Source organism: Corapipo altera, unplaced genomic scaffold, assembly GCF_003945725.1.
Source record: "Corapipo altera isolate COAL_440 unplaced genomic scaffold, ASM394572v1 180, whole genome shotgun sequence".
Lineage (NCBI taxonomy): Eukaryota > Metazoa > Chordata > Aves > Passeriformes > Pipridae > Corapipo > Corapipo altera.
The window spans coordinates 525,338-646,485 of record NW_020884915.1 but is presented as its reverse complement, the minus strand read 5'-3'; the positions used below and the strand labels follow the sequence as shown (position 1 = coordinate 646,485).

The 121,148-nt window shown below is 48.3% G+C and overlaps 3 protein-coding genes across 22 annotated transcripts in view; 2 read left to right on the top strand and 1 right to left on the bottom strand.

Moving 5' to 3' along the window:
- The first annotated feature begins 4,454 nt into the window (after positions 1–4,454).
- On the top strand, positions 4,455–73,759 carry JAKMIP3 (Janus kinase and microtubule interacting protein 3). Of its 20 annotated transcripts, none has more exons than XM_027655157.1 (26): positions 4,455–4,562; positions 29,530–29,686; positions 30,417–30,651; positions 31,765–32,262; positions 39,331–39,546; positions 41,061–41,180; positions 41,606–41,752; positions 42,487–42,618; positions 43,101–43,136; positions 44,564–44,623; positions 46,335–46,463; positions 47,879–48,007; positions 49,760–49,843; positions 50,485–50,547; positions 50,969–51,067; positions 51,884–51,982; positions 52,072–52,131; positions 53,763–53,828; positions 54,219–54,287; positions 54,374–54,451; positions 57,548–57,751; positions 58,078–58,143; positions 59,080–59,121; positions 59,850–61,074; positions 71,216–71,368; positions 72,129–73,759. In XM_027655157.1, the coding sequence occupies exons 3-24, from the start codon at positions 30,517–30,519 to the stop codon at positions 59,994–59,996; spliced, it is 2,679 nt and encodes an 892-aa protein (XP_027510958.1). In that variant the 5' UTR covers positions 4,455–4,562; positions 29,530–29,686; positions 30,417–30,516; the 3' UTR covers positions 59,997–61,074; positions 71,216–71,368; positions 72,129–73,759. The 20 variants fall into 20 exon arrangements, with proteins under 20 accessions (XP_027510958.1, XP_027510957.1, XP_027510961.1 ...); XM_027655156.1 differs by having other exon boundaries at positions 71,974–73,759; XM_027655152.1 differs by lacking the exons at positions 4,455–4,562; positions 71,216–71,368 and adding exons at positions 18,200–18,273; positions 23,528–23,677.
- A 1,173-nt stretch (positions 73,760–74,932) lies between these two features.
- DPYSL4 (dihydropyrimidinase like 4) lies at positions 74,933–87,185 on the top strand. Its single transcript, XM_027655255.1, has 14 exons — positions 74,933–75,026; positions 76,818–76,906; positions 77,202–77,386; positions 78,186–78,350; positions 79,742–79,803; positions 79,896–79,976; positions 81,514–81,582; positions 81,668–81,788; positions 82,398–82,554; positions 82,770–82,911; positions 83,312–83,482; positions 83,989–84,168; positions 85,213–85,384; positions 86,202–87,185. The coding sequence occupies exons 1-14, from the start codon at positions 74,988–74,990 to the stop codon at positions 86,291–86,293; spliced, it is 1,725 nt and encodes a 574-aa protein (XP_027511056.1). The 5' UTR covers positions 74,933–74,987; the 3' UTR covers positions 86,294–87,185.
- A 2,999-nt stretch (positions 87,186–90,184) lies between these two features.
- STK32C (serine/threonine kinase 32C) overlaps positions 90,185–121,148 on the bottom strand; it is a 66,758-nt gene continuing 35,794 nt past the window's right edge. The window contains exons 2-12 of the mRNA XM_027655256.1: positions 120,576–120,631; positions 102,404–102,555; positions 100,036–100,209; positions 99,547–99,584; positions 98,831–98,920; positions 98,112–98,215; positions 97,904–98,020; positions 95,935–96,060; positions 95,673–95,804; positions 94,934–95,001; positions 90,185–94,117 (exon numbers count right to left, since the gene is read on the bottom strand). Of these exons, the coding sequence (XP_027511057.1) occupies positions 93,982–94,117; positions 94,934–95,001; positions 95,673–95,804; positions 95,935–96,060; positions 97,904–98,020; positions 98,112–98,215; positions 98,831–98,920; positions 99,547–99,584; positions 100,036–100,209; positions 102,404–102,555; positions 120,576–120,631 (1,193 nt within the window). The 3' untranslated portion in view covers positions 90,185–93,981. The remainder of the gene's footprint in view (positions 94,118–94,933; positions 95,002–95,672; positions 95,805–95,934; positions 96,061–97,903; positions 98,021–98,111; positions 98,216–98,830; positions 98,921–99,546; positions 99,585–100,035; positions 100,210–102,403; positions 102,556–120,575; positions 120,632–121,148) is intronic.

The following is a 121,148-nucleotide window of genomic DNA, read 5'->3' as shown; positions in this document are numbered from 1 at the left end:
ATTACTGTGACAGTGAGGAATATTGGCTGGTAACATCCCCAGAAGGACAAGGTCAGGCTGTTATTGATTCGTGTGTTGTATGTGCACAGCCAATGCATTGTTGCACAAAGAGGAGGAATGCTTTGGCCCATGAAGAAGTTTTCAGGGCCAGTTCTACAGCTTTTAGTCCATCCTTAACATACTCTTTCCCGCACCTCAGTCTGGCCTCCTGGCACTTTAAGGCCATAAATTAAACCACAACAAGTTCCACCTCAACATGAGGAAGAACTTGGTTCCGTGGAGGGTGGCAGAGCCTGGAACAGGCTGCACTTCAGCCACCAGCCTCTCTGAGCGTGCCAGTGCCTAAATTATCTTCCTTGTGTCCGGGCCCAGGAAATCTGCCAAGAAATTTGTATTTCATTTGCATGATTAAAAATCAATTCTGTTCTACTCAGGAACTTAATAAAAAATTGTTCGTGGCAGAACAAAATGCCAACTGTAATTAAACAACTGCACGAGAAGCAGGTTCCCTGTGTTTGCGTGTTTATTTATGCTCCTGCTCCACGGGGTGACAGAGGAGCGCTGGAGCTCATCCCACAGCACTCTGCTGCTCTCTGCTGCCCACCAGAGCAGGGAATCCAGGAAGCCTTCCCTCGGGGAAGAACAGCCAGTTCACCCTTCCAGGAAGGTGTTCCTCTCCTCCTCGTTGGTCCTAACTGGGATGTGAGAGGAAAAGAAATTCTGTGTTCACGTGATGAAGGGCTGCAAGGCTCAGGAGCAATAAGGGGGTCATAGAATCATGGAATCACAGAATCCCAGACTGGTTTGGGTTGGAAGGGACCTTAAAGCCCATCTAGTTCCACCCCCCTGCCTATGGCAGAGACATCTTCCACTAGACCAGGTTGCTCCAAGCCCCATCCAACCTGGCCTTGGGCACTTCCAGGGATGGGGCAGCCACAGCTTCTCTTTCATTAGTCATTGGAGAAATGTTTTTATTTTCGTATAAAGCTTTATGGTAAAAGGTTTTTGGTTACTGACAGAAACGCCTTGTGCTGTGATCAGGGAAAATTGAAAATTGTGTTGGAGGAAGCCTTTGAAAAGTTATTGATGCATTACACTGTGATCCTCTGCCCATCTGGGACTCTAATTTTGTTTATGGTATGTCACCAGACCAATCATGTGTTAATTAATTCCTTTTAAAACAGGGACAGTGACCCACCTCCTCCATGGACTAACAAAGGCAATAATTTGGGTACCAAGTCACACTTGCTGCTCACACAACTTCAACTTTCCGTTCGGTTTTCAGCCTATGGGTTTGGCCTGACAGGGCGGCTTGGTCCAGTTGTGAGGGACAGGTGTGTCAGGCATTGCACAAAAGCTGTTTATAATCCCAAACTGATGATAAACTTACATTAGTTTAGAAGTGGATGATATTGATTGAAGTTTCTTTGGTTTCTTGTAGATAAAAATTAAAGTAATCCATCCCACGTTTGAATGGATATGGTGTAAGTCAGAGGGGATTTCAGGACTCATTTGAGAGAATGTGCCTACAACTCCCTGACAGGAGTGGGGAGCCAGGTGGGGGTCAGGCTCTGCTCCCAGGGAACAAGGGACAGGACAAGAGGAAACAGCCTCAAGCCGTACCAGGGGAGGTTCAGGTTGGACATCAGGAGGAATTTCTCCATGGAAAGGGTGGTCAGGCATTGGAAGGGGTTGCCCAGGGAGGTGGTGGGGTCCCCACCCCTGGAGATGTCCAAGGAAGGACTGGACGTGGCACTCAGTGCTCTGGGATGGGTGACAAGGTGAGGATTGGTCACAGGTTGATCCCTGCTGGAATCTGAGAACTACCTGTCTCCATCTGTTTTTTTCCCTGCCACCAAAGGGTTAGTCATTAACCTTCCTGCTGCCTCTGGAAATTGAACCGTATGGATATTTTATGCTGTGCATTTCTTGGAATGGAGTTCATCATTAACCACCCAGCTGCTCTCCAGTCCTTTCTGAGCTGCTCCAGCTTATCCAGGCTGTTGATGTGAGGAGCAAACTGGCCTAATGGGAGGTTTCCCTGCCCATGGCAGGGGATGGGATGAAATGAGCTTTAAGGTCCCTTCCAGCTCAAAGCAGTCTGGGATTCCACGATTCTATGATTTTTTCCATTTGGAGAGTTAAAGAAAAAAACCAAACCCAGACCTGCTTCTGGCACAGCTGCTGCGATCCCAGGGCTCTGCTGAGTGTCCTGTGCAGTGTCTGTCACATTTATCTCGGCAATTCCCGAGCAAGAGGCTGAGGAGACTCTTCATGCCCTGTTTCTGTAGGTAGTGCACAGGGTGCTCCCTGTAAAATCACGTGTGAAATCCCCTGGCCAACTTGCAGCTCAGTGTCACAGTAAGGTGTAAATGTGCTGGCACAGCTAAAAAGGGCACAAATCCATGTTTGAACCAAACCCAGAGTACTACTGGTTTGCTTTTGAACCTCTGCAGTGAAGACGCTCTGACCGCTCCCAATGGGAATCGGAAAAGCAGAACATGAAAATTATTTCAGCTCTGCTTTACTTACTAAGTTCAGGTTTTTAAAGCCCATTCCCATTTCTGTACAGCTCAGCCCATGGAAGTTGCCAGAGGAATGCTTTCCCTGACTACTTGCCAGCTGAGAAACAAACCCCAATTCTTTGAGTGATGCAAACCACTGCCGGGCTCTTGCTGTACATCGCTTACAACACTGCCTGCAACGTGACTTTTTTGCTTACAAACTGCCACAGAATGTTGCAATTCAGCTCCAAAAATAGAAAAGAGTTTTATTTATCCCACTATTTATCCCAAAGCTGTTGTTGTCCCAGCTCTCAGAGTCACAGCCAGTCCTGTTGTCTCCAAGTGCTGCTACTTGTCGCCTTTGGCAAAGGATAATTGAACCACAGAGCAGGAGAAACACAGCAGTGGTTATCCACAGAAATAGGAACACATTTCTAGGAACCTGGTTGGAAGTCACAGATGTTTCTTGGCTTCGCATTTTGTTGCTGCAGAGAGTTGGGGGCTTTGGACTCAGGGAAAACCAGGTTTTTAAATGGAAAGTTCCAAATATTTAGGTACTGTTTAAAGGGGGGGGAAAAAAAAACCAGACTCTCCTTTCTGAAACTAAGACTGTGCTCCAGGGTGGGTTTCTGCTCCCCAGCCCTACAGTTGGATCACCCTGTCATTCCTGTCAGCAGTTCATGGACAGCACTGGGAATGGTTCCCAATCTTCTTCCCAGCCTTTCATGTTTCTTGTGTCAGGAAGACACAAAACCCAAAAAATAGGCCCCATATCTAGAGAATTTGTGGAGTGAGGCTGTTATAAGTGTCTTGTACCCAAGTGCATTTATTTTATGTGCATTTATTGTTCATTTCTGATGGAAAGGGGAATTCCCAGTGTGCTGTGAATACTGACAATGGATATTTTTTCAGTTATGAGGACAGTGGGACACAGCATAATGGGGATTACAGACCTGCTTTATATCCACATGCTTTAGTCCTCAAATCCCACCTTACAGGGCCTTGGAATGACACTTCCCTTTTCCCGCCATATCACCATTCCCACATAACTTCAGAGCATGGCATTACTCAGAAAAGCCATTCCTGTAAGAGATACTCTCCAATGTTTGGCCCTGCACTTCCACGGGTACAGATTTCCATGGAACATGGACCTGCTGGAGTGAGCCCAGAGGAGGCCACAGAGGTGCTCTGAAGGCTGGAATCCCTCTACTCTGGAGACAGGCTGGGAGAGCTGGGGGTGTTCACCTGGAGAAGCAAAGGCTCCAGGGAGACTTTAGAGCCTTTTCCCATGCCTGAACAGGCTCCAAGAGAGCTGGAGAGGGACTTGGGACAAGGGCCTGGAGGGACAGAACAAGGGGGAATGGCTTCCCACTGCCAGAGGGCAGGGATAGATGGGATATTGGGAAGAAATTCTTGGCTGTGAGGGTGGTGAGGCCCTGGCACAGGTTGCCCAGAGAAGCTGTGGCTGCCCCATCTCTGGAAGTGTCCAAGGCCAGGTTGGACAGGGCTTGGAGCAACCTGGTCTAGTGGAAGGTGTCCCTGCCCATGGCAGGGGGTGGAATGAGATAAGGTTTAAGGTCCCTCCATATCAAAACCAGTTTGTGATTCCATGATTTTATAACTTGATCCCATCCCCTTTTCTAGGATCAAGTGCAAAGGTTGGTGTCTGTTTTTAAATCCAAATATCCTTCATTCCCTCCCTGCCCTTTTTTAGTAATTCAGCCCTGCTCCAGGAGCAGCTCCGTGCAGATTGCAGCCGTGCTGGATGCAAAGCTTTGGCTGCATAATTAAGCTGGAAATGCCAATCCTTGCGGGCTCATCCCGGTGCGCGGGGCCCTGAGCGGCGGAGGAGCGGGTTTCCCGCAGCATCCTCGGCTGGCTCCGGGAAGGGAGGGCTCTGGAGCCGGGAGCGGTGCTGACGTGCTGCCGGAGCTGCAGTGACTCCGCAATGGCTGAGGCTGCTGGCACGGAGCGCATCCCGCCGGCCCGGAGCGCCCGCACCGCGCAGCCTGCCCGGGAAACCTGCCCTTAGCTCCGCACTGCTCGGATCCGCGGCGGGTGAGCAAACCTTACTCTGGGGTTGGTTGTTGTTTATTATTTTTTATTTTCTTTTCCTTCTCTGTCCTCTCAGTGCTTCCCCGGACCGATGGATGCATCACTCCTAATCCGATCCCACTGTTCAGAGGACGGAGGGGGAAAATAGTCATATTCGGCAGGGATGGATTATTTTTTTTAGCCTTTTGCAGAGTAAATTGTAAAAATGCCTTTAAATGTGTCTGCTGAGAGCAGCCTACAGGTTTTATCTGAAGTGCACTGCAGGCAGGGGCTGATGCTCCCTCTGTGCAGCAGGATGGAGCGACGTTAGATCCTACCTGTGCTCATTAATTAGTGCCTACCTGTGCTCATTAGTCAGTGCCTACCCGTGCTCATTAATTAATGCCTGTATGTGTTTATATGTGCCTACATGTGTTTATCAGTGCCTGTATGTGTTTATGCATCTATAGATATGGACATAATATGTGTTATATAGACAGAGATATATAGGTATATAGACATATAAATGTATAGATGTGTTACATATGACCCATCTGCTGCCTAAAGGCTTTGTAGGACCCATTTTCAAATGTGATGTTTTGGATTCTATATTTGGGGTTATTCCACCCCCTTCCCTTCGGTGTGGTTATAACCATGGCTCTGATTTGCAAAGCTTTGCCCTTGGATGCCAGGAAGGGGATGGCTCTGCCTGGCACTGGGTCCCTGCTGTACCTTCCTGCTCTGTTTATTCCTCAGGATCTTACAGCAGCTCTGTCGTGTGTGATGGAGTTGAAATGCCAGGGCCTGTGATTGCTGATAAATCTCCTCTGCAGCTGTAGATGTTGGTGTTTGGGGTAATACATGTGATGATGAATTGCTGTAACAAATATTCTGTCTCTGTGCTCACCAAGGAACTGATTCGAGTATTTCCTGTTTGCTGAACTCCATCGACTGCGTGTCTCGGAACTGCTTCCCATTACAATCCTATACCTGTCAGGAAATCAGTCTCCATCCCTGGAAGTGTTCCAGGCCAGGTTGGATGGGGCTTGGAGCAACCTGGTCTAGTGGGAGGTGTCCCTGCCCATGGCAGGGGGTGGTACAGGTTGAGCTTTAAGTTCCCTGACAACCAGTTCCCACAAAGAAGTCTGGGATTATGATTCTATTCTCTGCTGTTTAACCTGTTAGGTTAAAAAAAGAAACTTCTTTATTTTTCTTTCCCAGCTGCTTGCTCCCTCTGTGGTTTTAAATGTCATTTATCTCATCCACATTCCTTTTCCTTGCAGTTCATGTGATGCCTCTACTGACGCTGTTTAAAATGCAGACAGAAATTAGAAAGCACATTGGAGTGGGGTTGGCTTTTGCCTGTTATTTCTCACATTGTGATACTTCTAGAGAGATGCATGTGGTACAAAATAATAATTTCCTGGCAGGAGACACTCACAGCTTAAGCCTGGGCTCTCAGCTGACATGCCGCATCCTTGTCCTGCCCCCTGCTCTGCACTTAGGCTCCTCTCTGTGCATGGAAATGCTTGGAGGATGCTTAAAATATGCCTAGAAATTGAGAGTTTCATAGGGACTGTCTAAATACTTTACCTTTGCAGTGGAATTTCTGCCTGGTTTGTGCTGACTCTTGGCAGCTTTCTGAGTTGTAACCTGCAAACATCAGACTTTAGGAATCTTAATGTTTGTAGTGGTGATTAAAGGCCAATGATACCTGTGTCTGGGCCACAAGAACGCCCTGACCAGAGGAAGGTGCATTTGTCACCAGGGCCCTGATGGAGAGAATAAGACCCTGTTTTAATAAGGCTTTAAAGAATGTGCTGAAGGCCCATTGGTTGTCTTGACAAATACCAGTCTGGGATATATTTGTGGCACTGTGTGCTTGTAAATCCTTCACTTATTACACACTCAGTTGTCAACACCTCCCACATGGTGAAGTTTCACCAAGTTTCCCAGAGCACTGTCAGTTTACATGAAGAGTAAAACTTTGCTTCACTTTTTTTTTCTTTTTGTTTCCAAAATGCATCTCTAAAATATTACTTTTTATTGCAGATGACTTGAATTCAAAGTAGCATCAGCAAATGAATGTTACCAAGTGAAGGCCTTTAAATAATAATCTGTGTTAACACTTGCCCTTAAAACATATGTTCTCATCTTGTCACCTTCTGCAGTGCAGCTCTTCATGTATGATCAGCAGCAGAGGTTCAGCTTAAATGGAAAAAATAATTAAAAAATTAAATAAAAAATTTTACATGTGCCAGGTAACTGTGATGTAGGATTTGAACCCATCCAGCTACTCTGTGAGTGAGCAATTTTAAGACACATAACAGCTTTTGTACTAATGTATTCATGGTAAAAGCAGCCAAATATTAGCCAATACAACAGAATTCCAAATTAAATCACTCCTGTGATCCTGTCTTTATTTGCCCACGTGTATCTGCATGCAAAGGGAAAGGGAGCATCAAGTGTTGGATACTATTAATGGCAGAATACTCATTAAACCTGGAAAGGTAGTTCCTGATTTTCCTTTGGCAATTACAGGCAAGTGTGCTGTAGTCAGATAAACCCCAAAAGATCTCAGGAATTTAATATAGTGCTGTAGAAATGATTCTAATGGAGAATGACATCCTGCTAGAATTTTTTAAATCAGTTCAGTGCAGATCCACAGATGGTTATTTCCAGGCACATGTGATCAGGGATTTGTTATTCACTGGTGGTGCAGAAATGAGAGGAGGGTTCAATATATTTTATTTGTGGAGCTTCCTATAATCACCCAGAGGGACCCTCCGTAAAAGCAGAGGCAGTGCCTGAGGAAAGACAGTTAGGAAAGGCTTGGGAGAATGTCTGGAGGACAAAATTAGTTTCCTCAAACACACAGGCCAGCAGCAGGGTGTGGAGTGTTGGCTTTCCTTAAATCCCATGGATATCCTGGGTTTGACCACTGGTACTGTGGTCATTCAACCTTGACAAGGTCATGTGCAAATGGGGACACTTAAGAAGAGTCAGTTTAAGCTCAGAGAGTCTTTTCTATCCTTTGAACTAATGTTTCTGGTTCTAGTTTTCCCCTGTTGCTGGCTCAAGTTCAGCTTTCCCAACCTGGAGCCCAGCTGGTCGGTGAGGGGCTGCAGGCTGGGCCCCTCAGCTTTCCCAGCTCATTGGGATGGCAACAGAGAACCATAGAATCATGGAATGGTTTGGGTGGGAAGGGACCTGAAAGCCCATCCAATCCCACCCCCTGCCATGGGCAGGGACACCTTCCACTAGACCAGGTTGCTTCAAGCCCTGTCCAACTTGGCCTTGGACACTTCCAGGGATGGGGCAGCCACAGCTTCTCTAGGCAACCTGATGTCCCAGGACTAACTGAGAGCTGCAGCTGGTCTGGAAAGCTGCTGCTCAAGTTGGATGTTGTGCACTGGTTTTGTCATAGTCACAGCCGGAATTTATCCCCTGGGAGCAGCTCGGTGTGGATGTGAGCAGTGCAAGGCTGTGGGGTGGGAAGCTGCTCGGACTGGCCATCACCCTGCGGCCACCCTTGTTTCTCTGGTTGAGCCCTTTGAGAATCAGAACAGGGGTAATTGGTTCAACTCAGGCTTTTAGCACTAAAAACCATCTCTTCTTTTGGCTGACTGCTGTTATGTCTCCCATGACCCCTGGTTGTGTAATCCCTGTGTCCCCTGGCACATCCCGGTGGTAGGGACAGAATTAATGGGCTCCAGATGGCACAGACGATATTTACTGGATGTAAATCTGCACCAAACTCCTTATTAATGGGGTTTAATTAAACAGAAATTGCACACAAAGCCCTGATTCTGATGCCACTGAGACAGTGTCAGAAATCCTACTGCCTGCAGGGCCTCTGGATGTGCCCAGAGGGACAACTTTGCCAAATACCTGAAGTGGCTGAAGATTTACTGATTCACACCAACTTCCAGCAGGACTCTTACAGTAATATTCCCATGGCCCTCCTGACAAGGGTTTGCTGCATGTTAACTAATTCTATACTAAAACAATGATTCTATTCACTTGATATTGGATTACTTTTCCAGCTGCTTCCATAACAAATTAATTCCAGCCATGGTTTGTAACGAGAACGTGTCTGGTTTGGATGAGGATGGTGCTGTTAAAGCAAATCTCTTGAGGATGCCCATTTGCATTCTGGTTTGAGTGATGGTGTGGTCTCAGCGTCCACAATCTGGATTCCTTTTGGATAAAACTGAACCAGAAGGTGTTTTCCAACCAGTAACTGGTGCTCACAGCACAGGACAACACTAGACTTTGAAGTTCCATCAAAATGTTCCATTATGTTGTCTTTCTGTAGCAACAGGGTTCATTCTCGGATATGAGATTTTCTTACTTTATCTGTAGAGAAATAATAGCAAAGAAAGGTAATGAGAAGCTTGAAGGCAGAGTAAAATCTAATATCCAGAGCACAGATTTTCTTTACCTCCAAGGCTGTTTCAGATTTTCACACAAATCAGAACAAAACATTCCCTACCTATAGCTGATATGGTCATGTTTGTGTGTTGAAGCAGATAGTCATTTAAAGCCCCAGCCTTGTCAATGTGGGGAACTGCAGAGATCTGTGTGCCATGATGTGATATCTGGATTTTATCCTGGTTCAAGGACAGAGCAGCAAGTCCTGAGGGCTTGGTCCATCACAGTAAATATCCAGTGATTTATGGGACACTTTTATCTTTACATGTTGCTTGTGTTGTTAGGAAAAGAAAATTATGAATCACCATGCATTATTTCATTATTGCCTAATATCATAACTCCTTCTTGCCTGGTACTCAGGCCAGATTATCCTGACAGTGTTCCTTGGGAAACATTGGATGGGAAGGCCAGTTATAGTTCAGTTCAACAGAAACCATTGGAGTATCCAGTGATGTCTCAGGGAGAAGGAACAGGACACACAGTGCATGGCTGTGAACACACAGGTGACAACTCTCACTGCTCAGCTCTTCCACCCACTGTCCAAAGCCCATCCCTGCCTAGAAAATGGTAGGATACACCGAGCACTTTGGAGCTTGCTGAGAGGAACATTGTGGGAGAGTGAGTCAGGTCTGGCTGGTGTGACTTGGGTCGTGGTCACTGGAAGGGTCAAGATCTTTGCTTTGCATTCAGAGTCAGGGGAAGCTGCAGGCACAGGAAATGTTCACATGAAGTCAGTGAAGTGCCCTGCTTTGGGCTGGGACAGAGTTCATTTTGTGCCTGATAGCTGGTACAGGGCTGTGTTTGGATTTAGTGTGGGAATAATAGGGATAACACACAGATGTTTTGGTTGTTGCTTAGCAGTGCTTACACTGGTCAAGGACTTCTCTGTGTCCCTTGCTCTGCCAGCAAGGAGGGGCTCAAGGAACATGATGGAGGCAAGGCCAGGACAGCTGATCCAAACTGGCCAGAGGGATATTCCACAGCACAGAACAGCGTGTCCAGGTTATAAACTGGGGAGAGTGGGCCGGGAGCCACTGATTACTGCTGGGGACAGGCTGAGTGTGGGTTAGTGGGTGGCACTTGCCATTCTTGAGGTTTACTCCTCTTTCTCAGTTTCCTTCTCATCATCATTATTATTACTCTTATTATTTTTTACTGTAATTGTTCATAACCCACAGGTTTTACCTCTTCCTGATTCCCCTCCCCATCCCACAGAGCAAGGGCATGGAACTGAGTTCTCAGCTGTAGTTAAACCACAATCAGCCTTTTTGGTGCCCAAGGTGGGGCGTGAAAGGTTGAGATTCCAACAGATCTGAGCAGAGTGTGTTACAAGTACTGATGGATCCCAACTTTTCCCTGCCTGAGCTCTATGTTACCAGCTGTCCTTGAGGGAAACGTTATGGATTTTGGTTTTGTAACCCAAGCCCTGCTGTTTCCCCAGAGCTGCTGGATGCCATGGCCAAAGCTTGGAGCACTCTTGGGACCCTTGGGAGCCTTCCCCTTGCCCGGCAGTGCCTGCAGGGCTGGGCCTGGGGGGCTCAGGCAGACCTGTGACACTAGGGCAATGATTTATTATTTATGCTGCTTGTGGGAGATTCATTATACAGTTTGACACTTCTGCAGTTTGCTTGTGTCTCCTTTTTCTCAGTGTTTCATGCAAGGCCCCTCCAAGTGCTGGTCAGGGGGCCCAGAGGTGGTAGAGGGCCAGGGGTGGCTCGTGGCACCTACAGCCCCATCACACCCTGGGTTCTTCTGCCTCTGTCCTTGACACCTCCCAGGGAATGAGGGAGCTGGGGGGGCTCAGCCTGGAAAAAAGGAGGCTCAGGGGGGACCTTCTTGCTCACTACAACTCCCTGACAGGAAGGTGGAGCCGAGGGGGGGGGGGGGTTCAGGCTCTGCTCCCAGGGAACAAGGGGCAGGAGGAGAGGGAATGGCCTCAAGTTGTGCCAGGGGAGGTTCAGGTTGGATATTAGGGAAAAAAATTTCATGGAAAGGGCTGTCCTGCCCTGGCACAGCTGCCGGGGGCAGTGGTGGATTCTCCATCCCTGGAAGTGTTCAGAAAAACTGTGGATGTGGCACTTGAGGATGTGGTTGGTGGTATCTGGGTTTGGACATTTGGACTCAGTGATCTCAGAGGTCTTTTCCCACTATAAAAATTCTACTATTCTGTGATTTAGCAGCACAGTCAGAGACAAATCAAAACAAGCCTTTGGAAGAAGGGGATATCTTTGGGTTTAGTTTTCTCTCCTTTTTCTGAGCTTTCCTGAACACCTGGCTGGTTCCTGGATTTTCACATGCAGAAATTCCAATTCCATATCTTGCCAATCCCAGTTTACAGGGACAAAGCCATCATTGCCAGAACTCTGGACTTTGCTGGTTTGCAGAGTTGCAGTGGAAGGGAATATCATTATGTTTTACTCCCTTAGGACACACTCAGGCTTAGCAGGAGTTAAAGGGGCTGAGTGCTGGCAGGTGCTCCTTGTTACCTGTCAGTCACCCAGCAGGCCCAGCAGCCTGACCTGCTTCCAGCCTGAGGGAGCTCTGCCAGGCAGCATTTTCTAAACAAAGGCAATTTTGTGCCTTATTTGGTCTGGGAATTGTTTTTTTGATTCCCCTCTTACCAAATATCAGTGTGTCACCTGAGACTGGCTTATGGTTTTGGCCTGATAAGGTTTTATAACCACAAATTAAGCAAAAAGCATAGTGGAGAAGCAAGCAACCCAGAAAGTGGGATATCTCTTGGATGTGAAGAGGAATGGAAAGAAATGCATGCTTGATGCCCTCCTGGAGTTGTCCTGCAGGAGGTGAGAGGTGGGTACAGATGGCTGAGACTGGGAAAGCAGAGAGCACAGGGTTGGGGAGTGTCACTGAGGTTGGTGTCAGAGGTACTATCAAGAGCAGACAAATATAACTATGCTCTTTTTCCCTCAAAGTTGCTTTTTAGAGGTTTTTTGTTATTATTTTGTTTGTTCAAAGGGAAAAGCTGAAGTGGGAATGTGTGAAATTAGTTTCTTCAGCAGTGCCCAGTAACCAGCAGGATCCCACACTGGTGTGGGTTGGAAGGAACTTTAAAGTTCATCCAGTCCCAACCCCTGCCATGGACAGGGGCATCTTCCACTAGACCAGGTCATTCTAAACTCTGTTCAACCTGGCCTTAGACAGCAGGAGATGGTCAAACTGAATCTGGTATCAACAGAGAGGGCACATCCCAACCCACAGGAGGGTGGGAAGGTGAATAAACCCCTTGGAACAACCACAGGGAGCTGCAGAGAGCTCTGCTGCTGTGTGGGGTTTTTCCCTTCCAAAAGCTGAGCTGAGGTTTGGATGTGTTCTACTGTAAGAGCAGTAACAGTTGTGTGAGGGGGAACAAGTTGTTGGTTAACTCAGTGTTATGCACAAACATGTGAAAGTACAGAGAAATAGGTGCTCTGCTGAAAATATCATTGCTCTCACTTCAAAATAAGCCACTCAACAACTGCATTTGGCACTGAAGGTATTGTAGAGGCAGGAATGTTTGTTCTTCTGTTTGTATTTCCGTGTCAATCAGCACAGTGGTATCAAGGAGTGTCAGTGAGCTGTGGAGCAGATGTAGCTCCTGGGAAGGGCTGTCTGCACAGACATGGATGTACATGTACATCCCCAAATCGGGAGTGAAAGGCAGGGAGCAAAGATCCAGGGGGTTGTTAGAACAACAGCTGCATCTTTAGGATGGAGTTTGAAGTTGTTATTGTTCACCAGCATTAAATGACACCAGGTAACTGCATTACTAATGGACCTTGCCGTGGGAACAGTGGAATTGCTCCAGCCTCCAGCCAGCCCTCTGGCAATGCCTCAGCTTCCCCAGCATCCATTAGCTCTTCAGCACTTCTTGGAATTCCCTGTTTCTAGAAATGCTTGCAGTTACTCTGGGTGGGATTTAAGAGCACTGTGAGCACCTTCTGTCTGTTCAGCATCATTTTAACCCTCGTGTTGCAGCCTCTATCTGTGCCCCAGCTCCAAGCACAGGGAGTCTCACGGGGACAGAGCAGTTCCAGAGCTGGGGCGGGTGTTGTCCGTGCCACTGTCTTGATTAACTCAGGGTATGTAAACAAATACCAAAGGACCACCTCTGCATCCTCCCAAACCAGTAACTCCAGTGCCCCCAGTGCTGGCCTTTGCCTGTTTCACTGGTGCCATGGACTCCCTCAGTGACTGTGGTGAAGCTGCTGAGCAGCTGTTCAGCATCAGCTTCTTGGTTCTGCTCACTGGGGGAAGGGTCTGGAGCACCAGGAGCAGCTGAGGGAGCTGCAGGGGCTCAGCCTGGAGAAAAGGAGGCTCAGGGGGGACCTTCTTGCTCTCTGCAACTTCCTGACAGGAGGGGGGAGTCGAGCTCTGCTCCCAGGGAACAAGGGATGGGATGAGAGGAAATGGCCTCAAGCTGTGCCAGGGGAAGTTCAGGTTGGATACTGGGGACAGAACCCACTCCTGGGTGTGTAAACAAATGCAGAAGCAGCCTCAAAGCATCATTCCCTGGGGTGCCTGGGAGGATTTTGCCCTTTGTGCGTCTTGTGGAGATAACGTTTAGTGCTTGGATAGTGCACTGAGGTGGGTAGTATTGCCTGTGACTTGTGTATGTCAGATTTACTAAGGAATGCTGTACTTGTGGCATCGGGAACATCATTTCATATTAATGAGACTCGGCTATTTAAAGTAACATGCATGCAAGTTCAGGTCCCTCCAGTTTCCCTGCAGTTCTGAATTCCAAGCCTGCTTGATTCACTTGGAATCAAAAATCTTGATATGTTATTTCATGTTATTTGCAGGACAAATAGGTTTTATTACATCTAAACTTAGGCCATAACCATGCAGTGGGATTGGTAGGAGTCATTTATTACACCAACATTGTTATTTCATTGCTGTTGGGTTTTCCTGGGAATCTCCAAACCTGTTTCTGGCTTTGGGTTGTGTCCTGCCCACTGCTGACTTAGAGATGTATTGAACATCAGAAATGTGAAGGGAAAGCCTGTATGGCACAAACTTTCCCCTGGGGATTAGAATACTGTTTCATTTCCTCTCCAACTCCAAAGAGTTTTAGCTCACTGTTTCCCAAACGTGCCTTCGTGCAGTGAATCCTGAGCACTTGATGGGAGCCTGCTCTCAGAAATGTGTCACTGTCTCAGTTGCTGTCTCTGTGAGCAGAGGGCTGGGAGAGAGCTCAGAGAGAAAAGCTGGTGTGAAATGTCACATTTGGCAGCCCTACAGCACCTCTTCAGAAAGTCTCATTTGGATCCTGAAATATTTGTAATATTCTCACTGGGATATAGGATTTGGGGGTTTTTTAAACATTGCACCACATCGACTTTGAAGATGAAGCATGAAAAATTATTTTTAGCACTTGCTGCTAAGTCATCAGAGATGTTAAAGGACAAAGAAGAAAAACATTTATAGCTCCCTTCTTTTTGGCAATAGCAGAAAAACACCACCATGCTTCCTGGCTGAGTAAGGAACTTCCCTCAACGTTGACCTTAAAGCTCATCCAGTCCCACCCCCTGCCATGGGCAGGGACACCTTCCACTATCCCAGGTTGCTCCAAGCCCTGTCCAACCTGACCTTAAACACTTCCAGGGATGGGGCAGCCACAGCTTCTCTGGGCAACCTGTGCCAGGGCCTCACCACCCCCACAGCCAAGAATTTCTTCCCAATATCCCATCTAACCCTGCCCTCTGGCACTGGGAAGCCATTCTCCTTTGTCATGTCCAGCCCTTGTCCCAAGTTCCTCTCCAGCATTCCTGGAGCCCCTTTAGGCACTGGAAGGGGCTCTAAGGTCTCCCAGAGCCTTCTCTTCTACATTTGAACACCTCCAGCTCTCCCAGCCTGGCTCCAGAGCAGGGGGCTCCAGTTTCAAAATAAGGTTTTAAAACTCTTGATTTTAACTAAGTATGAGCACTTCTAAAAATTCAAATGTCATTCTAAAACATTTCAGTTTCATTTTTTACATAATCTCGTATTTTTTATCTTAATATTTTGACTAAAATGGGGGAGAGATAAATCCATCACAAAGATCCTTCAGGCAGCCAAGTTCCCTCAGTAGCTGCACGTGTCAGATATTGCCTTGTGCCTGCGGCCTGTGAGAGCTCCCTGTAAATCTGTGCTACTGATCTGCAGCAGTTACTGCCCTTTTTTTAATAGGAAAAAGAGAAGAACAGTGGGCACAGCCTCCATGGCAACGGCAGCGGCTGCCAGTGCTGCCTGGGCTGCGGAGCTGCTGCGTGGAGAAGGTGCTCCTGAGGATATATTTGTTTTCAAAATCTGTCTGGCTACAAGCCCATTTGCCAGTGGAGAAAATCATCCTCCTTAATGTAGTTAGGAGAGGGGTGGTACTGAGCGAGTACTGCTCCGATCATGTCGGGGCTGTGGCTCCCAGAGAACCCACCCGGGAGGAGCCTCAGCCTGGGTGTGAAGAGAAGCAGGAAGGGGAGCAGGGTGAGACAAGGCCAACTTTGATCACAGAAAGTGTCTGTTTAGCTCAAAACAGGGTATTTTATTCCCATTTTCTGAGGTTTATTTCCTGCTCTGGTGGAAGGTGTCCCTGCCCTTGGCAGGGGGTGGAATGAGATGAGCTTTAAGGTCCCTCCCAACCCAAACCAGCCTGGGATTGTAAGGACGTTATAACTAAAACAAGAGCCAGACTGCTTAAAAGACCAGTGAGGAAGAGATAGAGATGTTACAGCCTTTCCTCTGGTCCATCTTCCCCTCCAAGACACGTTGCCATGGCTGTCTGTAATTAGGGGGAATCTGGTGGGATTCTGTCCTCAGAGGGGGATCCAGGCGGGTGCATCCCTTCCCTTTGAAGACAGGTCAGGGTATTGAACTGCTGTGGGCAGGAGCTCTGGCAGTGGGAGGACAGCCAGCCCTGCTCTCCCAGGGGGTTGGGAGGCTGGTTTAAATTGGGATTCTATAATGCTTCAGGCTAATATTGATTTTTTTTCATTTTTATTACTTTTTATTCAAGTATTCACCTCATGTCTCCTGCGTGCCATGAAAATTTCATTCTTCTGCTTTCTTACTCATTCACTCATTGAATCCATTCTAAAACTCTCAACTGCACCTTGTATTTCTCATTTTACAGAGGTGGCTGTTCACTGGTACCCACCTGGAAACTGCATCTGATGGTCTGTAGTATTTTAGTAGTTTAAACAGATCTATGGCTGCAGAGAGATATCAAAATTCTATATGGATCTTTTCTGCCACAATTTATGGCTGCTGCTGGAGCACCCTATATCTCAAAACCTGATGGTCAGGAGCTTTGTAACCCTGAGGACTTTTTTAAACTCATGGAAATTTGCAGGATGTGATTGGAATTCCGTTCTGCCAGCACTGGAAGAAAAGCAAGACAATCCTTGTATGTAAATGGCATCTACATTCTTGCTTCTAATTAAAAAATCAAAGGAAAAGGCTTTCTTAATTAAAGGATGTGTTTGCTATTTGTCACAGGCTGAACTCTGGAGCACTTCTGGTTGGATGCATCTGGAAGTAACTTCCAGCTTTCCTTCTCCATAGGAACGGGCTGATCATTCCTCTGAATGGGTTTAAATCCCAAGGGCCAGAGTAGGGGATGGGTAGGGGAAGCAGAGCTGAGGCTGTAGCACCCCTGGCTCCTGGGGCCCTTCCCAGTCTCCCTGTGCTGAGCATCATTCCCAAAACCTGGCAGTGCCCTCTCCCCACTGAGCTCACCAGGCTGGGCCTGGAGCCTCTGCATTCCTGCTGGCTTTTGTGAGGGATTGGCCAATGGAGTTTGTGGTGGCAGTGACAGCATCTTCCTTGTCTTTTAAAAGTGGGATAGTAACGAATTCATTAGAAAATAAGCCTGAGGCAAAACCAATCAGTTTCCTGTTATCATGGAATCACAGAATCCCAGAATATTTTGCGTTTGAAGAGACCTTAAATATCATCCAGTCCCACCCTCTGCCATGGGCAGGGACACCTTCCACTAGATCAGGTTGCTCCAAGCCCCGTCCAACCTGGCCTGGGACACTTCCAGGGATGGGGCAACCACAGCTTCTCTGGGCAACCTGTGTCAGTGGAATGGGGAACTGGGACATCTTGGATAAGGAAAATAACCACATAGGGATGATACAGTGGTGCTAGGAGCACCCCGGATCCTGCCCAGGAGCTGCTGGGGGTCCATGGGCTCAGGAGAGCCCTGTGCATCCCTCTTGGCAAGGACACAGAAGAGGATAAACAGGAGCTGGGTGGTTGTTGGGTATGTTCTGGACCCACTGAATGCTGGCACTGGGTGGGCTTGGAGCTGTGGGTTCACCTGAACACATGCGGTCATGGGGTGGTGTAAGAGGTTACAGTTTATGTTGGAACAGGCTTGGGATTTTATAGCGTGGATCAGCCTTTTGTTCCTCAGCTGCTGGAGTTTGGTTTCCCAACAACAGGAGCCGCAGGTTGCCCAGTCGGGTTTGTGCCCCTGTACCTGTGGTTCTATCACTCCAGGTGGGCTCAGCCTGACAGAGAGGGATCTCAGACTCCCACAACTCTCCTGAAATCCCACAGAGATTCCTGTTTCTCCATGATTTGGGCAGTGCAGAGAGGAGGGAGGCAGTGGGGTCAGGCCTGTGACCCCAGGGGCTGTAGTTGGGGTGAGGAGCTCTTTCCCTGTGGGTGCAGTTGTCCTGTCATGTGCCACGGGGTACAGGGGGATCCTCCGACCTGTAGAAAGGCCGGAGGGATTCTTCCAGAGACAGCAGGGCAGCTGCCTCCCTCCTGGGGCACTTCCCACCCTTGCCAGCCTGGGGGTCCTGGGGCAGGAGGCTCTCCTTGCCGAGCTCCAGCTCATCACAGAGACTCAGATCCCAGGATATCTGACTAGGAGCAGCAGAACTCTCAGGCTAATAATGAGACGTCACCTTTTCTTTTAAGTCCAGCATAGGTAGAGCTTGGGAATCTTTTCTTCCTCGCCCAGCCCGATTCCCAGGCAGGTTTGCATTTGATATTTTTCCCCCAAAGAAATTGTTTCCTGTTGTTGTACCGTAAGCAGATGGGGAGGGTTCAGTGGAATTACCTCGGGAGAGGCTGGCAGAGCAGCGGCTCCGGAAAGCAGATCCTCCCCGTAATATTGGCACGGTTTGGTAAGTTCCATCGGAAAAATAAAAAGCTGCTCCCTTTGCTGAGTCACAGCCCCCGGAGCTGGAGCCGTGACAAGCCGGGAGACGCCGCCGCCGGAGTTGAAGCAGAGGTGAGGAAAGGCTGGCCAGGATCCTTCTCGGCGCTTTTCTTGCCCGAAATGGTTTTTTAAATCTCCTTAAAGTGCACTGTAAGTTGAATTCAACCTGGGGGAGGGTGCAGCTGCATCCACGGCGTGCGGGGCGGGGGGTGCTTGGCTCTGCTGAGGCGAATCCCGGGCACATCCCGAGAGTAGCCCCGTCCGTCTCCGAGGGCAGGGAGCGGTCCTGCGGCGGGATGCGGGCTGTGGGACCTGCTCTGGATGCAGCGCTGCATCTCCCCGTGTCTCCGGCATGGCCATGAGCCCCACGGGGCAGGGAAGCCGCTGCCACAGGATGGGGAGCGGGGACAGCACATGGAGTGGGTCTGCTGGGAAGGGGGACCGGCGTGTCTGCAGAGCTGGTGCCTGGTGGGAAGGGAAGGGCAGTTCTGTTCCGGGCTCTGGGTCGTGTTTCCAGGTGTGGTGCTCCCTCCCTGCTTCCAGACCTGCAGTGCCGCGGCCGATGCTCCGTCGGAGCCTTTCTCCCTGTTCCCAGCTTGTTCCGCTGTCCTTGCCCTTGTAAATCCCTCTGCAGCCATGGCCTGGGGCTGTTCCAGGCTCTCCACTGTGGAGTTGAGCAGCTTTCTTTGTACCTCTGCACCGTGTTTCAGTGGTTCAGGTTGTTTGCTTTCCAAAGCCTTTTCATCTCCTCAAGTCTACAGAACCGGGTGTCAAATCCAGAGGAGTTTATAGAGGGAGGAGGGATTTGGGATTGCTGAAGGAAAGCCAGGTGGGTTCCCTTACATCAGGGAGGCTGCAGGTAGAACAGAGAGAGGGGAGCATTTGCTGAGCACCATTAAAATGAAGCATTTGACACTTGAATGTAAGTCTAGTTCTGTTGAAATGCTGCCAAGATGTGTATTATCTAGGCAGAAAAATGCTCTTGGGCTGCTATTTCAAATGTATCTGTGGCCGTTTAAATTGCAGATTTGTTTTTTAAAGCAAATCTGAAGTTGCTATGACTGCATAGATGTTTTCCATGTACTTTTTAACAGGTTTTTAAAGTGTTAGAAAAGCCCAGCAGTATCTTTAGGGGCTGTGATGTTGCTGATCTGTGGGTGATCAGCCCAGCTCAGCCTGTCTGACCACTGCACAGGGCAATGTGACCTGAGTTGCCATCCCTGAGGGGTGGAGCAGAATCATGGAATCAAAGTAACAGAGTTGTTAGCGTTGGAAAAGGCCTTTCAAGGTCGCCAAGGCCAATCATCAACCCACATCACCACCATGTTCATCATAATCGTGTGCCCAGGTGCCACATCCACATTTTTTGAACACTTCCAGCGATGGGGACTCCAGCCTGTGCCAGGGCTGGACAACCCTTTCCATGAAGAAATTTTCCCTAATGTCCAACCTGAACCTCCCCTGATGCAACTTTGGGCTGTCTCCTCTCATTCTGAGGAATTCAGCTGGCACCTCTCCTCCTGACCCCTTGCCCTCATCCCAGGCCGTCTCACTGGGATGTCCCATTCCACTGGCTTGCACAAAGCAAGGTGAGAGAAGAAACTGTGAATTCAATATGGAAATAAAAGAAGTAAACAAGAAGGGCAAATATTCTCTGGAAATGAAAGGGCCAAGACACCTCAGTGTTTCAGTCCTAACACCTGCCCTCACCCTACGCATTCATGGAACCATGGAATGGTTTGGATTAGGAGGGAAGTGCTGTGATGGTGGTATTGGGGCTGGGTTGGCCCTGCCTCTGTCACCAGTACCTGGGGACTCACAGCACCAGCCTTTTCCCACCTTCTGTGGTGATTTGACCCTAGGAGCAGCAGAAAAATGGGGAAGTGCCCCCATCATCTTTCCACTGAAAAATTCATTTCCTGCCAGTGCCCGCAGGGTGGTTTCTTGTTCTTGCATTAGTGTGAAAAGTAACTGAAACATCCTTTTTGCCTACACAATATCAATCATTTTATAACTGCCTGTGCAGTTTCTCTTCCAAAAAAATCACAGATCCTGAATCTTTTATTGCCTGGTCACACCTGTTATGTTTCTTTTAGATGATTTTGAGTGGATTAATGAGTACCTACCACTTATCTTTCTGCAGCATCATAATGCTTTTCACCCTGTTTCCAGTCTCGTGCCAGTATAATACCTTATTTATCTCACTGTGGGCACAACAGATGTCCTCAGTGATGACTTGATCTTTCCTCCTAAATCTCTATGTGCAGGATATGTCAAATTGTATTTTTAAATACAGATTATCTTGTACTTTCCTGGATTGAATTTCGTGTTGCTTAGTTACGTATTTTTTCTAGTTCGAGGTTATTGTGGTTTTTTTTTCTTCCTTTTGCTTGCTTTGTAGTCCTCTCTCCTCTTGATTGACCTACATAATCCTTTACTATCAGCAGGTTTTTGTGTCCTGCCCTTTACTCTTTACCAGGTCACCAGAATATCAAACTGTGCCAACTCTGGGCCTCAGAGCTCACAGCTGGGAATCTCCTCCCTGTAGCAGTATCTCCTTTTAGTAGTAACTCCTCCTTTGTTTTGATTCCCCATCTGTGACTAATGTTTTTACACATCACATTACTCAATCTTCATGCAGGCACAGGGTGGGATCGTTGGGATGTCCTGAGCAGGGCCAAGGGTTGGACTCGATGGTCCCTGTGGGTCCCTTCCAGCTCAGGATATTCTGTGATTCCATGATTCTTGAGCAGTTCGTTGTGGACGTGTCCAACCCTGACTGTACCTGTGAAGCTGAGATCCCGATTTCTGGTCTCACGTCCTTCAAACATTTAAGTGCCAGGATACATCGAGGTCACTCTGCTGCCCCACACACAGCTCACATTTCCAAGCCTCTCTGCCTGATGGGTCACTGTCTGTCTGGGCAGGGGGGCACAGGAGCACCAGCAGGGTTTCCTGGCCATGGGCTTCTCTGGTGGCTTTAATGAGCCATATGAATTTGCATATTTTTATTGTTAAAACTCACAAACTCTGGTTCCGCCGGAGCAGAGCAGCCACAGCCACTGCTGTTGCTCATCCTTCCCCTCTCCAGACTCCCAGAGCTTTGCAGTCTCACAGTTCCCCCCTTGCTGCCCTGGAGAACGTGCCTGGCTGTGGTGGCAGTAGCTGGTGGGACTCAGATCCCAGCAGGAAGCATTTCTAGTGCCCTCGGGCATCCTGACTGCAGGCAGAACCCGGTGTTCCTGCTCCAAGAGCAATGATCAGCCAGAAAGTCAGGAGCCAGATGAACACATCCTCTTAGCTGAGGATCAGCGCCCTGCGACCCGTGTGAGAAGCTACTTTCCCTGAAGGAGTGAGTGCAGAAGGCTAAAAGATTGGAAAGTCTGGAACTCAAATCCCAGATTACCCAGCTGCCACACTAACCCAGTAGCTAGGAAAGAGCTCCTGTGGAGCTTCTCCTGCCTGTAAATGGGGATGTTGGAGGGAATATTTCCCCAGTTACTTTATACAGCACATTTCATGATGAAAAGCAAAGCCAGCACTTTTCCCGATTGTCTGCACAGGTCCTTGAGAGGGAGATACCTGCACAGGACAGGTTCTCCAGAGAGGAGACTTCAGCCAGGACATGTCATTCAGGAATGAGGGACTTGCCCTCAGACGTGAACTCCAGCAAGCCAATTTTGGTGACCCAATAGAGACCACAAGCAGAGGCAGCTGCTGAGGTTCCCCTTTCTTTTTATGTTTTTCCCTTTTTTTCCCCTTCAATAGATAAATGAGAGACTTTTCCGTACACTTACATATCCTGAGGTTGCCCCAGTTTTGTCCCTTAGCAGAACCAGCAAACTGACCCAAAATTCAGCTCTGTGAGCACCAGCTGACCCTGGTATTATCATTCTTGGCCCTGGTAGCAGGTGGCTCTAGAACATGGTGTAACTTCTATTAATTTACTCCTCACATACACACACAGTTTGCATGGTCCATCTTTGGGTTGCTCATTGCAATTATTTGTATAGTTAAAAAAATTATTTCCATTATGTTCAAATGTGGTGCTTATTGCATTTATAGTAGCATTGGGAGGGTCAGTTCATGTAAGGTTTGTTAATGACTGGAATATTCAAGATATATCTTGAATGTGATGGTGTGCACAAACCGAATGTAGTGCTCCATGGAAATCTTCTGGTTATTAGTCTTGCTTAGAAAAAAGTTATGGAGCTCTTGTGTTGAAAAATAAAATTTTCCCAGAGGAATGAATCATGCAATCAGAGAATCATGGAACAGTTTGGGTTGGAAGGGACCTTAAAGCCCATCCAGTCCCATCCCCTGCCATGGGCAGGGACACCTTCCACTATCCCAGGTTGCTCCAAGCCCCATCCAACCCGGCCTTGGAGACTTCCAAGGATAGGGCAGCCATGGCTTCTCTGGGCAACCTGTTGAACCTGGGATTGTTTGATTTCAAATGTTAAAGTGAGATTGAAACAGCCCTTTCTCTTTTATTTCCCCTAAAGGCCTAAAATGTTCCCCTTGGCTGTGGGTTTGCCTTAAACCCTCTTACTGATCCATTCTGTGAAAGTGCAGGGAAATGGTATCCACATACCAGGCAAATTGGCTCTAAAGGTTGATGCAGCATCTCAAATGAAATCAGCTTATAAAATCAGATTATAGCTCTGCACTCCTGGTCTGTGCACATCTGGTCAGTGCTCACCTCACCAAGGGCAGCAGCTCTGAGCCACCTTCATATGTCCCTGGCACAGCCCTGCCTCAGTCACCCCCTGGACACAGGGCCTGGCTTGTGTCACACCAGTCTTTCTCACTCCTCAGGGGCAGCTTTCCCATGTGCCTTCAACCTTTTCCTTCCCACCTGTTGCTCTGCCTCTCCTTTGGGAAACACGAGCTTTGGTTTCTGGTTCATCGTCTGGGAAGGCAGTTTGCTTTTGGGACTTTATTCAGTCATCTTCCAGGGACTGTTTTTGTTTTAAAAGCATTTTTATAATGGATCTTTTTCTTATAGTTAGAAATGTGTACTTAACCAGTACCTGAAGGGGGCTTGCAAGAAGGCAGGGGAAGGACTTTCTACAAAGGCACAAAAATGGGACAAGGGGGAATGGCTTCCCACTGCCAGAGGGCAGGGTTAGGTGGGATATTGAAGGAAATCTTCCCTGTAAGGGTGAGGAGGCCCTGGCCCAGGTTGCCCAGAGAAACTGTGGCTGCCCCATCCCATTTTAACAGCCTTTCTGTTCTGAACTCCTTTGCCATCTCTACTTTGGATCTGTCCCTTTACCTCCTCTAACAATGTTCCTGCCAGAAGCTGGACCAGGTGAAAGCAGCTCATTTTGTCTCAGTTGTTCTAATGCAAAAGATCTCCCTGTCATCAGGATGTAACTAAAGCTCTCTTGGTCTTCCCCAGGGACCATTTTCCCAGCTGAGACCATGCTACAGGGCTTAAGCCTGATTCCATGAGATTTTGGCCCTCCAGCCCCCCTCCCCCAGGACTGCCCTGGCCCAGCAGATGTTGGTGGGAGAGGAATGGTGTTAATCCCCAGCGCTGCCACCTCTGGTGGGTACCGAGCCCACCCCCCTCACAATTGACCTCCAGCCAGTCTGGTACTCTGAGCATACTCTTGCTTTCTTTCTAAATCAGTATTTATGTTTATTTATGTTTATTATTATGCTTATTGACATTTATGAGACAAGGGGCATGTTTGCTATTCAGTAACTGGGCAGAGACCGGCTGACGTTAGGGAGGGGAGTCACAGCAACTGTCAAGAAAAGGTTATTTAAATTAGGATATTTACTAATGAAAAATCAGGTTTGAAATAATATCCTCAGTTTTGGGGGCTGAAGGAGCAGCTTTCCGCCAGAGCTTGATGGGCATCTGACCATTAGTAGCTGTTTGCATTTGGGAGATTAATTGACTTTCCATTCAAAATCTTGTCTGTTGCTGTGAACTGTAAGTTTTTGTCTTGGTTTAGAGCTGGTCACACACCTACTGTGACATAAAACACATTGTCAAATAGACACATAATTTTTGTATAACCATGGCCAGCCTAAAGAAAGGTTCCTCCTCCCGACCCAGTCCTTCCCTTCTGCCCAGTTCCTCACAGCTGAATCTGATGATGATGAGTCAGTCTGGAAATTAATCTTAATTCTCAAATCTAAACCACAATGTTTTTGTTGCCACTGTCGAGTCTGTTATTTTCAAGCTTATTTATAAATTGAATAAATCTGAGAACTGAAAATCTTTTATAAGAGTGTAGCAGTTAAATACTGCCTTTTCCACCCTCAAATCCAGCTGTGTTTCGTGTTGGTGCCGAAGAGGGTTGGAGAGGTAGCATTAAATAGTTATTTAGGGATGTTAATAACATGCTTAAAATGTTTCCATCAAGTGCTTTTGGATGGTGCGATGCCATCTGTGTTACAGTTGATTTAGTTAATTATACAGGCATGAATTCCTTGGGAAAAGGGATGGCATTGCTCTAACAGTTTGTTTGAGAGCAAGATAACAGAGTGACACAATATTAAACTGATGGAATTAGTCTGAAATATATTCCTCGCTAATAATCCTCCCCAAAGCACTGGAATTATGCTGAGCTGCTCCATTTTAACAGAGAATTTGGATAGGTGTGCTATTGCAGTGTTATTGCAATAACTCCAGTGGATTTTTGTACCTTAAATGTTGGGGATTATCTGGGAAAAAAGAAAAATGAGCTTCCTACGTACTCACGTCTGTTTTTAATTAATTATAGCTCTTTCTGGAAATTAGCCATAGGAGATGTAAAATTAAACAGGTGTTGTGCTTTAAAATGTACCTGCTGGGATTTAGCAGCAATTGTGTCTGACAGTACTGGAATTCACAGAATCTCCTGAGTTGAAAGGGACCCACAAGGACCATCCAGTCCAACTCCTTGCCCTGCCCACGACACCCCAGCAATCCCACTCTGTCCCTGAGAGCGTTGTCCAAACACTCCTTGAGCTCTGGCAGCCTTGGGGCTGTGACCACTGCCCTGGGGAGCCTGTTCAGTGCCCAACCACCCTCTGGGGAAAGAACCTTTTCCTGAAATCCAGTGTAACCCTCCCCTGGCACAGCTCCAGCTGTTCCCTATGAACTATTAACTAGTCACATGATTGACACCCAATTGTTATTTGCATAAAAACAAAAACCCCCAAACCAAACAAACAAACCCCCAAAACAAACAAGCAAACAACTCCAACCCCCCCAAAAAACAAACAAAAAAACCCCCAAAAACCAACCAAACAAACACAACACAAAACAAAAAACACCAAACAAACAAACACAAACCAAAACAAAAAACGCCAATAAAAACACCAATAAAAACACCAATAAAAAAGCTATGTAAAACTTTATGATGAAAAATCAGAGGATGGGATTTAGACCCATGTGTGTGACCAAACAGGAAACTACAGACACAAGGTGAGTTTGGAGAGAGGAGTCTGTGTGAACTACAAATGTAGAGGTTACCAAGGTCAGGGTTTTGCTAAGGGTTTGTAAACATAATCCACCCATCAATGAGTTAAAGCCAACAACGGTTGAAGGATTAATCTTTGAGGAAAAATTCAGGTCAGTCAGGATTTGACATGTGTCTGTTACAGCTGCTGCTGGAATTGATCTAATCCTCGGCAGAACTTTGGCTAGACTTCCATCTGCAGGGACTCAGTACTAGATATCAGGGTTTGGGGGGGAGAGGGCCATTATTTTTCATTTAAAGCAGATATTATTTCATCGAGGATAGGTTTCAGAGCTTACTTCATACTGGAAAATGTTGGTTGGTTGTTTTTTTCCTTATGGAAATGGAGATTTACTTTAAAGCAGCTGACTGATGGTGATGGATTATGTTACCTTTGCAGTGTGGGGAGCCTAAGCAAAAGCATGGACAAGTTAGATATGGCTCTTTGGAATCTGGGTTGAGTTACCAACATTGATTGTATTTTTAAAAATAACCAGGATTTTATCAAACTAGTCTCAATTCAATCATTAAACAGCAGAAGCAAAAAATCCTCCTGGGATGTCCAGGGAAGGGAAAGGAGCTGGGGAAGGGTCTGGTGCACCAGGAGCAGCTGAGGAAGCTGGGGGGCTCAGCCTGGAGAAAAGGAGGCTCAAGGGGGACCTTCTGGCTCTCTGCATCTCCCTGACAGGAGGAGGGAGCCGGGGGGATCGGGCTCTGCTCCCAGGGAACAAGGGACAGGATGAGAGGAAATGGCCTCAAGCTGTGCCAGGGGAGGTTCAGGTTGGACATCAGGAGGAATTTCTTCCTGGAAAGAGTGGTCAGGTGTTGGAATGGGCTACCCAGGGAGGTGGTGGAGTCCCCATCCCTGGAGGTGTCCCAAGAAGGACTGGACATGGCACTCAGTGCTCTGGGCTGGGTGACAAGGTGGGGATCGGGCACAGGTTGGACTGATGGGCTGGGAGTCCTTTTCCATCCTCAGTTATTCTGGGATTCTGTGATTCTCTGTATGCAGCAAATACACAGCATAACCCTGGGTGCAGGACAATACAGACCTTGGCAGTTTTTTCTTGATCTCAGCTACCAGTTTACTCTGTTTTCCATGTAATTTCCAACAGGTTTTCTTTTCGTGTTGCAGCTGAGCGAATGATACACTATTTGTGACAAATGTTTGTACAAAAAAACCCCAAGGCACAAATCCAGCACTGAATGTGATTGCATTGGCTTAGCATGAAATTCCGTTTCAGAGGAAAACTCATTTTCTTGCATTTGGATCTATAGGCTGCTGCAATCCTAAATGGAACATGGAGATTACTCATAGGAGGAAGTGGGAACTCGCCCATAGACAATATTACATTTTCTTCCTATTATAATATTTTGAGGTTCACCAGAGGCTCAACAAGGTTTGTCTAAACTAATTAATTAGAACAATTTGTCAAAAATAGAAAATATCAGTGCTCAGGGGCTGTGGCAGACATTGGAAATGTGCAGTATTTATAAGAACAGCATGTTGCTTAAGCTACATTTTGTTTAAAATATTGGTACCCTGGGTAGGGATTTATTCATTTATTGTTAAGTGCAGTGAAACATTGATTTCAGAAACTACTACCTAGAAAACACATTTTCCAATTAGCCTTGATGTTTGAATTACAAGTCAGGAGGCAAAGGGAACTCTGAGCCCAGCTCAAGGCAGCTCTGATGCATTATTGATGCTGTTTTCAATATCAAACACACCAGGAAGAAGATGCATAATCTATTCTACCAGAATAAAAAAATATGAGGACCTTTCTGTTTTATTAAGGTGATGTGTTTGATAGATACCCCTTCTATGTAACTCATTGGAAAAATAGGGGAAAAATCCAAAGGCAGGTGACTTTTTCTAGGGAGTGACTCCTACCCAGTGCTGTGGTGAGGAATCCCAGCCAGCTACTCTGTTCCCTGTAGGGACTGGGCTTGTTGAGGGTCTGGGCTCAGTTTTGGCCCCTTGGCCTCCTGTGCTCGCTGTGTGTCACCTGGAGCCAGCGCAGAGCCTGAGCAACCAGGTTTGTGTTCCCTGATAAACCATCTCCTTGCTGCACACATGTATCAGCACAGTGATGGTGGCCTAGAAATGTTTTTGTGGCATGTTTTTCTCCCAGCATTTGGCAGAAATGTTGTTTCAAACCTGGCATTTGTGCAGCAGTCTCAGATGGCTCTTCCATGCGGGGCCTCCCCGGCAGACACGGCTGCTCTGGGCCATGGGGCCGGCACTGCTGGGAGTACAAACAGTGACTGTAGTGGTGCCCAACAATGACACTTGTCCCACTGCACACACAGAAGGTCCTGGGTGTCACTAGAAGCTGTCTGACTCTGTCCAGTCCAGTTTTGCAGCATTATCCCTGGCAATAACAACCCTGTGTGCATTAAATGGACCGACGACTCCAGATTGTGTAAACTACAGAATCACAGAATGTCCTGAGTTCTCTGGGAAAATCTCGTTAAGGCTTCAGCATTCCAGTCTGGAAGACGTTTTCAATGTTGGTTCCCCATAGAAGCTGTGGCTGCTCCATCCCTGGACGTATCCAAGGCCAGGTTGGACAGGGCTTGGAGCAGCCTGGTTTAGTGGAAGATGTCCCTGCCCATGGAAGGGGGTGGGACTGGATGAGCTTTATGGTCCCTTCCCACCCAAACCAGTCTGGGATCCTCTGACTTTCTTGATAATATTTCAGTTCTTCTTTAAAGGTTTTGGGGACCTGCTTGGAGCAAACGGGGCTGTACAAACCTTTCTTCTTTGAAATAAACCAACCCTTCTACATTTGGTCTTTCAGTAGAGAAGAATCAGGTTTAGGCAGCTGCTTGACATGAACTGTACCAAATCATACAATTAGGCCTTGGTAACATTTAAACAAAATTAAAAAGCTTAAAAAACTGGAAGAGTGAGGACATGTGGTTCTGCAAATCAACCTCAGGCAGCATTCCCACCAAGTGAACTGTGCTCCACAGTATCAGTTCCTCAGTTTTATTCTCTGTAAGCAAGCAAGCAAAAATTCTCATAGCCCTTGTCTGTCAAAAGGAATCCTGATTGCAATTACTCTCACAAATCCCTGTACCATTCAAATTGTGATTTGTCTGCCATTCAAGTGGAAGCAGTTAAAGCTCATAGTGCACTGCTCGTTTCCTCAGGTTGTGAGATAACCTGGCTCACCACTGCTTCTGCCATTACAGGAGATCACTGAAGAAAAGAATTGTAAAGTGCACAAAGGCCTCACTCATCGCAGCAGGTAGAGCCCTGTGCCTGTGGCTATAGGCTGCCCCATTTTTATATCAATAAAGAAAGAGGGTTTAAAGCTCCATTGTAGATCACTGGTGCGTTGTGTTTGCTTGCACAAAGCAGTAAGAATATTAGATGCAAAAAACATCTGCTCCTGTTACAGGTTTTTCAGGCAACATCTTTAAAATTTAATTTATTTCTATTTCTTTGCCCAACCAAACATGTTTCTTTTTATAGACACTTCTAGGCTACAAAGTCAAGTATCAACCTGAGAAGCAGCAGAACTGAGACTGTACCACTTTGATTTGGACAATTAGTATCAGAAGTGTTATTTTATTCCCTTAAATTCCTACTTGTTTCTCTTAAGTCTCAGCCTTCCCACTGTCCCTCTGACCCAGTACAGATGTGTAGTAACTGCCTGTCCTATGTGATTTTTCTGTTTCTGAGCAGCTTTGCCCTGTGCCTCCCAAACTCCAGCCCCTCTCCCAGATGCTCTCAGGCTTCTCCCAGCTCTGTATCCCATTTATGTATCCCTGGAGCAGCTACCTTCCTTGGCTCTTTTCTCCTTAATAGATTCAGGATTTTGCTTTTAGAATTCAAATCAGAGTAGTGTTGTTGTTGTTGTTATTATTATTATTCTATTACTACATAGTTGCTATTTTACTATTATCATTGATTATTATTTTCTCATTACAGCTGCCCTGACCTGTGAAGCCCCTTCACTCACACTCCTACAGGGAACCGTGCTGCTCCATTGTGGTTTTGACCATGAGTCATGAGGAATAAACCAAAGCATTGAAGGTCATCGTCCAAGGAAATTGTTATCCACATTAACAAGATTAGTATAAAAAAGGTTGGAAATGTTCTCCCAAATTTGAACTGCTTTTTCTGTGGAATTTTGTAATATAGCGATCCTGTGATTCCATGATTTTATGGTTCTATGAAAATAGTTTTCCCAAGGGTTGCTATCTCCAGGTCTTGATGGTGCCAGGGGATGGTGTGTGGACATCCCTCAGGAACGTTCCATATCCTTTGCACTGCATGACTTCCAGTGCAGATGAAGGGATGAAACACGCCCTGACAGGAGGATGTAGGGGTTGGGCTCTTCTCTCACATAACAAGTGACAGGACAAGAGGAAATGGCATCAAGTTGCACCAGGGCAGGTTTAGGTTGAATATTGGGGAAAATTCCATCACCAGAATGTTTGTCCGGCCCTGGCACAGCTGCCTAGGGCGGTGGTGGAGTCCTCATCCCTGAAGGGATTTAAAAGCTGTGTGGATGTGGCACTTGGGGACACAGGTTAGGGTTAGGGTTATTATCCATGGTTAACCATATGGTTATTATCCAAGGCTATTATCCATGGCTTTGGCAGAGCTGGGGCAGTGATTGGACTCTATGGGCTCAGAAGGCTTTTCCAGCCTGAACAAAATCTGTGATTCCATACTGAATGCAGGGAGGAGCCCCTTCAGCTGGCTGCCCTGTCCCTCATGTGTGTGGAAGTGCCTCGTGTGTGTGGTGGTGTCCCATCCCCACACACCCCTCTCTCTGGCAGTGCTGTGTGACTGTGCTCTCCCTTTTCCAGGCACAGGAAGATGTAGTGTTCCGGCGGGAGGCGCAGCAGCCAGAGCGAGTGCTGGGCCGGGGGCTCCAGGCGGGATTGCCCTCCCTGCCACGGCCTCACCATGTCCAAGAAGGGCTCCAGCAGCCGGGCCAGAGGGGACAAACCGGACGCCTTGGCCGCCCTGCAGGCTGCCAATGAGGAGCTCAGGGCCAAGCTCACTGACATCCAGATAGAGCTCCAGCAGGAAAAGAGTAAGGTGTGCAGCTTCCCTTTCCTTCCCCCAGCAATCTCAGTGTAGTCTGTTATTTCTGACCACTCTCTGCCCCACTCATGGCTGCCTTATACATTTGCATCGTTATGAAGTATTGTAGATTATGAATCCAACATATATATATGATATAAAAATAGAAGATCTGTTAATCCTTTTGATGTGAAGCAGCGTTTGCAGTTTTAAGACTGAGGACTCTCTTTTCCTTCTCTCTGTTTTCCCCCACCACTTCTGGTCACGGCTGCTTTAGAGTTTATGTCATGGTTTTAAATTGAAACATCATCTGAGCCCTGTGTGCTCAGGTACAGTTAGTTATTTGCACTGAATAACTCATTGCTTAGAAAGCATCTGGTAAAATGCAGCTGCTTGGGGTTTCACAGGAGCTTTGTGTGTCTTCCCTGTGCACATGTGCTCTGTGCAGATTGGGTCTGTGTGCCTGACAAGCCAAAATGGTGGCTTGGCATCTGACTTCTCATGTATTCCATTGGTGATGTGGTGTGAGTCTACTTCTGCAGACTAAAGTAAGGACTAAAGTAAGGACTCAGCCTTACTCACAAGATACTGCCTGGTTCCTAGATGTGTATTATCTCACCCATTAATCTGTTTGTAGCACCTGGTATACCCACGCCAGCCCAGTTTCTGAGCATACACTTCCTCCAGTGTTTGGATGTGGGTGGTTTGGTCACGTGGGTTCTCTCCTTCTTGCATAAATTTGTGCTAATTATTTATATTGTGTACCACATGCTTTCTAGAGCACTGAATTGGGTGAATTAAAGAGTCCATAAGATTAAAAGGGATAATTTTTTAACTCTGAAGATAGAATAAGATGCTAAAATCAGCATTGGTACCTAGGCTTTCAGCCTCAGTATCAATGATTTGCAAAACGATAATGATATATTTTTGTTTCTTTTTCTAAATATGCAGATATTTCTGTTTATGCTGGTATCCAGTGAAAGGGCTTTGCTATGAATCTGTAGACACAGACATACAGCATTGAACTCTGACATTGTAAAGTGACCTGTATAATTTTTAAATAATATAATGGTTTGTACTAATCATTTTGTTGATGGACAATAGAGTACTTTCTGCTTTTCCTTGTAGGTCAGCAAGTTGGAAAGAGAGAAAAACCAGGAAGTGAAGCAGATCAAGGAGCACGAACAGCATAAAAGCACCGTGGTGGTCACAGAGCTCAAAGTCAAACTGCATGAGGATAAAATGAAGGAGCTCCAAGCTGTTCGAGAAGCACTTCTGAGACAGCATGAAGCTGAACTGCTCAGAGTAATAAAAATTAAGGACAATGAAATCCAGAGACTGCAGACCCTGCTCAACGCCGTGCGCGATGGGGGTCCCGACAAGGTGAAAACGGTGCTGCTCTCGGAGGCCAAGGAGGAGGCCAAGAGGGGCTTTGAGGTGGAGAAAATCAAAATGCAGCAGGAGATTTCTGAGCTGAAGGGGGCTAAGAAACAAGTGGAGGAGGCTCTAACCATGGTCATCCAAGCTGACAAAATCAAAGCAGCGGAGATCAGGAGTGTGTATCACCTGCACCAGGAGGAAATCACCAGGATCAAGAGGGAGTGCGAGAGAGAGATTCGTAGACTGGTACGTGTTGCTCTTTTCATCTGTGGTTTAACTTAACGTTACTGATAGTCAGGAAATGATCAGTGTTGGACTCAGCTGAAGGGATAAGGATGGGTGTTGAAAATGTGGAACTTGCTTCAAACCTGTTTTACATTTACTAGTAGAGATGTTGAACTGTTTTTTAAAACTATCAGGATGTTCTGTAAGGAACGTCTCTATCTGTGTCAGTGCTTGTTAATGTTGTTCACATTTCGGACATCAGGAAAAGCTCTCAGGTTCCTGACTGCTTAGGGGAATGCTACAGAAGAGTTATGTTTCTGGGTCTAGGCCTTTATTTCCTCACCAAGTGTTGCTTGGTCCCTCCCTTTCCCTGCCTTTGCTAGTTCCCGTGAACATCCCATAATGAGCCCTACAGAAACCCAAAATGCTCTTCTTCTGCATCCCTGAGTCCTACATACCCAGCAAGGCATTCAGGGGGAATTCTTCTCCATACCAACCTTGGTGTCTTTCCCCTGGACAGGGGCTGGTTCTCCTGCCTGACTCTACAGGCTCCTGATCCCAGCAGGTCCCTGGGATCCTCATCTTCCCTGCTCCCCTGATCCTCACAGGCCCTTTGTGTGGGGCTGCTCAGCCTGCACTCACCTAATCCAGCTTTGGAGCCTCAGGTGCAACAGCTCCTGTCTCAAAGGCAAGAGCTTCAGTCTTGTGCTTTGGAATGCACCTCCAGCATGTTTGGAAACTGGCTGGGGAGATTGAAATGGATCATGGTCCTTGGAAAAGGGGGGAACTTCCTGCAGGAGGGAGCTCCCTCACAGGGAGCCTGTGCATGAGAGCCAGGCAGGCCACCAGCACCTTCTGGGGTTCAGGGTGTTTTATTCTCCACTGCTGTCTCAGACTCTTGCCTTGGGATTCCCATCTTGTGAGTGCACAGGGAGTGTATCCCTGAACTGCCTTTGCCTTTCCCAAGGACCTGGGAAGACAGCCATGCTCCCATCGTGTGTATTTTGGGTCTTGTCTCAGTATTTCTGTGATGTCACCATCGTTCTGTGTTTGCCACACAGTGTCTTGGTGCAAATTCATCCATGTTTCTCCTAAGCCATTGATCCTAGGCTATTATCCAAATCCTAAAAAACAATTAATAATGCCCAAATTGCTTGCAGCCTGGCCACAAATCAAAGCCTGGCAGTGTGACCTTGCTGCAGGGACCACCTGGCAGAACCTCCTACCCATCCCAGAGCTGGAACAGCATCATCCGTGTCCTGATGACCCAAAGGACCTGGCAGGGACTGACACAACACTAGTAGAGTGTTTCCGACCTTTATTTAGCCACCACTTCTCTCAGATTTTAGGTTGTTAAGTTTTTTGCATAGATTATTTTATTTTTATGAAGAGAGGATGTTAAAATAATTTGTAACCAACTGATCTGTTGATGCTGTTCAAATATCCTGCAGATTAAGTCCCTTCCTCTAACCATTCATTGCTGGTGCATTGATTTCATACATCTCAGTAAAAGGGTGGCTAATGGACATCCTAAATAAACTTGCTGCATCACATGGAAAGTCCCCACTAATGGCCCTTAATGGAGAAGCTGTTAAATAAATATGATCTTAGTTATAAGGAATAGAGTGGTTTGATGGTATGTTTTCTAAATTGCCTTTGAAAATCAAACTTTCTTTTTTTAAATTCCTGCTAGAAAGAATGAGATTAGTTAAACTGCACTAATGAAATTACCTGATGCCATGGTTTCACCAAGCCCTGAGTGCTTCCTGCATGGCTTCAAGTACTCTCAGCTCCATTGACTCAACCAGAAATAATTTCAGTGTGGACTGGTGGCTCCTGGTACCTTGCAGGGAGGACCGTGATGTTTGGGGGAAAGGCTGGTGCTGCCTCATATGATAAAAGCTCTCTATGAAAATGAAACAATTCCCAAAGCACTTCAACCATCACTGGAAACCAGTGTTTCCTTCCTTTTCAGAGAGGACCCAGCCATAAAGTGCAGTCCTTGAGCCTCAGTGGGGGTTGCAGTGAGGCAGAGACACACAGAAGGGCTGGACCTGAGCAGGTCCATCCATCCCACAGAGCCCTGGGATCACACCTGCATCCCATGGCACTGACAGGCAGCCAGCCCTGAGCTGCCCAAGGATTCAGGTCAGGGTTTAAAAGCATCATGGTTTGTGTACAATGCATTATTTAGTTGTTTTAATCAAGGAGGGAGTAGCCTTTGGGTGAATTTTAATTTCATGCCTAGGAAAAGGGTTATTTTTTAGTTTAGTCAGAGTAGAGAAAAACGAGTCATACTCATCTGGGTTTAGCTTTGCAATGGTTTGAAACCCCTTAGCACAAGGTTGTTTTTGAAGTGATTGATGTCTGATAGGTTCAGTTCTTCATTTCCAAGTCATAGAATCACGGAATATTTAAGGCTGGAAAAGACCTCCAAGATCACCAAGTCCAACCTGTGACCAATCAAAAAGACCTTCTTACTCTCTGCAACTCCCTGACAGGAGAGGGGAGCCAGGTGAGGGTCGGGCTCTGCTCCCAGGGAACAAGGGACAGGACAAGAAAAAACAGCCTCAAGCTGTGCCAGAGATGGTTCAGGTTGGACATCAGGAGGAATTTCTTCCCGGAAAAGATGTTCAGACATTGGAAGGGGCTGCCCAGGGAGGTGGTGGAGTCCCCATCCCTGGAAGTGTCCCAAGAAGGACTGGACATGGCACTCAGTGCTCTGGGCTGGATGACAAGGTGGGGATTGGGCACAGGGTGGACTCCATGGTCTGGGAGGGCTTTTCCGGCCCAAATGATTCTGTGATTCTGAGTATTTACCAAATAAAAATCCCAGCTCTTTACTGTAGTTATTTTCAGGTTCAGGGTGACTGTTACTCGTGGATCCAACGGCTTTGGACCAGTCCCATGCAGGAGGGCTGAGCATCTTTCAGCACTGTGGACAGCACAGGACAGGGAATAATGTGTTTCTCCAAAATGTGTGTTCAGGCTGTTCTGGGCTCATGTTATGTGTTTGCACATATGGCTCGTGCTGTTTGTGTCTGTACAGTCTGAGCGTGAGGCTCCCCGGAGACGTTCAACTAACCCAGTTGAGCTGTCCCTGGCTCAGAACGTTCAGCAATGGTGCTGCAAGAGATGAAATTCCCTTGCAGATGGTAACGAGGATGTGTGGAACGGCCTCCTTTCGAGAGAATTTCTAATTTTAGTAAACCAGTTTTAAATTTCAGTTTGTGCATTTTAAACCAGCCTAAAATACTACGTGGATGTATTTAATTACATTTGTATGCTCAGGAGCACTCCCTGAGTTAGTGTGTGCACAACCAGGGGAGGCAGCTTTCAGTCAAGAGGGTTCCCTGTGATCAGTTGGCCTCGAAGTTTGCTTGATGGGAACCAGAATTCAATGTGGTGAAAAGCATTTAAATTTTAATTAGCCATAGACTGGTCAGGAAGGAGAAGTTCTGCACAACCATGGCCACTGCAGCCTCATTCCTCCTGGCTCCTTTACCAGGGTACTGAGAAATCAGAAAAACTGAGTGAATTAGATTTATTAGAGGCTGAGTAGTGGTTATTTTCAATTTAGAGAAACTTTAGCTGATGATGACTACAAAAAACTTTAATAACTTGCTCCATTACCTCTGTAAGACCACTGTTCATTGAGACCCTCACAGGTTCCTCATGGCAGTGCCATCCAGTAGCCAAAGAGAAGATGGAGGTTTTCTGCACCATTCTGAACCTCTGTGTTCTCAGACAGAGACCTTGAGCTCCCTGTCAGACAGTGGTAAATTAGTGAAGATGTCTGATTTAAAGGGTGGGATCAGATGAAAGGGTAGGAAGCTGACTTTTTAAATATTAATTTTATCAGTGATTGATTTAGTCTTTATCTTCTCCTTTTGATTCCCTCATGTGGTGAGAAATCCCCATATTTGGTATTTTAAGGTGGCTCAGCACTCACCTACACTGAAAGGTGCACACAACATTCAAGGGGAGTCATTCATTCTGCCAGCTGGGCATTTTTTAGTCATTTGTGATTTGACCCTCGTTTCCAACAGTATTTTTTCCAACTAAAACCTGGACTGGAGGATTTTGTTGTGTATTAAAAGCCAGACAACATTACTCCTACACTTAACAAGGTCAATGAACCTCCTAGTTCTGAGTCATTCCTTTGGTGTCTCACAGGCCAGGGTTTAAAAAACATTTTTCTCTGTGGTCCTCCTCTCTTTTGAGCTGTAACTGTGGTGCTGTGACACAACATACCTGACACAGGGCTTGGACTGGGGCCTCTGGAAGAGCTTGGAAGCTGCTGGCACTGGACGTGGGGTTTCTGCCTCCATAGGGTCTGGGACACCCCACACTTCATTCATGGCAGTGACAAGTGGCACTGGATGGTTCCACTGGGGGTTGGACCAAGATGAGCTTTCAGGTCCCTCTAAACCCAAGCCAAGATTCTGAGTGAATCTGACTGCTGCTGCTGGGTGACAGGTCCCACCAGGAGGCAGTGGGGTTTATCTCTAGGGAGGGAAGGTGGACGAGCAGGGCATCTGTCCCCCGTGCCCCCTGTGCCTGAACGCCCTCTCTCAGGGGTGTCACCCCCAAGAGCCACCCCATCTCCTCTCACCTGGGCACCTCATCACCCAGCCACCAGTCCCATCTGGGGACCAGGCTGGGGACAGGTCTCCTCACGTGTCCTAGCTACCAGCTCTGACACTGTATCCACTGGGAAACGTGTCTGCCATGGAGCAGCTCCAGCCGGACAGGGATTCCCCTCTGCATGTGCCCCCTGCCCAACGGGACTGGCTTTGATCCCAGGCACTGGGAGCTTCAAAGGCCATTTCTGACAGCGTCTGTCAGTTTGCAAAAGCCCCAGGAACATTGCAGGGAGAAATTCCCCAAGCAGGAACTACACACTGGGTTTGAATCAGGATGGAAATGATACATTTGAAAGAGTCATGGCCTAAAGCCATCAGAGGGTCGGGCTGTGCCGGGTGTGCACTGGGGAGCACGAGGAGGGAACAGCAGATTTCACCTTGCAGGGGTAGCATTTGTGTAATTGGCATCAGCTGTGCTCACGGCTGGGTATGAATTAGCATAGAGCATAAATATTCATCCCAGCCTCTGGAATAAAGTGGGAATATCCGCGGCGCAGGGTGTCTCGCAGGTGGTTGGATGCTCCCGCGTGCTGACGCCCCTTCCCAAGCCCTTCCCAAGCCCTTCCCAAGCACCCAAGCCATCAGGCAGGGGTGGGAGCAGGGAGAGGAGCCCCAGAGTGTCCCCGGTCCAGCACCAGCGCAGAATGAGGCCGGGCTGGGCGCCCACCCCGGGCAACCGACACCAATTCCAGTGAGTTCCGAGGGGTCTCTTGTCTGTACATGTCCTTAATTTTATTAATGACTGGATGCTGTTTTCCAGGGAAATGCTTCCTTCCATTTGTGCTGTTTCTGCAACATTTGTGTTTAGTAACGGGCTACAAACACCAAACTGTTGTGAATGTTTCACGTATGGGAATTTAATGACATGAAGGAAAATGGGGATGCTGATGTTTCCTTGTGATTTATGATTTTGTTTAGGATTTGCCTTTTTTTTTTTTTCCTGGACAACAAACCATTAGTGAAATGCTGTGAAATGTTTTGTGTTTTCTTCAGTTTCTTTGTTCCTCCCGATTTCATGTGTTGCCTTTGTTGTAACATGTCTTTGTTTTCATATAAATAGGGACCAACTAGCCGGTATTCTGCTTATTTTGGCAAATAATCATTTGATGGTGTGTTCCCTTGTCATCTGTACATCTGTTTAGATTTCTCCTTGATTAGGCATTTAGCAGAAGGACCTCAGGTGCTCAGGAGACATCTCTTTGTTTCATTCAAAGTTAGCAGGCACTGCCTTCATGGATATTGTTGAAAGTCCGTGGTACCCAAAATACATTTCATCTGCTCCACTTGACTCTCCTGATACCTGTGTGACCTGCCAGCACCTGCTTTTCTCTTGGCTGGGCCATATTGGTATCCACAAAGTCCTGGGAGTGACTGTTGATCCCCAATGTAATTTTTTTCCAGGTTTACAGACAAAGCAGAGATAAAAGTATTAACAGAGTTCTCACAAGGCAAAATGTGCTCATTTCAAGCAAACCAGGTTTAAAAAGGGATCACTGAAATTAAATGTCTAAAGTCTCAAAAACTGATGCTAAAAATCTTGTGTTTATGGTGTCTGAAACCAGCTCACAGACACCTGAGGGGATGGATGTGATTTCTTTCTTTCCAAAGAATCAGTGTCTGTAACACATGTAGTGTGTGAGCATAATTAATGCTTTACATCCATGTTTAATGTATGTGTCTGTGATCCAGCCGGGAAGAGCCGCAGATCCTGCTGCAGTGGGTGCAGCAGCACAGGCACCCAAGGCAATTTGGGCTGGGATTAGGGATTTTCCATAATTAGGCAGGGCCCAACCACCCTTCACAAGGGTTGGATCCTGGCTGATCCCATGGGATGTACACAGCCCCTCAGAGCAGGCAAACAGGGAAAAAGAGAATTAGAGGTCACTGGACATTTGTCATTTAAACACTTAATGATTTTGCATAATGTTTATCATGTATAAGCAAAACCTCTTATAAGAAGGGAATGATTAAATTGCTCACATGAGAGACTTTTGGGGAAAAAAAATTTAAAAATTACCTTCCTTCTATATTTTGCAAATAAAGGGATATTCACATTTTAGTATTTTTCTTTTAAAATTATGAATTCAAAATTTCCAAAGGTGATGCCCAAGAAAAATGCTGCAAAATCATTAAAATGTTCGAGTGAGCCAAACAAACTGTGATGTGATTGTTAAGTTTTAAATTTTTTTTTAAGATATTCTGAAATGGTGATAAGAGCATGGGGTATTTCCAAACCACTTTAATGACAAAATTCCTGCCGAAAAAGAGATTTCCCTCTGGGTTGTCCCAGGAGAAGGGCGATGTTCCTGAAGTGATTGAGCCTGATGTTCACTGTCCATGTTCTGGCTCCCGGGAGCGGTGCTGTGTTTCCTTGGCAGGGGTTCTCCGGGATGCTGTTGTCGAGCCGCTGCTCCTGTGTGATTGTGTTCTGTTCTCCTTGTAGATGGAGGAGATTAAGTTTAAGGACAGAGCAGTCTTCGTGCTGGAGAGAGAGTTAGGGGTGCGAGCCGGGCATGCTCAGAGACTGCAGCTCCAAAAGGAGGCTTTAGATGAACAACTGTCCCAGCTCAAAGAGTCTGACCGGCATCTGAGCAGCCCCAAGCGGGAACTTCCTTATGCAAGTGGTGCAGGAGACGCTTCAGATCATTCGGGAAGCCCCGTAAGCACTTTCACGTGGTTTCACCTAAACAGCGACCAAAGGGCACCAAGTGACAGAATCTTGATGAGTGCTCCCTGGAGCAAGAGCTTCCCCATGGCCATGCCGGGGAGCCTGAGGCACCCGCTCCGTGCTCCTGCTTTATCCAAACCATTGATTTCAAATCAAACCCTGTCATGGGAGAGCCTTTGCTTTCTGTCGCTTTGTTTCCCGGTCGGTTTGGTTTGGTTGTGTCAGCAGGGGGAAATTTCTCTGTTCTTTCTCTCCTTCTCCTCACTGTGCCATGCTCAGCCACCCGCCTTAGTCTGACAGTTTGACACGATTCTGCCAACAAACGATGCAAATGCATTTCTCACCAAGTGATGTATGTGTGCAGCTCTGGAACCGCGAGCACGGGGCTTGGGGAGCAGATGGACAAGGCCAGTTACAGAGGGAATGGGGTGGTGAGAGCATGGAAACCCCACAACCCCCTGGGATACCTGCCAAGTGCTCTCGCTGTCAGTGGGCCACAAAGTGAATCAAAGACCTCCTAACCTCCTCCTTCCTATTTATTTTCTGCAATATCCAAAACATTGAATTTTAGTCACCCTTCCACAATGCCTTTATTTCAGTGCACCTCTGGCCCCTTTCTGTTTTGGCCTTCCTTTGCTCAGACAAACCCCTCAAGTAACTGACCTCGTACGTCTGACGTGTGCAGGTCGTTCTCATTGCTGATCCTCATCAAGATTTCTTTTGCAAGAGCCTTGATTTTCTCAGTACAAGTGTAAAATTTATACATGAGCAAACTTATCTATTTCATTCTTTGGCCCAAGCCTCTCCTGCACCTGTTGAATGAGGAACCCTAGACCTCCCAAAAAGTGCCACCCACACTGTGGGCGCTGATTTGCCTCTTTGAGTTGTATTCAACTTCTGCCAAAGACCAGCTCAAGTCCTAGAGAAGGGGAAAAGTCTGTCACATTTGTCCATAGCTGTAACTTCTCTAAATGAGAACACATCTATATATATCTCTATTCCTTTCTGATTTGATTTAAGCATTTTCACTCAAGTAAAGTGACAAGTGACCCTTTAGGACCCCATAAAGGTCACAGCTTTGTAGAAGAAGAGCTTTTGCAATGGCACGATTTCATGGATTTTCCCCATTTGCACTTCAGTAATTTTAATATCACTTTCTTATGGCAAGACCTCAGCGAGCAATGTGTCTGAAGCTCTCAGTTCAACAGTGGCATCATTGGAACATGGCCTTCAGTTGGATATTTTCTGTTTCCAAGTTTACCATTTGTGACTTTGCATATACATATACATACTTCTGCATTTGCATTCTTTGTTACATTTCCACTCCTGACTTTCCGTTGGTCTCATCCTGCAGCTTTCCATGGTCACTTGGGTTCCATGGGTTACACTCTGCCCGATAATGTTTTGAAATGTTTGGATTTGGCATAAGAAAAAGTTTGAGCTTTGAAAACGTGCTCTGGCGTGTACACTTATGAACAGTTATTTGCAGTTGATCTTTGTTTTAGGAACAGCAGTTGGATGAAAAGGATGCCCGGCGCTTCCAACTGAAAATCGCGGAGCTGAGCGGCATCATCAGGAAGCTGGAGGACAGGAACGCCCTGCTGTCAGAGGAGAGGAATGAGCTGGTGAGGGCAGCAGGGATGGGGACTGGGGGATGTGCTGCCAGGGCTGTGCCTTGTCTCAGAAATACTGGGATATTTCTCCCGGGCTGTTTGGAAATCCTGGCTGCCCCTCCGTAGCTCTCTGTTCGGTGCTGTACCATGTCACCCTCTTCTTGGCTTGTATGACAACGAATTTTTGAGGTGGCATTAGATGGAATTATTTTTATTTCCTTTTAAAAATAAATACATACCCCATATGGAACCCTTGTTTCACAGATCGAATATCTCATGAAGGAGGAATGATCTCTTCCCATAGGAAAGCACCAAGAGTTTTTAATCAATTATGCTTTTTATGAGGAGGAAATACTGCTAGTGTGATTGTTAAAGAAAATTATTAATATATTCACGGAAAAAGCTCCAGAGGTGTTAACTCTTTCTTTATCTTTCAGTTAAAACGTCTCAGAGAAGCGGAAAGTCAGTATAAGCCCATTCTGGACAAGAACAAACGCCTTAGTAGGAAGAATGAGGAGTTGTCACATGCCTTACGTCGAATGGAAAATAAATTGAAATTTGTGACACAAGAAAATATCGCGATGGTGAGAGTCTGTGTGCTCCTGGGAGAATGGGAGGGCTGGAACTGATGAGGCTGAGGGGGTCAGGCATCATCCCAAACCTACTGGTTCCATAGGAAACTGTCCCAACTCCAGCTCTTGCTGAGATGTGCTGTGCTGGGGAGTGGTTTGTGCCTTGGACATGTTTGGTTTTACATAAACATGTAAAATGTAAAAAACCACAATGTAGGATGTACTGTAGCCTCAAAGACAAATAGCTCTGAAGGAAAGGAATGGTGTGAGCTTTGCACATGTTGATCAGATGACTGCTCCCTTGGGGGCTGCTCAGCCTCCACGTGGGCACAGATTTCACGCCCCATCCCTGGAAGTGTTCCAGGCCAGGTTGGACAGGGCTTAGAGCAACCTGCTCTAGTGGAAGTGTCCCTGCCTGTGGCAGGGGTAGGACTGGACTGTCTTTAAGGTCCCTTCCAATGCAAATCAGTCTGGGATTCTATGATTCAGCTTTGACTTTCCTGCCAGAATCACCTAGTAATGCCTGGAAAATCTGCACTTGTGACTCTGCCCTTTTTTCCAATCAGAGGAGCAGGACCAGCCAGCACATTTGCAACTTGGATGTGAGACTCAGCAAAAGGGGAGCAGGAGAGCTGCCAGAACAGCCATTAGACATGCACCACTCACTGTACAGGGAAGGGTTAGACAAGTCCTTTGGCAAAGCCTCCTGATGATTTCCTCATCTGTCCTGTGTTTTTTGGTTTTAGAGGCAAAGAACTGGAGCAATAAGGAGACCAAGCTCCTTAAATGACCTTGACCACAGCCAGGAAGAAAGAGAAGTTGATTTCCTGAGACTACAAGTTATTGAGCAGCAAAACATCATTGATGAACTCTCCAAGGTAAGATGGAACAGTGCTGCTCTCACAGGAGAGTGACCAAGGGCAAGGCAGAGGAAGCCTAAGCAAGGGATGCTCAGGGTCCTGGGAGCCCACAGGCACAGCAGTGGAACCTGGCAGGCATTTCTGTGTTTAGTGGTAATAAAAGTAATTGATCTGTGGTGTGATGTTTGGAAAAACCCTTTCCATCTGCATTGCACTGGCAGGACGGAACCATGTCCAGTAGATGTGCTGGTGGCCAGATCCAGCACCTGTGAGGGAAAGTGTCTGAGCTCCTTCAGCTGGAGACATCACTGGGCTAAAGATTCCTGTGTACAGAGGGTGGTCTGCAATGCTGGGTTAGAGAGTTTGCTTCTTTGTTAACACATTCTCAGTCTCTGGAAACAGAAAGCACCAAAATACTAATACTCCTCCAGAAAATAATTTTCTTTCCTTTCTTTTTAAGCCTGTCCACTTACTGACATTATTTCATTCTTTTTTATCAGACCCTGGAGACTGCTGGCTATGTGAAGAGTGTCATGGTAAGAATGGCATTAACTTCCTCCCCATGTTTGTACACTTTAAATTGCTGTCTGGAAAGGAGGCAGAGTATAATAATATTTGTTCTCCCTCCCATTTCTGTTCAGTAGTGAGCTGGCACACTGTTTTCTCAATGTAGATGTTGTATCAGCAGTTGTTCACCAGAGAAAAACACAGTGATAGTGGAGAGGAAAGTTTTAATCCCACCACCTGCTCAGTGGCCAAGACCCATGTCCAGGACAGTTCTGCCACATGGGAATTGCATTTTTTAACTCAGGTTACCCCTGGCTTTGTGTCACCCACACTGGCCTGTGCTCAGCCCCTGCCCTTGCCTGAGTCATCCCTGTTATGACCAGCAGGGACTTTGTGGAGTTAAGCACTAATAGGTATTGATGGGATGTCCTGTTCCCCATTGCCAAGCAATGAGTGTTCAATTGTCCTCTGCCACTGCTGCTGACAGTGGGATTTGCCATCGGGCTCATGGCAGTGGCACATTGTCAGTGTCCCACAATGTCATCACATCCTTCTACCAGATGGTTAAAATGAAAGATCTAAGGGTTTTCCCCTTAGAACTTCCCCTCTACAGTCCTGAGCTTTGCCTGGATTTGCAGTCCAGAACAGAGACTTTTTTCTCAGTGCTGTAAAAAGTTGACCTGACTCAACAAAGAGGAAGGAATTCTTCCCAGTGAGGGTGGTGAGGCCCTGGCACAGGTTGCCCACAGAAGCTGTGGCTGCCCCATCCCTGGAAGTGTCCAAGGCCAGGTTGGACAGGACTTGGAGCAACCTGGTCTAGTGGAAGTTGTCCCTGCTCATGGCAGGGGGGTGGAAGAACGTGATATTTAGAGTCCCTTCCAACCCAAACCAGTCTGGGATTTGATGATTCCATGATTTTCTCTGACTGGAAAAAAATGTTGGCAGCAGTAAGTGCTCAAACCTTTTCCCAGGGTCACTAGGAACCTGCAGATCCTTAGAGACAGAGCTGACTCTGAAAGCGCTGAGTTCAAACAGCCCCTGAATTTTGTGCAGTGAGGCTACTGTGTGTTTGCACCTTCCAGAGGCACCAATAGCCACCAGAGCCAAGGGCAGGACCAGTCTCTGTTTCTCTTTCTTGGCAGAGAAAGCAGAGCCTGAGCATGAGCTGGAGTGCTACAGTCACCCACAGAGCAGCCCAAGGTGACACCCAAGCTCTCACTGCATTGTGTTGCTTATAATCAGCTTTATTTTAGTTAGATTTTCATGGACATAAAGAGCAATAGCTACTTGTATATGCAAACCTGAAAGATGTTGGAGTAAACTAACCCATGCCTGGTGACAGTGTCCAGCAGTGACATTCCTGTTTCTTGCTTGCCCAATGGCTCCCAGCACTGATGTGGTTAATTTGAATAGCAGCTCTCTGCAAACAGCTAACACATGTCTCTGGTTCTTGCAGGAACGTGATAAGCTGTTAAGGTTCAGGAAGCAAAGGAAAAAAATGACAAGAATTCCTAAGGTAAAAAGAAAAAGCTTGTACAGTGACATGCTGATGGGCAGTGCTGGTTCTGGGGTGCTCCAGGTACCTCAGGGCCACACAAGGGAATGTTCTGAAGGGTATGCAAATGGGTCCTAAGCCTAAATTTGGTTGATGTAGTTCAAGGACATTCACAGACCGTTTTGGGATATTTAGGAAAAATCTGGGAGGGGCAGGGGACCCCTTTGCATTGCACATTCTGAGCTTTTCCACATTCTGCATTTACCTTGTGGGACTTTGGTGGGATGTGGTTGTCTTAGGAGGAGACAGATTTTATGAATTAACACATCTCAAAATGATCTTCTAATGGCACTGCCTGAAAACATGTGTATGTTTTAAATAATTCATGGTGATGTTCAGTAACATGCAAAATTGCCCGTTATGAGAAGCCGTGTTTGGAGCTCAGGGAAAAGGGAATGTTAGTTAATGAGAACTTGGCAGGGTGTTAATGTAAATATTAACACTGTAATGGCACAGAAAGGTTTAATGTCAGAGACTATGAGCACTCTGTGATCTACAGATGAAAAATTAGGGTGGGGCTGGAGCTAATTAATCTGTAAATAACTAATTGAAGTCGATGGGAGATAACTCCAGTCATCCTGCACATGGCAGGCAGGCCTTCCAGAGAGGGCCACATGCTGTCTCTCTCTGAAAGCTGGCTGGGATTTTGACCAGGGGCCTGGAGTGCCAGGACACAGGGAATGGCTTCCCACTGCCAGAGGGCAGGGTTAGATGGGATATTGGGAAGGAATTCTTGGCTGTGGAAGTGGTGAGGCTCTGGCACAGGTTGCCCAGAGAAGCTGTGGCTGCCCCATCCCTGAAAGTGTCCAAGGCCAGGCTGGACGGGGCTTGGAGCAACCTGGGATAGTGGAAGGTGTCCCTGCCCATGGCAGGGGGTGGAACTAAATGATCTTTTAGGTCCCTTCCAACCCAAACCAGTTTGGGATTCTGTGATTCTCCTTCAAAAGTTACCCACTACAAATTAAAACAAAAAGCCAAAATCTAGATGTGTTTTTGTAAATCATCAATTAAAAATATTTTTTGATCTGTGAAATGTTGTCTTTGGCTTTCAAGCATTTACAGTAGATCTTCCTTTACCACCACTCCCTTCATTCTTTTAAACAAAAAGCAGCTTTGAATGGAAAACTGGATTTCTTCAAACCATAAACACACTGCTGTAGTGATTAAATTCACATTTTCAAATAGAATACTTGTTGAAGATCTTAAGTTTTTATGTGACAGTTGTGGTGATGGTGGGGGGACATCATGGTGATGACAATGGATTAAAAGGCATTTCAGTGCACGGGTCCCACCTTATGCTGAGGTGAACACTCGGTGAAAAGGATCCTTGGCCTTAGAGAAAACGGGAGGAAAATGCATTTAAGAAGGCAAGGGCTGTGAGGTCACACACTGTGATACATAATGACAAATATGGCAGTTCAGTGATTTAAATCATCACTGGCATGGGGTGAAAACACTTCTGTGTATTCATGTGTAAAGAGCTGCACCAGTTCCCAAAGAGCAGCAGAGTGAGAAATCCCAAGAGCCTGGCACTGAGGTTTCTCCCAGGTGCCCATGTTCAGATCCCACAGAGGCACAGTTAATCCAAGTGTCCAGGGCCAGTACTGTCCCCAGCTCAGGGGCTTACAGGGCCCATGGCTTGGCCACATTCCCTGACCTCTTTCTCTGCCAGAAGCCGGTTGTGGAGACATTTTATGGCTACGACGACGAAGCTTCCCTGGAGTCAGATGGTTCCTCCATCTCCTACCAAACGGACCGGACAGACCAGACCCCCTGCACTCCTGAGGATGACTTAGAAGAGGTGCTCATCAAAAATCCATGTTATTTGGGTTTGCAAACTCACTGCTAGTTTTTAATGGAATTCCTGGTCTGTTCTATCATTCCTCTCTCACCTCAGACCAAAAAATTAACCATTTGTATTAAATTTGATACTGTGCTTGTTGGTTGGTATCTCTGGAATTCAGGTCTTCAGTAATTTCACAGCTTGTAGCCAAGCTGGAAATATATATCATAAGAATATTAAATTTATAGCAGGTTTATATGTCAGAGGTCTAAAATGGCTGAGAAGTCAGACAATACTCGGGAGGTCTGTTCACTCTGAGCTTGACTGCAGGTTTGGGCACATGTAGTTTGGGTCAGATCCTTCCATTTGCCATTCCAACCCCGGCCCAGAGCAGTGAAGTTTGTGTTTGGGGAAGGAGCAGGAAGCATTCCCCTAAAGCTCCAGGCTCCAGGGAAAGGCTGGTTCCTCGCTGGATAATGGAGGTTGGGCTGTTCTGGAGCTCTCAGTGCAGAGTACACAAAGGTAATACAAATCAAAGAGATTATTATTCCTGGTATTTTACAGGGCTTCCCTACAAATGTATTCCTCAGTGTGTGTCAGATCACTGGACCATTACATGGTTCTGGGTTTAACAGGAATCTTGTAACAGGCAGAAAATTGCCACTGATGAGGTGCAGCCTTTCCCTGGTGCACTGGCTGCAGGTTCTCTGCTACCCGTTCACCTGTGCCATGGGCTGTAATTAGATCTGTCAGAGGCAACCTGGACAATCCCTGTCTCCATCATAAAAGATCTGTGATGGTTACCAGGTGTGTGCTGCACTGCAGGAATCTGAATGCATTTGTGGATGCATGAGCCTGTTTGTTTTTCCTTCCTTTATGTTTTCCCCTGTTCAGCTGGTGGGGAGCTGGTGCCTGCACCCAGCAGAGTAATTTCATTTCATGTTGAGTGAAATATTCCGGCCAGCCTGACATGAAAGCATTCCATGCTGGATATTGTAAGGAGGGTGAAGAAGATGAAGGGCTCCTTTCATGTTGCTGTCACCACTCCTACAAGTATTAGCTCTGGATTCGTGTTTTAATAATTGAGTGAGGCTGTCAGGCTTGGCTTCCTCTCCAGATTGGAAACCTTTTGTTGTTTCAAGAAAGTTGTATTTTCACCTTTAATGTGATGGTTTTCCCTGTTACAGTAAGAAAGGGTGATGCATCATTAGTGTGTTACATGGATGGCAAGTTTTTATCTTTTTAAGGCAGGGTATTATCTTTTTATTTCTGTATTGCATTTTCTGGAAGTGTTTAGGGGGGAGAAGAGAAGTAGTCCGAGGGCACATAAACAACATCCTTAGTGCTGTCCTTCCCAAATTGCATTTCAAAAGTGATCATTTTGGCACTTTTTAGAGAAAACATGCCTAATCCACTCTGTGTTTTGGTTGCAGGGCATGGCCAAGGAGGAGACAGAGCTGCGGTTCCGGCAGCTGACCATGGAATACCAGGCCCTGCAACGAGCCTATGCCCTGCTGCAGGAGCAGGTCGGAGGGACCCTGGATGCAGAACGAGAAGTTAAGGTCTACGTGGCTTATATTACACAAACATAAAGGATTGGAATTGTAAGGGGGGGGTGAGGGGTCCAATTGTACTTGCTCAGGTTGTTCTCAATCACACGTGCAGCAGCCAGGCTGGGCCTCAGCCAGGGGGGCTTGGATGGGGGTCTCTGGAATCTCTGACTCCAACCAGCCTCCCAAGGAAGGGTATGCTGAGGATCCACCATTGCTGCAGCTGAGTCTTTTCACCTCTAATAAGTTTAAGGGAAATCCAGAGAGAAATTTTTATGGGAAATCCTTGAAATTAAGCTCTTTTTCTATAAAGAACTAGGACAGATAGCCTTAAATGTATAATGCGTGGTGTTTAATTCCTTCTGGGATCTGAGAGATTACATGATTCCTCATGAAATGTTTAGAAGGCTTATAGCTGAGATTTTTTTCTCTTAATTAAATTGCAAAGTGCCCTGTGCTGCTCTGCCTGCCCATGTGCTTATGCAGCCCCTGAGGATCCTGACAGCTGGGCTAAAGTATTGCATTTGTTATGAGTTTGTTGTATGTTACAAGGAGTTAGAAAGGAGTTCTTGGCTGTGAGAGTTGTGGGGCCCTGGCACAGGTTGCCCACAGAAGCTGTGGCTGCCCCATCCCTGGAAATATCCAGGCCAGGTTGGATGGTGCTTGGAGCAACCTGGGCTAGTGGAAGGTGTCCCTGCCCATGGCAAGGGGTTCAAACAGCTGATGTTTAACAGGAGAAAGGCACCTGCAGAGCCTTAATTTGGTCCTACATCTGTTGTGTGAAGGTGTTATCCAGGAACACTTACAGTAGATCAAGGCGAAATGCATGAAAACTGGCATTCCCAGACATATTCCCAGAACTGATGTCTGCTCTGGCATGTTAGGGATTGAATGAAAATCATAGTGAACCAAGATATGCCCAACTAGAAAAGTGACTTGATTTTCATTTTTCCATAGTGAGCAAAAAGAGATACTAGTGTAGGTCATGCAAACAAGATCATTTTCAGTGTAAATAACACGATAAAGAGCAGAGAAATGGTTTGAGGACAGAAAGTGTTCTATAAAACTATTTAATGAATAAGGCAGCTGATAATAACTGCATTTATTCTCCAATCATGTAGGAGGGTGGTGTCTATATAGGTAAGCAGGAAGATATAAGTATAGTAATGACACACAGTACAGGAAGACCCTAAACAGATACTAAACAGGTAAGGTAGGAAATCATAGATAAGGAAGTAAATCATAGATAAGGAAGTAAATCATAGATAAGGCAGTAAATCATAGATAAGGTGGTAACAGCACAACAGTCAATGGAATTTGCCCTTCTCCAATGTTATATATGTGGGGTCTGCCCTGAGCTTTTTAACTTGCCCCAAATTTACGGGAAGCAGGTGTGCCCAGAACTGTGGCATACTAATTTTCATTTGTTTTCATAGAGAAATAGCTTTTTACACTCATTGTTCCAGAACAGGAGGGTTGCTGGCTGCAGCCTGCCGTGACCAACCGTGAGGAGCCACCTCTGCTTCACTGTTTTGTTAATCTGGATTTAAATCTCAAAATCATTATCCCACCTCACAGACTTTATTTGATTCCTGGCTGATGCTGTGTGCTCAAGTTCATTCTGCCAAAGAACTTTAAAAATCACTTGTTGAAAATATTTGGTGTTTTGAGTATTTTCTGTACCTGCGTTAGCTTTGGTCTTTTGGAGAAATTTGTACTATTTATTGATTTGTTGTTTTTTCCTTTCTCCATTGTATCCCACAGACACGTGAGCAGCTCCAAGCAGAAATCCACCGGTCTCAGGCTCAGATAGAAGACCTGGAGAAGGCCCTGGCTGAGCAGGGACAGGTAACACTGCAAACAACTCCAGCCCTTGTCCTGCCTCCCTGCTGGGGAACCAGAAATGTTCCCAGGTTGCTTCCAGCTTGTGTAGTACTTTTCCAGACAAAAACCAACCCACCAAACAAACAAACAAAACGAAAAAATAAACAGAAAATTGTTTTAAGAACTTTAAAATAATATCAAATCATTTCATAGTTGCCTTTCCAACTTAACCTCCTATTGTTGTTGCCCTTGCTGATAAACAGTGTTCTGGGCTTTGTGGGTTTTATATATCCCTCAGACTAAGAGATTAATTTCCAAATAAGGTTTATTTTGCCTGATCTTCAGAAATATGTCATTTATATTTAGCAAAATAGAAATTTAATAGTAGACACATAGCTGGAAATATCCCCTTTAATGCAAATTTTTGATGTGAAAAAGTTTTTTAATCACTGGAATGTTTCCATTCTATTTGTGTACTACAGACTCCGTTAAAATAAGTTGGCCAAGTTTATCTTAGGAAGTTATTTTAGGAAACAATGAAATTATAGTTTCATATGCAGTGTTGCTCTGTCCTTCTATATGTGAGATTTAGTGAAATACTTGCTGCTGTGTTGGTGCTAAATGTTGCCAGCTTCATCTTCTGTGTTGGTCCTTTCCTTCCCAAGGACATGAAGTGGATTGAGGAGAAGCAAGCACTCTACAGAAGAAATCAGGAACTGGTAGAAAAGGTGTTAAATGCTTCTATTTGTATTATTCCAATAATATTTGTAACTGAAGGGATACAGAAAGGGAAATATTTTAATCTGTGTTGCACAGATTAAATAATTAATGTGTAATACAAGATCCTTATAAACCTCTGGGGAGAAGTGGGTTTCCAGCATTCCCTGTTGGCCCACATGTGTCTGGTGCAAGGCCATGTGAGGATGGTGGCTCTGGGGGAGAGCCCTGTGTCCCCCCATGACTGGGGTCATGTGTCCCTGCTCATGATGATCCTGGGGTGGGTTGGGACCCCCAGTGCTCCCACTGCCCCCGGGGGGGTGGGCTGAGCCCCCAGTGCCCCCAGCCCTGTCCCAGCAGGGTCAGTGCACAGTGGATCAGGAGTGACTCTGCTAACAGTGCTAAGGACGAGTTGCTTTGTCTCTTTTGCAGATCAAACAGATGGAAGCCGAGGAAGCTCGTCTGAAACATGATGTCCAGGACGTGAAGGACCAAAATGAGCTTCTGGAGTTCAGGATCTTGGAGCTGGAAGTGAGCACGTGTGGCAGCCACGGTCCTGCCCTGGGCTTTGTGAGCCAGGGCCGGAGGCACCGGTGGTTTGGGAACGGGGGTGTCTGGAGAGGGACACACTGCACTGAGCGAGGCCACAGGCTTTGGTACAAAGTGCTAATAAAAGGGGAAAACCCCAAGCAACCAGGGATGAACATTGATATTCACCATAGATTGTTCTGGCAGTGTTACTGCTTAAGTACTTTTAAGATCCAGAAAGTTGGCCTGTGCTGTAAATGTACTGTTCTCCTTCTGTCCTGAAAAGGCAAAGAGTTAAACCAGAGTGGATCATCCCTGGGAAAGAAAAATAAAAAGGAATTATTTTTTTTTCATTGCCAAAAGTGATCACAGTGTTTCACCTCTTGCTCAACCTACACAGGAGGAATCAGGTGGCCACTGCAGTTACTCCCCTGAGCCTTCTCTTTTCTGTATCCCTACCTGTACAGACAGAACCCGAGAGCTCTTGGAAACTGGTTCTGAAATTCCCCAAGGAGACATTAACAAAGCAGCCACTTACAAACAAAATTGCAATGCAATCTGTATTGTGTATTTATTATGGTATAGTTTTGTTGAAATCTATTGTTGCCCAGAGAAGCTGTGGCTGCCCCATCCCTGAAAGTGTTCAAGGCCAAGTTGGATGGGGCTTGGAGCAGCTTAGGATAGTGGCAGGTGTCCCTGCCCGTGGCACAGGGTGGGATGAGATGGTGTTTAAGGTCCCTTCCAACCGAAAGACTTCCATGACTCTGTGATGTGACTGACACACCAGAGGGGGTAACCAAGGAATTACTGTCCTTTCAGGAGAGGGAGAGACGATCCCCTGCCATCAACTTCCTGCACGGCCCGTTCACAGAGGGGAAGAGCCCCCTCCAGGTGTACTGCGAGGCAGAAGGTGTAACAGTAAGGGATTCTCCTTTCCTATCCTCCTCTTCCTAAACAAAATCAGACACTCTGTGCTGACTCCTGGTTCTCCATTTCTCTCTTGTCAGGACATAGTAGTAGCAGAGCTGATGAAAAAATTGGACATTTTAGGGGATAACGCCGTAAGTGTATGTTCCTTTAATAAATTGTGCATGCTTTGGGGAATACTTGTCCTCGTGTCAAGCAAGCAAGGCCACCTGGGCTTGGTGCTGCACAGCCTGTCCTGCTCTGTTTGGTCTGCGAGCAAAGCATTTTCTGGCTTTTTAAGGTTTTGTTACCAGCCTGCTGAAGTGCCACACAGGGGCTCAATGTCACCATTTTGTTCTTAATATTTCTGTTATTTGGAAAATAACGTTGGTGTTTGATGTTTTCTGGCCACTGGTCACTTGGTTTCTTGATTTGCTTGCTCTGCGTTTGCTTTGCTTTTGCATTTCAGCAGCTGCGTGTTTTCATTTTGTTTAATGACCTATAAACCCTTGATAGTAACCAGGATATTAAACAAAAGGTAAGCAAATAATAAGAAATTTGCAAGTGTTTTCCTTCAGCAAATGGCAGTGACTAATCACACAAATGGTTGTGTGCATGGGAGATCCATGTGTCCTTGTGTATCTTCTCCCATGCTCTCCTCTCTCAGCAGAGCCCCCGGGGCTGTGAGGGGCTGAGGAAAGCAGAACCCTCTCCAGCCCAGGGTCTTAGAGAGCCCTCATCCACTCTGGGGTCCTCCTGGGGGACCCCACCACCTTCACTGGGGCTGCAGAAAGATCTCCACCATTCTCACAGCTCTGCACCTGGGCAGCACCCCAGCTCTCCCTGTGCCTCTGGACAGGTTGGATAACAGGGAAACACCATTCCCAGGGCTGCAGGGCAACCTGGAAGTAACAGAACTATAAGTACCCGAGGGTGGTGACGCCCTGGCACAGGTTGCCCAGAGAAACTGTGGCTACCCCATCCCTGGAAGTGTCCAAGGCCAGGTTGGACAGGGCTTGGAGCAACCTGGGATAGTGGAAGGTGTCCCTGCCCGTGGCAAGGGAGTTGGAATGGTATGGGTTTTAAGGTCCCTTCCAACCCAAACCAGTCTGGGATTCTACAGTTCTATCCCTGCTGGACAGCACTGTCACTGTCCCCAGGCTGTGCCTTGAACTGAAGCTCATCACAGTCACCCTGACACCACCTTCCCCCAGCCACGCAGGCTGATGCTGCTCTGGGTCCAGACACAAGCAAGGCCCAGCCAAGGGGATTCCCTTCTCCTGCTGTGTCTGTGTCAGACTGAAGTTTGGGATGAAATGCAAACCCCAGTTTCACTACTTTGATTTTATTAAAAAGCAAAAGAAGATGGATGGGATAGCCAACATCTCCACAAATGCTTCCCAAAATCATGGCTTGGCTGGCAAAGTGAGGATTGTGCATGGGATGGACACTGTGTCTCTTCTCTCAGTGGCACTTTGTGCTGAGCTTGATCTTGTCCTGTGTAGCTGTGTGTTTACTCCCTTTTGGGTAAAAATAGATCCAGTGTCACCTTTTTTATTTGGTAAATATGAGAATTTTAGGAGAATTAACTCTATTCATGATAAGGATTCGGTATGAATATTGGCAATGGCTTTTACAACAATGTTGCATTACAATACTAATTTTCTCTGCCTTGGTTTATTGTTCCTTGAATATATTTAATTTCAGATTTATTTAATACAGCAGTGGCCTAAGTAGTGGGTTAATAACAAGACACTGGGATTTGCTGTAATTGTATTTTGTTTTGATGCAGAATCTGACCAACGAAGAGCAAGTAGTCATCATACAAGCAAGGACTGTCCTCACATTGGCTGAAAAGGTAATAACCAGGGCATCGCTCCTCAGTACACATGTCTCTCTGAATACACACTGGTGATGTAGATGATGGCTCCATCACGAAACGCCAGAATGCTTTATTTGGAATTACACTAGTTTTTGTCAAAGTAAAGGTAACATTTTGGCAATGCAGACAGACACTGCTTAATTTAAAATGGTACTGAACTAACAAAGCAATGTCAGAAGGTAATGGCCAGGCTTTGAAATACATCATTTTTTCATCACCAATATATAGAAAAGAAAAATATAATTGTATAGTTAATTTTGCTTTTATTTGAGTACTTGCCATGTACTGACATACCCTGGGTCCCAGGGAAGCTGGGCTCACAGGGTGTGCCCTGCTCAGGCTTGGCTCTGCTCTCTGTCTGTGCAGTGGCTCCAGCAGATCGAGGTGACGGAGTCGGCGCTGCAGCAGAAAATGCTGGACCTGGAAAACGAGAAGGTACCGGGGAAGGAGCAGCAGGGGAGGGGCTGGAGGATCCCTGGTGGGGTGTGGTGGTCACTGACAGCCCCTTCCTTGGTCCCCAGGAGCTGTTCAGCAAGCAAAAGGGCTACCTGGACGATGAGCTGGACTTCAGGAAACAGTCCCTGGACCAGGCTCACAAGGTGAGGGACATCAGTCTTGACTGAGTTATTACACCTCAGTTAACTCACCTGGTGTGATGTGTGTGGTCTGTTCCCTGTGGACACTCTCTGCTCATGGAGTGTGACAGGCTGAGTGTTAGCCAGATCCTCTACCCTGAGCTGACAATGAGTTCCTCATGAACAGAATTCCCTGGATTTGGGCAGCACTTGCAGGTTTAGGAAATACAAGTTTTAATTCACCAGAGGTTTTAGTAAAGGAGTGGTAAGGAAATTATGTTTTCAGTAACTTTTCTTTCCAAAATAGATATTTTAGCCTAGACATTTCCTTGGATCTTGGATTACAGCCTCTGTAACCAAAGCAGCTGGAGGGATTCTGGGATTCTGTTAGTTCGAAATGAGACTACTCTTAGGTCAGGCTCATCATTAGCTGATCCTAAGGCATTTCACCCATCCCTTCAGTCATCAGTTGTTTTGTTTCCTTCAGTGAAGGAAAGGTTTAATATATTCACAAAAGACATGAATGCATAAATTTTCATCTCCGTTTTTGCAGTTCTGTGTAAACCTTGAGCACAGTTACACTTTCTGAGGAGCAATGAGTATTTAGGGCTGGGTTTGGATCCTGTTATCTTTGTATCTCAAACCATTTGGGGGAGCTTTTACTCCATACACTCTCTGTCCTGTGAGGGTGACTTTTATGTCTGATTTTCCAGATGCTGAGCTGCATCTGGAACCAGTGCACAGTGGAAACCCTGGGAACCACACAAGCACCCCTTACCTGCGGTCTCAGCCTTAACATCTTACAGGGGAAGTTCCCTGCCCATAGCAGGGGGTCGAACAAAATGTTCTTTAACATCCCTCCCAAACCAAACCAGTCTGGGATTCCGTGACTCCATGATCTCTTGCAGCACTGAGCTGCCCTGAGAAGCAGTTTGGTGCAGGCAAAGGCTGAATCTGTAGGACTCATCCTCACACTTAAGCCCTGAGAGCAGAGATCTGCTGGGTCTTGGGTGAGTTCTGAACAGAGCCAGAAATCTGTGTGGAATCCCACAACAGCAGCAGAGCGGAAAAAGTATGTGGCATCACTTGAAACTCCTGGGAACGTCATGGAGTGTGCAGGAGAGCTCAGACATGGAGCCATTGCTGTGGATTCAGGTGTCCCTCAGTACCCCTGCAGCTCACAGCCATGAGATGGATCTCCTGGTCCAGGATCCCAAATTTACCAAAGGGCCCAACAACAGTTCAGCTCCTCAGCTCTGCTGCTCATGGGGAAGGAGTGAGTGCAGTGACTCTGTGCAGCCCATGCAGAGGGGGCAGAGGGTTATTTAGTTTTCCTGTATTCTTTGAAGGCATCACACACATATCCCAGGCACAGCGCTGGGCTTTGCTCACGGGCACAAATGCAGCCTGAAAGCAACAGAAAGCTTTGTTCTGCCCCACAATTCGAGAGGCAAAAGCTCTTCTGCTTCATAAAATTTGCTTCCCTTCCATGTTTCTTTTGTGCCCCTGGAGATGGGGAGCTGCTAATCACCATCCCTCCTGAACAGGAGCCAACAAGATTACCAGCTGGAACCGCTAATCTGTCTGCACGGTTCTCACTCCAGTGGCTGCTGGAGGGGATTCTGCTCCAGAGCACTTGCTGCTCTGGAGACAGGGAATGTGCCCAGGCCCAGCAGTTTGGGGCCAACCACAAATCCATGTCTCAAGTAACAGTGTTTTTTTGGGACAAGGTTAGTGAGGGTGTTGGGGTTGTTTTAAAATGGGAAAGCAGAATCTTCTCCTGGGATCTGGTGGGATCTTCCCCACAGAGGTGGGTTATCATCAGTGCTGTAACTTCTGCTGGGGTGTCACTGTCCCTGTGAGTGTGTTCTGCTGTTCTGGCTCTGCTAAGCCATAGTGAGGAAACACCACCAGCAGCCTCGGGTGGAGAAACATGATTTTGAATTGAGCTGAATTATCACAACAGACCCTGGGGGGCTTTAAAAGCCGTCCCCCCAGTCTGGCACTTGAGGACACGAGTTAGTGGTAGCCTTGACAGTGCTGAGGGAATGGTTGGACTTGATGGACCTTGAGGACTTTTCCAGCCACAAGAATTCTGTGATTCTATTGCAGTGGGGTTCTTCTGAGGCTGGGGAAAGCTTTGCAAGACACCACCAGCTCTGGAGAGGGTGTGCAGAGGTGCCATCAGTTGCTGCACTTTGTCTTGCTCTGTATCAAACTTGCTGAAAAAGATTGCAGCTTGCTTTTGGCTTGTCTGAGGGAATAGCATTTATCTTGGATTCCAAAGCAAAAGACATTGTCTGGCAAGGCCACCTGCCCTAGGAGGGTGCCAGGCTCGGTGACTCTGGGGAAACCCTGCCAGCCCATTTCCCACGCACTTCTCCATCTCAGTGAATCTGGAGGGCTCATCCGCCTGCGTGAGGCGCCCTTTCTGACACAGTGAAGGCTCTGCAGCCTGAGACTGCAGGAGCAGAGCCCAGCTACCAGACAGGTTCACTTCCTTGAGCATGGAGCCTCTCAGAGCTGAGAGCTCTGCCAGAGGAAGGGCTGAGAACGCCTTCCCACAAAGCGTTTTAGCTGGTTGGTACAAAATCTGCACACACACAGCAGGGAGTTGTTCCTTCCTGGCAGGAGCATGGACTGGTCCTGCCGTGTCCTCTGCTGCTGTGAACTGGAGAGATGGGAAAGGGGAACTGAGGGACTGAAAACTACATGTAAAAAGTGTCTGTAACTCACAAAATGAGTCTTCTTTGAATGTCCCTTCTCCCTTTTTCCTTCTCCCTTTCCCCCTTCCTTTCTTTTTTTTCCTTTTCCCTTCTCTCCCCACGGCCATCTCCCATCCCCAGGAAGGATAAGCTGACTCCCACTCATGTATGAGGGGCAGACTGCACTGGGCCCAGAGCTGTTCCAGTTCCAGTGTTACTCAGAACCCCATGGGATAAAGACAGCCTGAAGTATTTTCCCTTTGGATTGAGTTTTACACACTGTCCTGTGTGGGAGGCTCAGCACAGAAACCCCTCCACTGCTCCCACTGCCTTACCTGGATGTTCAGTTCCTCACAAACTCCTCACCCCACCAGGGACAAGGTCGAGCTGACAGCCTTATATTGTTTTTGATTAGCAAATTCTGGAATTAGAAGCCATGCTCTATGATGCCCTGCAGCAAGAAGCTGGAGCCAAAATTTCCGAACTTCTTTCAGAAGAGGAGAAGGAGAAGCTGAAGAGCGCCGTGGAGCAATGGAAGCGGCAGGTGATGAGTGAGCTCCGGGAGAGGGACGCCCAAATCCTTCGGGAAAGGATGGAGCTCATTCAGCACGCACAGCAGGTGGGCACAGGGGCAGGACACGGTGGGATCCAGGGTGGGACGGTCCCTCTGAGCACCAGCCTCTCCTCCTAGAGCTGTCCCACCACTGGCTGGTCCCGGGGCAGATGTTGGTTGGCCTTGGATAACCCTGCACACGGGGCATCTTGGTTTTCCTGACCTCGTCACACACAGTGACATTCACAGAGGACTCACCTGCAGCTTAATACCCAATGTATTTTTGGTAGAAGCACAGCACATCCAATTTATAACCCCCAAACTAATGCATCTTCTGGGTACATCTGTTATTTGGTTGGTTAATAAATATTTTTTTATTTGAAATCTGACAGAGAATTAAAGAGCTAGAAGAAAGAATTGAAGGCCAAAAAAGACAAATAAAAGAGTTAGAGGAAAAGGTAAGGTCATGCAGCTGGGACAGCTGCTGTGTGTGCACATGACCATTATTCATTTCACCTGGGCTAAGGAAATGTCCTTAGAGAGCTCGTGTGTGCAGTGCAGAGAGAAAGTGGGAAAGCTCCAGGAAACCAGTTTGCACTTGGATGAGTCCCTCTGGGAAGGACAGGTTGACTGCTTAAATTGAATCGTTCCTTCTGCTGTCCTTCAGTGAAGTCCATAACGCAGGACTTGGCAGAGATGGGGGTCCATCCACCCTGGGATGGGAGAGAGCAAGGCTTGAGGTCAGCAGGTGCTCTGGGGAAGGAGCCAGGATCTTTGCTCCCTCCCTCCCATCTCCAGCATCTTCCCATGCAGCTGCATGGACCAGCCTTTCCCAGCAGGAATGAGGGGCCTCGCTCTCGTCCCCTCACCTGCAGCCACAGCTGTCACTGCCACCACAGTTCCTGTCATCGGCCTTTCTCCAGTCAGAACTGATGTATTTGACCCCAAAATTGCCCTCAGCTGAACACACCCATTTCCAGTGACATGGCCATGGCACAGCTTGGTCAGGGCCAATAAGCTGGACTTGCACCTGAGACTGAACCCAAACCTGATCAGGGTTGGGTTTGGGGGGTTTTGAGGTGTCAGAAGAATTCAGATGATATTTTCCCTGAGCCTGTGGCTGTGACTGGGCTGGGTTCAGGAGGCAGGGGATGACTGTCACCAGTCCAAGGAACAAAGGGGCTCTGGTGAGCTGAGTCGAGCCCCGAGCCCTTGGACCCAACTTCACACTCCATATTTCCTCTCACCTGGGAGTTTTGTTGCACTCTGTCTGTAACCACAGCTTTGTCTCAGCTAAACACACTGTAAACTCTTAATCTCTTTCTTCTCTTCCATTTTTTCCTCTCTTCCCTCCCCTTTTCAGTTTTTATTTTTGTTTTTATTTTTCTCTTTAGCTTTCATTCTTTGGTCATAGCCCTTCAGGCCACATGCACAAGGTAAGTCCTCGGGTCACCTCTGGTCTCTCCTCTTCTTCTCGTAAAGCATCAGAGCCTTTCCCTTGCTGTATTGGCAGGATTGGAGGGTCTCCTGGGCACCCCAGAGAACCTAAAAATGGAAATCTCCAAAGCCTTTAAAAACCATGAAATCTAGGCACCAGCAGAAAAAATCTTGTCAAATAGAATTTCCTTCCTTAGAGGGAAGGACAAGGAAAAGGAAAAATTCAGCAGGCTTAAAAGGGAAACAGGGAAAACACTCATTCTATGCTTATTCATGACTTCGTCAGAGGTTGCTCCAGCTGATTCTTGCTGGAAATCCATGGAAGCCTCAGCCCCTCTCCCTGCATGGATGGGGTCTGACCTGCTCACAGCCAGGGAGCTTGTCCTACCTCCAGGACAGCAACCAGAGGGGTTTGGGGAGAACATGGCATTTATAAGGGTGTGTTCCTCCAAGCATCATGCCACAGGGCCCTGAGTACTCCTTGAATCCCCCTTTTCCCCATGTAAATAGGGGATTAATTGCCCAATTTCTATTTGTGCTGCCAGAAATAACCATGGCATAGATGGCATTGAGGAAAACGCTCCCCACGCAAATGGAACACAAATCCTTTTTTATCAGTTGCACAATTCAAGAGATAATTATAAATAGAACCTTACAGAAGTTTTGTGTGTGTTGTTTTTGCCCTGACGGGCTTTTCCTTGATCCATGTTTTTATATCATGTTTCAGCCTACTGAGAGAGCTACAGCTGCTCCTGCTGTTATTCCTAGGAAGACAGCCCTGCTTCCTGAGACTGAAACAGAGACATTGCCCTTTCCACCCCCCCAGATCTCTCTCATACTTTGCTACTGGCAATGGAAGGTGCAATCCTTGTGACCCTTTCAGACTGGGGCTGGACCAGGGGGTGTGGAGATCCCTGCACAGACGACATCCACACCACTGAAATCCCTGACGGAGCGTTTGAAAAGGCAGAACTAAGCTGACAACGAAAGCCAAAAACTCTCCTCCTCCCTCCCCTACAGCCACAGGCTCCTTCCCCGAGACCTGGCTCTGCTGCTTGAACTAACCTCCAGTGGAATCCTGGCTCTGCTGCTGGACACAGCTCTTGGCTCTGTCAGGAGCGACAGAACTAATTCAGATACACTGAATTATTTTGGTTCCCTGCTAAGCAGGTGGCAAATTGCTTCTGTGCAGAAGTACCTGTGTCCTGTTTGTATGTCACACATTTATATTTGTTATCCATAATTCTTTAAAAATCTCCTTTGAAAGAAGACTTTAGGAAGAGTTCCAGAGGAGTAGCTTGTGACAAGATGAATAGGAGTGAAAATGAAGTGGTTTGTTCCAAGGTATTTCTTTGTAACACAGGGTTTGTCCCGTGGTTTGTTGGATATCCCAAGAGCCCAGTTTTAGGGAAAATTATGAAGCTACATTCAGGAAATCAAGCTGTAATTTTTTTTTTTTGAGTTTTCAGAAAACCACAATGAGCAAAATGACACAATAATTTATAATTTGCTGTCCCTGAGTGATGATAAAAGGCTAAACATTGTCCCAGCAAAAAGTTCAACCTGGGAAAGAGTGAACTAAAACAATTATCCCTGATCCACACGTGCTGGGCTGGGGGAGGCAGCAAGAGGGAGCAGAAGATGTTGTCAACTGGAAGATGATGTCAGCTGGAAAATGTCCTCACCTTGGGGAAAGGGAGCACAAATCCCACAGATCCCAAGCCCAGGAGGCTGGTGCAGGAACCAGGAAGGAAAAGGAATCCTCCAGAAAAACAGCTGAAGAGGGGAAATCCAGAAGAAATTCCAGACTGTCATAGACCACATGGGATCTGCAGCTGAGCACAGAAACCCGGGGCTGTGGAGCAAGGCCAGGAACAAGGTCCTGTTCACAGCCATGGCAAAGATCCCATCCCTGGGAGCACAGGGCAGGAAGGAGACAGAACTCCGGGCAGGTAAGATGGGCTGGAACCCCCTTATTCTGGGATTCTGTGAGCTCTGGAACTCCCTCACCTGCTAGTCTCTCTCCATTGGGGTTAAAATGCTTCAGATGATAACAGAGTAAACACTGAATTTGGTATTGAAATTACCAAAGTCCTTATTTAAACATCATTCATTTATCTCCATTTTACTTCTGTAATTTAGGTGTTGAATTTCAGTGTGATATAATCACAAATGCTGACTTTATGCTTTTAGATCAGTGGTGACTCAACACAAAATTACTGGGGGATAATTAAATACACTGTCAAATTTGTGTGGACAGCAAGCAGTTGTGCTGCTTTTAAAAATACATGTTTTAAATGCAGGAGATGAAAATATTTTTCATTTCATATTGAAAAGACAAATAGCAACCAGAAAAGTGTTAAAATTCACAATTTCACTCACTTTTTTCCTGATTCGTGCTGGTAATGAGTTACTGGTAACCACGATGGGGACAGGGGAAGTGGCCACCCTTGCACTGTCTGAAGGTCCTGTTTTTAGGATTATTGAAGGATCCAGGGATGTTTGAGGGGGAACTGAACTTGGCTAGGCAGCTGGCAGGTTTCAGAGCATGGTCCCAGTGCTCTGTGCCCTTTGGTGTCACACCAGTCCCCCAGGGGCTAGATTTTCCAGGGCAGTGAGGTCAGTGAGATCTGTGAATTCAGTAACCGAAAAAAGCCTTTCATCCCTCAAAGGAGGAAAATAAAAATGCTTTGGCTTGTAAATAATTAGGGCTTTCTGAAGTGTCTGTTGGACAACTTCTCAACAGGAAGTTAGATTTCAAGTAAATGTTTTCTTTATTAAGAATGTGTGTTTTAACAAGAACCACTGAAATCTCCCTGAAGTGAAGAAGTAGAAAGTCTTTTGGCCTTCTGGGCATGACCCTGTGACCTGTTTTCTCAGGTGCCCAACCTATTCCCTGAGCAGATCCAACCCCAACCCCTCTGTGCCCACAGTCCTGCCCCAGCCAAGCCCCACACGCACCAGCCTCGGGGCTTGGAGCAACATGGTCTATGGAAGGTGTCCCTACCCAGGGCAGGGGGTGGATCTGGATGAGCTGTAAGGTCCCTTCCAACCTAAACTATTCTGGGATTCTCTGAAGTGTGGAATAGGAATCAAGGGTGGGTGTACTCAGGGTGCTGGAGCAGTGTGGGACAGTGGTGTCCGAGGTGACACAGGCATAGGAGGCCAGGCAGGGCTCAAAGTGCCTTTGGCTGGTTTAGTTTGCAACTGCTTAACTTCTCAGCGTGCTTTTAATAATATTTTGATATAAGTATTTGTGCTTGTCTAGGTACAAAAATATTTGGGTTAGAATGATGCATAAATAGAAATATGAGCATTTGTATAAACACAGATACGTGCAGGCACTGAGAAAGCTGCTTTATAAAAGCGTTATTTACACACCAAATTTATGCATTCATTAAGCACCAACTTTTAATTCCACTACGATTTTAATCTCTCCTGTGGGTTGAAGGGAACAGCAGCCAGGTGGGGGGGACGGGAGTGTCCCTGTGGCAGAGAACCCGTCAGCAGGGACCCCACTGGAGGGTGCTGCAGCCTAAGGAAACTGGGAATTGTGTGTCCTGCAGAATCATAAACTGCTGCTTTACAGGCTATTTTATTCTTCTAAGCAGCTCTAGGTTATTATTTTATTTATTTTTAGTGTGTGTTTCAAGTAATGTTGGAGACTCCCAGGGATGGGTAGCACTCGCCTATATCCAAGTAAATAAGTTGTTAGTTACTTAAGAGAAATTCATATAGGTATTAACTCTTACATTTATAGAAGAGGCTTGAGCATCCACATTTTTTTCCTTGATTATCTCAGTTTAATTAAAACCCCAACATTAATTATAACTCCATTTGGTATTTGTTTATTCAAAGGAAATAACATCTGGGATGTGCTGGAGCCCAGGTCTGCATCAGGAAAATCTGTGCTTGATGCACCAGCTTGTATTGTGTACTGGAATACTTTAGGAATTCAGCTGCACATGCCCAAGCACACATTCCATCAATCCTAAATGAATCTGGGGATTGCATCCCAGCACTAATATACCCAGCCAAAAGGCTTTCTGGCTCAGGGTGCAAACCCCTGAGCCCCTGCAGGTCATCAGAAGGAGACCTGTCCCTCAGGCTGGAATTACCCAGGACATAATGCTGTTGGGTTTCAGATTATAGTTTTTCCTGTCCCCTAGTTTTTGTTGCATAAGATCCCCTGTCCTTTTGCACCCCCTGGGCTGCCCCAGCCCAGCCACTGCTCTGTGAGATATGGACCAGGCCATGCCCTTTACAGCTAAATGTGGTTACCAAATATGATATTCTGTGTGTGCGTGTGAGTGGGCCCACATTGGGAGGGTGGAGAGCACAGAGCCTGGCCTCAAAAGTGTCTGTAGGTGCTGCATCTGAGGGGAAGAGGTGTTTGCCCATTGCTGCCATGCAATATCTTCTGTAAATAAATTCCTTCTGATAAATGCACACAAAGTGCTGCCTCTTACTAACCTGGACTGACTGACACAGATAGAATTGGAAAGACCAAACTAGATCTTGTGCCCCCTCTTAAACACTCCCTCCCTGGAGAAGGGTCACACCTGAATGGGATCCATTTTGACTCGTGGCTGTAAAGGTTTCCTACTAGTAACAGAAGATGTTGCTGTAATTACAGTTTATTACTTCAATCTGAATTAAAGCATTGAAAATATTAATATTAAATTATTATTTTCAATGTTTTCAGTGATAGAAGGATGGAAAGAAGAACATGGCAGGGGGTTGGAATGAGATGATCTTTCAGGACCCTTCCAGCCCAAGCTAGTCTGTATTCCATGATTTTGACAACAGATAGCAGGTGCAGTGGGATGGGGCGCATTTCCCCAGTCAGAACCCACAGACCTCCAGGGGGGCCACCCTCCTTCAGCACTGGTTCAGGCTCTGTCCATGTGAGCTTCTGTTTTGTAGATAATTCCTTTTCTTTAAATCACATTATATATTGATCTGTCGAACAATAATCAAATTGTTCTGTGTTCCTGGTGTACTCCAGCTGTCAGCAGAGGTTGGGGTTTTTTCGAGGTCAGCAGCACATCCTTCCAGAGAGGATCCACAGGGGAGATGAGGAGCTACTGGAGCTGAAATTCCCTTTAAGGCTTCATCAGCAACCCCATGTGTGTGAGCTCCTGCATTCTGGAAGGGGCTGGAAATTACTTCCCTCACAGGAGCCCTAATGAGCTGCATCATTAGAATGCTAATTGGCAAGTCTTTGCTGTGCAGGGTGACCCCAAACATCTTTGTTTAAAGTGAAATGTAGGGGAAATTCAGGCCATCAAGGAGACTCCCACTGAGCAAAGGCATTCCTGGGAAGGCACAGAGGAATTGGCTCAAAAGCTTTTACTCCCTTTTACTGTGCTGTAAATCCTGTGGATTTCTTATTCTCGGTGAAGAGCAAGATTGGGCTCAGCAATAATGAAGAGATTTCCAGTGGGTTAATAATTGTCAATTTATATAAAAGCTTAGAGTGTCTCCTTGCCTGGTGTTTCTGCTTCGCTGTCTCAGGGACTGCTCCAGACTGAAATGCACAGAAATGACAATGTCAGTCTGAATTTATGGATGAGACGGGATGAGATGGAGGCCCTGGGGCAGGAGGAACATTGCTGGTGCTGAAGGACAGCTAAGCCAGGTCTGAGGCAGGGCTGGAGCTCATCCCAGAGCTCTGGGCTGTGTATAGCCTGCTCCTTTCTGGTTTTCCAAATCCCACAGGAAAACACTTTGTCACCGACTTGCTAGGGTTTTGGTTCTAAGCCAAACATCTGGTTTATTGCAGCAGGAACTTTTGGTTGTGCTTCCTGGGCAGGTTTAGAGAGGGCAGGACCTGGAACCAGCCTTTCTTTCATCCTCTCTACAACCAAGCAGCCCCACTCCTGTGTTGTTTTAGGGATATCACGCACAGCACAGAATCAAAGACTGGTTTGGGTTGGAAAGGACCTTAAAGCTCATCTTGTTCCACCCCCTGCCATGAGCAGGGACACCTTCCACTAGACCAGATTGCTCCAAGCCCCATCCAACCTGGCCTTGAATGATTCACAGGGTATTCTTGTGTCTGTGGGAAGTAAAGAAGAGCTTTTTCAGAGTGCAAACATCCTGCAAATTTGTGCCCAGCAGCAGCAATTTGTTGTCCTCTCTGCCTCCCCTCAAGACACCAGTGCCTTCCATCCTTAGCTTTCTCTTAGAAAGAAAACTCAGCCTAACTCTACACAGAGCTGAGACTGGCAGGGTAAAAGCCTGGTCCTCAAAGCTGGTTTAAAGATAATCATTCATTTTATCCTTCATTCCCCAAGCAGAGCAGGTTCAATTCTCATCACATCTGAAGAGTTCTCCCCCTTAATTTAGGTCTTACTGAGTTCTCATAAATAATAAGGACATGTATTTTTGTAATGTACCAAACTCAGTGTTAGCCTGAAGAATTAGTTATCTGGAAAATCTATTATAAAGAGAGCTTTTTTAAAAAAAATTGCACTATGTTTGTAAGTTCATGTGTTTGTGTACACACCCCCCATGTATTTATACAATTACATTTTCATGTGCACAGTGTTCATTTGCCAGACATGCAGAGGTCAAAGCCTTTGGGGAAGTTGTTATACTGATATGTAACATCAAAGGAATTAGAAATGTATCTTTCTGAGCATCCTGTAGCAAAAGTTACCAGGAACCTTTTCTTGGCTCCTGTCAGGGACCTCACCCTTTCACTTCCGATAAAGCCAAAATGCACAACAAAACACCTAAATTTTATCTGGAGGATCAAATTTTGAACAGAAATGCAAATTACCAGATTAAAAAAAAATTTTTATGAGTTCACAGTGCTGATGGTACAAATTTTTGTAAATTCATGGTCTTTATTCCTAAAGATTTCATACAATAGTTCTAAAAAAGTGGTGCAGCTGTTTGATATTGTCATGTGGATCAGCATCGACTTGATCACCTTTATGGTCCCCTCCAACTTGAGATATTCCATGGTTCTGTGGTCGCCTGGATATTATCTGTCCTCTCCAATGCTGATGTAAGATCATATATAGAAGCATAAAAAACTATTGTGAAGATTTTTGGTTGAGATATATTGGGAAGAGTCCCAAATCTGACGATTTTTGGTTGGATAATTACATGAGAATAAGGAATATTTGACTTACTCTTGAGCATTATTAGTTATTGGGATTTTGTGTTGTCAAGTCTTAAACTTCTGTTTTTCTGAGTTTGGTCTGGTTTGATAAAGACACATAAAGGCAGGGTGGCTGCTGCCCAGCCCCACCCAAGTAACTGTGCCAAATCCTTCCAGTAAGTTACTAGTTCCTATGGAATGAAAAGGGACAGGTGGCAGAGGGACCATGTTCACCTGTGGTTCTCCTGGAGTCACTGTCCAAACACAATAAAGTGTCAGACAGATGTTGTAGGTCAGACTGTGTCCTGGGGGGAAAACCTTGCAGCAGCTAATCCTGCTGGTTAGGGATCTGGTGCTCCTGGGGTGCCAGCTGGGTGGCAGAGAGGGGACAGCCCGGCTGTGAGGTGGACTGGGAGTAGGACAGCTCCATCCTGACCACACTGGAGAGGTTCATGCACAGGTGGCCACGTCTGCCACGAACCTGTGCTGTGTGTAGGGTTTGGGTGTCTCTGTGTTCCACTAAAATCAATTCTTCTTCACGGAGCTGCTCTTCAGTGCAGACAGGGAGGGGGCTGGGGTGCCCTGTGATGTGCCTGCACTTCCAGGTCAGCAAAAATCCCAGAGAAACCTCCCCCAGGAAAGGAGAACATGTCCAAGTAACTAAGACTATCCTGGCCTCATGCAGATCTGTAGAGGCAGACAGAGGAAATTCTGTTCTGTCAATGGCTTTCTGAAGACACATTGCCCCAGGGGGCACTTTCCTCCTTGTTATAAACAAGAATGTTATAAACAGCCCGGGGATACAGCAAATGGATGAGAGGAGTGTCAGGACGGCTGTCACGGACAGAGCAGCCCACGCTGGCAGCGCTGGGATGTCATGGAACTAAAGGGATTGTAAAATACTCACCCACCATCAAATCAAAGCCACTTTTCACCCTGTGCTGATTATACTGAGAGAGTGACTGTAGGATTCTGGGGGCTGTACATTTATAATGTACCAGATCTCTGAGAGTGTTAATTGCAGCTGTGTTTCCTAAACCCTCCATACTAAGGAAGGCAAGAGAAGGATGTTCCAGTGGGATTGAGCAGTGCCATCACCTGGAGGCCCGGAGTTCCTGTTGGGGAACATCCTTGTGTGCCTTTTCCCCAGGAGCAGGTGATGGGGAGGCTGAGGTGTTATTCTGCATTTCCTGCCTTAATGCTGCATTTTCAGCTTGCCTGCGTGCTCGTCCTGCTGAACTGTCCTGTGCCGGAGCTGCAGCTCCTCCCTCCCTGTGCCCAGGGGTCTGTGACAGGAATAATGCTAGGGAGTGACCATTCTCAACAGGGTGTGATGATTTATTATTTCTCAGAGCTGTTTCTTTATTTGTTTCCACTGCCCTTCAGAGCTGATGTGCAGAACAGGTGAACCAGGGGGTGGTTTATTCCCTTCTGTGTTGTGTAATTATGGCAACTGTAGGGGAGACCTGGCCATGGATTTAGCATTGGAGCACATGTTCTGGAAGAGACCAGAAGTCATGAGAAAGGCAGTGGTCACAGCCCCAAGGCTGCCAGAGCTCAAAGAGCATTTGGACAACATTCTCAAGGACAGGGTGGGACTTTTGAGGTGTCCTGGGCAGGGCCAGGAGCTGGACTGGATGGTCCTAGTGAGTCCCTTCCAACTCAGGATATTCCATGATGCTGTGATTGTGTGACACCTGCACATGAGCAGGTCTGGACAGGGAGGGCTGCTGGAGGTGAGCCCGGAGAGGTGCCATCCCACCATCCCCTTCCCCCTGCCCCGGGAGCTCCGGCGGCGCCGGTTGCTGCCACCAACCTGCTCCTGTTCCTGCAGGTCCATTGGGAAAGGATGGAAAATCCATCTCTGTCTGCCCAGGCTGAGTGGAGCTGAATGGCTGCTTTGTCTGCAGTTCTCCTGGGAGCCCCTCAAACACCACATTCCTGATCCCAGCTGCCCCTGGAGACACTCCCAGCCCAAGGATTTATGTCCTGAGGATCATTCCAGCCCTTCCAGCTGTGGCAGCAGATGGACGCAGGTGCCATAAGGGATTCCACTCATGAATTCACTGCCTGGACCTTACAAACAGAGATTTCTCTAAGGCTTAACTGACAATGACACTTATAAAATCCCCATTATTGCAAATAGAGAAGACAAATAGTTTAAATTAGAATCCCAGAATGGTTTTTGATGGAAGGGACCTTAAAACGCATCTCATTCTACTCCCGGACATGGGCAGGGACACCTTCCACTGTCTCACAAGCCCTGTCCAACCTGGCCTTGGACACTTCCAGGGATGGGGCAGCCACAACTTCTCTTTCTTCTCTTATTTTATTTAGTTGGAAAACAAATTGATGCTGTTTATGTGTGTAAAAAATAGGGATATTGCCCAGCATTTTATATATTGCGCAACATGTAAATATATTTTATAGCTATTGTGTGTGTTTTCCATCACCATAATGACTGTCTTCTAAGATATTTTTCTTTTTAAAAAACATTTTAATATGATTTACATATTACCTGAAAAGTATATATAAGTATATCGCATTCACTCATACGCACCATGTACCCAAATGAAATACCCCTGATAATTAGGGGATGATACCAGCAATTAACCTAAACCGGGTTTCTAAAGGACAAAACTAACAGTTTTCAGCACAGAATCAGCCATTTTTGTGAAAGCAATGCAGAGTTAAAATAGATCTGTTTAACCTGTTCTGATGGGAGCACAAGAACCAGGGCTGTGCTCACACAAGGTGCTTTTTGGGTGGGGTAGGAGTCATTAAATAGTTTTAATTATAAATGTTCTGCCCATTCTCTGTTATACACTGCTTCAAAGTCCAACATGAAAAGAAAATGCCATAGGCTTCTGTGCATATATATCTGTGTGTGCAAAATGAGTAGTATCAAGATTTTATCACAAATAAATGATTTGTAATGGAAGAAAACAGCTTTTTAAAGCCCTGCTAGCAAGCCTCAAGGGACCAGCACTATTTTATCCCATAGCAGAAGCAGTTTATAGCGTGTCTGTGTCAGAATTCCTCCTGTCTTCATTGGGAAGGGACAGGCAAAGCCTGATTGTGGTGACAGAGCCCCCGGCATTCTGATTGCAGTGCAGGAGGGTGATGCCAGCAACCCAGCTCTGCCCTACCCGTGGGTTGCTTATGGCACAAAACTGTGTAGAAAAGTGACCAGAAATGGTTACAACTCAGCTGTGCTGCTTGTTCCTGTTAGTCCCGACCTGGCAGAGCAGTGGTGGAGATGAGGGGCACAGGCTCCAGCAGTGCCTGACATCCCCAGCCCAGCTCCAGCCTCCCCCCAGGCCCTAGAGATGCTGGAAAGCTTCAGGGGCCCAGGAAGGGCGTTTCAGATTCCAGGCCATAAATATTAATGAGGTGAAGTGCTTTTATGCTTGTGGGCAGTTCCTGCTAAGCTCACAGGGTTTGTCAGCATAAATGGGTCGGGTCAGTACTTTTCCTTCCATTGGTAGATATGACAGTCTTAAGGCAGGAAAACCCCAGAATTTTCCAAGTCAGTATGGTCAGGAACAAAGCACACCATTGTTCACTGGGATGTCCTGGAAAACAGTGCTCTTAGTTCTTAAGTAAAAATTAGGAATTTAGTAACCAAGTGACAATGAAGGGCTGCTGATTGCTGAGATTCTTGAAGCCAGTAACCCTTCCTCCTGCCACAAAAGCCATGGATGTGTGGTCTCAAATGCAGTCAGAATCTGACTTTTTGCAGAGACTAATTTTCACTGAGTAGATAATTATCTGAGTGGTCTTCACCCCCTCATCCTGCTCACACAGGCAAGTGTTAGCAAAAATCACATCAGGTGCACTCTGTCCAAGCTGGGGGTGCAGGTGTAATTTCTGTAAGTATGGAAAGATCCATAACTATTAGTACCCTGATCCTTATCTGCTGTAAACCCCCATAACTTCATAGGTCCTAAGCTGAATTCCAAATTGCATTCCAAGCTCCACCACTGCCACCCCTGGTGGGCTCAGCCACTGCCACCAGCCCCTCGCTGGGGCACACGGATGGCAAGAGTGTGGAAATGGGATTTCCAGCTCAGTGTGATGTGTTTAAACAAACCCAGCAAATCCCCTTAGCACCAGTTATAAAGAAAGAAACATATATATGTATATTTATATACATATGTCTCCTTCCATTGCAGCCTTGCTGAGGGGCTGTGCTGATGAAAGTGATCATTCTTCATCAGGAAGTGTAGTGACAGGACAAGGAGTAATGGGTTCAAACTGAAAGAGGGAAATTTAGGTCGGTTGTACAGAAGAAACTCTTCCCTGTGAGGGTGGTGAGGCCCTGGCACAGGTTGCCCAGAGAAGCTGTGGCTGCCCTTGGATCCCTAGAAGTGTTCAAAGCCAGGCTGGATGAGGCTTGGAGCAACCTGGGATAGTGAAAGGTGTTCCTGCCCATGGCAGGGGGTGCAATGAGATGAGTTTTAAGGTCCCTTCCAGCCCAACTCAGTCTGGGACTCTATGATTCCTCTCCCATATGAAATGTGACCCATAATCTTTGAGGAATTGCATTCCTGCACTGCTCTATCCCGCAAAGCTGCCGTTTTCCACAAGCTGTGAACGCTCAGATGCACAAATATTAGCGCTCCATCCATTACCATTTCTGAAAGGCTTTTGTCCCATTTGTACAGCTTTCTGTTAAAAAAATCCCTCTTTGGCAGGAGATTGCGGGGTGAGAGAGTGGTAACTGTGCCTTTTATCTGAGGCACGGCCAGCCCCGGGCAGCCCCGGGCGCACTGAGTGACATTTGAAGTGGCAGCGCCGCGGTCCCAGCGCAGGCACCGCGTCTGCCTTCACCCAAACCCGTTGTGACGGCCTTGCCCTGCCCGGCGCTGCCACCCCGGTGCCATGAGCAGTGACAGAGCCGGGCATAAAGCAAAGTGGCATCTGGAAAAGCCGGTGTTAGTTACTCTTGGTTTCTCTTAAGTTCTGTGTCTTTTCAGGAATTGCTTCTGAGAATTCTTGGGGTGTTACTGTCCCCCTGTGAGCAGTGTGTCCCTGTCTAGGGCCTACTGGGGAGGGATGAAAGGGCCACCTGACCTCCAGGACCTGATGTGGTAAAAGGTGTCCCTGCCCATGGCAGGGGGTGGAATGAGGTGAGCTTTAAGGTCCCTTCCAGCCCAACCCAGTCTGGGATTCTCCGACCTGCTGGCCAAGTGGGCAGGGAAGGGTTAATTCATTCCCAGTGCGTGTCAGCTGCTCGTGAGGTCTGGGGGGAGAAGAGACAGGGAAAGGGGGATGGAGAAGGGTCAGGGAATGGGGGGTTCTCTCCTTTCTAGTCATTGGCTGAACTGTTCTGCTTCCCATGTGTCTGCCCCAGAAATTCCCCTTCCATCTGGCAGTGGTCTTGTAGCTGAGTGTGAAATAGAGAACACAGAGATAGGTCCAAGGAGGTGCACAGGAAGGGTCAGGGCAGCTGCAGGACCACCCTCCCACCTATGGGCACCGCGTCCTTTGTGCTGTCTCTCCTCACCTGAGGAGGTGGAATTTGGCTCCGTGGTTATCAACTTGTCCTGTCAGAGCTTGTCAGATGAGGCAAACTTTAAATTCTTCATTCATCACTGTCATCACAATACTCTGAGTGTTACCCAAAACTGTTAGGGGATTGTTGATTAAGGAAAATGAATTATATTATATATATGGCACAGCCTAGAGAAAACAGTACATTTAACATTTAATAAATGACCTCTTTTTTTTTCAGGGAAAATCCAGCAATTGGCTAAGCCTGTGCCAACTTAGACTTAACTGAGAGCTGCTTAACACAGCGCAGCACAGCCCATGGAATGGAACTGAAAATCCCATCTTGGGGAGAGGAGCCCAGCTGTAGTTAATTCCTGTGTTTATTTTGTTCTGTAGGTACCTGCACTGCTTCCAAAGCTTGGCTGGAGTTTGTAAAGCTACGAAGAAAACCCCTTGATACTGAAATTCTAAACCCTCTCCCCACACTTGTACATTGACCACTTCTTTTCACCCAGCACAGGGAGCTCAGCTGTGGAAACGGAGTAAGTTGTTCAAATGTGATACTGGTACTGGATAGATGCAACGTTTTAAGGCAAAGGTTGTGGATTTTGATATCAGCAAATGATTATATTATGGAATTAATTTAACAAACTCCAATTCTACCAGATCCTGATACCAGTGCTGGGATTCTAGGATGAGCTGCATTTTCTCTTCTGCATTTCTCACCTAAAACAGTTCCATTTTGAGTTCTACTGAAACACTTCATGTCTTAAAATATTGTACTTACTGGAAGCCCTGCAGGTGATGGTTGAGGTGTGTGTTAGGAAGTGACTTGGGTCCATCACATGGCTCTTCACTCAGGCTGTGCTCTTGCCTGTTGTGTGTTTCTGTCTCAAGTATCAGTTCTGTTTTCCCATTGACTTGACTTCCTTAATCCTGGGGGTTTTAATTACAAAGCCAACTGTACAGGACAGATCTGTGTGTAAATAAGGGATTGTGCTTATCTATATGTCAATATAAATATGTAAGAAGATTTGTACATAGGAAAGAAAAAACGGCTCCAAGAATGTTTTCGGAACTGTTTGCTCTGTATAAATGCACAGAGGGGATTGACATCCATGTGCTCCCTGACTCCACAGGAAGGGATTCTGCTGGGTTCTTGGTCTCTGTCTGTGACCCCTCTGGGCTCTGTGTGATGAGTTTGTTTGATCAGTCCCTGGCCGTGGCTTGGGGCCGAGCTGGAGCCGGTGCTGTCCATGAGATGAGCTGTGTCGGGTCTCGGCTGCTCCCTCCTCACCTCTGGCTCTGGTGCATCTTCTAAAACACTGTCTCCAAGCCCCAGGACCACGGTGAGGGGACAGTGCCCTCGCCTGATGGGTTCCTTTAGCCCCTCAGTGCGGGTGTACAGCAGCAGGAGGAGGGGGGGCCACCCCCTCACCCCAAACCCGCTGCCATGTGTGTGTCAGGCCTGGACTTCTTGTTCAAGCTGTTGGAGGATGTGGCTGTTATTTCCAGTATTCTGCTTTATAATATCTGTAGCCTTCAGTGATTCCTTGAGTGCCTTACACGGCTTGTGAACTGAATTCCTGACCAGGAAGAGACAATGCCCCTGGACTGGCGCCGGCTCCTTGGCCCCGGCAGCGTGTGTGTGCACGGGAACAGGTTTAGCTTCGACTCAGGAAATCGCCCTGTGAATACGTGTATTAAACCCTGTATGATGTGTTGTACAGTTTATAAAAAGGGATTATTGTAAACTTATGCAAAACATTAACGCGGAGAAAATGGAGTTTTTGGTCCCCTGGCCGGCGTGACCTGTATCCTCTAATCCAACCCCAAAATCATATCCAAAATACAGAACATTGGGTTCAGTGCTGCAACAGCCCGAAACCAGGGGCTGGAGCGATTGAGTACAGAATTTTACACATATTTTTGTATCGTGATTCCTATGATATATATGGACAGACTTTCTATTCCTTTGTAAAATACATAAATTATTGTCAACTTTTAATAAAAAGATCTGTTTTAAACCTTCAAATTGGATGAACTGGTTTGGGGCTGAGGCGATGGGGAAGCTGGACAGCGACACTGGCGGTCCTGGGGCACCGGGAGATGGCCGGGGGGAGGGCCGGGGGGGCGTTCAGGGGGCCAACCGCGCTGTCTCTGCCGTCACTGGCGCTGGGAGATGTCACCTCCCGGTCGTGCGTGGTGATGGGCACGGGTGGATGGGCACCAGGAGGGGCGGGGGGGTCCCTGGGCGGCTCTTAACGCAGCGCTGGGCTCTTCTCCCGAGGGCGAGCCGGCTGAGGGAGCGCAGTGGCACCGGCACCGGGGGAACGCGGGGGGTCCCGGGCCCATGTCGGGGCGGCAGGAGGAGGCTCTGCCCGCCTGCTTTGCGGGGCTGGGTGCGGGCAGCCCGCGGCCGCGGCAGAAGCGCGGCGGGATGTTCTGCAGCGTGGAGGATGCGTTCGACAACAAGACTCTGAACTTCGCCTCGCTCGCTGCCTCCAGAACAGGGACACCCGTCGGGGGCCACCGCCGTGACACGGACCCGAGACCCAGCCCCGACTCGAGACCCAGCCCGGACACGGGACCCAGCCCGGACACGGGACCCAGCCTGGACACTGACCCTCGCCCTGTCGCGGCCGCGCTGCCCCCGAGAGCCGCCGCCCCGACGGAGCTGCGCGATGGCTGCCGGCAGGTACCGGGGCTGCGCCGGGACAGGGGCTGGGGCACCTCCCAGAGCCGCCTCGGCCGAGACCCCGCAGGGAAGGCGAGCGGGAGCCCCATGCGGTCCCGTTTCCTCCTGTCCCGTTCAGCTCCGTCCCGTCTCTTCCCATCCCATCCTATCCCATCCTGTCCCGTCCCGTTTCTTCCCATTCCGTTTCTTCCCATCCCATCCCATTCCATCCCGTTCCTTCCCGTCCCGTTTCAACCCCGCCGGCCCGCGGGAGCCCCGCTCCGGGACGAGGCGCTGGGACGAGCCGGGCGAGCGGGGTTTGTGCAGCGTTCGGTCCGAGGGCGCCGAGCGGCCGCTTCTCCCTCGGGGGACAGAAATGTCACCGGCCCCGCCAGCCCCGGGCCCGGCGGGGGCTGCGGGACCGGACCGGCCCCGCTCGGCTCCCGCAATCCCCGGCTCCGTCCGCGGCTCCGGGAGCGCGGCCGGGGCGGGCGGGGGGCGCGCACGTAGGCGGGGACGCGCAGCCGCGGGCACGCGCACGAGCCCCGCACACCCTCGGCGGCGGCGGCGGCGAGGAGATGTCGCACCAGGGCAAGAAGAGCGCGACCCGCACCACGGTGAGGGGCTCCCGTGCGGGGCGCGGGGTGCGGGACCCCCGAGGGCTGCGAGCCGGGGCCGGGGGCCGCGGGTCCCCCCGGCCGGCGGAGATGGAGCGGGGCGGGCGGTCCCCGCACGCCGGGGCAGCGCCGGCGGTCCTGCTGCCCCCCCAGGGTGGGCACCCGGCCGTCCCGGCGGTCCCGGCCCGTGCTCGGGGTGGTCTCGCCCTGCGGGTCCCCCGCCCCGCCGCTCCTTTGTTGCCGGCCCGGCCGGACCCGGCGCTTTGTCCCGGGGCCGCCCCGGGGGGACAAAGGCGGGCGCGCCCCTCGGTGCGGCCGCGGGGCTGCCCCGCCGCCGGCACGGCTTCCCTTCGGCGCTGGGGAGGGAAATGTGCTTGGAAATGCTTTTATCGCGGAACGGGCTTGGGGAGCGTGAGCATCTTTCCGCCGTGTCCCTGCTCCCCGCACGGATCCCGCCGCCCCAGCCCGGGGGTCCCCACCCGCACCCCCCGGTCTCCCCGCGGCTCTCCCAGCTCTGCCTCTCTTTCGGAGCCGCGGGCGCTCCCCGGCCAGGCTGCGTGGGAGGGATTTCCCTCCTCCCGGCGCCAGCACTTCCCAGCAGGAGTCGGGAAAAATCCCTCGATAGCGATGCCTTGTTTTGTTTTTTCCACTCCTTGTGCTGGCTCGTGGCAGAGCTCCCTTGGGAACATCCCGGTGGGTACGGGAGCCGGGGACCAGCCGTGTTACTGGGCTGGGGGAGCAGATCCTGGGTGTGGGGGGCTGTAGCGGGGGTGAAGATGGGATGAGTGTGAGGATGGGGGTAGGGGGAGGTTGAGGATGTGAATGGGATGAGGATGAGAATGGGGTGAGGATGAGGATGGGGGAGAGGATGAGGGACAGAGTGAGGATAGGGGTGGACATGGGGTGAAAATGAGCCCCACAAGGGGAGGGAGGGGCCGTCAGACTCTCTGTGGGGCAGCAACACTGAGACTTCTTTGATTGATGTTATGGGACAAGGGAAAACAATAAAGACGCGATAAATCTTTGATAGTTCAAAAACCACAACGTAATTCTTTAATTTTTTTTTTTTTTAAGCCAGCAGTGCTTTTTTAAACAACCTTCAAATGTTTCCAGGCAGTTTTTCATCTGCTGTGTGGTGCAGCATCTCCAGACTGTGCTGCCATGTGCTCGGGATTCCCTTGGCTGGTTTTTTGCCCAGGCCATGCTCTTTGTGTTGCTTATTTCAGCCTTGTTGATAGCTTTTTTAGCAACACCAGAGAGCAGGAAAGGAATCCTCTGAAATTAGGTTGCAGCTCCACATTGACATCAGTGTTGCTGCTTCCTAAATTTTCTAGTTAAAGATTCTGGGTAAAGATTCTGCAAATCTGACAACTGTGCCAGTGTCTGGCTTTGAAGTGAGGCGAGTCCTCGAGGCTTTATCTGCATCCAACGAGACTGTGAAAACTAATGAATGGCAATAAATTACCAGGTTAATGAGATGCACTGAGAAGTCTCTGTATCCAGGGCTGAGGGAGGAGGCAGGAACACAGCTAAGAGACGAGGCTCAGCCCTTGGAGCTGGGGGTACTGGTGCTCCCTCTGCTCCCCTGGCTCCTTGAGGGATCTGTGCTCCTCCAAATGACAATTTTATGTGGTTCCCTTTGCAAATGCAGTTGTAGAATAGTCTGCATAGTCGCTAAACTGGTGTGATTGCAGGGAAAATATTAAGTCCTAGACTTAATAAAGCTCAGAATGAGTAAAGTGGCATCTAAATAAAGGAATCTTTAAAATAATATGTTTTTTTTCCCATTAGAGTGACCAACTTCTAATCAAAGGAGGAAAAATTGTCAACGATGATCAGTCATTTTATGCAGACGTTTACGTGGAGGATGGTTTAATAAAGTAAGTTAAAAATTTATATTCGGTAATGTAATTTCTTAGAATGATACAGTGCTGTGAGATTTGAACAAGGTTCCTTCCCATCATTTTTCTCTTGGAAATCCGTTCCGTTTTCAAAAAAAAAGGCAGCTTTTAGAGTAGTGTCAAGAAAGAGCTACACTGGTGTAGTTCTGCAGCTGGAAGGACTTCCAAAGCACCAGCAGCCTGGGGAGAACCCGGCCTTGCAGACGGAAGTTTTTTTGGCATCTTCACTTCAAAGTTGTTGCCAGTTAACAGGAGATCTTGATTTCCTTTTCAGACAAATCGGAGAAAACCTGATTGTCCCTGGTGGCACCAGGACAGTGGATGCCTATGGGCAGCTGGTGATGCCAGGGGGCATCGACGCCCACACGCGGCTGCAGGCGCCGGTGCTGGGGCTGAGCTCGGCCGACGGCTTCTCCCAGGGCACCAAAGCAGCGCTGGCAGGAGGCACCACCATGATCAGTAAGGGGGAGCACATCCCAACAGGCTTCTAAGCAGAACGTTGTCTAGCAGAATACACCAGGCCTGGAACCACTGCAGAGATATTTACCCTCGTAGCACAGAAATGTTAATTTCTGCTGGAGAAATCAAAGCACTACGAACCCAATTAAAGGTGTTATGTGCCTTCCAGGACCTACTTCCCTTGCTGCAGACATGTATTAAAAATACATGGCCACTCCTGGCTCACCTCATCAGAGAACAAAACAGAAGAACACTTTAAACACCTTTTAATATGTTTTGAACAGCTTTGCAAGTGTGTTTTTTGAGTTTCTCAGCTCTGAGCATGGGTTCCTTTTTTGTGTTAATGTAAAATACTTTTGAACTCTGTTTTGTTACTGTTCTGGTCCCAGGAACCACTGTAGTATGTGACTGCAGGACTAGTCTCAACAGTCCTGGCATAGCTCCTTACTGACCCCACAGCCAGTGCTGCAGGAAATAGGAGGAGAGCTGAAGGATGTGATGGGCAGTGGGAAATGCCCCAGAGCACAAGTATGTGAGGGCATGGGTTGGTCACCAGCCACTCCCACTGCTGTGCTGGGTGAAAAGAAGGCAGAGTAGCCATGACTTGGGAGTTTGCTTGTTCCATTTGTATCACCTTTTCTGGGAAATTCATTACCCATTGTGTTTAACCAGCGCTATAAAGTGAACTGGTGTTGCAATGGCCCCTTCTCACAGAGGCAGGTCTCCCACAGGGACTCAGTGTCCACAGTGCCTCTGGGTGCCCCCTGCCCCTCCCTAACGCTGTGCAGTGTCTCCCCAGTTGACCACGTGTGCCTGGACAGCGGGACCAGCCTCGTGGCCGCCTTCGAGCAGTGGCGCGGCCACGCTGACGGCCAGGCCTACTGCGACTACGGCCTGCACGTGGACATCCCACGCTGGCACGAGAGCCTGAGGGAGGAGCTGGAGGCCCTGGTGAAGGACAAGGGTAAGGGCAGAGGGAACCGTGGGCAGCAGTAACCCCCAAACCCACAGCGGGGTCACCACAGGGCCATGGGGTGAGTGGTGATGTCACTGCTGCTCCACCTGGTCCCAGGAGTGGGGGGGACATGGATGGGATCATCCTTCCTGCGGAGCTGGGAATGCCCCGTCCTTGGCCGTCTTGGCACCAGGTTCCTGCTGTAACATCTGGGTCGTGTGCCCTCACCTTCGGGCAGTTGGCAGCCTGGTCATGGAAAGGGATTTTGGAAGCTAAAGGGATGGGGTCAGGCACCTCAATCTGGACTGCCTGACGTACAAAAAAAAAATTTAAATAAAAACCTGCAGGACGGGGCTTGGTGAACAAAACTCAGCTTTAGGTGTTCCATAGAGGCTCTGTTGTGCCTGTAATTCCTGCACATCCTGAAGTATCCACAGGACGTGGTTTGCTGGAAAGCAGGCCACACGGCAGGGATTCATGAATTCATTAATACACATTGCCATGTTTGGGACTACATTTTCCTTCAGATATGCTAATGTGGGGCTAAATGACTTCAGTGTAATTTGTAGTCTTGCAAGCAAGGGTTTAATTGGCCAATTACCATAGAAATTTGCAGTGAATTTCCTATTAAAATGCAGAGTGGCTGAAGTAGTGGAGCTATTCCAAGCTTGGAATACACATGAAATACATTTTATTTGTCATTTGATCGTAGTTTTGTATTAGTTGTTGCCTCAATATAAAATATAACAGCAATTCATAGAATCAAAGGATGATTTGGGCTGGAAGGGACCTTAAATCTCATCTCATTGCACCCCTGCCATGGCCAGGGACATTTTCCACTATCCCAGGTTGCTCCAAGCCCCATCCAACCTGGCCTTAAACACTTCCAGGGATGGGGCAACCACAGCTTCTCTGGGTAACCTGTGCCAGAGCCTCACCACCCTCAAAGGGGAGGATTTCTTCCCAATATCCTGTTCAACCCTGCCCTCTGGCAGTGGGAAGCCATTCCCTGTGCCCTGTCACTGCAGGCCCTTGCCCAAAGTTGAGAATAAATCATAGGCTGAAACCACCACTGGAGGAAAACCCAACCTGGGAGCAAGGCAGCTGACTGTGCATTTGGATATGGTGACAGAGGGCACCTGAACATAGACAGGGACCATGGGGTTTTCTTTTTTTTGGTTCAGATGCACCCAAAGATAGGGGTTTATTGTCTTTCACAGCTCCCAAGCTTTGGGGTCATTTCTTGTGGGGACACTTCTCCCTTCAGCCCCTGGCTTTGGTTTGCTTTCAGTCTAACCCTCTCCAGCACAACCCCTCAGTTCAACCACCCCTGCTCAGCCCATACCAGATTGACGAGTTCTCGGTGGGACAACAACCACATGTCATTTTCTTTTCTCAAGGTGTGAACTCCTTCCTGGTGTTCATGGCTTACAAGGACAAGCTGCAGTGCACTGATGCCCAGGTAGGACAGCAGCATCCAGGGAAAGCCACCACCCTCACCCTGAGCATGGGTGGGAATGGGTCTGACGTTGGGAACCTGCTGTGTCTTGGCAGATGTACGAGATCTTCTGCATCATTCGAGACCTGGGGGCCATTGCCCAAGTGCACGCGGAGAACGGAGACATCATCGAGGAGGTACCGTGTTTGTGTCCACTGAGACTGCAGGGCCACCAGGGCACCACAACCAGAGCACCACAACCAGGGCACCAGGCAGGGGAATCCCTGACCCTGACCCTGCAGTGTGAGCTGGTGCCCCAAAGCCTTGGAGGGAAGGGGCTGGTGGGACCCTGCGTGGCAGCGTGTGCAGGCAGAGGAATGTGCAGGAGGATCGCAGTCTCCTGTGGAATCATCAGCGTCCTCCTAGATCCTCACATGCACGTAGATTCCAGCACAGGAATCTGTACGGTTCCCAGCAGGCGGTTTGGGGGTTCCTAAGGGATGACTGACTCCCCTAAGTGATGCTTTATCACATTATCTGTGTTGTTTAGAAATCTGGGGCACTTGGGAAGCTCAGGAGGTTTGAATATTTTGCTATAACACTCATGACACTTGTCAGTCCTTAACTCCACCCCTAGCACTTGGGAACTCCTTGGCGTCCAATCCTCTGCTCATGGGCATTATTTTTCTTTTTTACCCATAGAAAAGACAATCTTGGCTCCAGCCTGCAGTCAGATACACAAGGAGGAGTTAGACTGGCAATTCCTTCAGATCACAGTCACACCAGTGTTCAGTCTGGTGTGGGAGGAAGGTTAAACTGAAAGCCGAATCCAATCCTTCAAATGGGCTTATTTGAACAAACAGGATAGAGGCTAATTCCCATCTCCCGGGATTTTATCTGAGAAACCTGTTCCTCATCTCACTGTGGAGCATAACATGACCCCAGGCAGTTCAGTAACTGCAGCAGAATTTCTGTAAACTGCCAGCCAGTGTGGTGACACTGGAGCCCTGGGGACAAATTCAGAGATCTGTGACAAGAATACAGAGAAATAAACATCCTCTAAGAGGGTCTTTTAGAGGATCCTGTGGGATCTGCTCTGTGGTGTTGGATAATGTCCTTGCATTAGTGCCAGCTGAGTGGGAGGTTACATGATACACAACAGCACAGAGGGACAGGGTGAGGGGTGGGCTGGACATCTGCGTTCAGGTGCCACGTGAGTGACCTGGGACATCCCAGAGCTCATCCCAGCATCTGTCACCACAGGTACTCTTTCCTCTGTGCCATGTGGTGAAGTGCACAGAGACAGGGAATGCTCGGGAGAGGTGTCACTTGACACTGACAGGCTCTGCGCCCATCTCTGTCCCCTCAGTGGGCTCCTGAGCTGCTCCAGGCAGGCCCAGGTGTGTGGGAAGCCCCTCTCCCTTTGCTGTAGCTGTACATTAGAACTCTGACAGCCTCGGGGTTAGCAGTGATGGGTGTGAATCCCCCTCCTCCAGAACTGCAGGTTTGAGGGATGGAAAGGTCCAGAGGTGCTGTTGGGACACAGCAATTCCCATCCAGGAATGCTTCCCCAGAACAGGAACGGTCTCTGGGAGTGATATGTGGGATGTCCCAAGAACATGGTGCCACCTGGGCAGGTTCACCTCAGCCCCTCAGGTGCCTCTGTGTCCCGTGGTGTTCTGGATGGGCTGTGCCCATCACTGACTGCTCTTTCCTTCCTCCTCACCCACCCAGGAGCAGAAGAGGCTGCTGGAGCTGGGGATTACAGGGCCAGAGGGGCACGTCCTGAGCCGCCCCGAGGAGGTAACACTGCCAGCCCTCCCACTGAGCTCCCGGTCCCACCGTGCAGAGGCCCTGAGACACCTGTGCCACGTTCTTGTCCCCACAGGTGGAGGCAGAGGCCGTGTACCGAGCCATCACCATCGCCAGGCAGGCCAACTGCCCCCTCTACATCACCAAAGTCATGAGCAGGGGCGCTGCTGATGTCCTGGCCCAGGCAAAGAGGAAAGGTAAAGCTGGTCTGTGTTAGCTAATTGAGCCTCTAAATCCAGCCAGGAATCTCACTGTAACTTCGAGGGCTGATCACTGTTATCACCCAAGCTCTCTCATCCCTGGAAGGATATACCAGAGCTAATTGCTTGGAGCTTCCAAGATTGGAGGGGATGTGCTCCAAACTGTGACACATGAGAAACAAGGAGTAATTCACTTGTGAGCGTTTGTCATGAACTTAATGAAAAGCAGATCTGGAGCAAGATCCAAATTCTGACTAAGGGCGGAGTGGGAAGGGCTGGGAGTGATCCTGTGGGGAGCAGGGTGGAAGAGGGGGCACAGCCACCTCTGCTCCCAGCCTGGCAGCTGCCAGAAGGATGTGGGTTTAGTTTAAAGAAAGGCTTGCAGGAACATGTGTCTGGTGTAATGAGAGAACAGACACATCCAGAACTTGCTTTGACAGCATTTCCCAGTCATCTGAGATAATCTAAAGGATTAATGTGATTCTGAAATACTGGGAACGCTGAAATAAGTGGAACTGTCGTGTGTCGTTACCGTGTCCATGTCTGTGCTGTGTGAGAGGCCCGTGGGATGTGGTGTGATTGCCCTCATTCCTGATTGCTCCACAGGCACAGTGGTGTTTGGGGAGCCCATCACTGCCAGCCTGGGCACCGATGGATCTCATTACTGGAGCAAAAATTGGGCCAAAGCTGCCGCCTTTGTCACATCCCCTCCCATCAGCCCCGACCCCACCACGCCAGATCACCTCACCACTCTCCTGTCCAGGTGAGTCCCGTGTCACGGGTGCCTGAGCATACCTGCCCTGACTGCTTCCAGCCTGGATCCATCCTGATTCCATTTGTAGCAGTGGCACTGCCCATGGAGCCCAAAAAGCCGTGGGTACCCTTCCCAGTCCGCTGGGAGAGGGGGGATATCCTGGCCAGGGAGGTGGCCTTGGCACCAACAGTGCCCCCCGTGACCCTGCCCTGTCCTTCCCCCAGCGGAGACCTGCAGGTCACTGGCAGTGCCCACTGCACCTTCACCACTGCACAGAAGGCCGTGGGCAAGGACAACTTCACCCTCATCCCTGAGGGCACCAACGGCATCGAGGAGCGGATGTCGATCATCTGGGAGAAGTGTGTGGTAGGTGCTGGAAGAGCGAAGGTGGGGTGTGAACACACGTGAGCTGTGCCTGTGCTCGGGGCTGTCACAGCCTCCTGAATTCAGACCAGCCGGGAGGGTGACACTGTCTAGACACAACTTCAGAGAGCTGCTGCTGAGAGACTGTGACACACAAATCCTTCACAGTGTCTACCTTAAATTTCAGGAAAAATAAATCGTGTCTCTTGTATCCTTTAGCCCACAGGGACAAGGCTCAGCTCCCCCCTTTTCCCTGTAACCACACCCTGAGGCAACGCAGACTCTCTCACCACATGGGCACGTGGGTGGGTCCAGCAGTTCCTCCAGTCATGGGGAGGGACTGTGCCTGTGGCGGGCACAGGGCCATCTCCATCTGTGATCCTTCCTTCCTGCTCCATCCCAGGTCCCTGGGAAGATGGATGAGAATGATTTCGTAGCAGTGACCAGCACCAACGCTGCCAAGATCTTCAACTGCTACCCTAGGAAGGGGCGCATCGCTGTGGGCGCCGATGCAGACTTGATCGTGTGGAACCCCAAGGCTACTAAAATCATCTCAGCAAAAACTCACAATTTGGTAAAATATTTTTAAAATTATTTCCTGGAGCTGAGTTTAGAATCAGAAGAGAGCTGGACGGCAGTGCATGTCCTCAGAAACGTCAGATCGTTCAGCAAGGCAGGAGCTCTTCGTGTGGGTAAAGTGATGAAGGACCTTGCATTTGCTTTTAACATACAAGGAAGATATCCTTTGGTTGCTGTAAAGGGTGGCATTGGTACTGAGTGACCACTCTGAGGCAGGGAAATCTTAAGGTCAGTGTATTCTCTGTGGATTAGAAAAAGGTAAGCGCTGAACTTGGTTTAAGTATTAAACTATTGTTATAGTTTGAGTGGTTTTAGGGTTTAGTTTCTCCGTTCCAATTTGCTTCGGCTCATCCCATTGGAACTTTTTATTTGGAATATGAAGGCTTAGTTAGTTCCAACTGATGGTACATGAGGAGCCATGTGCAGAAATGGGGGAATTGTTGGCTGTCACCTCCTCCTCAAATCCTACCAGGACTGAACATCGGGTTTTGGTTTTTCCAGAACGTGGAGTACAACATATTTGAAGGCACTGAGTGCCATGGGGTCCCGACCGTGGTCATCAGTCAGGGAAGAGTTGTCCTTGAAGATGGAAACTTGTGTGTCACCCAGGGGTCGGGTCGCTTCATTCCTAGAAAGACGTTCCCAGATTTTGTTTATAAAAGGATAAAGGCAAGAAACAGGGTAAGGAGAGTTTTATTTGCCGTAATCCTATATTTTCAACTCAGTCTCTTTACATTAGTGTGTTCGGGTCACTGTGATGGCAAACCTGCAACAGCAACAGGAATATTATTAATGTTATTTCTTTCTAGGCCTTGGAAATCTGTCTGTTATCATGTAACTGCTGTGATGTGGGGCCTGGCACCTCAATCAATAATTCCTAGTGCAGTATTAGAGCTCATAATGTCAGTTTTATTAGTATCATTTGCCTATTATAATGTTAGAAAGCGAAAATACAACTTAGAGCAACATTTTGGGTTTTTTTGTTTATTGAGGTAGAGGGAGGAATTCCTCTCCTACTTGTGCTAGAGAAGTTTCTGTTACTGTGTTCCCCGTGTTTGCTCTGCAGCCGTCGGAGAATGAGGTGTGTAGGTTCCATAGGTACTGGAAACGCAGTAGGATAAATCCTCCTGTGTGCTGGCACAGCTTTTTAAGACATGCAAATATGCAAAAAGCTTCTTAACAGCTCTGCCCTCCTTCCCTTTTCCCTGTGCTATTGCAGTCAGTTCCATGCTGCATCCTAGATGAAGGCAGAACAGGACTCAGTAACTTACCACTTACCTGCAGAGGCAGGACCCCCAGCTCTGGGGTGCCTGAGGGTGCCTGGGAGTGTCCAAGGTGCCTGGAGTCAGGGTAGGATGGGGATGGGGCTATGCCAGCTCCCTGCAGGATGGGAATGGGACCCAGAGAAGCCCCATCCCTGGAAGTGTCCAAGACCAGGTTGAAAGTCTCTTTAAGACCATCCAGTCCAACCATCCCTCAGCACTGCCAAGACCACCACAAACCATGTCCCCAAGTGCCACATCCACATGGCTTTTAAATCCCTGCAGGGATGGGGACTCCACCCCTGCCCTGGGCAGCTGTGCCAGGGCTGAACAGCCCTTTCCATCAAGAAATTTTCCCTAATATCCAACAGGACCCTCCCCTGGCACAGCTTCAGGCCATTCCCTCTTGCCCCGTACCTGTCCCTACTCGTGCCTGACCCCTGTGCTCACTCTCCCCCCACAGCTGGCCGAGGTCCATGGCGTTCCCAGAGGGATGTATGACGGGCCGGTCCATGAGGTGCCAGCGAGTGTCAGGGCTGCAGCACCCACGGCCACGTCGCGCCTCACGCCCGGCGCCGGCAAAGCCCCGGCTGTCCCCGTGCGCAACCTGCACCAGTCGGGGTTCAGCCTCTCCGGTATGTGGGGGGCCTGAGGGCTGGTTTGGGTGGGTGTGAGCGGCCAGGCAAGGCTGGGAAATAGACACTGCATTTCTGCTCAGCGAAAAGCAATTTGTCCTGTGGCAGCAGCCGAGGGCCTGAGTGCAGCAGCGATAGATCTGGAATATTTTACAGTACCTGTGTCAAGGCGCAAAGCCTGGCAGGGGCTGCGAGGTTGCTCCATGGAGAGTGGAAGCTGCAACTGTGGGCAGGGGGAGGATGAGGCTGGAGGTGATGGAGTCACCACAGCCCTGCCTGGGTCCATGGGACACTGCCATGGCTGTTGGTGGGTTGGGACTTCAACCCCAGCTGCAAGTCAGGGGTTGGAAGTGGCTGCGTTTGTAAAGATTGACCAAATAACTCCATCTCCAGGAACCAGAATAGTAATCCCTCTGGTCTTTCCTCGTGAGCAGGCAGTGATTCAGCATTGTTCATCCTGCAGAAACTTGCCCAGCAGCTGTCGGGAGCTTGGAAAGCCAATGCTCTGCCCTAAAATGACTTCCATATTATTTTTTTAGCTGACTGGATCAGGTGGATCCCATGTTGTTTGATAAATGTACACGGCCCCACATTTTATTATATACAAACTTTATTTACAGGAAAGCCATTTATAACATTTTCCAGAAAGACACAATACAGAATTAAGAAGTTCAGTCAAATACAGCCATTCCTAAGGGTACTATGATAGCAGAGTGTCCAAAATGATATATGGTGAAATTGCTGGTATTTCCCACTGAGGAAACACTGTGTGGTGTGTGCATTTAAAGTGGGACTCCCCTCGTTTGCTGTCCCCCAGGGTCGCAGGCAGATGACCACATTGCCAGGCGCACGGCACAGAAGATCATGGCCCCGCCGGGCGGGAGGTCCAACATCACCTCGCTGTCCTGATGCTGTCCCTGTGCCACCATCGTGCCAGTCCCTGCCACCACCACCACCGGGGTCCCACCAGGGCCAGGTCAGCCAGGAAGGGGACGGTGGGTGCCCTCTGTGCAGGGTGACAATGAGCAAGTGCTTGTCAGCTGTCCCAGCCCTTCCCTCGTAGGTAGAAAGTAGAGTGACCCCCGAGGTAGCACTCCCAGCCTGGATAGTCCCGTCAGTATTCCTTCAGTAGCTGCTTGGAAAGCCCTTCCCCGTGCATGTGGCACCATGATGTCCCCAGGGCAGCAGGCTCAGCCCTGCTGGGCTGGCTGGGGGCCGGGGCAGAAATGAAGGCACATCCTGGCTGGATCACGCTCCTTTCCAGCAGCATCCACTGCCCGATCTCATCGAAGAACTTCCAACCGATGAGCACTTCCATGGTTTCCGTACAGTCAGTCACATCCTGCCTGTCCACAGTGCTCCAGAGCAGCCTTGGCCATACTCCTGGAGCCACTGTTACCACACTCATGAGCCACCCCCATCCGTCTGTCTGTCTGTCCCTCGCTGATCACAGCTCCAGGGGCGGGTGCAGGCCCCGTGTCCCAGGGCAGAGCGGTGCTGGCTCTCTGGGACCCGGCCATGCCGTGGGCCTGTGTCCTTCTGTTACAGAATTATTAAAAATAATTTTACAGATTATTTGTACAGTTTCTCAAGAACTGAGTGTGGGTCCAGTACCCAATACCAGGGCTCATTTGGAGGCCAGGTGCATATGGTACACTCTTTTATAAAGGCTATTATAACCTGCTTATTATATTTAAAGGTGTGTACATAGAGTGAACCTCTGGCCACAGAGCCATGCATGTACCTCCAGGAACAGCTCGCGGTTCCTGTCTGCTCCTTGCTTGGAATAAAGTTGGTTGGAAACCGTAAAATGGTGGCAGTGGTTGATCCTCCCGAGTCTATTTTTGTGTTTTCTTCCTTTGGTTTTTTCTGTGTGAGGATTGTACAATCCAGTCCTGACTTGCAGGTTACTGTGCTCCCCTTGAATGAAGGGAGAGGCTTCTCATCCGCTGTGTGGGCCCCAGGCAGAATCCCACCCTTCTCCTCAGCCATTCCACTCACCCAGGGTGCTCAGCTAGGCTCGGGGCCGCACAGCCACCTGACCCCAAACCCACAGATGACCCCACAGCACTGGGAGGGGGGGCTGGTTTGTCCCACTAGGTCAACTCTGCTCCCAGTGCTGGTGAGATGCTGGCACAGTGAGATGCCATGACATGTCTGTGAGATGCCAGTTTCCCTCAGGCAGTGTCAGGCTTTGGTCTCCAGCTCTGTCGGAGCAGGGAACAAGAAAAGGAAAAGGGCTGTGGAAGCACAAGCAAACATCTACTCCATGGGTTGGAGCTGGAATCGCACGTATGGTGGCTCTGGATACACGAATCCGTTAGGTAGGAATGAATGTATTATTACCTGAACCCACAAATGTAAAGCAGGGAGCAATTTATTTTTTGGTGGGGTTTTTTTGATTATCTGATCTGACCTACATCTCACAGCTTAATGCTGCAGTAGGTTCTGCAGCAAACACATGGGAATGCATTTATTCGTATGTTTTATATTTAGTTTTAACTTATTTGATTTCATTTGTTTGTTTTCTGATTTTTCCTGCAATTGCACCAAGACAATTAACATCTAGTGGAAGATGTCCCTGCCTGTGGCAGGGGGTGGGACTAGATGAGCTTTAAAGTCCCTTTCAATCCAAACCATTTATGATTCTATAATCTATTTTCTTTCTAAATAGAGTTTAAAATTATGGCAGTAGGAACTCCATAAGGAATAGGAAAGATAGAAGTTACAGTCTGCTGGTAGTGACCCTCCCACCACCTCAACATCCGGGGGTGAAAGGGGTACCCCAGCACTCTCAGCTTGGTAGCACTTAACAAAAGTTCTGTGGTCTCTGTCCTGGAAATATCCCTTTTCCCACAGTTGGGCTGGTTAGTGCCAGGTCCCAGAGATGCCATCCCCTCTCCCACCATCACCTGGTTTTGTTCCCTCCACCCACTGCGCCAGTCCAGGGCCCAAACCCCACCTCCTCTTCCCTTCGGAGGGAGCGTTTGCATTTATTCCCTCTGTCAGGGAGCTGTTGGAGCTGGCACAGCTGCCCCTAATGCTGCCCCCTCCTAATGCAGGGGTTGGAGCCAGGAGCATCTCTGCAGCTCTCCCAGTGCCCGGAGATGCTGAGCTGAGCTCCACAGCCGCCTGCTAATGGAGCCAGAGCCTCCAGGAAACAAACCGCTCCGTGACACCAACACAGTCTGGCCCTAATTCCTTTGGACAGCTTTCCTGCAGGCTCTAGGTCAGGGATGCTGGGGAGACGCTCCGTGCCCTTGACCGAGGGCACATCCCCAGCTCTGCGGCACCGCGGCTGCGATGGAGGAGCCCTAAATCTATGCACTTGTTCCTGTAGTGGGGATGGACCTCTGGATTCCCTGCAGGACAACAGTGCTCCTAAGGGACAGAATCAGCTGGCAGAGGCACCAAACTATTCCTACACTTATCTCAAATTATCCCTGCCTTCCCATGCTCCCTGCAGCTTTTTTATTTATTTTTATTTTTCATGGAGCATCAGGACAAGGGGTCAGGGTAAGATGGGATATTGGGAAGGAAATCTTCGCTGTGAGGGTGGTGAGGCCCTGGCACAGATTGTCCAGAGAAGCTGTGGCTGCCCCTGGATCCCTGGAAGTGTTCAAGGCCAGGTTGGATGGGACTTGGAGCAACCTGGGCTAGTGGAAGGTGTCCCTGCCTATGGCAGAGGCGTGGGACAAGATGCTTGTCCCTGGAAAAGCTGGTTCCCACAGTTTAGGCACAGAGATAACAGCACAGGGCAGGCAGACACTGAGCACTCCTGGCTGCCACGGAGGTGTGAGTCCATCAGTTTTCCACCCACTGTATTTCATTGTGGGAAACTGCCCTCACCCTGTGCCCTTCACCTTTCCCCCCCTGTAGTGAATGACCTGGCTTGACGGGTGTCCTTGGTCCTTGGGGACACCCATGGACAGCTGGGAATGCCATCCCAGAGGCATCAAAGGAGAGGCGCCGGGCTCTGCAGAGAGGGACAAGCTCAGACTCAGACATCAATTCGTCTCGTTCCTTCACAGCTCCTTTGAAGTCAGGAGGAGCCTTCGTAGCTGCTGCCTGTGCTGTGACCCAGCAGCAGCACGTCACTGCCGAGTGAGAGAAGTGATTCCAGCACTGAGGAGGGATGAGAGGGGAAAAGCAGAAATCTCCTGGCACTCCCATGGCTGCTTTTACCGAGTATAAGATACAAAATCCAAGGCTGTGTAAGGGGAAATACCAAATCACTGTGAGCCACAGCTATCATGTCCTCCCTGCTGCAGCAATGCTGGGGTCCTACCACCATCCCTTCCCAACCCCAGCCCCATCCTGCTGCTCCCAAACAACCCACCTGCCCCCCACCCCAACCTCTGTCCCCTGAGTACCCCCAGCCCCATCCTGCTGTTCCCAAACCACCTGCCAGCCCCAGTGCTGACAGCAGCAGGGCCAGTTTGGCTCAGGTCCATGGCCATGCCCAGGACTCTACTCAACCTCACTGAGACTCTCCACCCACCATGGACAGGGCCCTCAGCCCCACTGTGTGCACACAGCCTCCCTAGGGAATTACAAACACCTTCTGGCTGACACTGGGAAGTGGGACACTGGAACGCCTGGATCCAGTTGTTCCTCTTTCAGCACCTGTTTTTGAGGCGTCTCACAGCCATGTTCCTGCAGCTCTCATCCCACCTGGCTCCACACCAGCAGGGCATCCCAGCAGCCCTGGGTCTGTCTGGGCTCCAGAATTCCAGCATTCAGGTGTTTCCATGGTTTCATGGATCTACAGCTCAAAACCCTGGAAATTACACCAAATCCTTGGCAATGTTAAAAATACACATTTATTACTCCACATGTGCAATGGCTTCTGGCAGTATCTGCAAAAACACAAACTTGTTGTAACTCAAATGTTCCATGACGTGGTAAAATTGTCATGCAAGAAAATTACAGGAATGTATTAACATAAAATACAAAGATATATTTACATATATATGCACTGCAATAATTTTAAAAAAATACCCTACCAAGGCAACAGGATTTCAGCACTGTCCAGGGTCAAGTCTATATTATTGGCATTTTTGCTATTATTTTATTACTCTTAGTCTCTTTTTGACAAGCTCGAGAGTAATAAAGAATTGGCAACAGAAGAAACATCAGGACCTGACCTGACATTTGTCTTCTGCATAAATTCCCAGTGAAGGCCGTGGAATTCAATGGAAACACTTAAAAATATGCAACTTTGCAAAACTTTGTAACACAACAGAGATAAGAAAACAATCTCATGGCAAGTGATTAAAGGAGAATAATTTATAGGTGCTGTAGACGTTTCACAGCGGATAATGGCACACGCTGTATAAATCTGTCATACAAAAAATACAGGTATTTAAATATTTATATCCAGAAAATTCCTGTGTTCTGGTTGTAGTGGAGGTGTAACCCAGAGCTGCTAGTGATGCCTTCCAGGCTGGGATTTGGGACCAGGGCTATGTCACAACTTCACTGCGAGGTTTGCTCAACATCCAGCATCAGCCAGGGCTCATCCAACACCGACGGCAACAGTGGCACTGGCACCAGCAATGGTGGGAAACCCCAGCACATCCCCAGGAATCCATTGTGGAGGGTGTGAGCTGGACATGGGACACCCTGGAAGGAGCCACAAAGACGTGGGGCCAGCAGGACCACACTTGGCTCAGTCAGCATCAGCTGGGACACAGCGATGGGGACACAACACAACAGGGGCCCAGAGCAGGGACGGGAGGGCCCGAGCACTGAAACCAGCACAGGGGGTCTGACAATGAAGCAAACACTGATCTGTTTGCCATCACTTTTCCCTTTTCTAATTGCTCTTTCCTTACCATTTCTCCTTCAGGGACTGGGCAGAAACAGGTGTCAATGGAACCTGGCCCCAACGGGCTCTGGTGAGGTTATGTCCAAGCATCACTTTGGACCAACACTGAGCACTTCAGGGACATATTCATGGTGTCTCTCCCAATCGGCACAATGATCCCAGAGCTCTGTGTCCTGGTACTGCTCTTGGGGATTCAGGTTCAGCAATGACTGAGGCAGAAGCAGTGCATCCCCAGCACATTCCTGGGGAGGCACTGGTGGATTCCAGGGGTGTTTCCTGGGCAGACAGGATCTGCCCGGAATGTTTCCCTGGGAAGGAGCTGTTCCCTAGCTTTTCCCAAGAAGTTCTCCCGGTTTCTGCCAAGTGCTGCTGAGACGTTTTGCACAATTCACCCAGGAAGAGGTGTGCTGCAAAGGGAGCAGATGACTGACACAGAGAGGGTGTGGGCTGAAAAACCTCTATTTCAGAAGTGAGTCAGCTCCTCCCCACACACATCAACCCCACCTCAGGGGCCCTTGTCCCTTGTCCTAAGGAAAGCGATGCAAATATCAATTAGACATGTCATGTAACTGCCAACAGCTCTCCTGGCCTGAGAGCTTCTGTTTGAAGGACCTATCTGCACCTCTCACATACAGGATGTTTTGGTCAAAAAATCAGTGACTCTTCTCATCATTCTGATAGTCCAAACTTTTGTTGTTATTTACAGAAAGTTGCCAAATAGTGCAATGGAATTCACTGAAACTATCCATGCCAGTGGAGTTAATCATCTGTAATTCATAACCTCTGAATAAATACATGGTTTGATCCTCATCTGCTGCACTGGGATAGGGCCGGGTACTCGAGTTGAGGGATGTGGGATGGAGAACATGAGGTGTGTGCAGAGAGACACAGGGTGAGGAACAGGCTCCCCACAAGGAGAGCAGGGGCTGCTCAGCACAGAATGGGCCAGAGCACACGGCCTACCTGCACACACAGGTGTCCTCTGATGAGCAGGAGAAGGTAATTAGGCCACCCTGGTATCCAGTAAACAGACTGGAAGTTACTGGGGGTGGAAAGGGTAGGTCCCCTCAGCAAAGCCTAGGATCAGAACGGGGGTAGGTGCCCTCCTACAGCTGGGAAAAGGAGCAGGAGAACACATTTATTTCAGCCCTAGCTCACTGAACAGCCCAGCCCTCCTGAGCTGTCATTAACACAGCTCCTAAACGAGGCACAGGGTGTGCAGGGACCCGTGGGTGACACAAGGGCCTCCCAGTGTGACCCTGGTCCCTCACCAGGCAGGGCAAGGGTGGGATGGTCATACCTCCAGGTCTGACAGCACCTGCCTTGCTCTGTCCTGAAAATAACTGTGCAACTAGACCCAGCACTCTGGCTCCCCTCCTCCTGCACACCTTTAAAGACTGCCCCAAAAATGTGCTTCTGTACAATTTTAACCATGCAGTAATTCCCACATAAAACTGTGGAAGATGCACGGGCCGTGTCACTGCTCATATCAGATGGTTTCATACCATTTAACACCTTTCTGGTTTATTTGTGGAAACAAAAACTCCAACAAAACTTGTCCTGAAAGAATCTACGTTTGTTAAAAACTTTTCCCATCCATTTTTGCATTAGGAATATCCAGTAAGGATGCAAACACTGCAACCTCCCAGTGTCTAGCAGCAAAGAGCTGCTGATGGTTTGGTGGTGCCTGCAGTCCCACCACACCCCTGCGTGCCACAACAGCTGCAGGGCTCAGTTTTAGCAACAGTAACCAAAAGCCACTCTATAGCAGATTAAACAGTATATGAAGGCTCCTAAAACAAGAAAGGCAACATCCAGAGCTGGAGCAGGGGAAGGAGACCTCCCATCTTATTACACAGTTAAGACAGGTATTGGTAAATTATATACAGTACCTGTATTTTACACTGAAAATAAAGTAAATTGAAGGGTGCAATAAGATATTCCTGTCTTTCATAACCGAGCAGCCTTGCAAGGCCACTCATTCTGCCTCCAGCTAGACCTGAGCCTGTGATAAACTGTGTCCTCCAAACCCAGGCAGACAGAGCCAGACCCTCCAGTCCATCCCACGGCTCCCCGCTGCCTGCAGCAGCCACGTGGAGAAAGCAAATATTTTAAATACATTCTGCATCTCAACTACACATTGAACCCATTACACTTTACCCAGTCCCTGAAGAATCCATGGAGTGCACAAAAAACATTTATTTGCCCGGAGTCAGGAAAGGAACTGACAGGTGATGCAAGGACAAGGAGGTGCCTGGGACATCCTCATGCTGCAGGACTCAAACAGCTGGAGGCTCCCAGGAGCTGGTGCCACCCACCACAGACTGGAGAGGCCTCAGGGCTGCTACAGTTTGCACAGGGATTGCTTGTCCCCACGCAACCTTTGTGAACAGGGAACAGAGAAAAGTCAAACTCCAACCACCTCTTCAGCCTTCCTCCCTGCTCCATGTCTTCCCCTGTGGGACCCAAGGATGCAGCTTCTTTCCTTGTCCACTCACTGCATTAAAAACGTGCATTCAGCAACCTGACATTAAAACAAGTAAAGAAGTTGATCTCCCCTTGGCAAGTTGCATAGGCAGTGTCTTCCCCCACGACGTGCCGGGCTGGCGCTCCATAACCCAGGAGGGCAGTTCTGTATGAACTCTCTGTCTCCAGCTCTGCAGGACGACCTGTGGTGCTCTCGGGTGGCAGCAGGGTCGGCTCGGGTGCTCAGCGCACCTGAGGCAGGTGAGCGGCGCGGGCGGAGACCCTCGCCCGGGGCTCCAGCCTAACTGCTGCCCGAGGAGCACACGGAGCTGCACATGTGCAGGTTGGAGGGCTCGGACTCAGCCTCTGCCTCGGCTTCGTCAGTGGTCTCGGAGGCAGACACGGACTCACTCGGCTGCTCTTGGCTCTTCTTTAGTCTGCAGGAGCAGAGGAACCAGGAGTTATCAGGCACCCTCAAACCAAAAACCCCCAGAAGGAGTGCGGTGAGGGTGGTCTACAGCCATGAGCACACCCCAGGCTGCCCTCCCACTGCTCAACAGGAGCCTACTGCAGACCCACGGTGAACAAGAGGAGGCTTCCCAGGGCACACAAAGAGGTGATGACAGAGGCCAATGTATCAGCAAACCACACTGAACTGCTCTGAAACATCCCAAAATGGCTTGAGAGGATTCAGCCTACCCAGACCTCGGCCACAAGTACTTGCACTGCAGCCAGGCTCCCACCCCCACCTCCTCCATGGAGTCTCCCGCTATGCTTATGGACCAAACATTCCCAAACTCAGGGAAGCAGCAGTTTTAATCCAGCACTTTCACTGTCTGCTCATGCCCACCAGAGACTTTAACACCTTCATAAAATCATTCAGGTTCAATCTCATCAAGTCCAACTTTCCCCGCCTTCATTTCCCAAAACATCATCTTCTAAAAGCAGGATGGGCAAGGAGATGCCATGGGGAAACCGAAGCAGTGTCACATACATATTTTAAACCCCAGAAGTCTCTCTGCAGCATATTTCATTTAATGGCAGTGATTAATAATCCCTGATCTTGTCTCCCTTTGTGGGAGCTCAGAGCCATTTTTCACACACAGGCAGCACCTGAGCTCCTCAGCTGACAACAGTCACCTGGGGCTAAGCCCGCAGCAAGGTGCTACAAGCTGTCAGGCACTGAACTCTGATTCCTAAGGGAAGTCAGGAAAAAGAATATTTTTTCCTAAAAAACCACCCAACATACTCACTTCTCTCTGTTGAAGATGACAAAGTCCTGCTGAATAGCTTCAAGGCATTCCTGAAGATAGTCATTTTCCTGTTGAAGAAAAACATGACATGCATAAGCTGCCCTATTTGCGTCTCATTGCTGCCTGCAGCACCCCAGCACTCCCAGCTGTGTGCAGAAGCCTCCAGATGTGTGCAGGAGATTCTCCCCCCCAAAACCTCAGCACAACAGCTGAAAGCCACAGGGCCGGTTGCCGTGTGGCTTTCATGAGGGGCTTGTGTCATCTGCAGCAGCAGTTTTCCATAAAACACAGATCACACCATTCCCCACATAAACACAACACGTTTATCCATGTATCCTGTATTTTGGGAGTGCTGTCAGCCCAAAGGAAGGACAGCCAGCGTGGGGAGAGCCCAGCACACAGCCCACATGTGCGAATCCCTGCAAACACACACAGAGAGCTGCTGCCTTGTCCCCAAGCACACGTGGTCCAGGGTCATGTGGGGACACTGGCTACACACACCTCAGTGCCCAGACCTCTGCTGCTCATTTAATTTTCCAAAGTACAGACTACTGTGAAAGACTTTGATCAAACTTCCATAAAAAGAATGCTTGGTTGGCAGAAAGACTCCAATGGGGAAATATTTTTACCAAACTAAACCCGCAGCTCCTGCAGTGCAGCAGGAATGGCTGTGACACCCCCCCCCAAATCCAGCCACTCAGCCTTTTGCCAGCTGGATGCTACCCCACAGAGCACTTACAGACTGGGAGCTGTCTTTGCTGTTATCTCTCGACTTGTTCTTTGCAAGCCTCTTCTTCTTCTTGTGCAGGGGCCTCGACTCCAGAATCATCTCCTCCAGCTCAAAGGTGGGGTCACAGTGCAGGCGGCCCTTCTGCAACACAATGTGACACACGTCAGGCACAGCAGAGACTCAGAAACCACCTCCCCATGGGAAACCCTCTGCTGTCACAGTGGTTCCTTTAATAGGAGAAGTGGTCCCGATACAGATCACTCCTACTTACGTTGGGGACAAAGCCTGGCTCCACGCGCTTCCCACAGACGTCGCTCCAGACCACACCAGACAGGTACGTCGAGGCCTGGATATCACCCAGGCAGGAGAAGCGATGCTCAGGGTTCACTGTCAGCAGCTGGAGAGGGAAAAACATCAGAGAGAAAAGCATTGGAGGGGAAAAGCACTGGAGGGAAAAGCACTGGAGGGAAAAGCACTGGAGGGAAAAGACAAAGCACCCAGCACCATCCTGCCTGGGACAACTCAGATAGTTCAGACATGCAGGAGCATTTCTGTTATGGGAAATACATAACTTACTACAGGAAAAACTTTAGAAAACGCTCTGGAGGTTGTGAAACTGGGTACTGTGAGCTCCTGGACAGAGTGGGTTTGCTCCCCCCACACATCCCAGGATGCACGACCCTTTCCTACAGCACTCAGCACTCTCCAGAGGCCCATGTCTCTCTGGACCAGTTTTTGCTGTTTTCCCAGAGCACCTAGAATTTGAGACCTGACTCCTCAGTTTGGGCATCTTCAACTGACCGTGTCTGGTCTTCCAGCTGACAGGCACCTACAGTGTGACCTCCACAAAATGCCCATCTGGGACTGTTTTCCTTAAGAAACTGGACAGTGCTAGGCACACTGATTCTAGGTGGTTAAAATGTTTTTCCAGAAAATAAAGCCAGCACGGGGCATTTTTCCAACGCTGAAGGTGATGGTGCAGGGGGTGGGTGACGGTGGCTGTACTTGCAGCCTCCCAAGCCCAGGGATGCTGTGAAGGCTGAGTGGGCAGGATGTAGGGCTGGGGTGCCCCAGCGCTTTGGGGGGATATGGGGATTCTTCTCAGCCTAGGGGGATGCTGGCACGTTCCCGGTGAGAGGATTCCCTGGATGCCCAGCAGATGGCAATGCGAACCTGCCGAACGCGCCGCCGCTGCCTCCGCTGGAAACGCTGCTCCTCGTTAAACCGGAGCCAATACTACAAATTGCCCGCCCAGCATTAACTCACACCAGAGGCGCTCATTTGCTGCCAGCACGGGGTGTATCTTTCCTACAGCAAATTCACCAGCTACTTTTCCGAGTTCTCAAGCAAGCCGGAGCTAAACCCATCTCCCCACCTCATCACCAGCTTCCTCCAGCTGCAGCACGAGGGGAGCACCAGGACATTCTATAGGCCTGCAACCCCCCAACAGCTCTCACAACCCCACCAGACCCTTCAGCCCTGAAAAACTGGTGAAAAAGAGCAGCCAATGCTGCAGTGCAGCACACGCTCTTTATGTCATATGCAAACCCAGCCATCACTGCTGACTTTATAGGTTACAGAGCTCATGGAGAAGATGGGATGCTGGAAGACACAGTTCTAGCCCAGCTGGGAATCTGACTGTCACATCAAGAACAGCCTTTTTGCTTCTCTTGCTATCGAACATAGTGCATATTATTACATGGATAATAAACACAGAACACACATCATTAATCGTGGAACCCCAGGATGGTTTGGGTTGGAAGGGACCTTAAAAATCATCCAGTTCTAACCCTCTGCCATGGGCAGGGACACCTTCCACTAGACCAGGTTGCTCCAAACCCCATCCAACCTGGCCTGGAACACTTCCAGGGATGGGGCAGCCACAGCTTCTCTGGGCAACCTGTGCCAGGGCCTTACCACCCTCACAGCCAAGAATTAATTCCTTCCCAATCTCCCATATAACTCTGCCTTCTGGCAGTGGGAAGTCATTCCCCCTTGTCCTGTCCCTCCAGGCCGTTGTCCCAAGTCCCTCTCCAGCTCTCTTGGAGCCCCTTTAGGCACTGGAAGGCGCTCTAAGGTCTCCCCTAACCCTTCTCCAGGATGAACATCCCCAGCTCTCCCAGCCTATCTTTTTTGAAATTAGTAGTAGTAGTAGTTGGTTAATATGCTGATAATTTTCCAGCTAGTCCCATCCACACAGCAACTAACACCCAACACAGCCCCCCAGCAGGATAACATACCTTCCGCAGCAGCGCGACCATCTCTTTGGACCAGGCTGAGGAGTACTGAACACTGACAGTGCTGAAGAGCTGCACCAGGGACTCCACGGGGTTGTTGGAGTGGATGTCATATGGCCTCTGGGGAGAGAGTAGAGAGATGAGAAGGAATCCCCTCTCCCCCTGTGTCAGTCAGACACGCATTCCAAGGGCCAGATGGCCAGAGTCCTACCCAGCCCCGCAGCAGCTCGTAAGCCATGACTCCAAGAGACCACCAGTCCACCTCGAAGGAATAGCCCGTCCCGCCATTCAGGAAGGAATGGAATATCTCTGGGGCTGAACAGAGAGGGCAAAATGCAACCGGTCATTCATTGTTTCTATTTCAGTATTTCATGTAAGTCAGTGAAAAAGCTTACAGTGATTTTTATTCACAACTGCCCGAGGGGAGGTGTGTGAGGCAGGGAGAGCAGTGGCAGCAGCAGTGTGCCTGCCCTCCATGGGAGCTGGGCTATGGGGTACACACAGGGAGAGCCCTCCCAGTCCAGGGATGGCAGAAAACTGGAGCCCACTGGGGTGAAACTGGAGTCCACTGGGGTGGAGCAAGTCCAAGGGTAGGGCCAGTGGAAAGGGAAGGGATGGGGATGGCAGGGTGGGATGGGGGGGGGGCATGATAGGATGGGGATGGCAGGACTGGCTGGGGAGGGTAGGGCAGGATGGGATGGAAGGGGGAGGCAGGGCACACCAGCAGTGATGCCTTCACCCTGGGAGTTTCACTTTTCAAACAATCAGGCTCTGCTGAATGACTTGGGCACATGCATTAATGCCCTAAATTAATCCACTGCCTCTGTCCCAGCCAGGGCCCCTTGGGCAGCATGTGCTGAGCATTCTCAAAATGAAAAAAAACCCACTCTGAGTCAGAGCAAAGGGGTAAGAGCAGTGATTGTTTCTTACCCATGTAGGGCTTTGTCCCAGCCAATGCAGTCGCTCTTTCACCGTCCCTAATTATTGTTGCAATATTAAAATCTGTTAAATGGGCATGACCTTAAATAAAGACACATTTTAAGAAGGAATTAATGGCAGTGCAGTGGCAATGCAGAGTCAGAATACATTTGTTTCACAAGCTTCTGCCCTCAGACAGGGTAGCGCATGCAGGGGCAGGTCAGGGTCGGACCCCATGGAACAGCCATATCAGATCCCAAAGCTTTCCCAGGATCTGGGCTGGCCAGGTGATTAAAGGGTAGTGAGCTTTGGATCTTGATTTTAAAAGCTTGGAACAAACCAGTAGCCCCCAGCAGCTCCAACACTTGGCCAAATTGCTCTGGCCAGAAGCTCTAGGAGTGAAGAGGAGAACGGGGAAACACTGTCATAGAACCACAGAATGGTTTGGGTTGGAGGGGACCTTAAAGACATCTAGTTCCAACCCCCTGCCATGCCTCTGTCTCTTCCACCAGTGAGGGAAGAGGCCAAGTGTGGGCAAAGCAAGGGGTAACCAGGAGAGGGGCTGCCCTTGGGGGATCCTCCCTGGCATTACAATGCACCATGTTCAAGTAAAAGAAGGGGTGCTTTTCCCACACTTTCCCCAGGTAAAAAGATGCCCAGTACTCAGGACTGTAAAGGATCTGTTCCTGGAATGAATAAGGGAGCAAAGAGGGGCAGAGTGATCCTACCTTGCTCATCAAGGAGGATGTTGTCTGGTTTTACATCTCTGAGAAAAGAAGGAAGGTTACAGCAGATGGAATCTAAGTCAGACCAAAGACGCAATTCAACAAAAATCCTGTAACTTTTTATCTATCAAAAATTAGGAACAAATGAAACAAAAATACCCTAACATGAGGTAAGTCCCTTTACAGTGGACTAGAAATATGCTTTTCCTGGGTAACCAGGTGAAAAAGTGGGAGCATGGGACTGGTTCAGACATCATTCCCAAGGAAAATTAATAACACAATACTAGGGATGTTTGTGTGAAGCCCTAGATGGCTTTGACAAGTGCCTTGGAAGGTTCAGACCCCAGTGAAGCATCAGGCTCCCTCTGAGTGACAGGGCAGGACCAGCAGACAGAGGGTACCCAGGACCAGCAAAGACAGTGTCACCCACCCCAACCCCACCACAGGCAGGTCCCACCAGCTCCCACCTGCCAGCAGGGCCTGCAGGGTTACCTGTGGATGATGTGCTGGCTCCGCAGGTAGTCGAGAGCCAGAGCCATCTCACAGATGTAGAGTTTCACCGTCTCCTCAGTAAACTGAACGTTCTGCTGCAGGTGATAGCGCAGATCACCACCCAGAAGCAGGTCCACCACCATGAACATGTCCTCCTCGTCCTGGAAGGAGTACCTGTGGGACCAGCAGTGGGTGAGCAGGGCTTACAAACCAGGTCAGGTTTTTCCCCTCTCCTAATTATTCAGCTCCTGTGAGAGCTGCAAACAGTCCCACCACAGGCACGGAATCAGAGAACCACAGAGTTGTTCAGGTTGGAAAAGCCTCTGAGACCATCGAGTCCAACCATTCCCCCATGACTGCCAAGGCTGCCACTAACCCACGTCCCCAAGTGCCACATCCACACACCTTTTAAATCACTCCAGGGATGGAAACTCCACCACTGCCCTGGGCAGCCTGTGCAGGGCTGGACAAACCTTTCTATGAAGAAATTTTTTCCTAATATCCAATGTAAATGTCCGCTGGTGCAACTTGTGGCCATTTCTGCTCATCCTGTCCCTTGTTCCCTGGGAGCAGAGTCTGACCCCCACCTGGCTCCCCCTTTCTGTCAGGGAGTTGCAGAGAGTGAGAAGGACCCCCTGAGCCTCCTTTTCCCCAGGCTGAGCCTCCCCAGCTCCCTCAGCCGCTCCTAGTGCTCCAGACCCTTCCCCAGTTCCACTCCCTTCCCTGGACATGCTCCAGCTCCTCAATGCCTCTCTTTCCATGAGGGGCCAGAACTGAATATGCTACTTCATATTTGAATATTTGCACCTTCCCAACTAAGCAAGCCCAGCACAAGACACGGGTCTGTTTTTAAACCCAATGCTACACTAAGCAACACTTCCTTGGAAGAGAGAAGTATCCTAGCCAATGTTCCCCCTCTCTCCCCGTCACTGTCCTCTCCCAAGCGGGCAGTGCTGTGTCACCTCACCAGCGCAGAGCTCAGGCTTTGCCAGCCAGACACTTCAGAGAAACTTCACATTCTCAATTGCAAATAATCTCATAAACCTACTTAAAATATCTCTGCCTATCCTGAAGATGAAATGGAAAACACAACTGCTAATTTAACCAGAAAAACCAGAAAGAGATTTATATTTACTGTGGAGTAAACCGCCTCTCTAAATCTGCTGTGGGTCCCGCGGGAGACTGACAGCAGGGGGATACACCAAAACAACACTCATTGTTATATTTGGTGACTGCAGTTCCAAGGAAAGAGTATGTGGGATTGTATAATACTTATGAATCACTCACTTCTACTCCCATCTTAAATGTAGGTTTATTCTGAAAGTATGAGCCAAAAGGGAAGGATTTACTAAGTGAGCAAGTTCTTTCCAGAATATCATTACTTTTTGGAAAAAACATTTGTAATTCCTAAAATGCTGAAAAAATCAGTATTAATTGGCTATTCTGGAGCAATGGATCAACAAAACAAATGTGAAGCACTACCCACCTCCATTACTTCGGGTACAAAACTTCCTGAATTTTTGGAAGCCTCCCATCTGACCAGCCTGCTGTGCATGCGGCACCACTGGAGCAGGAGGGGATAGCAGGGGCTGCCCCGAGCTCAGCAGGTCCAGCCACATCAGTGTGCACCTCCCTGGGAAAAACTGCTGCTCCTGCCCCTCCCTGTGGAATCAGGGAACCCTTCAAAGTCACTGATTCCAGCCTTCACAACACATCCCAGTAGAAATGGGATATCAGAGGTTTTCTGTCACCTCTCACTGCTGTCACTCTTCCTGTGCCCTGGGAACAGAAGCCATGGAATCCTTGTGTCCATCACCATGGCATATACCCTTTGTTTGCTCAAGGCTGACTGCCGCAGACTCATCCCAAACTAACCAACAACCCTAGGATATATTGCTCTACATTCTAAAACTTGTAAATTAATTTTTCCTACAAAATTTGATAATTACTTATCTGAACTCTAAAGGAATACATTTTTATTTGGCCAGTGAATGTGCTGCAGAGCACAGTGAGGGTGCTGGTGGGGTGAGGGGTCAGTGGGACTGTAGGGAAGCCAAGGAGACAGACTGCATGTTCTTTTGTACTGGAACTACCTGGACAGAATGCATTTCACAAGTATTACCAACTCAAGCTATTTGTTAGATTTCAGCCTGATTTGAAGAGGTTTTTTAAAATTAGACCCTAAAACATTGCTCAGTAACAAGGATACTTCTGCCAGTGCACACACACTCAAGTCATTATTGAGCAACTGGAAACGTCACTATTTGTAGTGACGTTGAAAAAGAGTTATGAGATCCCCTCAAATTATCAGGTGTGTAGCTCTGCAAGGATGGATGGCCCCCTAGGCTGAGGGGAAGGAACTGCTCACCAGAGGTTCACCAGGAACACGTGCTCGATCTCCTGCAGGATCTCCAGCTCTCTGAACACGTTGCGCACCTCGTCCCTCTCGATGCACTGCTGCTTGTTCATGTACTTCATGGCATACATCTTCTCTGTGTCTCTCTTCTGCACGATGCACACCTGGAAAAAGAAAGTTAGCAACAAATTCTATATCCTCATTTGCTGCTTATTGGGCTGAGACCCACATGGTCAGCACCTCACCCCATATCAAATCTCCCTGATCCCTGAGCTGTGACCTAGGACCTATGGACAGCAGCATCCCTGCTCCCAGTGCCACATCCAAACTGGGAGAGCTTGGGCTCTGCTCCAGCCCACTGGCACTGGGTAACTGCAGCTGCTCCGGAGAGCTTTTCAAAGGGATGTCTGGGATGTCTGGGAGAGCTTTGGCCTTGCTGCCTGTGGATGGAGACTGGCTTTGGGCAACCGCGGGGCTCTCTCCCAGCCTCACCTCCCCTCTGCTCTCACCCCCTGCTGCCCAGCTCAGCAGGTTGGGTTTAACCTGCTGCACATATCACTGTGCTCTGAAAGGGTAAAATAATCCCGTTGGGGTTGGCAGAAAGCTATTAAAATGCAAATTTTTTACAACAACAACAAACACCTGGCCCAGAGGAATAACCCGGTGCCTGTCCCCTGAGCCCTGCTCTGCCGACGGGCACAGAGCCCGCTGGGCTGGCACAGCTTCCCGCAGCATGGCTTTGGGTGCTTCCCTCGGCTCCTCTAATGACACTTTAATTACCCAGGTGCCTGTTTTTAAAAGAGCTAATTAGCTATCAACGTAACTATTTTTAAATGAACTAATGGAATGTCTACATCTGCTATAATTGTGTCTGTCCTCTTTTAATTATCAGACACGTTCGTAATTAGGATGAGCTGGATATAATTCCTCTGGCATTTGGGCATTTGGTCGGGAGCAGGCTGACCCGGGCTGGCTCCAGGCAGAGAGCAGGTCATGCTTACACCGTGTGGGAGCAAGTAACAGGAATTTCCGTGGATGGCAGGAAACCGCAGACAGGTGGGAGCCAGGGAACTCTGCGCACCTCTAAAACGCTGCCATTAATAATGATTTGCGAGTGCTAATGGTGCTCAGTGTAATATCATTAAGGACACACTGCAGCGAGGAGGTGGCAGAATAATAGGTGGTTATCGTTTGCCTGATAAACCCCCAATTAGCAACGCACAGGAATTAACGGGATTATTTTGCCATTGTCATAACAATTACAGTAAGAGCTGGAAATCAGGTGTTTCAATAACTGTGCACACCTCAGACCTCACATTAGGGGCACTTTGCAGGCAGAGTGACCTGAGCTTTTCCTCTGGTGCCTGTGGGCGAGCAGCGCCCATCAGCTCCAGCTGCCAGGGACTGTTCAGGTAAAAAACTTAAGGAAAAACCTCCTCTGTGCAAACTTAATAACAATAATGAACAGCCTACCACAATGCATACCACCAGCAGGATCCAGCCCCTGCCTAGAGCATTCAATAAACCAGTGAAACATATATTTTATATTTTATAAATTCTTAAAGCAGCAAAGCCCTAACAATATCCCTTTAAAACCTGGTCATTGCTGTAGAACTGCTCTGAAAACAAACCTCTGGATAATAGCCATCCAGGCACTGAGCAACATTCTCTCCTGAAGGCAGTTTATTCCACATTATGGCTGGAGACTCTTTAGTTTCTGGGTGATTTGTTTTTTAGGCTATGACTTGCTCTCTCTTAACAAGTATAGCATGTTATATTGCTGTCATTTGCTTCTTGTTTTTCCGCAGGGCAAATGAGAGCCCAGTATAACAAATGAGAAAATGGTGAAAACTTCTATTACTCTGTAATCATAACAAATAGTTTTCTGCAATGCAACAGCGCCACTTCCACACAAAACAACACCAGTTCCAGGCCCTCTGGAAATTTTTGTTCTCTGATTTCTGGAAAGAAACACCATTAATGGTTCATGATCACACATACCGCTCTTGGAAGGGATCTAACTCAAGGCAAACTAACACCAGGTGTCAGTGCTGCCCTGGCTGGGCTCAGTCACCTTTGTAAGGTGCCTCTGCTCATAGAAATGCACCAATGTGTTTGTGTCCCCCCAAAACATCGGTGCCACAACACCTATCTTTTCCTTTATGTGCTTCTCCATTCATGCATCTGCTCCTGGGGAAGGAATAAACACCTCCTTGGTCACAAACCAAGAGTGTTTTTTTTAATTAATCCATTTTCAGGCAGGTCTACAATGCAGAGAGTCTACAATGCAAGAAGCAGAAATTACTCTGTCCTTGTTCTGCACAATGGCCCCTTGTCACACACAGGGAATGTTCAGTGGTTAAATACAGCCATTAGGAAAACATGCCAGCCCTGCCAGGCAGAAGGCAGGCATCAGCTGGGAGTGGATTGCTGAAGACATGGCACATGAAAGCTTTCATAGAGTCCCAGATACCCCGAGCATTCAGTCACTGCCAAAGGGTTTGTGTGCTGCTGCCCCCAACCGCAGAGAAGAGGGCTGGAGCCCACACCCGGGATTCCAGCCAGGAGAGGGGACTGTAACACCTCCCAGGTCCACCTCACTCCACAGGGCCCCAGACAGTGACAAGGCCTGTACTGTCCCCTGAGCTGGCAGCTCCCCTGAATCCGGGACATCCTTCACTCAGCAGCACCAACTGCCTCATTAATTCACCAGTGACCTCGGTGATAGCAAAAAAATGCCATATGGGGAAAACTGACTCTGGGCTTTGAAATATCCTCCTTAAGGTAAGAGTTACCATTTAAAAGCTCCGCACATGAACACAGTACTCAGAGCTGCCTCTGCTTACTGCACAGGCTATGTTTTATCACCACAAGCAGCCACAGAGCTGGAGTCAGCCTGGCTTCAATCATAGAATTGTGGAATGGTTTGGGCTGGAAGGCACCTTAAAACTCATCCAGTTTCATGCCCTACCATGGGCAGGGACACCTTCCATTAGCTGGGAAATCAAGAGGAACCCCCATGGAAGGAGCTGGGCATCTCACAGGCATCCTGCAGGATGTCAGGCATGGGCAGCAGGGCTGCACCCTCCTCATTGCACCTGGGGGACCCCTCCCTGTGGTGCTCCAGCAATGCTCCCTCTGGGCACTGGAACAGGCACAGCACAGAAACCCAGCACAGCACCCAAAGCTCACCTGATTGTCCCATGGCATCTGAAAATCAGAGATGGGGACAAAGGGACCAGTTTTAATTTGAAAAACACAAATAAACAGCAGCCTGTGGAGTGGGAACAGCCAGCACGGCTCCAAACAGCTGTCCTGGAGTCAGTTTGGTGGGGGCTCTTCAGCAGCTTCCAACTCAGCCAGGGAAAACATTAAGAATTTCAAATATCAGACCACAATTTAAAGTTTAAAAACCAGAACAAACAAAAACCCCCCACTGGGACTAAATAAGAACAGATCTGAGGGACTCACCCTTTTGACTGGTTCATCTTCTACCCCCACCCACACCACGACTGTTACTCGCAGGGGTGCACCTCACTCCTTCAGTGGGATATAAACACCACTTACACAAACCAGACCTTGGGCTAAATTCTCAAGATAAACCTCGGTCCGTAGAACCAAAGCACTCACTGTCACATCACAAACTGTGCACCAAAAGCAGGAGGAGTTCATAATCCACCAGGAATTACTGGTTTCCTCCCATCACTCCTTGGACATCACTTACCGAGCTGGTGCTTACAGGAGTTATTGCTACTTTCAACCCAGCCATGGTGTAAGGTGCCACAGAAACAGAAAACAGGGATTTGGGGGCTAACTGATGTTCAGGGGACTTGGTAGTTATGTTCTTTTGGGAAGTTTTTTCATTCTAGTGTATCTAGGACACTTTCCCCCATCACCTCAGCTTTTGCTGCTCTGTACATTTCCCTGCCCAGCTCCCTCTCTTTAGTCAGGCTTTGCCTTTTCTCTTTTTGAAATCCAATAACTTTTTTCCTGCTGATTCTGAAGGAATTCACCAGACTGAAATTGCCACTCAGATGAGAGATCACCTAATCACTTAATAGCATGTTCTGACTTCTCTCAAACTCATTATGAAGGGGCAGCACAATCTGCCTGGGCTCAAACAAAAGCCAGCTGTTTTCGTTCTGGGCAGGATCCACAGAGCTAATAGATACTGGGGATCGATCTCAATCTCAGCTGCACAAAGACATTTTTCTTTCTGCATATGCAGACCTGAAATGACCCTGTCCTCTGAGGGACGTCACCGTCATGGCCGATGCACAAACCCACAGCTGACTCAGGGACCTGCCCTCGGGGTCCAAACTGGGAGCAGTGGGTTTTCTTCTTGAATTTCTCCCTCTTTGGCTTCTGCCTTTGGAAGACAATGCCCTGTAATCCTTCCACACACAGACACTCTATTGACTTTGGCTCAGAGCCACCGGGATGTTTCAGCGTACAAAGCTGGATTGCACTTATTTTGATTTTAGAGCAGAGTCAAGGCTTAGTGTCAGCCAGCATTACACACCCACACCAAACACCTTAATCCTGCCCACTTCTGAACCACAGCCGAACACTGCTCTAAAGATGCTTACTTGCATGGTTGCACCTTGCCCATTGATACTGATTTCTCCTCCACTTCTGCTGATTTCCCTTGGGTATTTAACCCTCCCTGTTTTCCCCAACACCTATAGAGCCACCATTTTACCAGAAAGGTTGAAACTTGAAATGTGAAACATAAACATACAATTGCCTGTGGCAACCAAAACCATCTGTAGGCTTCGGGGCCACCTGGGGAAAAGAGTCTCTGCTCTGGAGGAAGCACGGCAGCAGCCTCAAGAAGGATGTTGAGGAAATGGGAGATTTGCAGCCTCTGGAGCAGGAACTAAGTCCTTCATTCTGAAGGGCCACAAGCAGTGAGGAGGCATTTGCCATGACGTATAAAGAGCTCAAGCTTTTTTGAGAATTGAGTTCAGTTTTGAACACTAAACTTTACAGTAGAAATGAAAAGAGAAAAAACAGAGTAACTTGTGACAGAGCCACATAAGCACGTGATTACCGCACCTCTCTGGACACCAGCCTGGCTGCTGGGCTCATGGAGAACGTCTGGGATAAATACCAGTAACCTCAGCTGGAGACCACCTGCAGGAGACCACCTCAGCAAGGCTCTGAGACATTGGAGACAGACTGCAAAGGCAGGGACAGGCAGCTCTTCCTTGCAGGGAAGGGCAGGAAGATCGTGATCACTGGTTTCCCGAGCTTCTTGAGCAAAAACAGGTAAGAAACGCTTTACTGTACCATGCACTGCTGAAAGAATAACCTCAATATTGACCTTTAACAATCCATCTCCTTCAGCCAAGCTCTCCTTGGATGGCTCAGCTCTTGCACCAAGACATCGCCCACTTCTCCCAGAGTTTTCATCCTTTGGAAAGTGACTGTAGGGAAATCCCTATCACCCAGTGTCCCCAGGACCCCTCTGCTTCGCCCTTGTACCAAGAGCTGCAGCCAGAATCTTGCCAACTATATATATACAAAAAAAATTAAATCATTTAAATTCCCAGCTGCTGTCAGGAAAGCAGCAAACAGGGATCAGGATGTTCTGGACATGGTCATGGTGTCACAGCTGCACAGGACGCTGAGCCACTTCCCCTGGCATTTAAAAGCATCTTTGTATCCATCCTGTATTATGATGGCGCGGATGGCAACTGAAACACAATCCTTCCCTGGTAATTAACATCTGTGTAATACTGGTAATTAAAAAGTTCATATTAACTTGTTCTACAGTTCTTACAAACACTAAAGATAAAACCAGCTAATTTTTTTTTTTCTAAACATAGCCAAGACAGCAAAGCTTAAAGCTGCCTCCCGGGTGTACATGCAGTGATACAATTACTATATTAGGGATTCATTAAGCACATGAACCACGGGGAGCAGCTGGATGAAGCTCTGCTGGAAGCATCTCCCACAGACACCCCCTGGGAGCAGCTCCCCTACAAGAGCAGGCCCAGGAGGATGCTGGTCCCTTGAAGGGGCTCCCTCTCCATGGATGTTGACCCAGAGCTTGGTGCCATGAGCCCAAGGGGCTGGAAACACTAAAGGCAACCAGCACCTGCAGGAGTCTGTGCGGCCCCTCACCGCCCCTTTAGGGATGGTCCTGGGGGAGGGAGTTCTGGGCAAGGCAGACCATTTTTATCCTTAGGGGGCAACAGGTCTGGTGCAATTCAGAGGGACCTCATGGAACCACAAAATGTCCTGGGGCAGGGGTGTAGCTGCACACAACCTACCGCTGACACTCACCAGGGACATGCTCAGCAGGGACACGTGTAACTGTAACTGTAACTCTATCTGATCCTGAATAAAAAAACACTCTGAAACAATTAAAACCCTTCATTGCTTGACTGTGCAGCTCATTTAACCAGGACTCTGTCCTGGGAACAGTTCTGACAGAGTGTCTCTGGCAGTGTTTCTCCCAGCCATTATCTCCACCACACAAAGACCCATTTGAAAGAACGGCACATCTGCTGTGCCGGTCCCCGCGCGGTTCCCACGGCCACCTTCCTGTTGTGCCATGGGGATGGACCAGCCCGGGTGACACAAATATGTGACAGCTGCTGGCCATGATGACAGTGCTTCTTGGCCTTTCCACGGCTCATAAAATCACTGGTTTAGGCTGGAAGCTACCTTAAAGCCCATCCAGTTCCAACCCCCTGCCATGGTTGCAACCCACTATCCCGGGTTGCTCCAAGCCCTGTCCAACCTTGGCCTTAAACACTTCCAGGGATGGGGCAGCCACAGCTTCTCTGGGCAACTTGTGCCAGGGCCTCACCACCCTCACAGGGAAGGATTTCTTCCCAATATCCAATCTCAGCCTCTAAAATTGCAGTGACTGGCAAACAAGTGCAACTCTCAGGAGCCATGCTCTAAATACACAAGGTTACCAGCTCAACAAATCCGCCTTCACATCTTTAAGTACTGATTTTGTTTCCTATTCTAAATACCTTGCCACATTTCACTCCTTAAGATATTTTTCATGAAGTCTTGCAACTTTACTGTTTCCCTGCTGAAAAGCTGTGCTTTTCCGCAAGATTGATGGACTGGCTTGTCAGAACACCATAAATCATTAAAATCTCTTTTATGCACACTGCTGTTTGCTGCAGCCAAGTTGTAACAGCAGTTGATGAAACTTTTATTCACAGCAAGCCTGTTGGTGTTTCCAGGTCGTGTCAACACTTCCATTAAAAATCCCTTTTTCAGTTGCTTATGCTAGAGCCAAAATTCTCTTCTGACCCAAAATAACACCTGCTGTTCACAGTAGCACCTCAGTGTGCCATATATCAGAGAATCCCAGAATCCCAGACTGGTTTGGGTTGGAAGAGACCTTAAAGCCCACACAGTTCCATCCCCTGCCATGGTCAAGGACACTTTCCACTAGCCCAGGTTGCTTCAAGCCCCATCCAACCTGGCCATGGACACTTCCAGGGATGGAGCAGCCACAGCTTTTCTGGGAAACATCAATAGGTTCAATCTGGAGTCTTAAGAATATGTTCACTTCCTTGAAGCTCAAAAGACCCCCAAATCTATATCACCTCCAGGTGTGGCCAACCCTCTGCATACCAGCACAGGAAACGTGCAGATACAGCTGGGAGCGGCTCAAAACACGGACAAAAGAAGGCTTGTTCATATTTTATATTTTTTTTCCAGAATCTTATTTCTATCTCTCTGTTGACATGAATGGCACGACCAGCACACTGTAACTATGTCAACAAAAGATCTTCTCATTGGCACACAGCAAACTGGGAGCTGAGATCTCCCAGTTGGTGTCTATTGGGGAATATTTCCTAATTTCCCTGCAAGAAATCATGGGAGGGGGATGCAGAATGTTATCTACCAGCTCTGAATCCTGTGATTTAATGCAACTTTAGGTGGCTCAGAGTAAGCATTTCCCTTTAATGTCACACTGAGAAAATAAGGTTCCATTAGACATTAAGCAGATGTTTCTGTAATTGAGTTTGGATATGGGGGATTATTTGACTTGCAGCTCCAAAAGAGGTGTAGGCTTTTTTACCTCAGGAAAGACATTAATCCAAATAAACAAGGAGAAACTGAAGAAGTGACAGCAGAGAAACCTAAGGAATAAAAAGGAAATAAGAGCATTTTTCTTTGCTTTTGTTTGTCCTGGTTTTCCACATGTTCCCCCTCACACGCCGGCTGTACGACCTCTTTCCCAAGCCAGACACCTCAAACCTGACGTCTTTACTCCATGTTAAAATAAAAACTGCTTGCATTTTGGATCATTCTTTGGCCATAGCCTGGAGCACATGTCCTCAGTGGAGATTTTCTGACCTCAAGGATATGGACCAGCACACCCCCCTGGGGAGGGTCCAAAGGGGACGGAATCTGAGCTTCCCACCCTGTGGACTGCTCTGCTGAGAGCAGGGAGGAGGGCAACCCAGGAGATGTGTTCTGGAGCTGTCACACTTCCTACGGACAGGCTGTTAGGCATCTACATTTTTGTCTGGTTTTAATCACATGCTCAGAGATCTCTGCTGGGCTTTTTCAATAATTAAAGAATGAGGAAAACTCAGACCAACCTGCAGAGGTCCCTGAAGACACCATGACCCATCTTCTTTTTGCCTTTTGGATAGATCCAAACCTGGATTCACCATTTACTCCAGCCCAGCAGCACTCGACAGATTTACACAAGGACCTGGACCCCTGTGCACAACCACAGCTAACAAGTGTTTTCTGAATAAACTGTGCAATATGTGGGTGACACACATTCTGAGTTACATCTTGTATTTGGAGCCATCTCTCCTTATGGCCATGACTAAATTCTGTGATGGTTTATACATTGGTCAAAGAGGCAGAATGATTTTTTTTTTTAACCTGTATATTTGATAAAACTCGGGAACAGAGAGAAATCTAATTACTTCCAATGAAGAATGGAGGGTTTTATCTAATATCTGAATGTAAATTGATGTTGAAGCTTTCCCTGATCCCAAGGCAAGAACTCGCTGTGCTATTTTAAAAAGGCTCACCACTCATCACGATCTGGAGCCGCTGGGCAATGGCATTGAGACCCAAGTGGCCCCAGTGTCCTCGTTTGTGCTGCAGCCACAACCCACCTCCAGGCACCAAAGTTTCCCTTCTGTGCTGAAGGAAATAAGCACAGGTCTGACTTTTCAGCCAAGAAAGGAGATACTTGTGTTTCACAGTGCAAAACCTTGAGGAGGAATTAATGCCACTTGCAGCCAAATGCTGAATTTTCCCTTGGCAGAAGCTTACTCCATTGAGCTGGTGTTTACCACCAAATTGTACATAGGGACAGACCCTGGAAGAGCAGCTGTAGAGGGTGGGGAGATGAAGATCCCTTCCAGAGTGGGGCACAGGGGCTCTGATGAGCCTGGACACAGATAACCCCCCCGCTCCTCCAGGCTGGTCCATTCCTCCGTCACTGTGTCTGCCCCAAGTCTGAGCAGAAACAAGCACCATCAGACAGGGGCTGCCTCCACCCTGTCCCCAGGGAGCCTTCACAGGCTTCACAAGCCCTTCTGTCAAACCTACCAAACAGCACTTAATCATATCGTATTGCCAAGGTGAAGAAAAATGCTTCCTATTTCTCCAGGGATGGGACTCCCACTGGAGGACTCTGAACAGGAACACCCTGCAAATCATAGAATCATGGAATGGTTTGCACTGGGAGGGAACTTACAGATCATCTCATTCTACCCCCTGCCATGGGCAGGGACACCTTCCATTATCCTGGGTTGCTTCAAGCCCCATCCAACTTGGCCTTGAACACTTCCAGGGGTGGGGCAGCCACAGCTTCTCTGGGCAACAATCTTAATCTCTCCGACAAGCCTAAGAATAGCAGGGGCTAAAACTGAATTTTAGAGCAGGGCAGAGCTGAGAGCCTGGGAATGCAGCAGGGGCCCGGACCTCTAAGAAGGCCACACATGGGGCATTATCCCATCATGGGGTAAGTGGTGGCCAGAGCTCCTGCATCCTGGCAAAAAGCATTCTCCAACTGCAGCTGAGAAGAACGAGTTGGTGTTAGTTCATCTTCAGTGTGGTTTGGTTTAACTGCACCACTTGCTGAGTATGAACAGATAAGTATTTTATACTGCATTGCCCTTTATTGAGAGGAATTTTTAGCACTTACTTTTAAAAAGAATTTTTAGATCAAAAGTAATAACATGGCACAACAATCTTACTGCAACTCTGTGAGCGAACGACAGGAACAGAAGGATTCTCGATGGATTTTGGACATAAATAGTAACTAAACGGGAGGTGAGAGTGGAAAGCAGAGACACAAAAGGCTTCTGTTTAATAAATACTGTTCCTTTTCATCGCTTTCTTTCTTTAAAAAAAATCTCATTTACTTACAGTCCAGAGTGTGTTCCGAAGGGAGGTACAATTTCTGATCATACAGATAAGATACAGTTCATCACAACTGTGACAGGTCAGTAAGAATAAAATAGTATAGAACATTAGAAAAGCAAAATTTGCAAATGTCAAGGCAATCCTGTAGTTGCAGCTTTATTTCAGAGAACAAAATGGCCAGTTGGTATGAAAATGGAAAGCACTAAATTTAGAGTTCATCAACACTTCTCTCCTAATATTTTAATTTTACGGAACTATCGAAACTATTATGGATTTTGCTATCCACATCACACAAATGACCATGTCCAGGACCTTTCAGCAGGTGACCCATACCAGGTCGCACCTGAGGGCCCCTCACCCCATACCCTAGGCTCGGCCAACAGCCTCAGTGACGGAAAGGCTCAGAGGAAAGAGACCCAAACCCACCAAAAATCCCACCCTAATACCTCTGCTGCTCACAAACCCTGTTCTGTATTTCCTGGCTGTTTTCTCAGGAGCCCTTTGCAGTGACAGCCTGAGCAGCTCAACCTTTCCATCGGCCTGTTCTCCACTGCCCTGTTTCCCCAGTGCCGACAGCAGTGTTGAGCAGAGAGACACGTCAACAGAGACAAAAAAGAGCAGGTACCATGAGAATTAGTCATTTCTGTCTCTTCTCCCCCCAAACCCACCAATCTTGGGCAGAGAACGCAGTGTGGAGCAGAGCAGTCCCAGGGCACAGCTCAGAGCGTTAGGGAGCAGTTCCTGGTTCTGAGGAGCACGGGGTCTCCAGGTTGCCCTGCCCTGCTCCCAAACAGGGCCTCTCCCAGTGCATGGCCAAGCCCCATGGTGGGGGGCTCCATGTAATGGACCCCAGCTGGATGAAACACCCAAACCTCCACACAACCTTTCTGATACAACTCTAAAGGTCTATCCCACAATGACTTTTCCCACATCCTCTTTTTGCCTGTCTCCAGAGTCCACCAACATCGTTCATCCGGGAAAACAAGGCAAACCACCACGTTATTCTTAGAAGACAGGAAAAAGAAGCAACTTCAAAGGAGAAAGTCAGGTAGGAAAAGTGGGAGGAATAACAGCACATCACGTGCTCATCACTGGGAAGGACACTTCCTAGCAAGCCTGGCTCACACAGAGGTTCTGTCCCGTGGCTGCCACTGACTCCAGGTGCCCAGTACAGGCTGTGGGTACCTCTGACTGTGGTAAAGTTACCTCAAATCCATCATCACAACACTCGTTTCTATTGTTAGTTTTGCACCAGTTGCATCAGTTTCTATTTGTATTTCTCATGTTCCATCTTTAATTCATTGCTGAGACACAGGAAATCCCAATGGCCTTGTAGTGGCTTGTGGGCAGCTCCTGCCTTCACCACAGAAAAACCAGAGCAGGACTGTATCCAGCCTCATGGAGCTGTGTCCGTACAACTCCCATGAGATTCAAATCTGTTTCTAAGCAGGGCACAGACACTTCAATAGGAAGTCACATGAATGAATAGGAAGACCCATGAGAAAAAATACATCCTGTGAAGAAAAGGAGAAAGTCTCCTTCCAGAAACACCACTGATCGATGGTGCTGCCCAGAGTGACAACAGGGGTACACCCCATAATGCTCTGGTGAAATGCAGGCAGTATTTACCTTAATAAACTCTATTTGCTGTATCATGCTGATGTATTCATAATTTCATAAGAACAGCAGACGTTGTTCCTTGTCATTTATGACATTAAGTGGTTTGTAATTGTATTGTCCAACCATAAGCACTAACAGAACATCCCAAACTCACAAGCTGCAGCTTCCAAGGACCTGTAGATGACCTCGATGTCCAACACAGCTTCAATTTTATTGTTGCCAGAAGCTGCATCTGATGCTGGAACCTCCCATCTCTCTGTTCCATTACCCAGCTGGTGGGGGGGTGTGCTATGATGGCTTGTCAGAACAACACCAAGATCCAAATGCTGGTCACATTTCAGCCACTGAGAAGTTTATAATTATCATTAGCGATGAAGGGAGCTTTTTTTTTCTTTAAAAGTGAGACTTCTAATGTTGTCCCTGTGAGAGCCACAGGCTGGCACTGAGGACAGGACAAGACCCTGTCGGTGACAGGGACAGAAAAGGAGGTTCTCCTAAGGGCAGTGCTAACAGAACAATAATCAGATTTCCAATTATTAATCTGATCCATGCCAAAATATTCTGCTCTTTGTCCTCAAGACAAATGATCTTTTATGGAATTCAGTAATGCATTTAGGGTGGGTTTGTTCTCATTCAGGCCACCTGACCCAGCTCTGTCCTCTCCTGCTCCCACTGCAACTCCTCCTCCTCCAACACCTGCACCTCTCTGTCCCCTTGCCCCACCCCAAGGCTGGCCCTTCCGACATAAGGGTCAGGGTTGGATTCAGAGACATCTGCCACTCGACAGGCAGCATATGTTGATCCACAAAAAGGTTTCCTTAATCGAAGACCTCAAAATGAGATCGCATTTGGGCTCAGGCAGGGAGGGGGAATGGGGATGGTGTGGGAGGATTTTGTTGTAGAATCTAATATTGAAAAAACTCCCATGTTAGAGCCAGGAAGAACCTGAGCAGCCAACAGCTACTGAGTCTTGATGCACACACAGGAATTCATGTGAGAAAACATTCCTGCTGCCACCAGCCACAGCAAGTTCTTACTGTGCCGACGGCAGGAGCCGTCTTGTGGTCCAGCTCCAGACGTCGCTTGTCCTTCCAGACTGAGCGGAGCCACTTTCTGGATGCTGAGGATGTGCCCTGCCAAGCCAGACACCACAGGAACATCGACCAGTGTGCCACAGGCAAAGCCAGGCATTGCGGGGCCGTGGACTGCATGTACCACGGGCAAAGCCAGCCACCATAGGGCCACCAACCACCCCTTCCCCACCTGCCCCAAGCACTGGGGCCATGCTCCACCTGCCCCGCTCCTGGCAGTGCCAGCCCCCACACAGAGACCTGCAGGGGTGGCCCAGGACCATCTGTGGGTTTTCAGGTGGAGGATAATGCTTCTGCCCTCTACTCTCTTACCCCTCTTCCCTGTCCACAGGCCCCCAGCTGCTGGCACAAGGGTCCATCCCACCTCCCATCCCACCTCCTGTCCCACGCTGGTGTGACTCATCCACAGGGAATGATGGGGGCTGAAACAAACCCCAGGCAGTATCTAATGCAAATGTTAATAAGGCACCGGGTGTATAATAATAACAAAAGTGGGCAGCTTGTACGATAAATCACTGTCTTATGAAGCCCAATCCTTCAGAAACCATAAACAGGTCCCCAGTGGGGACATGCAGGATCGTGTCCCAGGCTCCTTCCAGCTGAAGTCACTGCTCACTCTGTCTCTCCAGACGATTCAGTGGCACTTTCCACTGTAATTTTCCTGCTGCTGCCCCCACAACCAAAGACAGTGAGGTGCTGCTGGACCCTACTGCCACTGCAGCTTTCCATGCTCTGCCATTCTCTTTCCTGTGGCTTTTACTGATGGACAGATTCTCAGCTTGAAAACATCCAAGAATAAAAATCACTTGGTATTACCTGGGAGTATCAGAGGGAGGATCTCCCCCTGTGTGCTCTGTGCTTTCTCACACGTCCCTGTGCAGCCTCGGGGCCAAGCGGGACAATACCTGACCAGCACCGGATGGTCCAGCACCAGATGCTCTCCAGCACCCCAGGACCCACAGGCACCCCTCACCTGGCTGTCCCCTCCCAGCAACCATGCTGCCCGTTGGCAAAGCCAAGGCATCCTCACCTCTGGAGCCGCCCAGTGACATGGCATGCAATCGAGTGACAGGGACAATTTCCAGCATGGATGTGTGTCCCCAGTCCCTGCCCACAGCTCTGGCAAACCCTAAGCCTCATGTGAGCTCCAGGACAGCAAAAGAAAAATCAAGGGCAAAAAAATATCTGTGGCAGTTTAGTACCAAGGGATTAATCTTCCAGTCTTTCTTTGGGGGGAAAAATTCAACATTTATAAATCTGAAAAAAAAGAAAATGGATCAAGCTTGTGTTGATGTCAAAGAGAGATTCAGTTGAGAACAAACTTAAAGGGAATTTTATTTATGATGCAGCTCCTGGGTGGGCATTTGTGACCTTTAGAAAATGGATTAAAGCCTTTCTATACCCAGCTCTGGGCTGTGTGAATTATTAAAGCAACAAAATCATGAAGTTGAAGTACCTGTGCAAAGCAACCCACAGCACAGCCAGCCTTCCTTGGGAGGGTTGGTGCAGAGCTGGGCACAAGGAGCAGGACACCCAGCCCTCTCCAGAGAAAACCAAAAGCCAGACCTCCAGCCCCTATGGGCCACTGGCACCCATCCCAGGCATATGGTTCCCCTGGAAGATTCCATTTCCTGCTGCTGCAGCTCATTCCATCCCCATCCCTGGTTTAATCCTCTATTTCCAAAGGCACACAAAGACATAAATCGGTGCTGAAAAACTTCAGATGTGTTCTTATTTCTTCACAGCAGTGAAGTGGATATAATGAATTCCCACAACCCCATCCAGCTTTTTATCCCTTGAAAAAGGCAGCTGGGGCTGATCTGCTGGTGAATTGAGAGGTAGCCCAGGTAGGAGAAGGAGTTCAGGAGTGAACACCCTCAGCTCCCTCATGGTTCAAATGGATGTGGACTGAAGCCAGGAGAGGCCAATTTTTACTTAGGGAGATATCAGGATACTGCAACACCACCAACGCCTTCAGAGATTTCTGGGTCTCATCACATCTTTTATGAAGCACAGTGAACCTCAGAGCATGTTCCCCATTAAAACAGGGTCACAAACTGCACTTCATTCTGGAAACCCAGACCTGGCTTGGGAAATGGCACCAGAGCAGCCAAAACCTGAGCAATGCTTGGAAAGGAAGCTGTGCTACAGGAGGAACACCGTGCTGCTACAAAATTACTAAAAATCAAATCATATCACCTCTAATATGTGTGGAAAATATTACACACTTGCTAATTGGAGTAAACATGGAATTGAACATGACCTTGATTGGATTAATGGCATCTTAAAGCTGATTAAACCCATCTCTAGCAAACAGAAATTGGCCGTTTACTGCAGATACACCAGAGCCACAGCTCAACGTCTCTCAGGCTCTTCAAAAGGGATTTGTGACTTCCTTTTCCCTTCTTATCCTATAGTTCCTGTACTGATGACCACACAGTCTGTCCTGAGGGGTGCACAAAATGAGTGTGAAGGAAATGCTGAGCCCAAAGCCCCCACGGGTGCTGGTCTCAGGTCCTGTCACCACAGGATCACACAGCATCAGATTCCACAGGTCATTCATGCACACTGAGGGTCTACACCCCTACTTCAAGACAGATGGGACACCAGCTCCTAAATATCCTCCTGAACATGGGCAGAGAGTGGTTAAATCAACCAAAGCAACTAAATCACTCCTAAATTTCAAATACCACTTTCCAGGTAGGTAGTTCTATGTTTTCTGTAATTAAATGCGACTTGTAAATGACTTGGTAAATGGAAAAAGCTTTTCTCAGTGTCAGAGGAAATTCAGCATATTGACATAATTATCCAGAAAGATGACAGATGAATCATTTCAGCATTTTGTTGAAAGTGTATGTGCAGTTCTGATGCCTGATAGACTGCTACGTGCTAGACTTAACCTTTCTGCAGCGTAAACAGAGGAGTGAGCAGCCACAAGGAGCAGCCACGAGGAGCAGCCTTGGGGAGCAGCTCTCTTCAAATTCTTCTTTTCCTGCCCTGGGATAACTTTTTTTTTCTTCATTTCATGTTCTCAGCAGAATTAATTTTCCAAGTGCTGCTGCTCAAAAGAATAAAACTCTCTTCTCTGGAAAGCTACTTTTAGAAATATGAATTTTCTTATATCAGCTTGAAAAAAAAAAAAAGTGAGCTACTCTTTTTGAGATTTTGAGTTAGTCTTTGGTCTTTGACAGTGAGATGAAGTCACAAGACCCTGAGAGTTTCCGTTCTCACCAGGAGCGCCTGGGGAGACTTTCCTCTGCTCTTTGCCTTATCCTCACAGTGCTGCCCCACGGAAGGATCTCAGTTGGTATTTAATAATTCACCATCATTTAATAGAAGTCCAGAAATTCGACAGAGCTCTGCTGCCAGCTTTTGCCTCTCCTTGCTGAAGGGACGTGGCTGCAAACACCAGTGACTATTTCAAACCACCTCCACAGTGACTTACACACTGCTGGCAATCCATTTTCATTAGCCCTGGAAGTCCCATGCGGACTTACATCGAAGCCCAGCAGGAATTCACGGGGGTGGATTGTGCCAGAGCAGTCTAATAGATACCTCAGTGTTCGTCAGTTCACTGAGGCTGTAACGAAACAACTTCATTAGCAAGCAGCACTAATGGCAGCACTGTGACTAACACTGTCCTCGCTCCTGACTCTCAGAAAAGCTGGACTCTACCAGACTGTGGCTGGATTTTGTGCTGCTGCTGTTACTCAACACTGACACTACTTCATGCATTTTGAGTATTTAAAAAGAGATTTCCAGCAATCAGTAAAAATTTGGGCTCTTCTTTGGCCAAACAGGTCTCAGATCTGCTGAGAAATTTCTGCCTTTGCAAAGTCTCCAGTTTCCAGACATCTGAGTACAGCAGGTCAGGCTGCTCCTCAGGCCATGGCCTGGTCAGACATTGCCTCATCAGGTTGCACCAGGCAGAGGGAGAAGGCAAAGGACCGGGCAGGTCACCTCCAGAGCCAGGTTCAGATTTTCTCACCCTCATGGCATCAGCTTTTGAACAAAGCACAGTGGGAGAAACCGGCCAAGATGACGCAACCAGCAGGAAGCATGAGCACGTACAGCTTTCCCTGACAGCTCAGCTTGTCCTCAGTTTCTCTTACCAGTGTCTGGGAACACTTGCGTCCCTCTCTGAGCTGGGCTGGGCTATCCCATAGGTTTGATATCGCACGTTTCACACAATTTTCAAGGCCATTTCCCTGCCTGAAGCCCCAGTCTTGCACACAGCCCTGCACCACACAACCATCCCATGAGAAGGTGACAAGCCGATTCAGTGCGTTCAGGGATCATCACTGGGGCTGTCGCTCCCACAGCTCCTGTCTATTGGCACAGGTGACTCAGCTACAGAGGGACACAACCACTGCTGGGTCACAGTAAAACACGGGATAAAATGAATGCAATGAAGCCTTGTGTGCGTCCAAGGATGTGCACACACACACTGAAGGTTGTGCTGGCAGTGCAAACTCGGGTTGGAAACGCCATGAGAGATGCAGCAAAGTCACCTACACAGGCATCAAGTGAGAGTCAGTGAAAAAGGGAATGAAAAAGGACTAACACTAGGAAACCAACCAGTAACTGATTTCCAGAGCTATCCAGCTTTTTGATCATCACCTCCCACCTCTTCCCACATGCTTGGCAAAAAAAACTTGTTAAAAATAAACAATAAAACCTCTTCAGCGTAACTCATTTCTGACTGGGAAAACAGCCCAGGACTTCGGAGAACCCCCTTGACCACAGTGTGCCAGCTCAGTCCATCACCCAGGACAACTTCCAGCATCTTTCTGACTTAATACCCCCTCACAGTCCAGACACCCCCACAGGAAACAAACCGTAATGAATGTTTGCTGTGAAATAGTCACAATTGTGCTGGTAGTTTAAAACACACCTGTTTCACCAAGATGCCAAGAAATAAAGCAGCCCCAAATGGCAACGAGGTATTTTCCTGAACATTTTACCTGTGTTGACTGAGCAGCCACCATAAAAAATATAAAAATAGCTTATTTCAGTCCTGTTACTGTTTCAATAACCCATAAGTACATAACAGCAGACACTTGATAAACCCCACAAGACCGAGCGCTCAGGCCTACCTTGCCAAAGCTTCCCTTCCCAATCGCCCGGAGAATCTGGAAGTGGTCAAAGTTCACTACAAGGTAAAGAAAAAAGAATTTAAATTTGTAAATGCTTTACTGCAATGAGCTTGCATTTAAAAAGACAGGGAGACAACTAAGAGCATTGGCTAAGCTTTTATTAAAAGTCTGCCTCTGGGGAAGCTGCAGGACAGCAGTTGTTTTGTCAAGTCTCTTTTCACCTGGTTGAGGGAGCTGGCAGAGGGTTCAGTGAGGGTACTATATTAGTGGTTTAGCACAAGTTAAAATACAGCTTGGACCTGTGTGGATAAAGGAGGGGTCTCAGAGCTCACAGACAAACTCCCAGCGTGGCAGAGCAGGGAACACAACGAGCCCCTGCCCCACGCCCCACACAGGACACTGCTCCGCTCCACACCACCGCGCTGAGCCACCCACGCACGTTCAACACAGGGTGGGCTGGTGGTGGTGCTGCCCAAGGGCAGCATTTAGAGGACAGGGATGGCCTTCCACTCCCTTCATGTGCAAACCCACCTGGACCAGACCCATTCTTTTTTCCAGAGCCAGGGTGAGAAG

Bases quoted from the DNA above. Each gene is read 5' to 3' on its own strand.
- DPYSL4 (XM_027655255.1), top strand. From the start codon at position 74,988: ATGTCGCACCAGGGCAAGAAGAGCGCGACCCGCACCACG. The intron at 81,583-81,667 runs GTAACACTGCCA...TTGTCCCCACAG, and splicing joins TCCTGAGCCGCCCCGAGGAG to GTGGAGGCAGAGGCCGTGTA. The intron at 82,555-82,769 runs GTGAGTCCCGTG...TCCTTCCCCCAG, and splicing joins CTCACCACTCTCCTGTCCAG to CGGAGACCTGCAGGTCACTG.
- JAKMIP3 (XM_027655151.1), top strand. From the start codon at position 30,517: ATGTCCAAGAAGGGCTCCAGCAGCCGGGCCAGAGGGGACAAACCGGAC. The intron at 42,619-43,100 runs GTAAGATGGAAC...CTTTTTTATCAG, and splicing joins TCATTGATGAACTCTCCAAG to ACCCTGGAGACTGCTGGCTA. The intron at 52,132-53,762 runs GTATGTTCCTTT...GTTTTGATGCAG, and splicing joins TAGGGGATAACGCCGTAAGT to AATCTGACCAACGAAGAGCA.